This window comes from Numenius arquata, chromosome 6 (genome assembly GCF_964106895.1).
Source record: "Numenius arquata chromosome 6, bNumArq3.hap1.1, whole genome shotgun sequence".
NCBI classification, from domain to species: Eukaryota; Metazoa; Chordata; class Aves; order Charadriiformes; family Scolopacidae; genus Numenius; species Numenius arquata.
Window position 1 is genome coordinate 38,349,839 of NC_133581.1, and position 142,851 is coordinate 38,492,689.

General features: G+C 45.4%; 2 protein-coding genes across 2 annotated transcripts; both read left to right on the top strand.

Annotated features, from left to right (window-relative positions):
* Positions 1 to 24,267: 24,267 nt before the first annotated feature.
* On the top strand, positions 24,268 to 42,949 carry API5 (apoptosis inhibitor 5). The gene is made up of 14 exons (XM_074148684.1): positions 24,268 to 24,438; positions 29,589 to 29,750; positions 30,959 to 31,052; positions 32,104 to 32,169; positions 32,519 to 32,670; positions 33,816 to 34,022; positions 34,535 to 34,639; positions 35,323 to 35,412; positions 36,412 to 36,593; positions 36,809 to 36,902; positions 37,387 to 37,443; positions 38,718 to 38,794; positions 39,151 to 39,287; positions 40,741 to 42,949. Exons 1-14 carry the CDS (start codon positions 24,370 to 24,372, stop codon positions 40,818 to 40,820), a joined length of 1,572 nt encoding a protein of 523 aa, XP_074004785.1. The 5' UTR covers positions 24,268 to 24,369; the 3' UTR covers positions 40,821 to 42,949.
* A 1,089-nt stretch (positions 42,950 to 44,038) lies between these two features.
* TTC17 (tetratricopeptide repeat domain 17) lies at positions 44,039 to 107,909 on the top strand. Its single transcript, XM_074148410.1, has 25 exons — positions 44,039 to 44,260; positions 57,574 to 57,663; positions 58,502 to 58,671; positions 59,689 to 59,800; positions 60,940 to 61,071; positions 61,757 to 61,866; positions 62,161 to 62,305; positions 62,685 to 62,824; positions 63,070 to 63,230; positions 63,534 to 63,646; positions 65,906 to 66,046; positions 66,440 to 66,555; positions 67,752 to 67,926; positions 68,604 to 68,681; positions 70,768 to 70,992; positions 73,211 to 73,397; positions 92,338 to 92,508; positions 93,458 to 93,711; positions 94,358 to 94,523; positions 97,632 to 97,752; positions 98,078 to 98,237; positions 98,729 to 98,812; positions 100,447 to 100,566; positions 103,462 to 103,605; positions 106,829 to 107,909. Exons 1-25 carry the CDS (start codon positions 44,045 to 44,047, stop codon positions 106,958 to 106,960), a joined length of 3,663 nt encoding a protein of 1,220 aa, XP_074004511.1. The 5' UTR covers positions 44,039 to 44,044; the 3' UTR covers positions 106,961 to 107,909.
* The last annotated feature ends 34,942 nt before the right edge of the window (positions 107,910 to 142,851 follow it).

Here is a 142,851-nt window from a genome sequence, read left to right on the forward strand (position 1 = left end):
AAGGGGAAAATAAAAAAAAAAAATCAGTCTATTCAGAAGCAAAGCGAGGAACGAGAACTAACACTTAAGTTCAGAAGATTTTGACCTTTCAAATGCTTTATGTCATTTTTGGAAAAAGTTTCAAAGATTCCAAATCACATGTTATGGGCTTGAATTGGTGGCACTGTGATTCTTCCAGCCAACTACAGTTTCCTCCAGAAACATTGTGTCCGACCATTTTATTTCTGTAAAATCCTGAAACTCAGGTTAAACATTAGGAAGGGAGGTGAAGGGGAATGGATGCTGATGGAGAGCTCCACCTTCTTCGTTTGGTCTTTGGAACAACAGACACTCATCTTCCCTTCCAAGGCTCTGAGCAACTTGCCTTTTGCAGGCATTGCCTTTCCATTTTTAAAGCGAATAGAGACACTCCAGATGCAGTACGGTTATCCAAAACTGAGAAGATGAAGGGAAAACCTATTTTGCACCTCTTGCAAGACCTTGTCACCAAGTGGAAAATGTTTCTTTAGAATGGAAGGGACCTTGTTTCCCAGCCCGAACTTTCTCAAGTATCACTCCTGTGTTTCTGCTAGGTTTCTTTGTTTACACTAAATCACATGAGATTTTTGCTGAGTTAGAATCACTCAAGGACATATTTGGCTTTGTTCAGATATAAGAAACAGCAGTAAGAGCTAATGCAAAGCTGACTTCAAAATCAATGGCATATTTCATACAGAAAATTATATATTAAAATATGACAGTATCTGAGATGCAACAAATTAATACACGAATTATGATCTTGATCCTTTGTGTAGACCCAACTGACTGATTTGGATAGTTTATTACTTTGCCAGAGGCCTCCCATCTCCTAATTCTGATTTCTCTACTTTGCTGTTAGACTACAAGAACACAATAATTCAAGCAATTAACCACATCAGCCAGCAGCTGCTTGAAAATAATACTTTATGCATGCCGGTTTTGAACTCGACCCTGCAAACTACAAGTGCTGTGATCGGTCTTTGGGTGCACTGATGTTTTTTGTCGGGCAGGTTAACCCCTTTTGGTAACTAAATTATGCACAGAGAGACATGTGGTGCAAAATCAAAAGTATATCCAAAGTGCACTACAGAATAATTCTCCACTTATTAGCACTGCAGCAAAGTGTTGGGCAATAGGATGACCATGAGCCAGCAATGTGCCCCTGTGGCCAAGAACGCCAATGGCTTCCTGGGGTGCATCAGGAAGAGTGTGACCAGCAGGTCAAAGGAGATCATCCTCCCCCTCTACTCTGCTCCGGTGAGGTCACATCTGGAGCACTGAGACAAGTTCTGGGCTCCCCAGTTCAAGAAGGACAGAGAACTGCTGGAGAGGGTACAGCAGAGGGCTACGAAGATGATGAGGGGCCTGGAGCATCTCTCTGATGAGGAAAGGATGAGGAATGTGGGTCTTTTTAGTCTGGAGAAGAGAAGGCTGAGGGGGGGATCTGATCAACACCTATAAATACTTAAAGGGTGGGTGTCAGGAGGATGGGGCCAGTCTTTTTTCAGTGGTGCCCAGGGACAGGACAAGAGGTGACAGGCACAAACTTGAACACAGGAAGTTCCATCTAAACATGAGGAGGAACTTCTTTCCTGTGAGGGTGGCAGAGCCCTGGAAGAGGCTGCCCAGAGAGGTGGTGGAGTCTCCTTCTCTGGAGACATTCAAATCCCGCCTGGACACGTTCCTGTGCAACCTGCTCTGGGAGGACCTGCTCTGGCAGGGGGTTGGACTGGATGATCTCCAGAGGTCAATTCCAACCCCATATCATTCACTGATTCTGTGATCCTCTGGGTAGGAAGCTGTTGGAGAGAGCAAAGATGTTTGCAAATGCCGCTCAGAAAGATCTTACCAGCTGCTTCTATGGTAGCATAAAATAGCGTAAGATTATTTTATTATTATTTTGCCTTCCTGCTGAAAACATACCTATTCCTCTTACAAAACAGAGCAGAGCTTATTCAGCTCTCATGAAAACCCACTGGCTCCTGTTAGAGAGAAATTTTCCCCTCGGGACTCAAAAGCAAGCAGTCAAAGCATTCTGGCATGCAAGGGTTCACACCTGCTCCTAAAATCCTTCCTCGTTTAGAGCATACAATTTGTCTCACCCACGCAGCCAGCAAGGTCTGCTGGCTGGTACGGAGTAGGAACCAGAGCAATATCTCTTCATCTTCTCCTTCTCACCTTTCTTTCTGCCAATAGCTATCCCACCTGACGGTAAGAGAGCTGCCTGCTGAGCGCTTCTTACCCATTCCCAGAGGCAGAAACCGGGGGACAAAATCCTGTCCTCTCCTCCCACGCTTCTCTCAGCCCCAGTCACTCAATACCACCGGACCCAAGCTCAACCAGAGACTGTAAAAACTTAGATGTCCTCCCAGCTGAAAGGGGCTGCGGAAACATAACAGGAATCCTAATGCCCTCCTGTTGGAAGTGTCTACCATCATCCTTGCCTGCCCACAGGCATTTACAGACGTCAGTAAAACCACTCTGACGTTTATGTTTTGTTTGCAGAAGGAAAGGGGTGGGTAAAAGACCCTTTCTTTGGAAGCTGACTCTCCATTTTATCAGGAGCTACTTGAGGAGCACTATTTGAAGAGTCAGACCATATTTTACCAGGAAGGATCAAGGGAGATTTATTTCATGTAGTCCCAACTTGAGGAGCACGATTGCTCTTGAGACTTTTTCTGAGCAGAATACTTATGGATTTTATGCAACTTGCTGCAATCTTCTCTCCTTAAACACTTTAGAACCATAGAATCATAGAATTGTCACTGTCAAAGACCCATCCAACATGGGTTTGAACCCCTCCAGGGATGGGGCAGCCACAGCTTTCCCGAGCAACATCTTCCAATGTCTCACCACCCTCACTGTAAGGAATTGCTTCCTAATATCTCATCTAAATAGTCCCTCTTCCAGTTTAAAACCGTTACCCCTCTTCCAACCGCTGATCAAGAGTCCGTCTGCATCTCTCCTGTAGCCCCTTTAGGGACTGGAAGGGGCTCTAAGGGCTCCCCAGAGCCTTCTATTCTCCAGGAAGAACCTCACAACTCTCTTAGCCTGCCCTCATAGGAGAGGGACTCAAGCCCTCAGAACATCATCATGGCCTTCTCTGGAGCTGTTCCAACAAGTCCATGTCCTTTCTGTGCTGAGGACTCCAGAGCTGGAGTTTTCCTTGTTTTGGGCTAAGGAAAGCTGCTGAACCTCACCAAGGAGGTGAGGAGGCCAGGCTGGTTTGGCATAGCCCCTCTGAAGTGGTCAAAAGGACAAACAGAAGTGTCTGGAGGGGGCTTATTCTGTGGGGCACCTGGGCTCCTTTCCTGTGAGGGTGGTGAGGCACAGGCCCAGGCTGCCCAGAGAAGCTGTGGCTGCCCCATCCCTGGAGGGGTTCAAGGCCAGGTTGGACGGGGCTTTGAGCAATCTGGTCTGGTGGGAGGTGTCCCTGCCCAGGGCAGGGCGTTGGGACTCGATGATCTTTCATGTCCCTTCCAACCCAAACCATTCTATGATTCTAAAAGGAGGCAAAAAAAAGTCACTGCTTCCACTTATGCTTCATCCCTCCTTCCCAAAGCCTCAGACTGCAGGAACTGGCATCTAAGACTGAGTTCCTCTGCTCTGATGCTCACAAGACCTTTGAAAGTAATAGCTGTGTTTTTAGCAAAAACCTGTAAAAGTCTTTTAATGATCTCAAGGCTTAAAACATTAACTCGTTGCTGAGATCAGATTGTGACTCTCCTGATTCAGCAGTACTCACTCAATGTGCCTGAATGCATGAAATACATTTCATCACTCAGATTCTACATAGATGACAGATGGAGACAGAAAAAATGCTGATGGCGGGGGGGAGGCTGTAGTATTTCTTTTCTTTTTTTGTGTTCCTTAGTCAAACAAATGGCAGCCAAATAACACCCTCCAAACTCCCGCATTGCTGCAAGTTAGAGGCAGCTACAAGCTGTAACTTTAATTAGTTCACTGGTTTGCCAGGTAACTCAAGACAGAGTGTATTTTTCATTTGGAATGAGGCAAGAAAATATCATTGGAATGCTTCTTATTTGTCTGATTGAACCTGAGAGTTAAGTAAGAAACTATGCATTGAAAAAAATATTATGTCATAGCAATAAAAAAAATAAACCTGACTGTGGAGCTTTTAAAGAAGCAGAAAGCAATGAACTCTTACTACTAACTTGTAGTAGCTCAAGTTGTCCTTTTAATTACCTTTTATTCTGGACCACTTTTTCCAATAAATTAATTTTGCACTGGTAAAAAATAGAGCAGGACTCTTGGAACCTAACGTCCTCTAACCAGAGAATATCTGTAGCACATGCAGAAGTAATATAGTCTGTCTCTTTCATTATTGTTGCCATCTTCTTTCTCTTTTTTCCAAAGCAGCAGCAAAGCGACCTATATCCTTTCTTTCTCTATCCTTTTTACCCTAGATATCTTCACCCAGGTCTTTGGATAGCAAGAAATGTCAGGCTTGCTCCAAAATTACATCTCATTATTTCACTGTTTTTAATCCATGGTTCAGCTCTGCTGTTTTCTATATTCTCTGCGCCAAACACATTTCTGTAGGTGCCTGAAAGACCTCCATATAACTTTTTTCCTATTTTTCTAGGTTGTTACATTCTTCTTCTTCATCTACACATCTATTATCATTGACCCTGTCATTTTCTACATCTTAGTCTCTGTGAAAACATCCATCATATTACTATCACGGCAATTGCGTCTCTTCATATCCACAAGCTGCACCTCGCCCCAGCAACGTCTGCATTTTGCAATCTGCATCTCTGAAAACACAATGGTCATGGGCTACTGTAACAATTCTATTGCTACCCGTAGCTGTTCTCATTTTCTGACATTCAACGGCTTTTCTGCTCCTGCAGATATTGTTTTCTTTGCCAAATTGGAAGCTAAAACTTTGCTAATTATTTATATTTTTTTTTCGTATTTTTCGCTTAGATCAGTAACGGTCTGTTGTTATTGTCCAGAAGGGAGACCCAGGTGGGATCTAGGCCTTAAACCTCAGCTGTTTAAACAAGTGAAATGGTTGTCATTATTCTTTGCTTCTGGAGATCATAACAGGAAAATGGAGCAAGTGGGGAATTAGTTCTCAATAAAAGAAGCGTCCTTCAGCCTTGCACGGTTTCATGTCCAGGGGTTTCATGATCAACATATATTGTTCCTATTGATTGCAGTAGCAGCAGGTGAGAAATTGCTTGGAATAGAGGCTTGAGTATAGTGGACATGGGAGGATTTCCCGTGCACGCCACACAAAAATCAATATCTCCTAGAATAAGACTCGAAAGAAGTATCAGAAAAAGGCGAGAAATGATGCCAAGGATGTTTGGGAAAAGACCCTTTGAGTGGAATATATAAGACAGGAAGAAAGTCTGTTTTTTGTCATAAGGATCTTCTTGTACTTGAAAGATCAATACCAATATGTTAGAGGATATGTCTGTGCAAAGACACAGCTAGCTGAGAGCTAACTGAAAATGTGTCACCTTGCCTGCACACCAGGCCCTCCTTGTCTTAATGACTCGATCTCAAACACCAGCATTCTCTGTTGCACACAGGCCACATTTTTCTATATTGCTACTTTGTCCTGACTGCCTCACTATTGACCCTTTCTCCTCTCTCCACCAAATCTCCGAAATGTGAGAGGCCAATAATGCTTAGATATGGAATCATAGTATCATAGAATTGTCTAGGTTGGAAGGGACCTTTAAGATCATCTACTCCAACCATCAACCTAATTCTGATAAAAACCATCACTAAACCATGTCTCTAAGCACTATGTCAACCCGTCTTTCAAATCCCTCCAGGGATGGTGCCTCAACCACTGCCCTGGGCAGCCCATTCCAAGGCTTCATAACCCTTTCCGTGTAAACATTTTTCCCAATATCCAATCTGAACCTCCCCTGGTGCAACTTGAGGCCGTTTCCTCTTGTCCTATCACCTGCGACTTGGGAGAAGAAACCAACACACACACACCCCGGCTACACCCTCCTTTCAGGGAGTTGTAGAGAGCGAGAAGGTCTCCCCTCAGCCTCCTTTTCTCCAGGCTGAACACCCCCAGCTCCCTCAGCCGCTCCTCACAGGACTTGTGCTCCAGACCCCTCACCAGCTCCGTTGCCCTTCTCTGGACCCGCTCCAGCAATTCAATGATGTCTTTCTTGTGGTGAGGGGCCCAAAAACCTCTTCACTTATTACTATGGGTATTTAGCTACAACTAAACCGAGCTTTTCTTCGGGAACAAAGTAAAATATCTGCAACATTGAACAGGATCTTGTGATCAAACACTGTGCATAGGCTGCTCTTCCACGACCCATCACAATCTTTCATCTCTTTCCGGTGCCAGACGGTAGGGCAAGTTAGTCCTGGCATACATGGGATGGTACATCTCCGAAGGAACGCTTTAATGGGCCCAAAAACTGTCTTTTCTATTAAGAACAGAGGGTAAATTAAAGTGGGCCATGAAGGAGAACAGAAAGGATTTACTGGCTGAGAATATGCCCGGTAGGTAATACAGCCCCTCTGTTTTCAGCCCCTGTGCAGAAGAGGTTAGAGCGAGAGGCGTTTTCAATTCCCAGAAGGAAGAAAGCACTTCTGGTTATAATACCAAGAAAATATGGGCAGCTAAATCAGCTCTGAGAGACAAGAATCGGTCCCAAATGATTGAATGAGTAAATTTTCAATAAAATTCAATTCATATGCTCCTTTGGTACCTTCTATTTTTCCCTCATAATCAGCTGGCAGGCATTGCGCAACGTGGCAAGCTTTTATATATGATTGATGGGTCAGACTCGTCAATTAAAAGCATGTTTGCAGGGTTGAGGAAATCTCTGTGATGAGGGTGAAGGAAGAGCTCGGCATAAGTAACGATGAAAGCCCAATTTTGTGTGCCTATTATCACTCCCGCCCCTGTTTTAATACTGTCATTATGTGCCCAAGGGGATAAGGCACCCCAGCACACTGCTGACGGCTGGAATGGTGATACCCAGCTCCTCTCCAGCGCAGCATCCACACCACCCTACCAAGGACACGGGGCAATCGAGAGTGAGCTGGGAGTTTTGCCATCGCTGATTGCGACTGGGTGCCATCGTCACGCAAGGACTGGATGTACCGCGGTCCTTGGTGACTTTTGTCACCCAGTTCACTTTTTCTCCTTGAGAGCACAGCAAATGCCCACTGCTGATGTGCCTCCTTATCCAAGATGTTTTGGTTTGGAAGATCTGGGGTCACAGTCCACCCCCAATGTCCCTTCTGGCTGTAGGGTTGAGTCCATGGGCTGAGCATTTACTGCCGGGCTGCTCCTAGGGGCTGGGACATCACACATACGCGCTGGCTTGTTTTTTAAAGACTTTCTAATAAGCGCTGAGAGCAGCCACCTTGGGTTGCTGTGGTGCTAAAGAGAGCTTGACAGCGGTTTTGAAAAGGACATTTCACATTTTTCGGCTGAATGAAAACGACTCAGTGAGGCTGACGTGCAATGAATATTCAGATCCCTTGCAATTCTTCAGAAAACTAAACTCGCTTATCTATAAATGGTAGCCTGTCCCATGTCCTTTGCATTTTTTTGGGATTCGATATTTCGATATTTCTTTTGCTTTCTCAGAAATGAGGTTTTGATTGATTCATTTTAGTAACGGTCCTGTATTACGGCCCTGATTGCTGAGAGTGATCATAAGCAAGTTCTTTCTTTTCGTTTTCAACTAATTTATGGCAAATTCCACTAAGGAGCATCTTATTGAATGGCCCATATCTTCACTTCGTAAACAGTCCTGGGATGAAAGAGGCCTGTCGTCTGCTGACTGTGAGAAAAGCAGATTTTTTGCAACCCTGTGGCTATTAGTTGTATTCCAAGGGGGAACTCACTGACAGTTATTCGCAAGGTACCGCAACAGCACTGTAAATTGGCCTGTCTCCAACTGTCCTTTGGAGACATCGTGTAATCCGAGTATGTCCTTCAAAACCGCCACGTTTCAGAGCTGCACTTCTGTTTTAAATTTAGGATACAAAGCCATGTTAAGGCATCTATAAGGCTTGAGGACTCCAGGTGCTGTTACTTCAGTTAGCTGTCGTGTTCTGTTAATCTGAGGGATGTTCTGACAGAACTGCATCTCGCTAGCTAAATCCGAGTTATCCTCTGGAGGTGCCTCTCTTTTTTTCCCCTTGATGATAGATATCTTGGTATATCTGATATGCAGTGGAAGTACCTGACTCAGACATCTCAAAGTACATGTAACGAAGCCAGTTACATGCGTCCCCACCGAGAGCCGTGGAAATGGATGCAATCCCGGTGTGGTCAGAGAGATGAAGACTGTGCAAATTTTAGCAAGGCATTTAGCTTTAGCTAAGCAATTGCTTTAGCGAGCAATTTTAACAAAAGCTGCTACTGGTACCTAAGGGTGGCCTAGAGGAGAGATGGGGAGGGGCTCTTTATTAGGGAGTAGAGTGATAGGATGAGGAGTAATGTTTTTAAACTGAAAGAGGGGAGATTTAGATTAGGTATTAGGACAAAATTCTTTACTGTGAGAGTGGTGAGAGTGTGTGAGTTGTGTCCCATATTGCCCAGAGAAGCTGTGGCTGCCCCATCCCTGGAGGGGTTCAAGGCCAGGCTGGACGGGGCTTTGAGAAGCCTGGTCTGTTGAGATCTGTCCCTGCCCAGGGCAGGGGGTGGCACTGAGTTGGCTTTAAGGTCCCTTCCAACAAAACCATTTTATGATAGTGTGATAAACCGGGCAGCATACATTGAGCTGGATCCACAATATTCTACGCTGAAAGTATTGCCATTGGCACAAACATTATCTCTGGTTCAGAGATTGCTTGGCCCTCCTGTATTATCTTGAGACATATTTAGAGAACAAATCAGGTGAGCAGTCCTTTGTATGCACTCCTGGGTTTTTTGGGTCAGGAAGGTGTTTTAATCAACAAAGGCTATCACGGAGTATAAGACCCAGTGTTGTATCATCTCCACGGCTCCCAGCCCTTCGCAGGTTGACGGATTGCTTCTCAGACAGGTTCCTCCTGGCCGGAGGCTGTGTTGCAGGCAGATAAGCCCACCCTTTCCCTCTTCTGTTGTCTGCACTGACTTAGTCTGAAACGCACATGCCCAGGCCTTACGTGATTTTCCCTTTATAGCAGCAAAGATAAAACCTGAGACGTGCAGCAAGGAAGTAGCATTAAATTATTTTGACAGAGCTAAGATTACTTGCCCAGAATGTCAGTCAGGAGAAGGCAAGAAGACAGCGTGAGAAGTACACAGATAAGGCAGCCAAGGCTGAAGTCCAGAGAGGAGCCTTTTGAGGTGGAAATGCAGCAGCCCGGGCACAGAGCATTTCAGAAGAGGCAGACCTGGCAGCATCTGCAGTACTATGCCTTGAATCCTGCAAGAATCTGGGAGACCCTGCCCTTTGAATGTATTTTGCTGTTGAAGATAAGCAGGACATGAGCAACAGTATTTGGCATCTTTTGTATGCAGTCGCTCACTTCCCAGTATCATGGTACCTACACCAAAAAACATTACTGCTTAAGAGTGACTAAATCAAGTTTTATCTGCTTTTCCAAATGTTTTTTATAAATATTCATGTATTTAGTTTCAGAACACAGCTATAAAGTGCAGAAGTATCATTACGTCCATGTTGTGAATAAGGAGGAGTCCAGGAGATGCAGTTTTATGCCTGCAGTTTAGATCACATAGATGTCCAGCTCCCTCATTGCTCCTCCAAAACAGGGATTTAAGCAACTGAGTGTCCTAAAATGCTGCCAGCACAGAGTATCTCTCCTCTAAAGGGGAAGGTTAATGCCCCAAAAATCTCACACTAATTGATGACCTACATCACCTCGGAAACATGTGCAGTGATGAAAAGTGGGCTTGCACAATCTTAACTTCTAGTGCCATTTCTTAGAAAAAAGACTATATTTTCCATATATTGTTGTTCCAGTGTAAACTACGAGAATGTATCTTACTATATTTAAATTGAAATATGTCTTAAAGGAGTGTAGTCAAGCACCGAGTGAAAAAGATCCTCTTAATATGTATGGTTTAAGCTCTACAAGCATAACCTGATTAAGTCTTTTCCAAAAAAAGGGGATGTGGGACAGATATTAGGAGTTTTATACTGGAGCCTGTGAAATAATTAGCTGCTCACAACATGTCATAATTCCAGCTCAGCATTGCAACCAGCCACAACTTCTGACTTTTCAATTGCAAAATCTATGTCATGCGTTCAGTGCCTTGACGATCAGTGTTTTCTTTGCCTTTACCTGGCAGGATGAAGGTGTAGAACTAAGGGGCAATGAATAATTTTCACCTGTTCTTAAAGTCAGAATTGTAGTTCATGGCATTGCCGCTAGAATAATTGCTTATTAGATGTGTTATTAATTTCAGCTATTTTTAATGCCTTAGCATAGAATAACATGCCACTAAGAACCAAGGGAACAGAAACATTGGAAGCCACTTCTCACACTTCAGTGAAATAATATAACACTACGAACTGACAGAGGAACATGAGCTTAAAAGAACAAATTGCATCTGGAAAATTTATTTATGTATCAAAACTAATTACTACAAGTTCCACCTCGATAGCACTTAATTTTCATTACAAGATCTAATTGGACTTAAATGTGCTGTAAAAGTTTTTTATCTTTTAATTGGGAGCAGAAATCAAAGAAAACAAAACGAGAGACAAACTTGGTGTTTGTTCCATAAACTCATATGGCTTCGTTTGCATTTACATGGTTCTTTGGAGCTGCTCACAGCACAGGCTTGTATTAGTAAGCCGAAAGAGAACGTGATCCTAGTCCTTCAGTTCAGTGCTTCAGAAATTCGTCAGAGTCATTCAGCCAGTCAGATCTTAATTACCAAAGGATGCTGCTTCAATTCAGCCATGAAGATCCCACCCCTAATCAAGCTTCTCTGGAACACGTTTGGAAAAATGACAAGTGGCAGTAAGATGTTGTGATATTTTACTGTCCGTGATGGAGCTGCAAGCCTGCTTCCCCAAGGACGGGTGAGTCCTGGGAATATCTCAGCTGAATCAAGTTTTGGGTCTGGATCACGGCCCTTTTAAACATCACCCCACCTGGCAGCATGAACATTTTTGGTTAGTTCTGCATTAAAAGCTCCCAAGTTGAAACAGCGCCTTCAGAGCACGTGGATTTTAGGAATGAGAATGAGTGAACTCTGTCTGCACTGCACAGTGCTCCTTTGTGCGTTGACGCCCATTAATACCCACGGTGCAGGCACCAAAACCAGAAGCACTCTAGCTTGTTCTGTCCAACTGGCCTAAGTTAAAAAATGAAAAATATATAAAAATATACAAAATTGAAACGCCTGTAAGAACCCCATCCCCACTACATTTCAAATTTCCATCCAACAGTCACTGGAGCTGAAGCCAATATGAATGAGGGTAAATGGAAACATCTCTTGAACTTGTTTGGAGGCATTTCCAGACCCAGTGATGAGGAGATGCATTCCTCCAATTCAGTGACTCAGTAATTGCTGATTTCATTAACACTGAGATAGCAGAAGCAGCAACAGGGGGATATAACCCACCACTGCCTTGAGACGGTGATGTGCAAAAGCTGGCTCGATGCAAGTGGTACTGACGCACAGCACTGCAGGACAAACGGGGGTAGTTACGGCCTCCCTGGAGATTTTATTTTATATGAAAACTCAGTGTTTATGAAGGAAGTATTTCCTGTCAATGTTTCCACTGGGAGGTGTTTAATCTTCCCAATTTTTCTGTGTGATTGAGCCGTGTGTCGGATCCGGATGAGGTCTACACTGGTAGAGGCCACTCAGCCTGGGAGAAAGGCTGTAAGTGTCAGAATTGTAAAACCCCACCCAGCCCCTCCGTTTGAAACTGTGAAAGTTGGCACTCCACCTTTCTGTTTCTCCAGCAAATAAAAAGTAGATATTTTTTACAAATTTACCAATAAAAATAACTTGCAAGCTACATTCACACTACAAACGCGGAAAAAAATGAACATGTTTTTTCAGAGTCTGTTGGAGGACTTTTTTAGTGTCTTGTTGATCTCCTTGCTGCCACCTTGCAGTGCTGCACTTCACCAGGTAGAAAAAGCAGACCACAGCATTTACACACAGATTTCCAGAGGGCAGAAGACCAAAGTGTCATTCTTCAGTTGCTCTGGGAACATTCAAAGTCACTCAGTAAAAACAACATGTGATGCTGACCCCAATGACACCATCATTTTCTCTCTGTGATGTTCCTGGGACGTGGCCCCACCGAAGAAACATCCTGCTTCCCATGATGTTTGGTTATAAAATGAATATAAAGAAGGAAGCCTTTCAGAAAGCTGCTTTATTTCTTTTTCTCCAGCCTTGAAATGGCCCAAGGGCTTCAATAGTAGATCCTTCCCTTTCTTTTCCAGATATTAATTAAAGAGCTCACTCTTCAATGCATTTATTATAATAAAACAGCCATGCAGTGTAAAGCAATCTAAACTTCCTTGCTCCACAGAGGCCAACAAAATGCTTACTTTGAGGCCTTAATATAATGAAAGACCTGAAGAGCCACGCTGAAGATTCACGCGTTTTACCGGGTCACGAGAGCTTTAGTACACCCTCACTATTACCAAAAAATAAAATATGCTTATTCTGCAATGAGTTCCAGGGAGAGAGAAAGGCAGAGCACGCTCTGTAAAATCACTTGTGAGAGCGGCCAACATTTCACAGAAAGTATGTGCAGTCCTACCTCTAAATTTTTAACTTCCCCCATCTGCAGAATTGGTTGTGGCCCGTGGTACAGATGGGCTCCATAGCAGCACATTGTCCTCCTGAATCCATCGGTGGTGCACTGTACTGGGCCAGAGAAAGGGACAGATGGGAGGAAAGGCTACAGCTTCTTTGTCATTGTTAGTACACCCCAAGGACAATGCTGGGAACTAAATTCTGATCTTACCCAGAATTTTTCCTATCTGAGAAAATGAGGATTCTTGAGATATGATCATTCCCACTCAACATTAGATAGTGCGCACGATGAAATGCCTCACCTACAGTTTGTACATTACCAGATACTAGAAAAACCAACCACAATACACAAAACCATAGGAAACCAGACATCATTTGTTGATTTGCTCCCAGAACTACGGGTCTATTTACGGTGGTAATTCTCTTGCGAAGAAGCTCTTCTTTGTGTGAAAGTTCTCCTGCATTTATAATCCTCTGCCTGCAACATCCTAATCCTCTGTTTGCACAGGGGTGTCTATACTTTGAAGATTTAAATCGTTGAAAGAGGACAGTTCACGGACCAACAGAACAGAAATGGCTTTGGTGTATCATAATATATATGTGGGACTTATCTTCCCCGCCTAGGTAATAGTTTTATATCTGTGTAAAATCAACATCAAGCTTTGCCATTCTGATTCAGTTGAGTTCTGACACCCTTTATGCTTTAGTTTAAATGACAGCATAAGCGGCAAGACAAAAAACCCAAGTGCTGTGATATGGATATGCCAGCTCAAAATGGATAAAGCAATAATAAAAACAGATTAGCATTGTGGCTTTCCCGCCAGCAATCCTAATATAATTTATATACTCTACACGAATCACAGGAAAATAGGGACATAGGATTGGCAGGGACAGCCTAGGTCATTGAGTCCAGTCCTCTGCTCTCACAGGCAACAACGTCCTACACTCCCTTTCATAAATCCTGTGACTTGCCAATAAAATGCAGCGAACACAGGGGAGAACGCTGCAGATGTTCAGAAGAGCACAGAAAAAGCCACAGCCTGTTCACAACTAAAAATGCATTTGAAGTCATACAGTTGATTAATAGGGATGAACCAAAAAGTTCTGTTTAGCTCATCTCTTACTCCAAACTTTTCTGGCATCCAGGTGGGAACAGGTTACACGTGAATATCTGATGCAAGAGATGCACATTCCTCTTTCATATATAAAGAGGGACTAAGAGAACTGAGATTTGACTTGAACACCAGCGTGGTCAAAAAGTGCTACTGGATCTTGAATAATTAAGACGGGTTGAAAATTCCCCTTTTTATGTCACTTGAAGCTTAGTCAAGATGACATCTTAGGTTGCCTGTTGGCTCCAGGAAAGGCTAAACACATCCAGAAGAGAGAACAGACAGGCTTAATTCCTGTTTCGCACGGGGTATCAGAGGCATTCATCTATGAAACGGAGAGTTCTGAGAAAAACCACAGGTGTTTCTCAAAAGCTTGAAAGACTCTGTTCAATTTGTGATTCCAGCATTTACCTTTGTCTTGCTCTTTCGCAAGTGACATATAAATAACCCATTGCTAGTTGAGTTGGCGACTGGAAGGGCCGAATTCAATGGCAAGAGAAAGTGATTAGCTGGAATGGCTCGCTGGGACCGATCAGACTAATGAGGAACCAATCTGTATTGTAAACATCCATAGAGTGCACCTTAAGAAGTTTACTCTTTTGCTGTTTCTTTGCCAGTGGCTGATATTTCTCTCCGTATCTTAACAGGGGGAGCATAGGTCTCTCTTTCAGAGCTCTTCATGCTCCAGACTGTGTTATTAGCCAAAATACAGGCAGTAAATAATCAAGATATTTGAACCCGTGCCAGAAGCAGAAGCCCAGAAACTGTTCCTGATACAGGCCAGGATGCTGGTGTCCTTCTTGGTCTCCTGGGCACACTGCTGGCTCACGTTCAGCCGGCTGTCGACAACACCACAATAAGCGTTGGACGGCTAAATGAGGTCCAAGGTCCGAAGTAGCATAAGCAAAGCAAAGCAAGGAGAAAAGGATCAGGTATGTTCCTCTTTATTCATAAAACATGGAAAAACACTCAATGCTGCCACATGTTGGGGAATAGAGAGAATAAAAGAATAAGGGGTAACAGAAAGAGCAGATAATTATGATATATTTCATGCCTCTCCTAGCAGTTATAGCTGCAGCAGCAACTAACTTGCTTTCTCTTCCTCCGTCGGGAGAGAGGAGCACTGACAAAACGCACCCAGGTAGTGAACGGTTCCCAGTGCCTTTCCCGCAGACTGGCCCCATCTGTCCATGGAAAAAAACCCACCTCCCACATCAGAGATACCAAAGACACACTGTGCTGTTCTGGGCAGGGGAGGGGGGGAATAATAAGTCACTTTTTTCTCTGGCCATTCAGTCCTCAGCTCCCCTGCTCAGCGTTCTCATGAACGCACTGGGTTCTACTAACAGGGACGGACTGGGGAGAGAAATGACTGGTTTCTTTCCCAGGTTCCAGCCGATGCGGCGATGCTCACTTGGGTACAAGACACAGAAACGCAGTCTGCTGGTGGTTGTCTCAAGTCTACCTCCTGCTGGGCTGGGTTCCTTTCCATCCGAAGTAACAAGAGCAGAGCATATTGCAACTGTGGAAATGTCACCAAATTACAGCAAGGTGAGCCTTTGCAAGGGAAAAAAGGCACGCTAGCCAGCAAGACTTTTAAAAGCATGTTAACAAATCCAGCTTATCTCACCTGCCAGCTCTCCCCACCCCATCCTCATTCCCACTGAATAGATACTAATTGAAAATTATGTTTTCAATATGAAGCCTTTTTCTAATTTTGTCTTGTTTAGAAGCATTTAAGGATGCTACGGTTTGTAGTATTTCAAAATGATTTGCATGAACTCCCTGGGGAAGGCAACAAAGGGCACTGTCAATATTTTGCTGGCAGACAGCAAGAGTCGGTACTCAGCACAGCATAGTCATGTCCTCCAAGGAGCACAGATTCTTGGGGCAGAGGAGACAGCTGCATAGCTCCAGTGCAAAACATCTAGGAAAATGCTGTAATAGCTGTTCCTCTCCATGGTGTTTTTTTTTTGCAATCCTTTAGCAATGCTAACTTCCCTGGTAGGCACAGGAGAGCTCTATTGAATATTTAAATAAATGAAAGAGGAGAATAACATTAAGGAGTACAGGGAAGTCTTCAGAAGAAAACTCATTAAACAGAAATCCCAGTTCTTTTTTTTATGAATTTTTCAGATTAGTGTAATACCTGACCTACATGCTGGTTAAGAACATAACAAATTACACCATTAATTGACACCGCCATGACAACAAAAGTCTTAGAGCTACTCCAGAAAAACTACCTCTTTGGCAGTCTAATTTCTCTAGTTTAAGATACAGGAAAAGGTAAAAGAATATTTCATCTTCCTTTTTAGGGTAGCTGGAGATAGAAATTACCATCAAACTTTTTCCACTGAATCTACTTGTGATGATTTTTCTCATTGGACTTGCTCAGAGTGTTAGAGGGTTACTATTTAATTTAAATCTAGCCACGGTCCAAGCAGAAAGTGATTGGCTACTCAGAGATCCTATTGCAAGCTAAGATTTAGTGCACAGTAAGTGCTGCAAACTGTGGTTTCCGTAGGTTTACATGGCCATAAAAGGCAAAGAGCTTTTATTACTAAGTACTACTTTGAAAATATATTCCAAGTATTCCGTGTATTCCAATCCCACTGAAGTAACTCTGGAGAACATTGTCAAAACCAGCTAAAGCAATCCCCAGATCGTCACAATTCTCCTCTCCCTTTTGTCACCGTCTAGCCCCTTCTGCCCAGTCAGTGTTATTTTCACCCTCTTACCAACAAGAACAGAGGAAAAACAGTGCTCCATGCCACTGAAAGTACCACTGCCTATAAACAGAAGCTATGGAGAAGTTTTCACATCTTGCTGGCATGTGGCTTTAGCGCTGCCAATCTGCCACTCTGCTTTGGAGCAGCTCTCAGGCAGTTCTGGAAGCGGTGGCAACAGCTGTCTCCCCAGCAGCATCCTCAGGAGCCCTGGAAGGCAGAGGATGTCAGGCGGCTCATTGCGGGAGCTGGGTCAGCATCCACGGCTCAAATGCTGCTTCCAAACTTACCAAGCAAGAGGCGAGCGGTGGGGAAGGTTCAGGGACAACCATCAGCATCTAACTGAGTTTCCGGGTAAGACAGACCAAATTCTGGGTTGTCTGAAGGCAGGGTTCAGCTGAAAGTCACAGCCGCTTGCCACAAGCACCAGAGATCCTGCAGGTTAGGGTGACCTCCTCGTGTGCCCCGGATCAGCATGGACATCTGTGGAGGAGACGGAGAGTGGCATTAAAAAGGTAGTAACAACAGACGTTCAGAGCTTGTTCAGGGCTTTACACAAGCATGGTTGGGATTCAGAGAAAAGAAATATTGAAATTTCTGGAAAAAAAACCAAAAACATAATAAATATGTCTATTCTCTCTTTCTCCTGCAAGAGGTGTCAGAGGCTATTAGCAGAAATGGGTACCATTGCCCGGGGCTGCAATCCCTGCGTGATCACTGTGGCAGACAGACTCACTGACAAAAATGCAGATGGTCTAGAAACAGTCCTGACTCTGACAACGCCGGGGATTCTCAAACTCATACCCCACAGAACTGCTAATTTGTTCCTATCACCATAAGAGACATTAACGTTGCTAGTATTCTCCCTGTAATTCTGGAGAGACTGCTCATTCTTTATGCGTGATTAAATCTTTAAGACGATTACACGGATGCTAGAAAGAGGTTGCTTTATTATTTCTATTTAAAGGATAATATTAGAAAGCGACTGAGCATCCAAAGGGGAAATGTTGATGCCTAGTAGTAAGCAAAAATGCCGTATAGCACTTGTGGCTGCGTTGCTTTCTTTCCGTAATATTCCATGAACATCTCTATGAACTTTGAGATTTCAGCAAGGTATCGAGAGCGAAGACTTCATGGATGGTAGCACAAATATTTTATGTAGTTGTCTGAAATATTTCCCAAAACATAAGGTACTTTGTTGTGTCTGATTTGCGTTACTCCCGAGTTATTCCTTAACCAAGTTGTAGAAATACTTCCTTAGGACGGCAGGGAATGTTTCATGAAATATGCCACTAAAATTCATATGAAATTGCATTATAACTTTCATGTCTAGCCATACTCCAATGTTTGGAAAGTATGTTTTATAGAACTTTCCTTTTGAAAGTTTCCCAAAAATATTACCACCACTTTTCAATTAAGCTCATGTTTAATTCAATACATCTTCGAAAACAGTAACTTTCTTTTTTAATGATTGTGTAAAGGTGAAAGGAGTTTTTGACAAGTATGAAAAGCAAACCCATCCATTCCTTTAGTGACACAGGCTAGAGTGACAGGACATAAAGTCCTACAGTGAATCACAGCAGTTATTTGCACTGATGTGTAACCACACGAATAGCAAAGATTTAAAAGAAAGACGAGTACAGAAAGGTGTTCCCTGCTCGGTGGTCATCAGGAGAACTTCATCATTGTAAGCCACTTCGTCTCTAGCTCTTGCACCTAGAAGACCAAGACCTCTTCCTTGTCGATATGGCAGCCAGTCTGAGAGCTCCTTGTGTTTCATTGCCCTTCCAGGGTGTTCTCTATTAACTGCTGTGATTTCCCTATCCTTACACTTCAGCCTCTCCTTGACTGTTTCATTACAACTTTCTAAACACCCTACTCCCACTCTGCCTTCTCAAGGGCCTCTGAACCTCCTCCTGGCCAGGAGGCTGGATACTGGCTGAAAGTAAAGAGCATGTGCTGCCGGGGTACCGCTGTCCTGACCCAGGACACCCACCCTGAACTGGCAGCAGGAAAATGCAAATGCTTGGAGTCAATATTTAGGGATGAGACCTGCCTGAGTTAGCCCCGAGAAGTGGCAGCTCAAGTTAAAATGTCCCAGGAGGCACCATGGCATAGCAAGTCAATGACAACAACGTTAGTAAAGAGGCACAATGCATCTGAACTTCAGCCTGCAGAATTTTAACATCCCAGTCATTTTATACCTTTTCAAAAGGAGAACGGCGTACTCATTATCTGTCCCATTAATGTGCCCTAACCAGCATGTTATACATGTTTAACTTTTCAACAAAATTAGAATCAACTCACTATAAAGCAGTCATCTGTCCCCCTTCCATAGATGCACTTCAAGCTGACAAATTTGTAGATGCTACAACCATTTTTAAGTCTTTTTGCCAAATAATATATTTCACACACAATTTTTTCTGCCTTCGGAGATGCTTCCTCTCTATTACTGCTGCGCGAACATTCCACGCGAACAAGAGAACAAAACTGACTCTGGCAAGGGCTGAGTTTTCAATCTTTAAACAACCTTGCCTGTGTGGAAAGACACACAACATTCTGGGCTCCAAATCAGAGTGCCAACTAACTGTAGTTAACATGCAAGGCGCAAATGCTTTGTCACGGCTACTACGGTAGCTTCTGAACTACAGATCAGAGTGAGCATTAGTAACAGGCTCACAATTCATTTAAAAGGACACTCTAAAATTACTACAAACCGTAGCGGGGTGAACAATAAGTCGGGTAAAATCAGACTGATATTACACGTAGAAAGGAGACAGCAACCTGGGGAAAAAAAAAAAACCACAATCCCAACTATATTTCTCTAATCTCATTTTCCACCTGAATACGGAGATGTCACTTGGAAGAGCCTGGTTGTAACCTTTTTTTTGAGACAGCAATGTAACAGGGTTCTACATACTGCAAGGAAATAATTTTATAACCGCTCGATATTGTTTTGTTTATGGGAGCAGACACCACCTGAGGAGACACCCTCTCCTCTCTCCAGTGCCAGAAACTGCCAGATCCGGCGGCAGCGCCCGGCTGCATCTGCGGGGGCAGAGCGCCGCCTGCTGCCTCTGCCGTCCTGGGCTGCAGGCCTGGGCAGGGAGATCTTGGCTGAGGGGCCTGGGCTTCGGGGCCTGGGCTGCGGGGGCTGGGCTGCAGGGCCTGGGCTGTAGGCCTGGGCTGCGGGGGCTGGGCTGTAGGCCTGGGCAGGGAGGTCTTGGTTTAGGGGCCTGGGCTGCGGGGGCTGGGCTGCGGGGGCTGGGCTGTAGGCCTGGGCAGGGAGGTCTTGGCTTAGGGGCCTGGGCTGTAGGCCTGGGCCGGAAGGTCTTGGTTTAGAGGCCTGGGCTGCGGGGCCTGGGCTGTGGTGCAGGTCCTTGGCTAAGGGTATTGGGCTGCGGATCCTGGGCTGCAGATCCTGGGCAGGGGCGCCTGGGCTGCCGGCCTGGATTTCGGGCCTGGGCTGAGTGGCCTGGGTTGTGGATCCTGGGCTGAGTGGCCTGGGTTTCGGGCCTGGGCTGAGTGGCCTGGGTTGTGGATCCTGGGCTGAGTGGCCTGGGTTTCGGGCTTGGGCTGAGTGGCCTGGGTTGTGGATCCTGGGCTGGGGGACCAAGGCTGCGGGGCCTGGGATGTAAGGCCTGGGCTGAGGGGCCTGGACTCTTGTCCTCGCAGCAGGCTCAGGAGCTGCCGTTCCTCTGTGAAAAATAAGCGGGCAGCCTTGCCAGGGAGAAATTTTGCAAGGAAATCAGATTGCGCTAGGAGGAATTGGGGGAAAGCTGTGCACGGGTGAAGACAGAAGTTAGATACTTCTAACAATGCAAGATGCCTTTAATGTGGGCCGATAAAGGGCCTTAAAATGTTTTACCTCTCTGAATATTTTTATGCTTTCACTGTATTCCCTTATATTTTGACACATTTTCCTGAGAAACATTAAGGGTTTTTTTCAGGTTGGAGAGGGGATAATTGCTATATCCCATCTTCTGTAAAACTGAGCTCTGTTAGTGATTCAAGCCCAATTCTTGAGAAAACAGAAAATTAGAAAATTAGAGGAATTCAGGAGCGATTGCTCACCTGGCATAAACTCAGAAATGGGCTCAATTTCAGACACTTTAATATCCACTGGAGATCTGGTCCACAGAAACCTTCCAGGTTTGTTACCTGAGGAGTCATGTGATTAAACCCTTGTTCCAGTGTGAAGCTGTCATTAAGCATGCCTTCTCCTCTCATGGTCAGAAGTATATTATTGCCCCTGTCTACGGCTTTGTCTGAAGTCTGTCCTCCACCAGAGACCAGGGCAGCTGTGGGACAAGAACTATTTTTTCCTCTGAGGAGAAAAGCAGATGTCAATGATTTCACAAGTAAACTATTTTTCCTCTGGAGAACCTGCTGAAAATTTTGCAGAGATCTGCAATCTCCCCCCTCTGCTCTGGCCTTGTGGTGCCCTATCTGGAGACCTGGGACCAGTTCTGGGCTCCCCAGTTCAAGAAGGACAGGGAACTGCTGGAGAGGGTACAGCAGAGGGCTACAAAGATGATGAGGGACCTGGAGCATCTCTCTGATGAGGAAAGGCTGAGGGACTTGGGTCTTTTTAGTCTGGAGAAGAGAAGACTGAGGGGGGATCTGATCAACACCTATAAATACTTAAAGGGTGGGTGTCAGGAGGATGGGTCCAGTCTGTTTTCAGTGGTGCCCAGGGACAGGACAAGAGGAAACGGGCACAAACTTGAACATCGGAAGTTCCATCTAAACATGAGGAGGAACTTCTTTCCTGTGAGGGTGGCAGAGCCCTGGAAGAGGCTGCCCAGAGAGGTGGTGGAGTCTCCTTCTCTGGAGACATTCAAACCCCACCTGGACACGTTCCTGTGCAACCTGCTCTGGGAGGACCTGCTCTGGCAGGGGGTTGGACTGGATGATCTCCAGAGGTCCCTTCCAACCCCATATCTTTCTGTGATTCTGTAATAAGAATGAGGTAAAGCAAAAAGGAAACAGGTAGGAGGAAACCAAAAAGGCATGGAAGGAGAACAAAGTATTATGATACTATATATTATAATACAGTGTGTATACATGCAATTAAAATATTACATATACACTTAGATATAAGAAATATATATAACGGTATTACAGTATTTTGAAATGGCTCACCCTCCCACCCCACCCATTAATCTCCCTGTAGTGCAACCAAAGGCCAACAGGTGAGTTCACCTTCCTTTTCGGTCTCTCTGGTATCTCAGATGCCTGTTGGTCTCCACCGCCGACTGCCAGTCCTTCCCAGATGCCACACACAGCCCCTCTCGTGCCCACTTTCGTTCCTGCCTACTTCTCTTTTTTTTTTCTCCTCTGCTTTTTTTTTTCTACCTGGCTCTCATACAGCAATGTATAAATGCTACATGTTTATCTGATTATCAATGTTTGCTATAGGATGTAATCACAGTTTAATGGAATGCTCTTGAGGAAACAAGGAGATAACGAGGCACATCTCTCTATGTAAATATGACTTGGGGGGGGAAGGGGGCACATAAAAAACAATTAAATGGGAGGTTAATCTTTCCTCCTTTCTGGCCTAGTTGTAAAAGCTTGCTGTGGCAGTGCTGATAAAGGTGAATTATAAAGAGTTTTAAAAATCTGCATTCAGGGGAGATGCTGCCTGGAAGATGCTGGAGGGCAAGAGATTGGCATCTCTTAATATCCGCCAGGCGGCCTGAGGGAGCTGCTCCTTCCTAGGAAATGAAAGGTTCGGGTAAGCTAGACATGCCTGTAGCTCTGTAGACGTGTTAAAAATATTTATCTCATTGGCTGAGAAGGCCAATGACGTCCTGGGGTGCATCAGGAGGAGTGTGGCCAGCAGGTCGAGAGAAGTCATCCTCCCCCTCTGCTCTGCCCTGCTGAGGCCCCATCTGCAGCACTGGGTCCAGTTCTGGACTCCCCAGTTCAAGAAGGACAGGGAACTGCTGGAGAGGGTACAGCAGAGGGCTACAAAGATGATGAGGGGCCTGGAGCATCTCTCTTATGAAGAGAGGCTGAGGGACTTTGATCTGTTTAGTCTAGAGAAAAGAAGACTGAGGGGGGATCTGATCAGTGCTTATAAATACTGAAAGGGTGGGTGTCAGGAGGATGGGGCTGGTGTTTTTTCAGTGGTGCCCAAGGACAGGACAAGAGGAAACGGGCACAAACTTGAACATCGGAAGTTCCATCTAAACATGAGGAGGAACTTCTTTCCTGTGAGGTTGGCAGAGGCCTGGAAGAGGCTGCCCAGAGAGGTGGTGGAGTCTCCGTCTCTGGAGATATTCAAAACCCCACCTGGACATGTTCCTGTGCAGCCTGCTCTGGGTGGACCTGCTGTGGCAAGGGGAGTTGGACTAGATGATCTCCAGAGGTCCCTTCCAACCCCATATCATTCTGTGATTCTGTGTTTCTGTTACATTTTTTTCCCCCTACTAAGATTATCCAGTGCATTGTTTTCAGCAGAGTGCTTTGGGTAAATGCGGTGGTGGAGAGCACACCAAGGGTCCGGCCGTGGGTCTGGGAACTGCCACAAGCCTCCGCTCCCTCAGACCCTGTGAGAGCATGCGATAACCATGTAAATCCACCCGGTAAAGGCACCGTGCCTCAATTCAACCAGGGGGAGAAATGTGGCTGGTGCTGTCACTGCTGCCACTTGCTGAAACATTGCGAGAACAGAGGAACAAGGGAAGGAAGGAAGATGATTGATGCCGCTGTACATCCCCGCTGCCTGCGTGGGCTCTGGAGAGATGCCAGGGCTTCAAAGGCCTCCAAAAGCGCCCTTCATCCTGCTGGAAAGGATATGAAAGAGAAGTCCAGCTTTTTTGCTTAGCTCAGCTTCAGGCTGGCGTGAGGGGAATCCTCTTGCATGTCAAGTGCAGCAGGATGCTGAAGCATCTTGAGATGAGGGGGAAGACACGACTACAGCCTTTTAACTTTTGCCACAATTTATATTTAGGTCATTTTGAGCGTCCTGTGCGCCTGCTGCCTCCACTGACATTAGTTGCAGATGCTTCGGTTTCTATCTGCTGGAATTAGTGGGCATTTTCCTCTGCGGGAAAAGATGAAAGTCACCGAATCACAGGAAACCATCTCCTTTCACCAGGAGCTCAGTGTACGACAGGTACTTCCCATACGTTTGGCATAGTGTTTGTATACGAGAGACAAAATGGGATACAGAATCCTTAGCTGGAGGAAGAGAGCACCCGGGGAAATGAGGAATGTGAAGAAAAGCCCAAAAAAAAAAAAAAGGAAGGTAGCATAAGGAAAAGGACGTGGCACACCCCTGGGCAAACACACACACCCTGAGAGAAGGAAAAGCCGCTGGGCGCCGTCGCTGGAGACTGAGAGCCAGGAGGACATAACCCACCTCATTTTGAACCGTTTTTAACATTAACAGCAGGCACTTGCGAGGGCGCATTAACGTGTTGCGCTCGGCTTACGAAAAATCCAGGTACGAGCCTACACGCAGGAGCCGGGACACTCCTGTTTAGATTGAATTGCCGTTTAATATCACCTAAAGTCCATTGGTATACAACACATTTTGGGGGGGAGGGGAAATACCCACGCTCCACCACCACCACTACCCCCCCACAACCCCCCCGCCCTTTAACGCGGCCCGGCAGCTCCACCGCCAGCCGGCAGGGGGCGCTGCGCAGGCGCTAGTACACGGCCGCTCTAGGCCTTCCGCCTCGTTGGCGCTGACGGCGGCGGCCTGAGCGGTAGCGGCGGCCTGAACGGCGGCGGCGGCGTTAGTGGCGGCTTCGGTTGCAGCGGCGGCTTCTGCCCCTTCCCCCGCCGCACCATGCCCACCGTGGAGGAGCTCTACCGCAACTACGGGATCCTGGCGGACGCCACCGAGACGGCGGGCCAGGTGCGGCGTGGTTGCGGCCTGCGAGGCCTGGCTAGGCCTCGGGCTCGAGTAGCGCCGCCGCGGGGAGTTCCGGGCTGGGCGGGCTTGAGACGTCGAGGGGGGGTGTAGGGGGCGGCTGTGGGCGAGCGGAACGGCATGCTGCCGGAGGGGCTACTTGCCCCGGCGGACAAGCGGCTAGCCTCCGGGGCAGTTCTGGGTATAGGTTTCCTCACGACCTGGGGCGCGGGGGAGGCGGGAGGGGGTTGGGTAGAGATGAGCTTCACGCCTGCGGTTCTGCAAGGATGGAAGCAGCTTTCCCCGCTTTTGCAGCACTGTCTTCCTCCTCCCGTCTTGTCGGGACAGGAGCTCTCCTTTTAAATGTGGCGTCGCGGATATTAACTAGTTATTAGCCAGGGTCACATTGCTGTTTGCATGGGGGCGGGGAGTTTCACCTCGTGAATTCAGGCCTTAAGGAAGACATCGGTAGTCTTCACATCTGATACAGTTCCAGAGAGCTTTTCAAAGGCTTCCTTGATAAAGGGCTTGTTGGAGAAAGGTGAAGTCTGTTATGGTTTGAGAACTGCTTATAGTTTTGGTTTTTGTTTGGTTTTTTTCTTCCTTAAGGGAAGAATGGAAGGTCGATCCTCACGACTAAAGGAGATCTTTTTTTCTTGTAAAATACTGGCAAGATCTGCCGTTTGTTTATACCGTTACTGAATTAGTCAAAAAGAGAGGAGGGCTTAGTATATTAGCAGTACAAAATATTATGGTTAGTTATAGCTAGTTTTTTAATTGTATTAGGCTCTAATGTTACGACTGCTTGGCTACCTGAAAAAGCAGCAGATGCTTTTGGGGTTTTTTTGGTCATAGCATATGTAAGTAGTTGCACATACCTGTCAGTGGATTTTAAACTAGATACTACTGTGCAAGGTCATTTGGAAAGCTCTTTAAGAGCTTAATAAATAATATGGTCGTTGTTTAGGTTATATTTTTTTAAGTCAAGTCTGTTCAGTTTGCTTGTGTAATTAGGCGCTAGTGAAACAAAGCACCATTGCAGACAGTCCAACAAAAACATCATCTCAGAGTCAAGCAAAAAAATGCAATAAAAATGTTGGGAACTGTGCAGAGAGATGCAGAATAAACCAGTTGCTATTACTGTGCCATTTTGTACAAATATGTAGTCCCTCATCACTTTGACTAGTGTGTGAAGCTCTTGTAAGATAGGAAAGGCCATCTTAGGTAGAACAAACTCCAGCATAGTGAGGAAGTGCAGCCTGTGAGGGTAAGTGTAGAGTTATGATTCCTGATACACTCTCCCAGCTCTGCAGATACAGCTTTCAGCTTCCAGAGCCAGAGGTAGCGTCTTTGTAATTAGCATATCTTGCTAGATTGTTCTTCGAACTTTTCTGAGGTTTGTTTTTAACTGATTATATTTCTGGCATACAAACATTCTGTGGCAAGATGTTCCATTAATTCATTAACCTTTGTGAAGGCGTTATTTCCTTTGAACTTCTCATTTCATAATTTTATTTGATGTCTACAGTTTTTCTGTTCTGAAAGCCATGAGTAATTGTTCCTTATTCATCCGTTTTATCTCACTTATTACTTTATTATCTCTTAACAACCTTATGAACGTGATCTCTCACTGCACAGTCACCCTATCTCAAAAAAGAAATGTTGAACACGAGGAGAACAAGGGGACAACTAGAAGTAGGACATTAAGGGGAGTACTTTAAAGGACCAGAAGCGTTCAGCTTGTAAAAGAGTGTTTCAATTGAGAAAGGGGCTCAGGAGGAGCCTACCTCATGAGCAGAATGAAAGTGAGAAGTCGCAAAAAAGACATTAGGAAGCAGGCTTAAAATAAAGAGGAAGACAAACTTTTCTCCATAACACATTGTGAAACTTGTCACAGGGCATTATAGCGTATGAATGGGTTCAAGAACTAACCTAGAGAAATTATCACAGAATGATATGGTGTTGGAAGGGACCTCTGGAGATCATCCAGTCCAACCCCCTGCCAGAGCAGGTCCGTGCAGAGCAGGTTGCACAGGAATGTGTCCAGGTGGGGTTTGAATGTCTCCAGAGACTGAGACTCCACCACCTCTCTGGGCAGCCTCTTCCAGGGCTCTGCCACCCTCACAGGAAAGAAGTTCCTCCTCATGTTTAGATGGAACTTCCGATGTTCAAGTTTGTGCCCGTTTCCTCTTGTCCTGTCCCTGGGCACCACTGAAAACAGACTGGCCCCATCCTCCTGACACCCACCCTTTAAGTATTTAGAGGCATTGATCAGATCCTCATTGATCAGCCTCTCCTCGTAAGAGAGATGCTCCAGGCCCCTCATCATCTTTGTAGTCCTCTGTTGTACCCTCTCCAGCAGTTCCCTGTCCTTCTTGAACTGGGGAGCCCAGAACTGGTCCCAGGTCTCCAGATGGGGCCTCACCAGGGCAGAGCAGAGGGGGAGGATGACCTCCCTCAACCTGCTGGCCATGCTTTCTTGATGCACCCCAGGATGCCACTGGCCTTCTTGGCCACAAGGGCACATTGCTGGCTCATAGTCATCCTGTTGTCCACCAGGACTCCCAGGTCTTTTTCCTCAGAGGTGCTCTCCAGCAGGTCAGCCCCAGCCTGTACTGGTCCATGGGTTTATTCCTCCCCAGGTGCAGCACCCTACACTTGCCCTTGTTGAATTTCATCAGGTTCCTCTCTGCCCAACTCTCCAGCCTGTCCAGGTCTCGCTGGATGGCGGCACAGCCTTCTGGTGTGTCAGCCACCCCTCCCGGTTTTGTTTGATTAGCAAACTTGCTGAGGGTACGTTCCATCCCTTCATCCAGGTCATTGATGAATATATTGAAGAGGACTGGACCCAGTACTGACCCCTGGGGACACCACTAGTTATGGACCTCCAACCAGATTCTGCGCTATTAATCACAACCCTCTGAGCTCTCTCTTTCAGCTAGTTTTCAGTCCACCTCACTCTCCATTCTTCTAACCCACACTTCCTAAGCTTACCTATGAGGATGCTGTGGGAGACTGTGTCAGAAGCCTTGCTGAAGTCAAGGTAGACAACATCCACCACCCTTCCCTCGTCTATCCATTGAGTCATGCCATCATAGAAGGCTTTCAGGTTAGTCAGACGTGGCTTCCCCTTGGTGAATCCATGTTGACTACTTCTGATAGCTTTCTTTTCCCCCATATGCTTTGAGATGACACCCAGAACGAGCCATTCCATCATCTTTCCAGGGGGGAAATGAGGCTGACCAGTCCTGTAGTTTCTGTAGAAACTGTAGTTTCCCAGTCCTCCTTCTTGCCCTTTTTGAAGACTGGGATGACTTTGGCTTTCCTCCAGTCCTCGGGCACCTCACCTATTCTCCAGGACCTTTCAAACATGATGGAGAGCAGCCCAGCAATGACTTCTGCCAGCTCCCTCAGCACTCGCAGGTGCATCCCATTGGAACCCATGGACTTGCAGATATCCAGTTTATTTAACTGTTCTCTAACTTGATCTTCCTCCGCCAAGGGGAAGTCTTCCTTTGTCCAGACTTTCTCTGTTTCCTCCAAAAGTCTGCAGCTCCTGAGGGCTGGCCTGAGCAGTAAATTAATGGATGATTAGTCAATTGACAGTAATTAAAAATTAAGATCTGGATGCTTTCCCTGGCTCAGGAGGTTCCTGTGTTACAGATTGGGAGGAAATGTGGAAAACTGAAGGATCGCACTGCTTCTGCAGTTGCCTGCTTTTTTCTGGAGAATTCAGTGAAACCAGGTACAGGGTAAAACCCCTGCCAGAACTTCATTTTGCCTAAACAACAGGAGTAGTTAACATGCAATAACACAAATTAATGGAACACAAGCTATTCTATTTCTTTGCTGTACAAATGCTTTTTTAAATGCGTATTAAGTAATTTGTTCCACAAATAAAAAGTTGTTCTTAACGTGCGGTCTGAGAACCTGTGACTATAAATAATTATATATTTCATGGTTAGTTTGTGCTGGCTCATTCCTGCCTTTGCTGTTGAGTGCGCTGTGTTGGCACGGCTATGGAGCGTGCCGGATGGGGATGTGGATCAGCTGAAAAGCAACCATTATTTTGACCTGGTTATTTTTCTTCTGGATCGGTGTCCAAGTCTAGTTCAGAATGTGGCAACGTGGAGACCCATCAACAAGGTGTAGGGAGTGTTTAAGGAGCATTGGTGCTGAATGTTGGAATACAGCTTACAGAGAGGGAATTAATGCGGTGTAGTGCTTTGTAAATGAATATCTCTGTTTGCTCCGGGTGAACACTCCTGTGTGGAGTAGGGGTGATGATATATATGGCTCTGGGAAATTTAATGTAAATAAAGCAAAGTGTCCCATGCTGTTGATGTTGCTGTTCAAAGTAGGATAAGTTGTCTAAAGCATTCTTTTCACAACCATGAGGAATTAATGGTGGAAGGTTCTGATTTCTGCTAGCGTCCTAATAATGCTGACTTTTATTTTGCAACCACATAGCTAACCACAACGAAGACTTCCATTTGTTCTAAAGTTTCAGTTCTGCAGGCGCAATATCAGAAACGCCTATGTGATTCTAGTTGGAGCAGCTAGAGAATATTCTACTCAAGTGCTGAAGTGTTTATTTCTATATTTTAACTGGATATTTCTTTTTTTTTTTTTTTTTTGGATCTAGTCTCTGTTAACAAACTATGTTTTATCTCGGATTAAGTTAACCACTTGAATAGATGCCAAAGATGCTTTAGTGCAATATATATTATATTATACATTCATGATCCGTTCCAGTGGCACAGTTGTTGGGAGAGGTGATCTCTACTTGAGAGACAATAAACGAGCAGACAGAAGGCAGAACCTCCTTCAAAACCTGCCCAAGCTGAGTGAAGGTGATCAGGGAATTCCTTGAGTCTGCGCTGATCTAATCACAAGTGGTGTGCAAAAGCTGTTAGCCTTAGGGCTGGCAGTTTGAACAGTAAGTGCTTGAACAGACAGAGGAACCGGAATAACAGTAAAAACCAGTCAACAGAGGCGAATTTTACTAAATTGACATGGTTATATTGGTCTTTATTTTTTCGTATAATATAGTTCACTTAAATAGCTGAAGTGAACGGGAGAGAAAAAATCCTCACTTTGTCTTGAGAATATCCCAAGATTTTTTCTGTTTATGCATTCTGGTTTTCTTCTTTCAGCATAAGGATGCATACCAGGCGATCTTGGATGGTGTGAAAGGAGATGCCAAGGAGAAGAGACTTGCAGCCCAGTTCATTCCCAAATTCTTCAAGCATTTTCCTGAGCTGGCCGACTCCGCTATCAATGCCCAGTTGGACCTCTGCGAGGATGAAGATGTTTCTGTAAGAATAAGAACCTTGTAGCAAGTTGATAAGTTGAATTTATATTCCGTTATTCTTTTCTTCTTTTCATTTTTATAGGCTATGTCTTTTGGGAGGGAGGGTTGGTCTTTGGAAAACTTAGGAATACTTAGTTGTATTCCTGCAACGGAAGAAGCTATTGTGCGATGGTGTGGGAAGATACATCAGTTTTCATTTGTCTTTTTCATTCCCGTCGTTGATCAAAGGAATAGCTCTATAGAGAGAAACTTAAGATACAGCTTATTTGAATATCTATTACATTTTTTCCCCTTTTAAAAAGCACTTTTTTGTAATGGATTCTAATAAATTGTGCTGTGAGGCAAGAAAATTTTGGTCGCACCTGAGCACCATGTGGATGGGATTCTGAACGTATTATTCTTGCAGAAGCCTTGAGATGCTTCTGTGGTGGTGGTAGAAGCTGTACCTGGGAAGCATCTTTGGATATCCCATTTTAAATCGTTTGGGCAGATCATTCAAGGACTTGTGTCCGTGCTGGGAAACAAAACGTAGAGGTTATCTCTGCTGAATACATACCTGTAAAACTATCCTTCCTGTTAGCAAATCAGACTCTATCATAACACAGATTCCAACCCTTTGTTTTGGTGATCAAATGAATGATTTTGCGAACAGAGGTGCTCTTTGAATTTTTTTTTTTCTCCAGTACTGCTTAGATCTAAGAAAAATATATTATTTTCTTCATAAATACATCATAAAAGTTTCATAGCGAATATAAAGTTTGGACTGCTAGGAAAGTCTGAAACTTGACCATCGCTTTCCAAGTATGATACTCATATTAAAAGAATATGTTGTCTTTTTCTCAGATTAGGCTAATTTCTCTGCCAAACCTTGGTAGTTGAATTGCCTGTTGTTTTTTCACAGAATCACAGAATGATTTGGGGTCAGAAGGGACCTCTGGAGATCATCCAGTCCAACCCCCTGCCAGAGCAGGTCCACCCAGAGCAGGTTGCACAGGAACGTGTCCAGGCAGGGTTTGAATGTCTCCAGAGACGGAGACTCCACCATCTCCCTGGGCAGCCTGTTTCAGGGCTCTGCCACCCTCAAAGTAAAGAAGTTGCTCCTCATGTTTAGATGAAACTTCTTATGTACAAGTTTGTTTTTTGTTGGTTTTTTTTTTTTTTGTAATTGCTTTAACTTTTTATATTTTTCTTTTATTTCCACATTTCTGACAGATCCGGCGACAAGCAATCAAGGAATTGCCTCAGTTTGCCACCGGAGACAATCTTCCTCGAGTAGCAGACATACTGACCCAGCTGCTACAGTCAGGTAAGAGACACTGGTAGTTTTCCTGCCTGATCTCCTCATGGCACACCTGAAAACGTATCCAATTTTGTTCTGTAAAACGTTTTCTGTTGATTCATAGTTTGTTACTAAGCAGTCTGTCCTGGTGCCATTCATGTCCTGCTTCTGCTCTTTCTCCCCTCCCCTTTAATATTTGCTGTACAGTTATGCTGCTCCTTCTGCTGAAAGATTGCTAATTATCCTAATCTAAACTGAAAATCTTTCTTTTAAATATGACAGGGTTTTTTTTTTTTTTTTCATTCAAGTTCTCTGTAGAAAAAGGAGGGGGGTGTCAAAACCAAAAAAAACCCTGTTATGAACAGCAGCAAATTGCATTCTGAAAAGAGCTATTTGATTTCTCATTCAGGTACTCGGGGAATTTAAAAAATCCTGAAGGCGTTTTCCTCCATACAGTATGATTTTGGTACAAAATATTTAATTCAGAATTTAATATACAATATAACTTACCAACATCAAAAAAAAAATAGAGTGCTAAATATTAGATGTTCAAATTTGTATTAAAAATGTATGATTAAGTCTTTAGGCTTCTCAGAAGAGACTGTTTTTTATTTGAAAAAATAAAAACTTACACATTTCTCCGTTTAATTCAAGAGAGAAATTTTCTCCTACCTAGAAGTACCGTGGATTACTTAAGAGTTTATAACTACTTATTTTACCTTAATTTAGTAAAGGTTGACTTGTTTTTTCAGCTGTTCCTTAAAATGACTAGATGTATTGATTAATAACTTCCCTTCGAGTTTTCAGTCCTATCAAGTTAGGAATGTTAGAAGTTTTGGCAGGGAGGCTGAAGGAGCAAATAGCTTTTTGTTTTGCTTCCAGCTTCCATAATCATGGCTTTCTACTTTCCTCAGTCTAGTAGTCATTAAAAAATCTGAGTTCTGTTGTTCAGAACTAAATGCTGAGGATGGACTACTTCTTGTGTGATATCAGAAATCTTTCTTTGTTATTTCTGCTCTTATGTTTGCTTTTCAAGGGTATGCATATCAAGTTTTTTTTGGTTTTTTTCTGTCTTCAGATGATTCTGCAGAATTCAATTTGGTGAACAACGCTTTGCTCAGTATATTTAAGATGGATGCTAAAGGTAAAGGACACATTTTTCTTTAAATGTCTTTTATTGATACTTCCCAGTCTCTGAGAACAGGACTCGGTTTCGTACAATGCAAAAATTAGAGCCGCACACTCATTGTTTGGTTTTACAAATGATACTGAACTTCTCAATAATGGTGGATCTGAATTGTACAGAATAATAAAAGAATGTGGGTTCTTATGTCAAGCTACGTAGAAATTGTGGGTTTTCTAAGAAGTTAGTATAGCAGTTATTTTAAAACGCGTCATGGAGTCTTACAGGAGGAAACGTCTGTCTTTTGTGTAGAAGGTTCAGCTTTTAACTTCTAAAAGAATTTGCGTTACTTGGTTTATTCTCCATTCAGGGACTTTGGGAGGCTTATTCAGTCAAATTCTTCAGGGAGAGGATATTGTGAGAGAGAGAGCCATCAAGTTCCTCTCCACAAAACTGAAAACGCTGCCTGAGGAGGTGATGACAAAGGAGGTAGAAGAGTTCATATTGACTGAATCGAAGAAGGTGAGTGTCTTATTTCATTATAAGCCTAAGTATTATTTAAATCATCCCTTATCACTGCCGATGCTTCGGAGGTCTGTTTGTTTAAACCACACGTAGAGCTAAGCATTGTACAAATGTGGTCGTCTTGTTATCCTGTTCTGCTATGATCCAGACTTGGCAGCATTTGTTTTTGTGGGAATGTTAAAATAATGCTGGGCTGCTCTCATTTTGTAAGAGTGACTTTTATTAGAGCCGTAGTATCATTCACATTGGAAAGGGACTTTGGGAGATCAATCCCTCAGTGAATCACACTCAGCTGAGTTCAGATCAGATTTCTTGGTACTTTGTCCAATTGGGTTTGGAAAATCTCTAAGGATGGAGATTTCCCATACTTTCTGGGCAACCAGCCTCAATGTTTAATTGTCCTCAACGTGATTATTTTATTTTTTTTCCCTTTATCCAGTTGGAACTTCCTGTTTCAGTTTTTTATCATTGTCTCATTCTCACCCTGTCCACCTCAGGAAAGAACCTGGCTCCTGCTCTTGGCGATTTGCTCTTCTTCTCTAATTGGAAGATCAGTGTTAGGTTGCCTCACCCCCTTATGAGTTTTTGCCTTTAGGTTGGAAAAAAAAAAACAGTTTCCTTAGGTTCTCCTCACAGGTCATGTTCTCTAGACACTGATGACCTTGGTGGCCAAGCTTTTTAAAGCTTGTCAACGACTTCGTCTTACAGGAGGGCCCGACACTAGGTGCGGTGTATGTGGAGATGCAGGGAAGTTAGTTCAGCCCAGGTGCAGGACTTTGAGTTTGCTTTGTTGAAATTTCATGAGATTCCTGTGCATTCCCCATGCTGAGGAAAATACAAAAATATTAAAACAACCAGTTCATTTAACATTTATTCTGCTTGAAGCATACGATTTTGTTAGATAAGAAATTTGTTTTAAGGTTAGAGTTCAAGAAAAATTCTGTTTTCTATGCACAACTTGATGGCAGTTACTTTAATTTGGAGGTGCGTATATGCTGTGTATTTTCATGTGTTCCTTTAAAATTGGGGTTTTTTTAATAAATAGAAGCTAAATATTTGCATACTTTTTCAAATCAAGTAAGTTTGACTTGGAGGTTTGCAAACTCTCACCATGGAAATGTGTTTTCTGGTGTTCTGTTCAGGTGCTGGAAGATGTGACAGGCGAGGAATTTGTTCTATTCATGAAAATATTGTCTGGATTAAAAAGCTTACAGACAGTAAGTGGGAGGCAACAACTGGTGGAGCTGGTGGCTGAACAAGCTGACCTGGAACAAACGTTCAATCCATCCGATCCGGATTGTGTGGACAGACTTCTCCAGTGTACTCGGCAGGCAGTGCCGCTCTTCTCGGTACGCATTGATTTGCTTTGCATGAGGAATATCGTGGAAAATTAACGGTTGTAGCTTCTCTTTGGCGTTTTCAGTGATGATGTTAGCAGGACAGCATATCAGTGGTTCTCCACCTTCAGCTTCTGATGTATTAAAATGTTGGAAAACATCCTTAAAGCCTCCAAATACAAAAAGCTTTTGTGTTATTCTCTGCTCGTCGACATTTAAGATGTTACAGTGAATTTTGACGAGACTCTCACATTAGGTTCATACATGTATGGGTTTGATTATTTCAAGTCTAGGGCCAGGGCATTTCAGCATTTAAAAGCCTATTCGTGGGTTCCAGGCGATCTTTTTCAGTCCCTGTTGCAGATCCGTCTGAGTTTAAGCTACCTGGAAGGGTCTCTGTGTGTTAGGAGTTAGAAGGGAAGTTTAATAAAGCTATATAACAGTGGCAGAGTGATGGGGGGAAAAACATTTAATTCCTTCAAAGTCAAAGAGTAACCTGAATAATGTGTGGGGTTTTTTTGTAGAAAAATGTTCATTCCACAAAATTTGTTACTTACTTCTGCGAGCATGTTCTGCCAAACCTCAGTGCTTTGACTACTCCAGTGGAGGGTCTTGATATCCAGTTAGAGGTAAGCAAAAGCTAAAATATCTTTCCAATCGTAAAAAATAAGCATCTTAGGCAAAGACAGCAAGTTTTAAAATTACAAACTCCTTTCTTAAGTGGTTTTCGGTTCTTGGCTTGGAAGAAAACTAGCTACACTAGGAAAAAAAATGTTTGCTGTATTGAGGCATGACTGAGCATTGTCTTTTAAAGCATGTGTCATTTGTCCCAAGCTTTTGAGGCAAGGCTAGAATTAGCAGATCACTGTAATAATTTTTATATCCCTGTCAATTTTTTTAAGCACATAGCATTTACTGAAATGATTGTTGCACGGCTTGTGCTAATTTAGCTTCCTAAGGGAGCGGCTTGATGTCTGTGATTTTTACTTACGCTAATCAGTACTGCAGCTTCAGTTAGATCTCTGAGAGTCTCACTTTGAAGGCAAGCCGTGCTGCAGGTGTGGGAGATGAAGTTCTGTTTACTTGTTGACTAATTACGCTTGTTGGGATTAGGCATGCAAACCTGTGTTTCTGAGGACGTGAAAAACCGACTAGGCGTGTTCCTCCTTGTATGCTTTCCTGATGTTTGGGAGGGATTTAATTGTAATAGCTGACCTCTACTTGCCAGCCATAGTGATGTGATAATCGCTTTTAGGTTGAAAGTTAAGTCTTTGTACTTAGCACGCAAGTCTCTGTCTATCCTTATATGTAGGTTTTGAAGCTTCTTGCCGAAATGAGTTCGTTTTGTGGCGATATGGAAAAGCTTGAATCAAATTTGAAGAAGCTGTTTGATAAATTACTGGTAAGATTAATTCAGTTTTTACTCATTATAAAAAAAAAAAAGGACTTTAAAAACCAATTTTCATCAAAACAAGTTATTTTTGTCTGTTAGAATCATAGAATGGTTCGGGTTGGAAGGAACTTTAAAGATCATCCAGTTCCAACCCCTTGCCCTGGGCAGGGACACCTCCCACCAGACCAGATTGCTCAAAGCCCCGTCCAGCCTGGCCTTGATCCCCTCCAGGGATGGGGCAGCCACAGCTTCTCTGGGCAACCTGGGCCAGGGTCTCACCACCCTCACAGCAAAGAATTTCTTTCTAGTATCTATTCTAAATCTTCCCTCTTTCAGTTTAAAACCCTTCCCCCTCGTCCTGTGGCTCCCCTCCCTGATCAAGAGTCCCTCCCCAACTCTCCTGGAGCCCCTTTAGGGACTGGAAGGGGCTCTGAGGTCTCCCTGGAGACTTCTCTTCTCCAGGCTGAACAACCTCAACTCTCTCAGCCTGTCCTCACAGCAGAGGGGCTCCAGCCCTCAGAGCACCTATTAATCTATTTATCCTTTTTCTGAAGTGGCTATTTCAAAGATACCTCTGTGATGGAAAGTCAAACATAATTTTGCAACTCAAAGACTTTGTAAAAATAGAGAGCTGTTACCTGCCTAACGCTTTTAATGCAGCAAACTCATGTGGTTTTGTTCTTTTTAAATTTTATAGTCATGAGAGACTCACATTAATCTTGTTGAAGGCTGTGTCTGCACTGACAATTTTAAGCAAGTTCAGTGCTTTTTCAGAAGCAGCGGTGGCAGCTGTAGCAGCACAACCATAATATTTCCTCTGAGGCAGAGGTATCAAGTCATGTAAGTGTAGGAGAACCGCCTGCCCCAGCAACAGTTCATCACGTTAGTGTGGGGATTGGGGATACTTCTTAGACTGTCAGCATAAATAAACCCTCCGGTTCAAACGCTGCAAAAGAACAGTCAGTCTGCATAAATGTGTCTCATTTGTTTTTCCTTTCTGTTCGTTAGGAGTATATGCCCCTTCCTCCAGAGGAAGCAGAGAACGGGGAAAATGCTGGCAATGAAGAGCCCAAGTTGCAATTCAGTTACGTGGAGTGTTTATTGTACAGCTTCCATCAGCTGGGTCGGAAACTCCCAGACTTCCTCACAGCCAAGCTGAATGCAGAGAAATTGAAAGACTTTAAAATCAGGTAATCATTTAGAGACAAGTGTTAGAGTTCTGTTAGAAAGTGTGAATTATTATTGTCTGGATGCTAAAGAAGAACAAATCAGATGGATAGAAGTTTATTTCGAGCATTTTTCTTAAGGGGGGGGGGGGAAGAAGATTACAGCTTTCACTTTGCTTACACTTCTATTTTATGGGAATACATAAAATTTATTAACACATTGCTTTTAAATTTTTTAGGCTACAGTATTTTGCTCGAGGGCTGCAGGTGTATATTCGACAGCTTCGTCTAGCACTTCAAGGAAAAACAGGAGAAGCCTTGAAAACAGAGGAGGTAAGGATTGTTCAGGAATTCTGATCTTTCTAATTCCCAAAATAATCATTGGAACGCGTTAGCAGGCTGCAGCCTTGTTGGAAGCACACGATTTGAGTGAAAAATACATCTATTGCAGCTGCATCTTACCTGATGCTGCATTTTGCAAGCTAAGATGATCTTTACTGTTGGCTGCTCTCTGCATCCAGATGTATTTGGTGTGACTATGCTCGGTGTTTTATTTGGAAGGGGAAATTTTCCTATATTGGGGGGCAAAACAATTTTAGGGGGAGGTACACTGGAACATTAAAAGCAACTAGTTAGCATAAAACTGCAATAAGCCTAAAATAGCTGTAAGGAAAGCTCAGAAGTGGGCACAGTTATTATTGCTATAGCAATTCACTAGGAAGAGCAATCAATTTAATGTTACAGCTTCGTCAAATGCAGTTGGCATAATTTAAAGCTACTAGAATAGGTGTTCAGTGGTGTTTCTTTTTTATTGCAGAACAAGATTAAAGTGGTTGCCTTGAAAATAACCAATAACATTAATGTTTTAATCAAGGTAAGTCCTCACATGATGAAGGAGTAAACTCACACAGTAGAGTAACCTGTGCAGAAGGAAGGAATAGATTAGAACTGAGCTGTATTGTGTTATTTAGTCAGTGTTAGCTCAGGGTTGCTGCCAGCTTTACTGTTTCTTTATGCCAGCTGCTTAGCCTTTGCTGTGGCTGCTGGTGGGATAAGGTGTCCAGGCCCTTTTTGTGCAGCACTACTTCCCCACAAGATAAAAAGACCTTACTTTAGGGATCTCTGGTTTCTGGACAAGGCTTTTTCCTTATCATTTCCCTTTCCTGCAGTGGCAGGGAGGGTTAAAGAACAGTTTGAAGAGGTGCAAGGATATGTAAAGGAGGGAGGAGGAAAAGCAAGCTACTATACAGAACTTTTTTTCTCCAAAGAGTCTAGGAGAGATGGGCTGCAGAGAAAGACTACCATCCAGAGTTTCTTCTAACCACCTTTTCCTCTCTTCCCTCACTTCTCATCTCTTACCCTCAATCACCATGAGAAACCAAAAAATTTGACACGGTATTGAGACGCCTATCTTTTCCCATCATAGCAGGGATATCAGATGTCTCCCTGCAGGAGCCATTTTAGTTCATTATAAGATGCTTAACGTGCATAGAGGGAGAGAAAACATATTATGTCAGTATAAGACACTATTCTGTTAATATAAATCTCATTTGAATTTCCTAGTAAAGTGTATGGGCTGTGGCAGCCAGATAAGGCACTTAAAATCATAGAATGGTTTGGGTTGGAAGGGACCTTAAAGATCATCCAGTTCCAACCCCCTGCCCTGGGCAGGGACACCTCCCACCAGCCCAGGTTGCTCAAAGCCCCATCCAGCCTGGCCTTGAACCCCTCCAGGGATGGGGCATCCACAGCTTCTCCAGGCAACCTGGGCCAGGGTCTCACCACCCTCACAGCAAAGAATTTCTTTCTAGTATCTCATGTAAATCTCCCTTCTTTCAGTTTAAAACTGTTACTGCTCATCCTGTGGCTCCACTCCCTGATCAAGAGTCCCTGGAGCCCCTTTAGATACTGGAAGGGGCTCTAAGGTCTCCCCAGAGCCTTCTCTTCTCCAGGCGGAATATCCCCAACTCTCTCAGCCTGTCCTCGTCAGCTACTGCTGCCTTCTCCCTCTGCCATGGGCCTTTAAAAAGGATTTAAAATTGTTGGAAAGTAACTATTGCTCTGGAGTCTCAGTAGCTAGCTAAAATTTTGAAGTGCAGTTGACGTGAGTTTAACTGTAGAACAAACTGTCTGATTTTGCCTCCACAGGATCTCTTCCACATTCCTCCTTCTTATAAAAGTACAGTTACGCTGTCCTGGAAACCAGTACAGAAGGCAGACGCAAGGTAAGAGTTTTTCATTAAAAAAAAACAAAATGGCGGTGTTAATTTTTGTTATTGACAAAATAAAGATCCCAAGCTGTGCGTATATAATATACACAGCACAGGAGTTAAGTTTCACAACCAAAAATAACACTCATCCTGGAAGGAATGAAGGCTGTGGAGTGATAGTCTTAATCTTGCTTTAGGTATACAATAGACTGAATCAACTGGAGACGAGTTTACTTCCTCTTTTGAAGTATTTATTCAGGGCATCTTCATTAGCTGCTGGTAGCTTCCAGCAGTTAACCTTAGGCTGAGCTGCTATTTCTGTACTTGTCACCACAGGGGTGTAATGATCTGTTTTTGTTTTCTTCTGCCAGTCAAAAAAGAGCAAGTGAAGATACAACCTCAAGTTCACCCCCAAAGAAGGCTTCGGCAGGACCAAAAAGGGATGCCAGGCAAATATATAACCCTCCCAGTGGAAAATACAGCAGTAACCTGGGTAGTTTTTCCTATGGTAAGTTAGGCAGCATGGAAAATCTTTGTCCCATCTTGGAGGAACAAACAAATTAAGCCAATTTACTATCACATTCTCAGAAGATCAAATCGTACTGTCACCAATTTGTATGTCTAATGGTCTCTGTGTAGCTGTTCATCTGTTACAGTGTTTGAGTGTTACCAGCCTATAAACTATATGTCATTTGCAAGTCCGTTTTAGTAGTGTTTTAATATATAGAGTTAGTAATTGAACCATTGTGTTTTCTGTTATGACCCGCAGTGCTTGCACCCCACATTTCCCATTGGAGAGATCAGTTTCTGCTTGTCGCTCTTTCTCGTTAGTGAGATGCCTCTCATCAGCTTTTGAAGGAGAATGAGTTTGATGTATTTTTAAACAAATCAAATGAAACTTTAACAAAATATTTTGTGGGGTGTTTTATGCTGTAATCAGATTTGTCCTTAAAAAAGGGAAAGGAAATGTTTTCTACCATTTGGTGTCTGTCTCTATGATTTTTAATTGGATATAGTTAACGTACAGTAAAGGACTACAAAGATGATGGGGGGACTAGAACATCTCTCTGATGAGGAAAGGCTGAGGGACTTGGGTCTGTTTAGTCTGGAGAAGAGAAGACTGAGGGGAGATCTCATCAACGCCTATAAATACTTAAAGGGTGGGTGTCAGGAAGATGGGGCTGGTCTTTTTTCAGTGGTGCCCAGGGACAGGACAAGAGGTGACAGGCACAAACTTCAACATAGGAAGTTCCATCTAAACATGAGGAGGAACTTCTTTCCTGTGAGGGTGGCAGAGCCCTGGAAGAGGCTTCCCAGAGAGGTGGTGGAGTCTCCGTCTCTGGAGACATTCCAAACCCGCCTGGACACGTTCCTGTGCGACCTGCTCTGGCAGGGGGTTGGACTGGATGATCTCCAGAGGTCCCTTCCAACCCCATATCATTCTGTGATAGTTAAGATACCAGCCCAGTAAAAATACTTAAGTATGCTGGTGATAACTTCTTGTTAAGGATAGAAAAGGGCAGATAAATTGGCAAAGTTGTGGTTTCCTACCATTTTATAAAATCACTAGGAGCAGGTCAGACAAACCCCTCAAGATGGCCATGGTGTTATTGGACAAAAGGATGAGCTAGGCAGCCTAATGAAGTCCTTTACGGGCCAGTTTTCAATTCTGTGATAACAGATTGCCCCAAATATAGTTCTAAAATAATGGGACAGTTATGTATCGTAGTATTAGTATGCAGAAAGACTACATTTAGTTTCAAGAGGCTAGTTCTCACCTCCTTTTACAGTTGGTAGTCTCGGTTGCCCATCAGAGTGTAACTCTGAGATCTCATGGTATATAAGCAGGAGTAGCCTCAGACACTTCAGTCAGCCTTCAATACCTCCAGTTTTATTGCTATTTAATTTCAACCTGTATCCAGCATAAAATCTGTATGGAAAGTTTTGACTTTTTATTTCAGAGCAAAGAGGTGGTTTCCGGGGTGGACGAGGAAGAGGCTGGGGAGGACGTGGTAATCGTAGCCGAGGAAGAATCTACTGAGCAAACCACTAAATCTGCCGTGGCCCTGAAGGGCGAAAGTGAGTGTGCTACTCAGCAAGTTTGCTTGGAGTATCGTTTCCTTTGAGGACTGCCTTCCACTAAGACTGACTTAAATGTTCTTTATACCTTTGTATGTATGATCTACTTTTCTAACGGACTACAACTTGTCCATAGTGAAACTACAACTGTATTTTTGGATGCTTACAGTCAGCAGTTTTGGGTTCTTATTTTTGAAGTGTCTTCAGGATTTATTCAAAAATGGAAAAGAGCGTAGATGTTTTATCAAAAGCTACATCTTGACAGTTTGTATATTAACCTAAAAATCAGCTACTGCGTAACTAAAACTATATAATTGAGTTCATGTATTAAGTAATGGACAGGAAAGGCATGACAACAAGAGATACGTGTCAGATAAGGCTTAGCAGCTGAAGTAATCCTTTCCTCATCTGTAACCATATTTTGCAATATGTGGAGAAGAGTACCATTGATAAATTTGCTTTGATTTACTTTTTTTAAAATGGACTTGAATGAGATAACATGCTGGTTTTTTTAAAGTTTGCAACACGGATGGGAATTTATTTTGCTTGTAGCATGACGCAGTCCTTTCACTTAGAGATGTGAAGAATGTGGTGCTCCTTGGTTTGCACATCTTACTCTTCTCCGTGCATTGTAATGCAGAAGTGACGTTTTTTGCAAATGAATTTTTAATGTTTAATATGAATATGTGCATATAGCTATGCCATGAAATTTCAGTAAATGAACAGGAAAAACAAAACAGTAAATGACTAGAATTATTCCAGGAATGGGTAAAGACTGATGCAGTGATTAGGCTTCATAGGCTGGAGCTGGACCGTCGCAGTACCTGGCTCTTTCCTATGTTTTGCAGATTTCTGGATTAGTTGGCACTTGAGGGTTGTTTGTTTTTTTTCTTTTGTTCTGTGATTATTTTTTGGGTTGTTTTGTTTTTTTTTTACCAATACAGTTGCATTTAAAAATATATAAATAAAATTGTATTTTGTGTAACATTGAAAAATACCAGCTATGTAGTTCAATTCAGGTGGAAAAGGTAACAATTCCATGCTATTTTTTTCCATAGCAACTTGGGATTCTTATTTACTGGTGTACACCCAGAAAATACAATGTAAGAGCACAATGCTGCTTTTTTTTTTTTTGTTTTTTATTCTCACCAATCAAAATTTTTACTTCTCAGGTCATTCAACATTGTAAAGGAATTAGTAAAAAGAAGTCAGGACAGAGGAAAAGAATTTTAATAAGTGTTCCAGGGCGTGTTGATGTAAAATAGTTTAGGCTTTAGATGAATGAAGATTATTTCTTATCCTCTTTTTTTTTTTTTTTTTTTTCTTCTTTGTCCAGCTATTTGATACCCACAGACAGACAAATGCTTGACAGTGATGTTTCCCCACCTAGCTCAGTTTGTATCTGCTTGTGAATCTGCCTCGGGTGTCTTCATTTCAAAGAATTTAACATTCTTTGATATTTATCACTACCCTCAGAAAGTCATAATACTGAAACTATGTCAAAGTTAGAGACGTTGTTAATGCTAAATTAGAAATCTATTTTTGCATAACTCTGGGGCAGTAGGCAGCAAACTTTGGACATTCCAGGACACGTGAGCTGACTTTGTATTTCTGATTACATACCAGCTGCTAAACTCGGATTTGTCACCAAAACCAACAAACTTGGCGAAGATCTTTCAAGGACAAATTCATGAGATCAAAATGTCACTCTGAAAACAGGGTAATAAGCTTCCACTGGCGGGAAAAATAATAGATGTTTTGCACTAGTGGCTATAATTTGTGTTTTGAGGGTATTTAAAAATGTAATCTCAAAGCCTAAACATAGCTTGTATTTAGACTAATAACTAGGTACTAGCAGCTTATTTTCTCACTGAATTTTGAGTGAGTTTTCTTTACAGGACTCCTGTTTTTCAGAGGTGATGTGCAAAGTTCTTGTGGCCTCAGAGGTAGTTAGATTTCCCCACCCACCCACAGTTTCATATTTAATTTTAACGCAGTGAGTTCTTGTGGAGACACCTGTTTGCCATGTTGCTGAATTGTAAATGTTCCCTTACGCTTTTGGAATAAATTCATTTTGTAATTTTGTTTGGCTCATTGTTTCACAGTTACTCTGCAACATTTTGTGTTTGCTTAGTAAAAAAGGTACTGTGATACCTTTTTGGTTTAGTGATTTACTCCTTAGATTGCTATAGATGTACCGAGCTGTTTGCCACTAGCAAATAGATCTTAGCAAGGCTGCACTAGCTGTTTCAACTTCTAAATGCAAAATCTTGGATAGGAATTGAAATATTCAGCAACAGCCATGTCACACATCTTATTTGGGAATCATCGTGTGTAAAGGAGTCCTTCATTGTCTTCTTCAAACTCCTAGATGTTGACAGTGCAATAAAATTTGTCCAATGGTAGAGCAAGAGTGGCTTGGAGCAGCAGCTGGGGTTGGTTTTTTTTTTTGGTGAAATTTCTCATAAGCCTGATGGAAAAACTCTGGCAGCAGTAAGGAACTGTCATACTTGTTGGGGAATCTGTTCTCTGTCCTGAGTGAAACTGAATCCCTTGCATTAGTTTAACCACTATGACACCACTTGTAAACTTTTTTTTTTTTTTTGTTCTCTTGTTTCTATTTAATGGGTTTGAGTCACAGGCAAAATTTTACTGTGTAACAGGCTCTGGGAACCGTGGTGTCCCCAAGAAGCCCAACTGTTACGGTTTGCTTGCAAACTTCAGAAAGGTACAAACTTTGGTCTGTTTGATTTGGCAGCTTTTAGACCTTGCTCAGGACTTGGGGAAACGGGCTCCCGCTGCTGGGTTGGTATTTACCATTAACTGGAATAGGAACGGAAAAGTTTAGCTTTTTCCATGTCGCCGACAAGCATCGGAAGGAAAAAGGGGCTCTATACCTTCAACCGGCTCCTCAGTTCCCTGCCTGAAGCGCTCAGAGAACCCGACTGGGCTTCCTGGGCCGGGCGAGGTGCCTGTGGGGCAGCCGATAGGCGGTGGCCGCGGCACCTCCGGCCTCCTTCGCCTTGTGGCTGTCGCAGGGCGGGGCGGGCTGCCGGCGCCGTCTCTTGGTAGCCACCCGGGGCCACCCGGTTTGCGGGCGGGGAAGCCGGAGCCGCCCCAGGGCCTGTCCCTACCCCGTTCCCTCCGAGGGGCGGCACCGCCCCACTCGGGCCTCCCCCTCCCAAAATGGCGGCGGGGGCGGTTCCGGTTCCGGGTGGTGCGGGCAGGCCGGGATTGGGGAAGATGGCGGCGGCAGGAGCGTCCGGGCGGGGCGGGCTGGGGCGGGCGTGGGTCTTCTCCGGCTGGGCCCTGGGCCTGTGCTCGCTGCTGGCCTCGGGGACGCGGCCCGCCGCTGCCACCACCCACTGGGTGGTCACCGAGGACGGGAAGATCCAGCAGCAGGTGAGGGGCCCGGCGGTCGCGGGGAGCTGCCACCGCCGCCTGCCCCGGCGGTCGCGGCCCGCTGCGGCGGCGGGGAGAGCCCTCCGCGCCGCTCACCCGCAGCCCCGGCCTGCCCCGAGCTGTGCGGCGGGGGGACGGGGCCCGTTGGCCCGGTGCGAAGCCCCGCCGGTCCGAAAGCTGCTGCCGCCGGGGGGGCGGCGGTGCTCACCTACAGCCTCCCTGACGCCTCGGGCTCGCTAGGCCGTGCCGCGGGGTCCCGCCGGTGGTCGCGGAAGCAGCCGGGCCCAGGCCCTGGCCCGTAACGCGGGGGCTGCGACCTTCCCGTAGAGCCAGGAGCCCTCCAGGCGGCCGGTGCCCTCCCTGCCGGCTCCTCCGGCGCGGCCCGACTTACCCCTGTGTTCGCCATTTCTCACGTCCCCCCAGCCCCGGCCGCCCCTCGGTCCCCCTGGAAGGGAGAGGAGGAGAAGCGGTTGGGGTGTCTGCGGGGTGCAGCGGCACCGCGGCCTCCTGCAGTAATTTTGGGGGGGTCCGTCAAAGCGTCTGGTTTTGGTACCGGGCTGTGCTGAGGAATTTTTTGGTGGGGTCTCCCCTGAGAAAGCATGGGGGCCCTCAGGCAGGTGGAAGTGGCTTTCTTCTGCAGGAAGCCCCTGCTGTTGTTACGGGTCTGGGGCCCTTCAGCTGGCTGCGTGGCTCCGGGCACTCTCTCACCCTAGTTGATCATAAATTAATGAACGGCAACGCTTCCGGTGCTCTCTTGCCTCTTGTCCCTGCTTTATGTAGCGTGGAAGTGGTGAGAGTATATGCTAATGGTCCAGAAGCATCTGTGTGTGTACGTTAATTGCATGGTATGAAATTGGGTGAGGTGTTGATTTTGATTATTGCATGAAAACCAGCTGTCACTTGAAAAAAAAATGTAATGAGCTAAAATGACTTGAAAAATCTGATGAGCTAAACTCAGCACTGATTTTAAGAAAAGGCTTTTTATGATGTCGGTTAACGGATGGTACAGGTAGAAGCTTCCGCTGGACCATTGCTGCTGTGCAGTGAGCTCTTCTGTTACAGGCACCAGTGCTTTCTGAGCCGGGGAATTCCAATGTTCCATGTACACAGTGCTAAAGGTCTGTAGCTGAGGTGATACAATAATATCAGTGGAATAACTTCTCTTACCTTGCACAGTTAAAACTAATCCATCCATTTCCAGCAAGGGAACTCAAAACTACAAATACAGTCTTAGCTGGAATATGAGGAGTTTGATTCTTCCGTAGTGGGATACAGTGCTTCTAACTGTCCCATGAGTTTTTTTGTAATAAGATGTATTTCAGCGTCTGTTACTGTCAGCTCCCCGGCTCTTGTGAAAATGATACTTAAATTTGTGGTTATTGCCATTGCCATCCCTGCAGAACACCTCTGAATGTGTGGTTGATTTTGCTGTGATACAGGACAGCTAGCAGTGCCCTGCCCAAGACTTGAGCTGGAGTTCTTAGTGGTGCAACAGCCTGGCAGAGGTGGCAAAATTAAGGCAAACCAAACAATTTTCTGTTTATCAGCAAGATCTTATCTAGTACATGGGAGTGCTTGCTAAGTAGGCCCTACTGTTACAGTTTCTAGTGAGCATTTCTGAGGGGAGAAACAAATTAATTCCCAGCAGTGCATGTAACATCTCGTTGTCTCAGTCAGCCATCAGGAGAAAAGCTGTCAAGCTGTATCTGTTGCTGTAGTAGCCTGTTTTCAGGTCAAATACATCATTCTGTGGATCAGTTCATGTTCTTCTTTTGGTCTGAGTCCACCTTCAGATGTGTGTTCCTGCAAAGCCTGGGACTGAGTAATCATCTCTCTTTAATGAGATTATATCTGCTCATGCACGTGTTTATATGCCTTCTTATTTCACAACTCACAGTATAAAGTTCAGGGTAATATATAACTGATTTTAGACAGTGCTTGTTCTGCCAGTAGGGAAGCCAGTCCCTCGACACAAAAACTAGTGTACTTCAAGAGAAGACAGAGCGTGGCATAAAGAGAGGACAAACAAGTGACAAATGCAATGCAGGAAGCAGTTTCGGGAGTCATTCATGGCTTTACTCATGGGGACCAGCTGCTGTCACCTCTCAGAGACCTGACATATCAGAGCTGAGGTAGGGTCTTTCTAAAGATCCCTGGATGGAGGTGATTAAAGTTGAGCAAGCTGGCGGGCACTCAAAGGACTATTGAAAAAGTTAGTTTTGAGGAACTAAGCTAAAAGAAGCAAAGAAACCTACCAGGCAGATGGCCCAAAGCAGGACTGGGGAAGTGTTGCCAGGAGCTGAGAGCCTCTGGCAAAGAATCTGAGTTGGCCAAAAGTTTTGTTTTTAATGCACTGTCGTGTGTTTTGAAGCTTGTTGGAGAAGATGTGGAGAAGGGAGGGAATGAGCGATGCTGGTGAGCCTTATTTGGGGCTAAGGAGATTAGCTGCTCAATAAACGTGACATCTGAATTTCATGCAGTGCAGTAGCGTGCTTAATTCTGGCTTAGTACAAGGAAAGAGGGGAGACTTTAGCTGACAGTTGTTGGATTTGAGTGCGAGTGTGCCTCCAGTTGCAGCAAGGCAGGGTGATTCACAGATGGCTTTAGAGGTGGTTAATGCATTACTGATGTCTGTCCTCTGGCTGCAAGCGGATGCTGGCAGGGTGAGATGGGAACAGTACACCCAAGACGAGAGGAAAACCAAGGAATGCTGAAAATTTAGTGCAGCCAAATAAAAAGCTACTTGCTGCTTAAGGAAGCATCTTCTGCGAGATATTAAGCAGTCAGTCCTATCTTGAAAATGACGGGTGGATGTTTGCTTTGTTCTTTCTCTAAAGGTTAGTTTGCTTGGCTGTATGACCTCTTTCTTGACTGAATTTCTGATTCTTCCAAGTCTGTTGTGTCCTAAACAAAACAACTTTTTGCCCTTACTCTGAAGCGTGTAATGTAGCATGTCTTCCCTAAAACAGTTGCCAGTAAATGTGCCTCTTTATGAGTCTGTGCGAAGATACCTGGACTGGAGGTTGGTGTGGGTCTACCACAGTTCAGTAGATGTCCTCCAAACCCAGGGTGATGGGCTGAAGCACAATGGTTTTGAACCATAGGTCAGCTTATCCTCAGGAAAAGGGAAACCTGCTTTGTTTTAGAAATCCAGAGGAGGCCACAAAGATGCTCCGAAGGCTGGAGCCCCTCTGCTGTGAGGACAGGCCGAGAGAGCTGGGGTTGTTCAGCCTGGAGAAGAGAAGGCTCCGGGGAGACCTTAGAGCCCCTTCCAGTCCCTAAAGGGGCTCCAAGAGGGATGGGGAGGGACTCTTGATCAGGGAGGGGAGCCATGGGACGAGAGGTAATGGTTTTAAATTGAAATAGAGGAGATTTAGATTAGATATTATGAAGAAATTCTTTGCTGTGAGGGGTGGTGAGAGCCTGGCCCAGGTTGCCCAGAGAAGCTGTGGCTGCCCCATCCCTGGAGGGGTTCAAGGCCAGGTTGGATGGGGCTTTGAGCAACCTGGTCTGGTGGGAGGTATCCCTGCCCATGGCAGGGGGTTGGAACTGGATGGTCTTTAAGGTCCCTTCCAACCCAAACCATTCTGTGATTCTGTGTTTTAGAACTTCTCTCTTGATCACCAGTAGACCGTGGGATTTAGGCCTTCCTCTAGCATGAAAAAATAGTAGTTTAAAAAAAAAAAAACCCAAAAAACTTCTCTTTAAGTTTTTTGCCTTTTCATAAATATATTTGAAAAGTCTGAACACTTTGGTGTGGTGAACGGCTGGGACTTTTAACGTCCTTGTCCCCGATGGGGTGCTGCTGACCTGGAGCTGCCCCAGAGCTGCCTGCTTGTGGGGGAGCAGTCTTCCTGCCTCGCTGCGAAGGTCTCCGATAGATCTGAATTTGATAAAAATAGGCCTGGTGGTAGCCTGTACGCGGAACGCAGTCAGAAATGCAAATTTTTGGTTCTTGGGGGCAGTGGTAGGGGAGGAGTAGCTTTCCCTATTCTCGGCTCAGCAGTGGAAGATTTGCATCGGAGGTGGAGGAGCCGGGAGGCAGGTCCGAAGGGCAGCTGAAGTACGGCTGTCGGTGCCCATTCCCCCCACGCCTGCTGCTGTCTTGCAGGGAAACCTGTGCTGGATTTTGACTGCTGACAGCAAAGCTTTAATACAAAAATGTCTGGATTTAGCTCAGTATAGTAATATATGCCCGGGTAGTTCAGTTTGTAAGTCCAGAAGGCCTTGGCAGTGGCTCCGACCGCGTGTAGGCACCGTGTCTTACTTGCTCCACCATTCCTGGTGTTTCCATACAGCCTTTCCCCTCCGGGCACGGGGCAGCCCCCTGGTCTCATTTCTCTCAGCACCCTCACACTTCAATTTCTTAGCCTCTCATTCTGTTTTCTGTCACTTTTAAAATAAGGGTGGGACAAGCTGAGAAGATGATAGGAATCAACTGTTCAGAGCTGATTATTCTGTGGTGAAAGCTGTGCTTGGTGTTTGGCATGCCTTCCCCATATTATAGTGAGGGATGGTTGTCTCTTCTCCCAAGGAACAGGCAATAGGACAAGAGGAAGCGGTGTCAAGTTGCACCAGGGGAGGTTTAGGTTGGATATTAGGAAAAATTTCTTCACCAAAAGGGTTATGGAGCATTGGAACAGGCTGCCCAGGGGAGCAGTGGAGTCGCCATCCCTGGAGGTATTTAAGAGCCGGGCAGACGTGGTGCTGAGGGGCATGGTTTGGTGATGGTTTTGTCAGTGTTAGGTTGATGGTTGGACTCGATGACCTTAAAGGTCCCTTCCGACCTGGACAATTCTGTGATTCTGTAGTGGTGAGCTTCACAGCAAAAGGATAGCCTGGAAGCGACCCAAGCACATGTGTGCATGAAGGCCCCATCAAAGCCCAGAAAAGCAAAGGCAGCAGGACTGTGAAATCCACTGTTATTTTAGGTAGCTGGACTCTTCTGGTTTTTTTTTTTTTTCTCTTTGGTTTGGGGTTTTTTGTTGCTTGTTTGTTTTGGTTTTTTAAACAAAAAAAACTTTTAAAGCTGAACCCTTACCTGTTTCTAACCAGTTAGAAAATGGGAACTGTGGTATAAAGTGCCTGCCCTAAAAATACATCACTGGATAAAGTCGTATCCCTTAAAGTTTAGCCAGAAAAACTAATGGCTTGTCTGCTGTTCATTTGCTGAAGAAATTACTGCTCCAGGTTAACCTTTTTTCGGTGTCCTGTGAGTCTAATTAGTATTTTTCCTTTTCTGTAGGTTCAACATTGCAACACAATATTTTTAGGCCTTAGCAGCGCGCAGGCAGCAGGAACCAATCTGACTTTATGAAAACAAATGCTTGTTCATTACAGATGGATATGAATGATCTCTCCATCTCTTGTTTTGGTTGAACTGAGTGTATGGCTGGCATCTGTTTTGCTACTGTAGAAAATAAACCCTAGCTAGAATATAGACATTGGAAATGTAGATGTTACCTTCAAGTATGACCCATAACACAGTGCAGACAAGTGATGTTACAAATAAAGTCTTGTTTTCCTTTGATGTATTTAGATCTGTTATCTAGAATGCTCATAGCTGGTGTGCCCTCGGGAAGTGATCTGGGTTGAGTAGATCTGTTCAGTAATACTGCAATTTTGTTAGGTTTAATGTTTGAAGTGCTGCAAGTGTTTAAAATTTCTGTTTTCCCTGTAGCGCAGCTACTCTTAATAATGTCCAAACACCTCATGCTGTTTGTTAATAGATTCTGAAGCTGTAAGCTTTTAAATGGCTCAATACTTTTTATAAAAACTTAATTCAGCATTTTTTCTGTGTGACTTTTTCGGAGACATCCCTTGGAACAACTGTCTTCTTACACTCCTCGCTCATCGTTTGGATAAGCCACAGCGTATATTTTGCAGTTTTGTAGCTTGTCTTGCACTGAAACTGCTACTGATTTTTATTTTTTTGCGGCTTTTTCAGAAATGCAGTGGTAGCATCATGTTGGGAGCGTAGAGTATCTCAAGACAGCAAGAGTATACCAAAAGGCAAGCATCAGTTTTTAGATCCTTCCCTCCCGCTTGAGAGTGCAAGGAGTTCCAGCCTATTTGAGTGGGAATTGCCTTTGTTTAGCAAGTACGGTGACAAAAGATCCACTATCTATAAAACAAGCCTGTAAAACAAGTACAAGGAGCCTATTTTGCTGTACGCCATCGTTTGATGTAGTGTCTTCTCCGGCTTCTTTCTGTCATCATCTGCCTTCTGCATGTAGTAGAAGACTTTTAGAAGACTTATGCGGAGGCACTAACAGCTGTTCTGGTTTTGGTGTTGTCATGCCTCAATTAACAGTGGGATTTCCACTATACTTTAAAAAAAGCATTACCTAAAAATAGTTGACTGAGGCATTCATTGACCCTCATTTTAAAAAAATTTACATCCTGGTGCAATATATCTGGATGGTGGGGGGAAAATATACCAGAAGGTTTGGCAAAGCTTACAAGTGTAATTATTCAGAGACTTTGCTATATGCAGGTAACACAAGAGACACTCCAAAACCTCAGGATTTGATTCAACTCCTATGTCTTTGGTTTTTTGCGTTATACAAATTCTGCGTGTTTCTTGCTGAATCAGGTTCTTGGTGTACTTTGTGACAGTGAATAAATGTGAACTGTGCTTCATAAAGAAACTTTCACCTTTGGGCAAAGTTGAACAGAGAGGGTTTATTCTAGCAGGGGTTTACTGGCAGGTGTTCTGCAGTGTGGCTATAGAGGACATCAGAGTTTCAAGGAAAGCTCTTCAGCGCCGTTTTTCGCCTATTTACTGTGTGTGAATTGAAGTCAGATTCTTGCATTTCAAGCACTTCATCTCGAGTGTCACAGTTTCAGCCCTTTGGAGGACAAGTCGATGGACATGGTGCTCTGCCATCAGCCTGATGCTTTGAGTTAAAAAATGAGTAAGTTGGAACAAGCATATGTTCTGGAGCAGGAATCTCAGCTCTCCTTGCCATGAGGCTGCAGGAGCTCTGCAGGTTGACATCTGTTCTCTTTCATCCCAGCAGTGTCTTGTCAGGAGCTGCTTACGTTTTGCAAAACATGAGCTAAATCACAGTATCCCTCTGTTTTTCACTCTTTTGGCTCCCCTAATCAGATGATCACAGAATCATAGAATGGTTCAAGTTGGAAGGGGCCTTAAAGATCATCCAGTTCCAACCCTCCTGCCCTGGGCAGGGACACCTCCCACCAGAGCAGGTTGCTCCAAGCCCCATCCAGCCTGGCCTTGAACCCCTCCAGGGATGGGGCAGCCACAGCTTCTCTGGGCAACCTGTTCCAGGGTCTCCCCACCCTCACAGCAAAGAATTTCTTCCTAATGATGAGGGACAACAGGCTTTGTGTGAAGGAGTGAAGGATCTGCAGTATTAGCAGGCCACTGCCCTGTATTGCAGAAAAGCAGAGCTACCATTTCTAATGCAATTTGAATTTATGGTAACGTCCTCAGCTCCTGTCTTAAATGTGACAGGAAGCATCAAAAGTGAAGTGGTTTTTAACACGGGGGGGATATCTGCAGCTCTCTGTGTGGTAGGGGAGAGAGTGTGACACACTGAGGTGAGATCAAGTCTTACCTGGCAGTAGGTTCAATCCAAAGGTAAAAAGAAGCATCTGAGAACACCTAGGTATTTGATTGCAGCTGTCCCAGCGTTGAAATAAAACATGACAGCTTCTGAAATAACACCCATCCTCTAATAAGTTTTTAACTGTTGAAGTCAGACCTGTGATGGTTTCCAGAGCAAAGTTTTGTTCTGTTTTCCTTACTAGTTAGTTGGTTAAAAAATTAAATGCAAACGCTGTACCACGCACATCTTCAGCAGCGCTCAGAACAAACACACACTTTAATTTGTTCCAATGGTCCCAGAACTGTATCATCAGCAAGTCTGGTGAAGCTTAGAAAGTCAGGGGCCACGTACGCCCTTTATTTCAGAGCAGGAGGCTTTCAATACGCAACTATTTGCAAATACCTGAGCTGTCATAAAAGAGGGGAGGTACTGCTATGAACTATTCAATACATACTGTTTGTACCATAAGAACATATGCAGTTGTGGATATAATATGCTCTTTCCTCAAAACGATCCCGTACCATTCATGTTGCTTACTGTTTTGTGTCTAAAGAAATATTTTCTCTAATGGATGCCATGAAGATGTTCAACCGTGCAAAGGTAACAGACATAAAAAGAAGAAAAATAAGTTGATATTTTATGCAGAACTTCTCTCATGGAAGCAGCCTCTTCTTGTTTTGTTTTAGATACTTCCTTGAGGCTGGAGGCGTTTCCACAACCGGGTCAGTCTCTGGGTGATTGTTAAATAGAGGCGGTGAGTGGCTGTAAGAGCACAGGGATGATGTGAGACTGAATGAAATCAGTATCTTCTAAATCTACCTAGCATCTTAAAGGAATGGGTGTAATCCAGAACAGTCTCCAGGGATCCATTAAATACACGTCATTTGGACTGTTGTATTTCTGACTAAAGAATTTTTGGACCAGCGAGTGAAGCTGTGAGGGCTTTTCCAGGTCTTCGGAGTGTGTTGTCCTCTCTTTAAATTTTTGTAACGAGCAGCCCACGGGGAAGTTGTGGCATGTGTCATGTTTTTTATTCAGGGTATAATTTTCTGGGCTTTGGAGCCTGGCTGCACCTGGAAAGCAGAAAGATGCCAGGTGGCACTTGAGGACGGGGCGAAGTGTGAACACCCAGAAGGTGAGCCCTGCAGGGCTCCAAGCGTGCCTTCTCGATTTCAGCATGTGCTGCTGCCCACGTGTCTTCACACTTCCTCTCTTACCTCTGCTGTATAGATTATGTGGGTGTTACATCTTTCTTTGCTGTGCCAGATTCTTCATGAGGTGGTATTACTGCCCTCGATGGCAAATGCGGGATTGGTGCTCTTCACAGCTGAGTAGGTCAGCTTTGTCTTTTTCCAGGCATAGAAACCGCTGGTGGTGTAAGAGAAAATGGGTTTGATCTTGGCCAAGGGGGGATGTCGCAAAAAGGTGGATAAGGAACCAAAAGCCTTGACAGCATTGCTGGCCGGATCCCGGAGGAAGAGGCTGCAGTTCGAGAGCCGTGTGGCTGTCGCGTGGAGAGGGGGGGACGATGAAGTACTCACCTGGGGCTGATTCAGACTGGGCTGCTGATCTGGCTGAAAACTAATTGTTTTATCTTTCCAGTTATTTTTCAGCTGAATTGGCTGACCTGTTTCTCGGTGGAGCTATAAGATGACAGGTAGTAAGAAAAGGGAGGATTCCCCTACTTGGCAGCAGGGTGATTTTTTGCATCAGTCTAAGCACGATAAGGAAATTGCACTTGAAATTCTATGAAATTCTGAAGTTTGAGCACCATCATTCTCCAAACTGGTGCCTGTTGAAGACCAAGTTGGCATTATTTTCCTCATTTGCAGGCTTGATAGCATAAGATCTCCTGTGGGTTTCGGTTAAGAGTCTGTTTTCCTTTGTGTCATATAGCATTTTTTTTTGTAGATCTGAATGTTTTTTATTTCCTCAGTTATTGTTTTGTAATGCCTTTATACTGTAAATGTATAAAGTGAAGAGTAGAAGAACTGATACGGGATGTTTGACCCACTTTTACAAGCTGCCCAAAGTGCTCTGAATGCATCGGATGTGCTGACTCAAGTTTCTGGTGCAAACCTCGTATGATTGTCCAGTGCAGCTGCTTAATTTTTCCATTCAGATTCTTCCTCAGCAATTATTGCACCTAAATTGGGTTTTTAATTTTTAGGAGCCAATAATAGTCTTTACTCTGGTAGTTTCTTGCGATGGAAGTCTTGAACTTCGAGAGTCAGAAATGATTAAATGTAAATAAATGTAAGGTTGGATTTACTGCTGAAGTTTTGGGTTTAGAGCTTTACGCTTACATACTGCATTGGTCTTAGGTAATGACTGGTAGGGTTATTTAGTAATATTAAGTTTCTACTAAGTTGGAGGGTTTTGCCATTATCAGAAGGTGCTCATTATCTGGTGACAATCTGAGGTCGGATCTGGAAGTGTAAATTTGAAGATGAAAGAAAAATATCATGCATGCTACTTAAATTGAGATGATTTCTTGGTGGATTTACATAACTTTATGAATTAATTCAGCAACATTGCTGTTCGATTGTTGTTGTTACTTCTTCTTGTTGTTGTTGTTATCTGGACTTCTGTAAGGCCTTTGACATGGTCCCCCATGACAGCCTGCTCGCCAAACTGGAGAGATAAGGATTTGATGGGTGGACGATTCAGTGGATAAGGAATTGGCTGGATGGTCGCATCCAGAGGGTAGTACTCAATGGCTTTAAGTCCAGATGGAGAGCAGTGACAAGTGGTGTCCCTCAGGGTTCTGTGCTGGGACCGGTACTGTTCAACATTTTTATCAACGATATAGACAGAGGGATGGAGTCCACCATCAGCAAGTTTGCGGACGACACCAAGCTGTGTGGTCTTGTCGATACACCAGAGGGACGGGATGTCATCCGGAGGGACCTGGACAGGCTGGAGAGGTGGGCTCAAGTAAACCTCATGAGGTTCAACAAGAGCAAGTGCAGAGTTATGCACCTGGGCCGGAACAATCCTCGGTATCAATACAGACTGGGGGATGAGGTATTAGAAAGCAGCCCTGAGGAAAGGGACTTGGGGGTGCTGATGGATGAGAAGCTGGACATGAGCAGGCAGTGTGCTCTCGCAGCCCAGAAGGCCAATTGCATCCTGGGCTGCATCAAGAGATGTGTTGCCAGCAGATCCAGAGAGGTGATTCTGCCACTTTACACTGGTGAGACCTCACCTGGAGTACTGTGTGCAGGTCTGGAGCCCTCAATATAAGAAGGACATGGACCTGATGGAGCGGGTCCAGAGGAGGGCCACCAAAATGATCAGGGGGTTGGAGCACCTCTGCTACGAGGACAGACTGAGGGAGCTGGGGTTGTTCAGCCTGGAGAAGAGGAGGCTCCGGGGAGACCTCATAGCGGCCTTCCAGTACCTGAGGGGGGCCTACAGGAAGGCTGGGGAGAGTCTGTTTACAAAGGCCAGCAATGACAGAACAAGGGGTGATGGCTTTAAACTGGAAAAAAGCAGATTTAGATTAGACATTAGGAGTAAGTTCTTTACCATGAGGGTGGTGGAGCACTGGAACAGGTTGCCCAGGGAGGTGGTTGAGGCCCCTTCCCTGAAGACATTCAAGGTGAAGATCAACGAGGCCCTGGGCAACCTGGTCTAGTTGGGGGTGTCCCTGCTGACTGCGAGGGGGGTCGGACTAGATGACCTTTGAAGGTCCCTTCCGGCCCAGATGATTCTATGATTCTACTTTGATTTCTGCTGCCGGGTAATAGTTGATAGGAATTTGGTACTTGTTGGCGTTGCTTTTCTGTCAGCCTGCACATGCTGGTTCAGTGACATACCCCTCCAGATCCCCACAAATTCATCTCTCGTTCGCTTGTGCACCCCACAATAGTTTCTTTAGCAAACGAGGCAGGAAGAAGTGCTCCATTTAGTACGTCAACTCGGGTTTGTGTGCAGTTAGTTCAAAGCGAGGTGGGGCCCATAGGAGGAAACGAGCAATGTGACTGTAAGTAAAACGCTGTAGACTTTAGTACTTCCACTAACAACATTGTTAGTTTTTTTGATACGGTATTTTCTGCGGTTCTCTGGATCATTGTGGATACGTGGTCAGCCTTTATTGGCAACAGTTAAATCCATCATCTCCAAATTCATAACATAAAAATAAACAGGTCTCAGAAGCACCTGTTATTTTCTATTTATCTGGTGATCTAAGAGAATTAATTTGTGTAAGGCAGAAAATGAGTTACATGTAAGTATCCGGACTGCGTAGGTAGCCATCCACCAAAATGGCTCCATGCTAAAAGAAGCGGTTCGGCTTTTGATTTAGAAAGGAATACTTAGCCCAATTTAGCCAAAACCACCCTTTGGGATTTTTTTTTTTTTTTTTTGAGTGGGAGGGGAACAAATGTTTTTTATCTTAGGGTATAGGATCCTTACTCAGTAGGGAGGCTTGCAAGGAATGTAGACTTCACAGTCAGTAGTCCAAAGAAAGTAGATGTGAGCTTCTTATCTGACTTGCAGCCAAGGGGACATGGCCTAAGGTTTAATCTGTTGACAGGACACATTCAAATGAGCAGGAAATTCGCTGTTGTCCTACTGGAGATGCAGTTCTCTACAATAAGAGAGTCCCACAAAGGTGTCCAAGTTGTTTGGCAAGTTGACAAAAAATGAAGTGCTGGAGCTCAGGAGGTTCTCCTGCACGTGCACGTGTGGCAAACTTTTCCATTAAATTTTGTGAGGTCACTAAGTTTGGACAGATTTCATGGGGGAGGACAGCCCATGTAGAGGTATCAGCGCTGACACATGGGTACTGCTTACATCTTTATGCAGTAGCTAGTTCCCTATCCTCGAAGCATGAATGGAAACTGAGCAGATCCAGGAACACCTTGGTGTAGATCATCTACAATAACAGTCATTATGTTAAAAATGGGAGATCTTGCTGTCCTTGTCACCCTTCTATCTCTCATCCTGTTATCACATACTCCTGTCTGTTTCCTTGCTTCTGTTCTCATACTCATTGAATCCTCGATGAGCTGGTTTAATTTACTAGTTCAGATAAAGCTACTGAGATTATGTCCCATTCAGCTGTTGGGTTTGGGCTTGCTCTCAAGCGAGCCCAGTAAAGGTCTGGCATGTAAACACTCTTGTCTGTGACCTACCCATAATGTCACTCTTCGTAGAGCTGCTACCTCCTGTGCATAGCTGGGGAAGCGGTGGCCCTATCTTCTGTAACAGAGTTTTCAGTCTTCGTCTGCTTGCCTCTTGATTTTGTTCATTTACTTCATCCTGAAGGCAGTAGATCTATCTTAACTCTAGGCCATTGTGTTAAATTGGTTGCATGGAGGAGTTGGCTTGAAGCTGAATACTTTATGGCTATTGAGGGACATGATGGAGGAATTTTAAAGCTATAAAAGAAAATAGGTTTTTGCGATTGCAGTTAAAGGTATCTAGTACTTCAGCAGTCCGTACTCTCAGTAATTTTTTTTTGCGAGAAATTTTCTTGCCTCTTATGCTTAGAATTTGTGTGCCTGAATAAACTAAAATAGGTTTAAAAATTAAAGCGTGGTTTGAATTGGATTCTCAAATCACAATGTTGTTTGAAGTACAGATGTAAAACATGGAGATTATATGAATGCTGAGTGGCCAGAAAGCCTCTGAGGAGACAAACTGTAGTTGAATAAACGTAACTTCTTAGCTTTTAAAATTGCTCTCGTTAGGAGAATGTCTTACCTTATAGACTGTTGAAATGTCTTGCAGGTGGATTCACCAATGAACTTGAGGAACCCACATGATTTGGTGATACTAATGAGACAAGAAACAACAGTTAACTACCTCAAAGAACTGGAGGTAAAGCATAACGTTACGTACTGACTCATTTCTGAAAATACAGGGGGTTTTGTGAGCTTTTTAGTGATAGATTTCAGTGAAAGGATGACAAATTCTTCAGATTGCAAGAATTTTGTGCCTCAAGTTTGCTCAATTGGTTATCATTGTCCCCAGCTACATCATTCCCTGTTGGTATCCATAAACCCTAACATTTTTAAGTAAAGTCATTTAGGTACTGAATTCCGTAGCTGACTACTGTATTCCAGAACTATTTGTAGAAGTGTTGTCTTCAATTTGTTATAGCTGCTGTTTGCAGTACAGCCTGTAGGCCACCAATTTTTCTCCTCTCTGGGTTTGTCGGGTCTTTCTTTCCATTGCTCTTTCCAGGACACATCAGAGAGCAGGTCACCTCTAGTTTTCTTCAAGCCTACTTATTTTTGAAAAAAGCTTTGAAAACACCCTTCTGAAAATGACTTTAATGAACCATGAGGTTTTACAGTGGAGGAAAAGGGTCCAAATATGGAAAAGCTGACACATTGCTAGTAACTATTTCTTCTTTTTTCTGAATGGGCTACCATGAATTTGGAGTGCTATTAGCCCTCTTCGTAGTTACAGCAGGAGAAATAAGGGCCTGTTTAGGTCGTATTATCTCTAATGAAATTATTTATATTCCATCTAAATAAAAAAATGTCCTACAGATGTTATAAAATACAGGGAAATATTCCTAAAACCTGAGTGTTTTAGATTTTCTTCAAATTTATTTTAAGGATAAAGTTGGACTGTTCAACTCCTAGCTACTGTAGTGTTTCCTTTCATCAGTATACATTCTTCTGTTTCCTTTTTTTTTTTATTCCTACAGAAACAGTTAGTTGCTCAAAAGATTCATATAGAGGAAAATGAAGACAGAGACACAGGGCTGGAACAAAGGCATAATAAAGAGGATCCGGACTGCATTAAAGCAAAGGTGCCCTTGGGGGACCTAGATCTATACGATGGCACGTACATCACCTTAGAGAGCAAAGATATCCGGTAATAAGATGCTTTATATTTTAAGATTTTTACTGAATGAAAAAAATCAACAAAACCTGTAAATGCGATTAAAAAGGAAAATACCATCACTGACTGTTCTTTATATGACAGCTGTTTTATTTTGTCTTAGCGTGAAAGAAAATGGAAACAACCTCTGCCACTAATTATGAAAGGGTCCAACACAGGAATGCTGTTCTCCCCCCAAACTGTCCATGCCCTGCCCTGAAACTTCTCCATGTTAATCCCAGTCTCCCACTCGGTTCTACCACTGTAACTCTGCGCTGATGTGACCAGACATGTGCTGAAGGGCATCGTGTAGAAGGGGGTTGAATTTACTTGAACATGCTTTGGGTGTTTTGAGATAGATCCGCTTCTTGTAGTGGGAACTGTCTTGACTTAAATTTGAATGAAATTCTGTTGATTACCAAGCTGTTGAACCTCCTGGTCATGCACATATTGCTGTGTTTAGCAAATAAAGGATGTGTGGACTGTCTGCTCGGCATTCAGCTTCATTGGTAATTCATCTTCAGGGCTGACTGTTTTGTTTTTCTAGGTTTATTTTTTTTTTAACGTGATCAGATGAGTACTTGAAGTGGGAAATGATTAATTTTATCCTCCGATACCTTCATTCGGGCTTCTCACTAATACTTGGGATTTGTTTTGTTTGTTTCAGTTGAAGAGTCTTCTAATCTGCACACATTGCCGTTTCCCTGGCAGATAGATCATTAATCATAGCAGCGATACACTAGGTTGACGCTGATATGTTTTGGAGGCTGTCCAAATGGTGATGTTTTTTCTAAAGCAGACAGAAACGTATTTACTTTATCCTATCAGCGATGAACATCCTGATACAACTGAAATCTGGGAAGACATCAGAAATGGTCTAATGTGCTGAAACACAGAATTTTTGTAATGATCAAATGAGAATACTCTGTCTGTCAACTACAATGCTGTCTCTTGTGAACTTTAGCAGTATTTTAATCCGGAGCCTGCTGTGTTATGTTGTTGTGTCCTCAGCCCTGAAGACTACATAGACACAAAGTCGCCGGTGCCTCCAGACCTGCAGCAGCCAGACTGTACAAAAGTTCTAGATCTTCCGTACAGCATTCATGCTTTTCAGCACTTACGGGTAAGCCAGCAAATGCAAGTACGGGTTTTTTTTTTCCCCATCAGGAAGATGGAAAAGAAACTCTTACTAGCAGTTCTCAGCCAAGGTTGAAAGGTATTGTAATCTTTCCAGACTGTTTCAGACTTTTTTTTTAAACCACAACTGTGCCCCACTTAAAGTGTCTGCTTATAGGAGGGCAGTTCCATCAGTTACACAGATTTTTGTTTCTCTTTTGTTATTGTTTGCCTTATTTTAGAGAGCAGTGTTAGGAAAATGGTGTGTTTTGTTTTCATAACACATGTTTCATTAGTAAAATTGTAGCTTTCACTGGAAATGATTCTAACTTGCGACTTGTTTCAGTTGAAAATTGGTGAGTGCTGAGCAGGGTCGTGGAAATTGTATGAAGATTCAGGGTCAGAAAACTGTTTGCGGGCTTGTCGATGGTTCCTGACTTACTTGACTGTCTCTTTGGTATCTGAATGCCAAGCCCTGACCCAGAGGGTGAGATAATTGTTCTTCACTAGTACAAAGTTCATCTACTGTAGAAGTGGAAGTGTGATGCAAAAACAGTATTGTATGAGCAAATTTTCTAACAGACACATCTTTAGTGCTCATATCTTGATATTTATTTTATTACAAGTCTTTAAAATAACTTTTCATCTACAAATAAGGATTTGTCTTATGAACAAAACAGGAACTGAAGTTTTCTAGCTCTGTTCCTGGGTCTGGATGTACTTTTGAAATGAGTACGTTTGTTGTGGGGGAAGGAAGAAAGAGAAGAGGAGATGTAGGGACACTTTCATAGTGTGCGTGTAACCTGACAAACATTGAGTTAAGTGTTTCAGTGGTCATTAGTGAAATCAATAGCTGCCAGATACACAGTGCTACCAGAAATGAATTTTTCTCCTGTAGCATTCACAAGCAGAGGCTGCTTTTGGCTGCTTCTAGTGCTTGCCTATCATAGTAATATATATTATTCATCTGTCAAAGGTGACATTATCCTGTTGAGTCTCTAAGATCTTGATACGAAAGGATGATAGGAATGTAAAATAAGCAAGCTGTAAATTTTCCTGGGAGTCATGCTCTTGTCTGTATTTCTCTACTTTTCATTAAAGTGTTGGCAAATAGCAACAAATACCAATATTCGATTTTTATTTTAGGGTGTCCAAGAAAGAGTTAATCTTTCCGCACCCTTGTTACCTAAAGAAGATCCAATCTTCACGTACCTATCACGGAGGCTGGGAAGAAGTATAGAGGAAATAGGTCATCGTATTTATGATGGGCTAATGAAGGTATGAAACTGTAATCTTACTGTACACACAAAGAGAGTGCTGGAAAGGTCTCGTAAGATTAGATATCCCTCTTCGTGTAATCAGATCCAGTACTAGTTTTGCGCATATATTTTTTTGGTTGACATTTCGGTTACAAAAGGCAGACTAAAACCGTTTTCTGCTGGGTAAGCAGGGGTGGAAGAAGGCATCAGCAAAGCCAGTAAATAGATACTTTCTGTCATCTTTAATGACTCTTGTGTTTGTGTGGTCTGGCAAGCCACATTCCTTGCTCTGTCAAGGTAATAAGAGCTTTCAAAGCAAAAGGTGGGTACTTAAAGAACAAAGATGAAACAATAGTACTGAAATATGTATGTTTTTATGAAATGCCTTCCTGCAAAATACGGGAACCCTCACTGAACTCCAGCTAAGCTGCTGTTGCTTAAACTACTGTCACTTCTCACTTCATTTCATTTTGAATTTTTACCTGTCAGAAAGGCAGAAGTTCTGTTTCTTTAATACATTTATATGCTAGTTCATTCTTCCTGAACATTCACAGCTATTGCCAAAGGGCAGCTTTCCAGAGGAAGAGAATAACTTAGCTTGGACAGCAGCTCAGCTTTCCATCCCATCGTAATTAAAGCCCTGGTTAACCTTTTAGTTCATTTCTTAGTAGTTAGTACAGTTCGTGTGTTTCTCTTGACTGCAGAACTCTTCTTCCTGGGTACTCTATAATATGGCTTCTTTCTACTGGCGAATAAAGAATGACCCGTACCAAGTAGTAGAATGTGCCATGCGTGCCCTTCATTTTTCTTCAAGGTAAGAATTGCTAATAAAGATTTCTTTCCAGATTGCTTTTCTAGTTATCCTAATTAGTAAATAGGTTTTAGTTTCTAAGACTGTTTCCTAAGGAATAATCTGTGTTACTTGTTCTTAATCTTTATGAGCTATACTAGGCATATATATAATTTAGACATTTTCTTATGAGATTACATATTTGTATCTATTTGATTAATATGTGACTGAAGAATGTTTCCTTGTGCATGATTCTTACACAGTCTGACCTTCTTTTAACATCTGCTTTTTTCTTTTCATTTTCTTTTCTTCTTTTAGGCAAAATAAAGATATTGCACTGGTAAATTTGGCAAATATTCTGCACCAGGCTCACTTCTCCGCGGATGCAGCTATTGTGGTCCACGCAGCTCTGGATTACAGTGACTTCTTTACCAGCTATTACACTTTGGGAAATATATATGCAGTAAATACTATCTTTATTTTCCAAGACTTGTAGAAAACTAGATGTTGTTTCATCTTTCTGGCTTTACTTGTAATGCTTTACTCTTTTATGATGTATCTGGTGTTCCACATGTATTTCACACCTCATGTTTAAGATTCTGTCGAGATATTTTCATCCATAAGTCTGTCTTTCAGCCAAGATTTTTATCGGCACTTGGAAATAAATCGCAGGGAAATTCTGCAGCCTCTCTGTAGCAGATATAGTGGCTTGAGTTTCAGAAACAACAGGCTGCTCATTACCACAAATTAAAATTTGAGCTAACAACTTCTTTAAAAATGGAATATTTTTTTGTTAAATATTACCCAGCAATGGCTAATTCTCTCTCTTGGTCATCCTTCAGATGCTTGGAGAGTACAACCACTCGGTCCTGTGTTACGATCACGCTCTTCAGGCCAAACCAGGGTTTGAGCAAGCTGTGAAAAGGAAACATGCTGTCCTGTGTCAGCAAAAACTTGAGCAAAAATTGGAAGCCCAGCACAGGTAACTAAAGAAGCGATCCCAGTGGCTATTCATATAATCTCACTTCTGTTGTTCTGTTGCAGCAATTATTTACATTTCAAATAGAATAATGATTTTCAACTCTCTGTATTTCTTTGACTATACAGCAAAATTGTTCATAAGAATACTTTAATGAACCCAAAGTTGAAATTGTGCAACGCTGTAGGAAAAAGCTGATATTTTAAAAAGCATTCAAAGTAAATCTTTTCCACTGTTGAATTTTCAAGATCACTTCAGCGAACATTAAATGAATTGAAGGAGTATCAGAAGCAGCATGACCATTACCTTAGGCAACAAGATGTTTTAGACAAGTACAAGCTCATCCAAGAGGAACAAATCTTGAGGAACATCATTCACGAGACGCAGATGGCAAAAGAAGCTCAATTAGGTACAACTTTTTAGGCTTCATGCTCATTATAGCACATACTTGGATTAATGTGGGGACGTAACTTCTTTATATAGTAAGATAGCCCTGAGCGGCTGTTGTGCTTTGCTTATTAAACAAGGAATTGCAATATGTTCTTGAACAGAGGGGGGTTTTGAGTCTTCTGGAGACAAAATTACCTCTGTGCTGATTAAATAAATAAAAAAAAAGATTGACCAAACTGAAGGCAGAGGGCTTGACTGTTTGCTGTCTCTCTCTCCTCGGAATCCTCACTTTTATAGTAGAAAATTGTTTTGTGCTCCACAGGGAACCATCAGATTTGTAGACTGGGCAACCAGCAGCATAGCTTGCACTGCCAGTGGGACCAGCCTGTGCGTTATCACCGCGGGGACATTTTTGAAAATGTGGAATATGTTCAGGTTTGTCTGTGAATTGATAACCACTCCTTTAAGTTGCATCCCGTTTGCCTTATTAGCAAAATAGTTCAATTTCTTTTTTGAGGCTTGACAAAGGGAGTACATTTGGGGTGTGGCAATTACAGTGAGAATTCATTTATTCTGCTTTCCAGAGAGTAAAGTATTTAATGCTAATTTCTTTTGCTAGAGATACAAGCTGAGATCGACTCTGAGTTATAGAAACTTAGAGGGTTTATTGTATAAGACTTTGTTTTACTTAGAAAAGAGAACTGTCAGTTATTTGTATTCTATTCCAAAGTCTTAAATTTCTTACGAGATAGCAGCCACTTCTATATTGACTCCTTTGCTTTTTCAACCTGCATAGAACAGCCATGTATTTTTTTTCTAGGAAGTCCAAGAATCTTCACTTGAGGAATTGCAGCTTTCTCTTACAGAAATATACTACATTTCAGGCATGCTAGCAGGAGTGTAACGTGTTTAATGTTAATGTTAATTAGGCAGCTAATGTTAATGAAGAGGCAAAGTTTGTTTTACGCGCTCTTGTGTGTGTGGTATATGGAACAAGAGCTGTTCTTTAGTGGAAAGAATGTTCCAATATAACAGCTTAGAAGTGTGTTTAAAATAATGAGGTATCAATCATCTATTTCTACAGCATAAAATGGATCATAATATCTTTTGTTTGTTACAGTGTTGTATGACTCAAGCCCTGTAATTTTTGCATGCTCCTTCCAAATTAATCTTGTTTCCTACCACAAGGAGCACAAAGCTGCCATAAGCAATTAACGGATGGATGAACAGAGCTCAATGGTGTTGAATCTAGTTTTTCAGCCCAAAAATAAGGTGTTAGCCCAGTTTTGTGAGTATTTCCTGATCGCGTATCTTGAATTACACGGTGCACCAAGGGAATCTGATACAGCAAGATTGAGAAGTTTTGGAAGCAGGGTGTGTACCAATACTGAAAATCCAGAACAAAAGGCACCTAAGCAACAACGCTGCCATGTTAGACCTAAAGATAAAGATTATGGTTTTATTTGTTTTGTCATGTAGCACGTGTTCTGGAGTTTCCCCTTAACTAGTTTAAGAAGCAGGAATAATTATTTTTAATTATGCTGTGTTTTCTTCTTGGATGTTCTTCCTGTTAAAGTAATTATAAAATCAGATTATCAAGATAATTTTGCAAGCCATGAGTCTTAGTAACTGTGACCTGAACTAGAGCTATGCAGTTTAGATGTGTAGATTTTGTTTGTGGTCTATTAGAAATGTTTGCTTGGTAGCTTTTAGCATTTTGTTTTGGTGATTTGCACTTGTGTTTTCATTGTTGACTGACTTATAACATGAATGTTACTTTTCCATGGAACGAGTGGATCGAGAGGCCTAAATTTCCATTTTTTTCCTGCTACCCGAATTTCAGCTTGTCAGTGAGGTTTAACATAACATAACTGGAGGGGGGGAAATAATGTGGAGAAGTAACCCCCTGCACCAGTACAGGTTTGGGGCTGACCTGCTGGAGAGCACCTATGAGGAAAAAGACCTGGAAGTCCTGGTGGACAACAGGGTGACCATGAGCCAGCAATGTGTCCTCGTGGCCAAGAAGGCCAATGGCATCCTGGGGTGCAATAAGAAGAGTGTGACCAGCAGGTGGAGGGAGGTCATCCTGCCCCTCTGCTCTGACCTGGTGAGGCCCCATCTGGACAGAACTGGGTCCAGTTCTGGGCTCCCCAGTTCAAGAAGGACAGGGAACTGCTGGCGAGGGTACAGCAGAGGGCTACAAAGATGATGAGGGGCCTGGAGCATCTCTCTTATGAAGAAAGGCTGAGGGACTTGGGTCTTTTTAGCCTGGAGAAGAGAAGGCTGAGGGGGGATCTGATCAACGCCTCTAAATACATAAGGGAGGGTGTCAGGAGGATGGGGCCAGTCTTTTTTCAGTGGTGCCCAGGGACAGGACAAGAGGAAATGGGCACAAACTTGATCATAGGAAGTTCCATCTAAACATGAGGAGGAACTTCTTTCCTGTGAGGGTGGCAGAGCCCTGGAAGAGGCTGCCCAGAGAGGTGGTGGAGTCTCCTTCTCTCGAGACATTCCAAACCCCGCCTGGACACGTTCCTGTGCGACCTGCTCTGGGTGGACCTGCTCTGGCAGGGGGTTGGACTGGATGATCTCCAGAGGTCCTTTCCAACCCCATATTATTCTGTGATTCTGTGATTCAGTCAGTAATATTCTATATATTTTCCTTATTAAATATTGGGTTTCTGTTGTTTCTAGTTTGGAGAAGACTCTTCAACTTCTAGTATGACGTCTGTGAAGTTGGATCTTCACGCAAACCAAAGTGACCACAGCCAGTCCTTGCAGTCTTCCCCCGTTGCTCGTTCCATCGTTTCCGTGTGGAGCGTAGAATCCAACAGAGTGAGTGCAGAGGAAAGAGTCAACCTTGTCCTTGGTTATGGGAAACTTCTTGGCATTTGGTTTTGATGGACGGCAGCACTGGAGAAGGCAGCATTCTGAATTTCTTTAACATGATAAGCATGTCTGTAGTTTCTCTGTACCAGTTTCCCATCTTTTGAAACTCTACTACAGCGCAGAGGGGTTGTTCTTAGGTACCTTTGCAAACATCTGCCACAAATAAAGCGGTACGGCTGAGTAAAGATAGAAGAACTGCTGTTACTCCAGAAAAGATAACAGCTTAACACGTCTGCTCTTTTTTCACTCCAGGCTGTTCCTTATGTTCATATTAGCTTGTTAATCAGAATATTAAAGATGTTGAGAAAATAATAAAAAAATAATTACTTTCCCCCTTAGGAAACACAGCATATTCTTTGGCCTCATCGGTCAGAGTGCATGAAATCTTTCCCCAAAATTCCTGATCCAGAAGAACTGCCAACTTATTTCCTGCCTCCAGAAAATAGGGGATTCAGGCAAGTGTTGACTTTTTTGAAAAATTATATTTGTAAATTTTCACACTAATGTTTACTGAGCATTTTCTTTCTGGAGAGGATGGATGCAACTAGTAATGAACAGCACGGATGTGTTTGGACCTCTTTCTCTGGCTGTTCCACAGGAGGGAGGGTGTTTTCCTTTATTGTTGTCTTTACTGTAGCAGTCAGATCCAGTTTCATGGTGATTCTTCCCTGACTGTTAGTACAAGGTGAATACATTAAATATCTACAGTATTACTAAAAGAATGAGGATTGAAGCACAAGCATGAATGTTTTCCACAGTATATTTAAAAAGAAGACCTTGAGAGAGAGAGAATGAGGTGAACATGTATTTAATAACTACAATTAACTGTTGGACATTGCATACATCCTCTTTGCTTTAGTTATGATAACAGAAAATTGTGAAGACCAGAAAGTGCTAAAAAGGGATTATGAGTGGAAAGCCCTGGCTCGTTCCTTTGGGACAGAGGTAGAAAACCAGCTTATTTGTAGAATAGTCGGTAATACTTGTTATTACACAGGATAAAATAAATGTGTCTATGCTGCAATAGCTACCTTACATAGATCAATGCAACTTCGTAATATCCTGCTCACTTAACGTTATAAGCTTTCTTCTCCTAGTCGATAAAATTCTACTACTGAGCAGGTGTTAAAGCAAAGATTCCCACCCACAAATGTCCTGAAGCTTCCTTTGGGAAAAAAAAAAAAAAAAAAAAAAAAAAAAAAAAACCACAACAAAAACAAAAAAAAAACCAAAAAAACCAAACCAATGCTCAACTTAGAATGTTCCTCCCAAATAATTGAGCTACCTCTTGATGTTTTTGCAATCAAACTTTAGTTTAAAAAACTTCAGCATTTTCTTTTTTACTTATCTATTTAGTCCTAAACGTCGTGCAGTTCTTATTAGCATAATATGAGAATCTTTTGTGTCTTATCTTGCTGCCTTGTCCATTATTGACAGGTATTATGTGCTTAAAAATGGAAAGTAAAGACCTTATCTATTGATGACTTTTCAAGGGAAGGGTTGTCCTTGAACTCTCCTGGTTTGCATGTCATGTCTCGTGGCAGTCTACAGTGTGAGATGTGTCAGTTGATCATGTAGCTGATTCTTATATTTATATATTAGTGGCATGCAGCACGTGCTGTTAATTTGTCTTGGTTCTTCTTATTGCTAGAGTCCAGCCAATCCTGGGTATCCTGAGAGATACCATTGGGCACGGAGAAAGCCAAGCACCAGACTGTTCTTCCATTACTGATGCTCGTAACAATGAATCTCTAAACATCCTGGTCAAGGAACTAGACAGTAATCTAGATTTGAAATTCAAGATGCCGGATGATCAAGCAAGACAAGTAAGAGACATTTTTCTCATTGGTTCTCTTCTACTTTAAAGTTCTCCTCTTTATTGCCTTAAAAATCTTACTCAAAACCTTTCTGTTCTGATATTGTTCTGATATTTAAAAGGTTCTGATATTTAAATTATGTTTAATGTTTAATGATATTAAAACATATTTAAATATGTTCTGATATTTAAAAGGTTACTTGGTATCACAAGCCAATCAGTACTTCCAAAAAGGGGGAGCAAGCGCTTTCTAATAGGGCTGGAGAAAGGGAGAACTTGTCACTCAGCATAAGACTTGTTGTCTGACTTCTTTCAAATGCTGATCAAAAATACACAGAATAGGAAAGTTAATTGACTATTTAAAATTACTGCTTTCTTTTAAAACTTCTAACTGTCACTCGACATTGTTCAGCTTCTTGGGGTTTCCAATAACTACTGTATTTTGCCAAGTTGGTAACTTTAGGCTGAGACTATTCCTTTGTATTGCTTTCTGAAAATTGACTGCTTTAATTGTTACATGTTCACATCATCTATTTAGAACAATTTTTCCTTTTTTTTTTTTTTTTTCCCCCCTTTACTAAAGAAATACTTAGGGAAATAAGACTTGAATGTCTAATATAGATATATACACTGTAAAAATTTCTTCAGTTGTTTAAAAAAAAATAAAATCAAATCTTTTTTGTCCAGGTCTTGCTTTCCCGTATCAACAATCAATCTATTACACAGGCGAACATAGGAGCCTTTCTAGATTATGCCATGAAAAAGGTATGTAAAAACCTGTAGTGTGAGATAAATTCAGAATTTTTATTTGGTGTTTTTTTCTCCTAAATCAGTCAGTGATGTGCAAGAAATAAGCTTATTTGCTGCCTATAACTGAAGTGAAACTACCTTAAAAATCCATGTTTACAAGTACAGCACAAACATACAGAGAAATACTTAATTTAGCTTAGTGTAGACCGAAGAGCCCTGTGGTTATTGTTCTGGTTGTGGCTGTAGGCCATGGAGCAGCAATAAATTAGCTAATCCTGGCACTTGTTTGCTTAACTGAGAGAAATAGCTTGGAACTACTTCTCCATCTCTCACCCCTGCCTTCTGCTCTTCATCCTCCTCCTCCTCCTCACTACCCTGCCTCTCGCCCCCCACCCCTCTCTCCAAAGAAACCAATCTTCTGTCAGGATAATTAGCATGCTGGGGCAAAGCCTGCAGGTCTGTGTGGCACCCAGTGGAATGGCCACCTCCATTGTGCGTGGGGCCTGTGAGAGTCATCACCAGTCACGTGGCAGGAAGCATAAGTTTTAGTCTAAAATCAGTACAGTTTTACGTGCCTCTGTCTTACCCAGAAGAAAAATGAACAGTAGCCGTTGATTCCTGTGATTATGCTGCTCAGAACAGTCCTATACATGCCTGATGCATAGGTTTTTTGTTTTTAAGTGTACCATTCTGTTGCCTCCACGCTAAAAGTCTGAACTTCTCCATCATTGAGATGCTGACGTAAGAACACTGTTGTGTTGTGCTCACTCTGCCAGCGATAAACGTTCTTAGAGCAGGAGTGCCACAGTTGGTATCTTTGTGTTGGGAAAGACAAACTGCTGGCCGTTTAGTTAAAGAAAGGTCATTGAGACCTGTGTATGGAGTGTAATTCGGTGAGGAGTTCAGCATGAAAACCACGCGAGTAATGTTACGTATGTGCATTGCAAAATAGGGGCGATTAAATACTCTTACAATGACAGATTATGTAAGGTATTCCAAAAAGGTAAGATATCCCATTGCTATCTTCCACTTCATCTTGAACTATAAGTAGAACCCTCCTGTGTGAGGTTGTTTTTAAAATCTGGAAGAAAATCTTTATACTGATTAACTTTTTCAACACAGTACTATCTGCAATGCCAGCTGTATTGTGTTAGCCCAGTACTACCGTAGAGATACTTATCTGTTCCCATTCTTTAATCCTGGCTGTGTGTTTCCTACTCACACGTGCATTTGGGCTTCGGGTGTGTAGGTTGGATTGGTCATTAATTTCAGTTGTTGCTTTTAGGCTTTAAACTCTTTGTAGAACTGGGTAATAAGGAATTCTGAAAATACTAAAAACTAGAGTGTGTTTCTAAACCATTTCAAACGGCTCCATCTGAAAGTGGATGTTTTACATAGCTCTATCCACCTGTCAATATTTTAAAGTTTTGTTATTTCTCCTGTAGGATGAGTGTTTTGTTTTTTTCTGTTATAGGTGAAAGAGGAGGAAGGAATGTCCAAGGTGTATTGGACGCTTCCTCCGTTCTTCCACCTGCCCTCACTCGTTGCTTGCTGTTTTATAATTTTTAAACAGTATCTAATGCATGTCAACTTGTCAACTTTCATGAGACAAATAGATAACTAAATGTAAGAAAAAACAATTCTGAAACTTAAATTGACAGGAAATCTTGATGTTGGATCTAGGACCTGGAAGCACATCTAACTACAATTTAAAAGCTGCCCGGCCTTCAAATTGTAATTTCTTCATAGATCTCTATCAATGTAATTTTAAGGCTCTGAAGTGGCTCACAAAGCGAGCTAACCATTATCGCTTGTATATTTTAAGTGATTTTGTGGGGATAATTTAAGGCAGTCATGTGAGTAGAGTGTTAGCAGCAGCTGCTGCTAAATGACAGTTCAGACTAAATCAGGTCAGTCTGAGTAGGGCAGAGCAGATCCAATACTCTGCCAGCAGTCACAGCGAAGTGCAATTTGTATCCAGTTAATAAGGGAGTATGCAAGAGTGAGTTTCATGTGTTTCTCACCAAAGCGCAGGCAATTCTGTCTTCCTGAGACACCTCTTTGTGGGTATTTTCATCCTTTTCCATGATTCTCCTTGTAGCCGGAAGATCCTCTGTGGCTTGTGCTTAATGAAGCGGGATTGTACTGGCGTGCAGTTGGAAATAGCACCTTTGCCATCACCTGTTTGCAGAAAGCATTTAATTTGGCTCCACACGAGTATCAGGACATCCCTCTGGTCAATCTTGCTAACCTCTTGATTCATTATGGTCTTCATTTGGATGCCAGCAGGCTCCTGCTGAAGGCTTTGGCCATCAATGCCTCTGAGGTAAGATGATGGCTTTTTGTCTTTGTTCAGCAGTGAATGTTCTTTCCTTTGTTATTTTCTAAGTACATGTTACTTGTACTTACTTACCTGGGTGTGCAGCTCAGCTTCCACCTTGTGATTTGCAACAGATTTTAATTCTCTTTTAAATTCCTGATCGCACTGTGGGTGATGCTGATTGCTGAGAATATAAACATCTAGAGCAGAAGTTCTTCTAAAATAGATGACAGGCTCTTTGCCTCCCGAAACCTGTATTATCAGCCGTGGCTCCAAGGAATCTAATCCTGGTGTTTTGGCAACGCTTTCATCTAAAACAGAAATCCGTAATGCTGTCAGCATTGTGTCTCGATTTTTAAAACCCTTAAAGTAGCACAGATGTCACCGACATCTTTGGCTGCGTAGACATCTTTCTGTGCCACTTGACTTTTTATCTGTACTGTTTTATTTGTCCCTAGTTTTCGTCTGTACACCTAGAGAAAAAGCTGTGCTCTAGTTGTTTGTATGATTTCACTTCCAGTCATGGATTCAAAACAGGGTTTTTTTATTTCTGAATGGTGACCCTATAAACATTTCGTCGGTTGTCACCTGTCACATAGAAATTGCTGTATAATCTCTGTGAACTACTGGACTGGCCAGAACATTGCAGGGACCACCCTTTCTCTAGTGAGTAATTTTGGCCTTAACATCTGAGATGCTTCAGTAAGAAGTTCAAGTGACTTTTTCCTGTGCTTCTCCCACTGTAGTCAGATAAACAGACAGCTTAAACCTGCCCGGCCACCAGTTATTGAGCATGTAAAAAAGAAAGAAAAAAACAAACAAACAAAAAAAAACCAAAAACAAAAAAAGGCAGAATAAACTTTTTCAGCATAGCATCCAGGAACAGTTTTGCAATTGTTTGAAAGGAATCTGACCCATTTGGGTGGCAGGTAAAGATTGCAAAAAGAAACGACAGCGAGAGAACTATGCTTGAATGATGTGCCTTAAGAAGAACGCTTGAAAGCACAGCCTTGGAGGGGAGGAGCTGAGGGATCTTTAGGACCATGCTGTGTGAGTAGGGCTTTTTTCTTCAAAAATACTGGCAAGTCCTACTTCGTTACTATAACGGCTGCTCCTATATTTTTCAGGCATTCTCAAGTCCTGTGATACCTATTGTATCAAAAAAATCTGGCAGGAGAATTTGTACTTCAATAGTATTTCCTGGGATATAATGGAAAGTAAATACAAATTAAAATGAATTACAGCTACGGGGAGTGAAGGATGTGCTACATTAGCAAAAGCTTTAAAAAAAATAATTAAAAACTCCTGTTGCTCAGCTTGTACCTTTTTCTGAACGGTGTTTAATAATACAAGCTAAAATGAGTTTGAAAAACTCTCAAGCTACTGATCAGTTTCCACGTTTTCACATGATGAATGTAAAATCATTTCAGTGGAAAAAAATGACTACTAAGTTACAATATCACAGTCATTATTATAGCATTATACAGTTAATTGCAGCAAATTACTTTGTGTAAGGGAAAGGATTTTCAGTCAACAAACAAAATGTAATACTTCACTATATGCCTGTACTAAAGTGCTAATTAAATTCTACCCACTGAAAAAGATGCTTATAATTTGTACTTTAAGAAAAAAATACTTATTTTAAGGAGACTAGCCAAAAGCAGCAGACAAAAATATTAAGTTTTATAAGGAATTGAAAGTAAACATTAGTGTATACCCCTAAGCTAGTGTGACATCGGTGTTTTCAGTAACCTAGTTCTGCTCCAGTAAATCCTGAACACTCTTGACAAATGAAATGCATCTGTCCTGCTAGAACTCCAGGAATATTTTCATGGTTTTGCTGACTTTTCATCATTTTAAAATGTCTTCAAGCATTTCAATTCAGTTCTTTGCTACTCTGCCCAGAAAGCATTGTGTTAAGATGGGTTATAAGTAACGTACTTCATGCTTCATTTCAGCTTCAGTGTGTATTTAACAGCTGTTTTTCATCACAGGAAGATGGAATCCTGAACACAACCTTAAGTCAAAACAGCTCTGGTTTAGCACTAGCTCATCAAGCTGTTCGTTCTCCGTTCTAAGAACCGGCAGTCCCTGTTCAAGAAGTTTTCTAAATTCTTCCCAGCCAAATTGGAGAGGGTGTGGATTGACGGGGTTTTTCCTGCTTGGCTTCAATTTTCAACAGCGAACGTACTTACGCTGGGGTATGTTGCTTTTCTCTTTGCAGCCCCTGACTTTTTTGAGCCTCGGAAACGCGTATCTGGCTCTGTACAACATTAGTGGAGCTCTGCAGGCCTTCCGGCACGCGCTGGATTTGACGACCAAGTGTTTGGAGTGTGAGAGCAGCCTGAAGATGATCCGCTGTTTGCAGTTTTATCCTTTCCTATACAACATCACCTCTTCCATGTGCAGCGGTAAGCAACTGCAGAAGGATGGGCCATAAGTGAAATAGTGTCTTGTTTGCACCTGAAATTCATGATTACTCTGCTTTTTTTTCTGCCAAGGATCCTCCCTTTTGCTTTAGAGCGTTTTCTCCTTGTGAGGACCAAGGTTGAGGCACTGCTTTTAATGGAAAAGTTACACTCCATTAAGAAGTGCTTGAGGATGACTTGAATATCTAGAGGGCTGCCACTGAGTGCAAATTACTTCCTGAGCGTGTCAGTAATACCTTAGCGGCCTCGCCGGTATCTCTTATTGGTAAATGAGGGATGCTGGATTCACTATTTATGGTGGCACACAGCCACTGCTGCGAAACTACTCAGCAGCCTCTTTGTACATCCCTTCAAATTTCACAGGCAGATGGATTTGTTTTCTTCAAGGTGAAGAAATTGGTGAAGAGCGGTTTAGTTTTAATCCAGATCTTTTTCAGTGTGTTCAGGACTTTGGAGGTCATTTTCTACTGTTCAGTTTTTATAGAACAGACTATATTGTGTCTACATATTTTTCTTTTATAAGGGTCTGTGGTCGCTGCTCTTAACCCTCCAAAACTCTGTGAGAATAATGACTTTAAACCCAATTTCTCTACCAAAAAAAACCCTTTAAATATTTTGAGATAGAATGCTTTGTTGACCTTGGTGACTACTTGTATTAAAAGAAAAAAAAAAAAACAAAACCAATAATAGCTTTTGGAGGTGGATTCTTTCATTTCAGTGAATTCCACTGGCCTATTTCAAGTATTTTGTCTATACTTGCCTATGGCTAATATGCTGCTGATGAGCAATCTTGAAGAGCATTTATGAATATATTTTGTAATCCCTTCCCTCCTTCTCTCTTAAATTGTTACTAAGGTATCTTTCCATCTAGTCTTTCCTTTGTTTTTAAATGAAAACCTCACATGAGAGAAATACTTCTGATTATTTTTTTTTACTTTTTTTTTTTTTGTGATTGCTAGGGCTTTCTCTGGTTTTTATTTTTATTTTTTTAATTCCCTCTCCTGTGGGAAGATGTGGAGAAAATCTCCTCTGATTTAGCACCTAGAATTACACTGTGTAAACATAGACTAGAGGCCGCCATATCTCCTGGTACAACGTGGATGATGCCATTGTAGGTGAAATTCCAAGAATATGCTATTAGAATAATACTATCTTTTATGGCCATATGCATTTTTGCTCTGATCGACAGCACATGGTTGTGCAGAGAAATGAATGCTGTTTGGCTAAATGTAGTGTAGTAAGTAGTAGTATGGCCCAACTGATGGGTCTCTTGCTGACTTCATAATGTCAACTCTTAGGCTGTTCTCTTTCATCGAATCTCTTCATGTCAGATTGCCCTTCTCTTAAAAATCCTTACAGGTACCATAAGCAGTAGCGGGACTTGCACATTTCATCGTGAGACACTGTTCTGGAAAAAAAAAAATCAATGTTTGTTTACTTCTTATTAAGACTTTCTTTAAAAATGGCTGTAACTCACAAGGTTAAAGTTGATCCAGTCAAACCTTAGTGATAGCCACTTGATTTTGAAGTTAAGCAGAAAGTAATTTAAAGAGACTTTCATAGAACTGAGATGGTAATGAGCAGTGGCTGTATTTTACGTCTTTCTTTTCTTCTATTTGCTTATCTTCCTTAAACTTGTCGTAATACTTAATCCTACAGGTGAATTGAAGATTGGCTGAAAGAGCTCAGAGGGTTGTGATTAGTAGCGCAGAATCTGGTTGCAGGTCCATAACTAGTGGTGTTCCCCAGGGGTCAGTACTGGGTCCAGTCCTCTTCAATATATTCATCAATGACCTGGATGAAGGGATGGAACGTACCCTCAGCAATTTTGCTGATGATACAAAGTTGGGAGGGGTGGCTGACACACCAGAAGGCTGTGCCGCCATCCAGCGAGACCTGGACAGGCTGGAGAGTTGGGCAGAGAGGAACCTGATGAAATTCAACAAGGGCAAGTGTGGGGTGCTGCCCCTGGGGAAGAATAACCCCCTGCACCAGTACAGGATGGGGGCTGACCTGCTGGAGAGCACCTCTGAGGAAAAAGACCTGGGAGTCCTGGTGGACAATAGGATGCCCATGAGCCAGCAATGTGCCCCTGTGGCCAAGAAGGCCAATGGCATCCTGGGGTGCATCAGGAAGAGTGTGACCAGCAGGTGGAGGGAGGTCATCCTCCCCCTCTGCTCTGCCCTGGTGAGGCCCCATCTGGAGACCTGGGACCAGTTCTGGGCTCCCCAGTTCAACAACAGGGAACTGCTCGAAAGGGTACAGCAGAGAGCTACAAAGATGATGAGGGGCCCTAGAACATCTCTCTGATGAGGAAAGGCTGACGGACTTGGGTCTTTTTAGTCTGGAGAAGGCTGAGGGAGAATCTGATCAACGCCTATAAATACTTCAAGGGTGGGTGTCAGGAGGATGGGGCCAGTCGTTTTTCAGTGGTGCCCAGGGACAGGACAAGAGGGAACGGGCACAAACTTGAACATAAGAAGTTCCATCTAAACATGAGGAGGAACTTCTTCACTTTGAGGGTGGCAGAGCCCTGGAACAGACTTTCCAGAGAGGTGGTGGAGTCTCCTTCTCTGGAGACATTCAAACCCCACCTGGACACGTTCCTGTGCAGCCTGCTCTGGGTGGACCTGCTTTGGCAGGGGGGTTGGACTAGATGATATCCAGAGGTCCCTTCCAACCCTGTATCATTCAGTGATACATTCTGTGATTCTGTGATACACTCCTCTAGTTTGGCTAGTTCTTGGCTGCTCTTTGCACTGATTCCTGATCCAAGATGTTCATTTTGAGGTCAACTATTACTGCATGTGCTGTTTAGGAAGTTTGTTTCTTGAGTGGGAGGAGAGACACATATCAAAAGTGCTTATGAGAAAAGTGTTCTCTTTCCTTTTCTGCTCACTTGGCCACAGGTTAACACACTGAGCGTGAATGTGTCCATCTGGTACGTTTGGGTTGCTTTTCTTTGTTAAGGAGTCTGTGAAGCTGCTAAATCAAGAGAAAGCTGGAAATGCCTTAGCATGTTAATTCGCTCGTTAAATTTCAGTATTCCTGTATTTAAGTATTTCATTCTATATTTATATTTTTGCCTTTTCCTGTCTTAATATTTATTTCTTTTTCATTTCTGTTTGTAATATCCCTTAGGTCCTCTTTTGTCTGAGTGCAAGAAACCTGAAAGCATGAACCTGACAAATAGTGTAAATGTTCTTTGTACGTTCTTGTGCAGAGTGTAAAATAAACATATTAGTTATTTCAACCTTAATCATGATTTGTGATCTAAGTCAAAACTCAGAATTCAGAAATGGAAAAGTAGATTTGCCTATCTTATTTTTATAAGTTTTGGGGAAATTTTGTTTCCCCGCTGTAAATTACAGCTGACTCGAGAGGAACCTTGACAGGTTGTATGAAAGTGAGGTTAAGTCTCCAAAAATCAGCATTATTTCAAGAATGCATGCCCAGAAATCACGCTTCGCACTTAAAAGTATCCTGAAATTTTGGGAGTCTTCTGTTCATCCTTCAGTCCAAAGAAAACAGTTGAAAAGAGATTGTAAGTTTTAATTTTGACCTTAAATACATCACGCAAAAGTATATACAATTATTCGACCACTACATAGAACCTAAAAAATGTGAACTGTATTTAAATGCTAATATTTAACATTCCCTGTTGCACTTAACAGCTTTTGTTAAAATGTTAATATCATGTAGACTTATAAAATTCATAAAGCAGCACAAGACTGCTCCTGTTTGGCTCGGTGACAGACTGGAAGGCACATTTTGATGATGGGATGCAAACTGAACACCACTTTTGCACACTTTCCTGAATGGGACGTTAGGTATAGAGCTTCTGCACATCTTAAGTACGTGGATCAAATATGTGCTTGACAATCCCGCTATCACTGGATCGTTACTTTGGGAAATTTTCACGGCCTTTCATATCACGCATTGCTGCTTGGGGACATCTGATACCGAATTTAGTTTGTCCTCTTGTTTTCATGCACTCGATGGCACGTCGTAACTATTTATATCCATCTCCTTTGAGATGGATGTGTTACGCTGAAAAACTTCCCAAGAAACTGGGATGTCAGATGTTGTCTCTAGTTTAATACCTTGTTTTGATCAGCACTCATTGGTTATTTCTGAAGGTGACAGCGGTAGGGCTGCCCGTGCTTTGGGTCGGAGGCCCATGCAATAGCTGTGGTTTGGCTTCGCCTGTCAAAAGCCTCTGTTCCCAAGAACTGAACTCGGTAGCGAGACACGTTGTTCCTTGCTCTGCTGCCATCAGCCATCGGCAGAACCCAACACATGGTCAGTGGGAGTTATGTGTTAGCGTGGCATGGAATACGGGATCAAAAATCTGAATTTATAGTCTGATTTTTATTACAGTATGTGTTACATTCCAGTAGGTGGAATGGGAATTTTCTCAAGCATGTTGGGACATTTGCTGTTAGCACAGGACTTTGGAAGTGCGATAGACTAATGCTGACTTGGATGCCTGCTTATATGCTCCCATCTGTACTGCTGACTGGTACTTTTTTTTTTTAACTTACCTCTATTCTAGATAGAAACTTATATTTCAAACCCAAGTCGCTTTGTGCATGTGAGAAGAGGAATTAAAAACCTCAGGCCAACACTCTTCTATTTAACTTCTGCCTCCTATATTGAAGTTTATATAAATGTCTGCTTTCATTATAAAAGGGTTTCTAAATCCGCAAAGGTTTTTGGTGAGTTTTTTCTTATGGAGGGGGGTGTGTGAGGTGTCCAAAATTTGGTACAGCTATGTCATGTATGACATGTATTTTAGGCAGCTGCAGGAGCTCAATCAGTTGCAGCTGCCATGGATGCTATACATTAACAATGCTACAGTACTACATCTGCCTCTGTTACTTGGACCAACGTACTGCCTTATTCCCAAATAACTTAGAAAACGGTCGGAAAACTTCACTGTCAGTGGAGAATCCTGTGGTGGTCCTTCCAGATGTGACTTGGCAACTGTAAGGATGTTGCTCTACTGAATGATGAACTGTTACGTTGCTGGCAAGTCGGTTCCTGAAGGACGTTATGTAGCAGAAACTTGATGTTGCTCGACAGATCCCGGAGCAGCCATACTGACACACAAATAACGGAACCAAGAGACTTCCATAACAAGCGTTAAAAAAAAAAAAAAACCAAAAAAACAACTTAACGTGAAAAACACGGTCAACTCTCAGAGCTTCAGAAACGGGATGCTTTGGCTTTGTGCTGCTAATTAAACCAGTAGAGAAAGGCAGCATTGTTTTTGTCTGATATTGAAATGGTGCATTGCAGAGGTTGGTTTTGCACACCTTTGAGGTTTAAAAAATTGCAAGTAGCTTCTGTCATGCCATAAGGCCTGTAGAGGAATATCCACCTAACGCCTGAGGGATTATTCCTGTGGCATTCCATTGGCTGATGTGAGCATTAAGGTGTTGTCAGGCCTTATTAAAAGGTTACAATATACTGAGCATATTTTTAGCGTGATGGTCGCTGGCCGTTGAAACGTGCCGATTTGTTAATTGCTGTTGCATAATACTTTTCCTTATGTGTGTAAACAGAATTGCTGCTTGGACAAGCAGAAGTCGTTTGTACCCAAAATGTTTTTATCTGACTGTGAGCATCTACCTCTGACAGTTGCATTCATTATGAGCTCATGCCCTTCACGTTCTTTTAGGCAAGATCAAAATTCAAAATCTTAAACTGTATTATTAGAATGAGTTTTCTTGCTCCTGGGCTTCAGGGGGTTGGACTAGATGATTTTTAAAGGTCCCTTCCAACCCAAACCATTCTCTGAGTCTGTTCAAAACCTGAAGCATAACTTGTTTCAAGCTTCTCTTTTCCTTGGTCTCGCTGTCTTTCAGTACTTGGCAGGATAGTGCTTTTACAGTAAAGCTTTTTGCTACTCACTTGGAAGTAGTGGCAGTGTGAGTACGTGAAGAACGTATGTGCCTGCCATCAGGATATCTGAATGCTTTTGTGCAGTGAGCGTGTACGTTTGGAAGCAATACATACTTCCTTATGACTTAGCTCTGGAACGTGTACAGCAAAAGCTTAATGATCCACTTTAAGTATGGGTTTAGTGCCCTCTTGTGGTGCAAATACCCTGCACCACATGAAATCAAAAGTCTTGTTTTATTTCATCTACTTCCTCTTAAAATAAAACGTGGGGAGAGGGAATCTGATGTTTTAAGTGTATAGATTTTTCCTTTGTCCCCCCCAGCACTTAAGTTCTTACAAAGTTAATAAGCTTAGACCTTTAAGCAAATTGACCTGAAGAGGAGAGATTGACCTGAGAGGAGAATCTCTGCTTGAAACTCCGATAGTAAGCTTACGGACGTGCTGAAATCAACATCACAGTTCAAGCCTCTGACTCTTAACAGCTGCAATCCCTATAGCCATTTCAGATACACAAACACTTAGCAAAAGCATCACATACACTTTCTTTACAATAGCGTGTTAAAATGTAGAAAGGTGAAATACTTTGCATTTTTAAATGCACCTTTCACTTACACAGTGATCCCCTACAACCCATGACTGACCTGATGGTCCCAGCAAGGGGCTGCTAAATTTCGTGTATGTTTGCTATAGCATGAGGTCCTTTTAGACGTTTTTATCATAAGAGCATTTTACTTTCCTTCTTTTCAAGCTGCTGTATCTTGAGTGAGGAATGTTCATCACTTACGGTATTAATAGGTGGAAAGAGGAGAAGAGTGTTGGGATTAGCTCAGAATTTAATCTTGTTTTAGTTGAAGCAAAATGCCAGAATCTATACTAGTTGTATGAGATTCTGAACTGAACACTACTGTATGTTTAAAATTCAACTTTTCCTTTCTTTGACTTGCATATCATGTGATGGCAGAATTCTTGAGTGCTCCCGAGCCTTATTTAGACTCCACAAATGTTACCGCTCTTATTTGTTAGTACTCTTATTTTTATCTGATTATATTAATGGAAAGGATGGGATCCATGATCATTCATTTATCTGTTGCTTTTACACTCTCTCCATTGTCTTATGGGAAAGTTCAGCTGTATGATCAGAACAGTAGGCACCAGCAGGGCTGTTAAACAAGCAGAAGTCTATGAAGCACGTGAGCAGCTTGTCAGAGCCATCAGAAACACATCGTGGCAAGCGTTTGCATTGTCATTTAATAGTAGCATAGAGAAAGTGGGTTCTGTTTTCAACAGGAGTGGTTCTAAAAATCAATGTTATCATTTGAAGTGAAATACTCAGTTCCTTATTCCTACCCCCGCATACCTGCTCTTCACTGTATGTGTTCCACCGGGGATCTGAAAATCAAGCTGGATTCTTTCTTCCTTGAGCATCTGTGGCAAGGGACACCATAGAGTGTTGGTCCAGCTGAAAGATCTGCTGGTGCTGCACAAATTGGGCTCTTAGGAGTAAGAGGTGGTTAAATTGTGCTTGTGTAGAATGAAAACATCTTACTGAACGTGGGCAGGTGGGAGATACGGAGAGTGAGGACTGCTTTTTGTCCCCTTTGGAGGCAGGCATCCCTAGGGGTGGAGGTGTCAGGAAATGTCAGACACGCCTCTGACTGGGGGATCCTGGAGAAATCTGATGGGAGAATGTGGTCTGGGGGAGGAACGGGACCTAATTATTCTTTCAGTTTTGTTTTCAGCTGGTGATTGGACCACCAGCCCAGCGAGGAAACAGTTCCTACCGTCCACAATAATCCTGCAATAATCATGGCATTCCTAGAATTTTAGTGTTGTGATCTGGAAGGCAGTTGACCAGACACAGTCTTTTCGATGCTTTTTACTATTTGATTTAGTGCCTGCTGTATAAATCAGATCTTTCCCTGAAAAGTCTTTGTCTAGTGTCTCTTGAGTGGCTGAAAGTGAAGGACCATGCTGAGCTCACTTTGAAACCTTTCCTTTCCAAGCTCCATGTATTTTTCTTCTCAGTGCTATGCAGGGATGTATCGATTGGGATTCTTAAATTTAAAAATCAAAGAATGGGGTACTATGTTAAACCTGGCATTTTTAGCTACACCAGTATCCAAAGGCTGTACACCTATTGCTCATGCACATCACTTCCAAGCTACTGCTTGGATGTTAGGCATCTGCAGGGTTTCTGTAAAGGCAAACAAAGCCTCCTGTCTTTAAGTATATCTCTGTTGCTCAAATATCATTCTTTTTTGCATTTGTTAAACATGCTAATAGGCGATTTTGGTCTGCAGCTTCTTTTTATGCTAACGTTAGGTGATTTCTTTACGTCATGCAAAGTCTGTCTTGCTCGCTCACATCCTCACTCTGCTTATTTACAGCATGACAGCATACCTAACAGCTTCTCCCTACAGTCACCGGTCTGGCTTTGCACCGTGCTCTGTTGAGAATGGTATGCCTACAGTATTTAGTGTTCTGGATTCATCCTGTCCTTTCCCAGGACCAGAAGGCCACGGGCTGGGCAGAGGAGGGAGAAGAAAGTCCTGGCCTCAGCTGCAGGAGTAACTGAGGAAATGGGGATAGCATGGTGGAAGGGAATTCAGAATTGTAGGACAGTTCAGTGAGAGTTTACCGCTGCCAAACTATAAATATATGAAGGAAAAGCAGTACAGTACTAAACCAAATATAATATGGCGTTTCCTGTTTTTACCTGCCTTTATAATGCAAATGATTCTTCATGATGTGTTACCTGGATCCTTCAGTTACTTCAGCATAACTGTGTGTTCATGTAGTAGGGGGGGATCCTCAGGGGTTGGAGTGGCAGGGAAAAGGGTTTCTTTCCAGCTAAATTTTTCAAAACTGATACCTTCAGTTTTCGGATGTATAACATTTCTCTGCAACATTTTTGGTGCTTTTCTGTGATAGGAATGTAGACAAAATGAGACATTGGTGACTGTCTGTGTTGTCTTCTCTTTTTAGGAAGCTGCTTTTGCCCATGGTGGTTTCTTGCACGTAGCTGCTAAAAATTCTTACTGAACCTGAATAGTGTTCACTAGAGCTGGACCTTTTTAAGAAGGTCCAACAACTGCATGTGTTCAACAGCCTGCTTAGGAGGAACAGTAATACCCCAGCTACATCTCCAGGAAGATGTAGTTGCACCAACAAGTTCATAGGAAAGCTGTACAGACTGAACTAGTGAGGTGGTTAAAGCCTGTACGGAAGAGAAAGACCATGTGGTCCCCATGTATGGGAGAACCGACAATGCACAGCCTAGTGTCATTAACAGCTTAGAGTGATAGAATGGTCGGGTTGGAAGGGACCTTAAAGATCATCCAGTTCCAACCCCCCTACCCTGGGCAGGGACACCTCCCACCAGACCATGTTGCTCAAAGCCCCGTCCAACCTGGCCTTGAACCCCTCCAGGGATGGGGCAGCCACAGCTTCTCTGGGCAACCTGGGCCAGGGTCTCACCACCCTCACAGCAAAGAATTTCTTTCTAGTAACTAATCTAAATCTCCCCTCTTTCAGTTTAAAACCCTTCCCCCTCGTCCTATGGCTCTCCTCCCTGATCAAGAGTCCCTCCCCATCTCTCCTGTAAGCCCCCTTCAGGTACTGAAAGGCCATTATAAGGTCTCCCCAGAGCCTTCTCTTCTCCAGGCTGAACACCCCCAACTCTCTCAGCCTGTCTTCATAGGAGAGGTGCTTCAGCTCTCTGATCATTTTCGTGGCTTCCGCTGGACCTGTTCCAACATGTCCATGTCCTTCCTGTGTTGACTCCAAAGCTGGACAGAGTGCTCTAGGTGGGGTCTCATGAGAGCAGAGTAGAGGGGTAGGATCCCCTCCCTCGCCCTGCTGGCCACGCTTCTTTTGATGCAGCCCAGGATTCATTTTGCTTTCTGGGCTGCCAACACGCACTGCCAGCTCATGTTTGAGCTTATCATCCATGAGCACTCCCCAGTCCTCTCCTCAGGGCTGCTCTCCAGCCATTCTCCGCCCAACCTGTATTTGTGCCTGGGATTGCCACGTCCCAGGTGCAGGACCCCGCACTTGGCCTGGTTGAACTTCATGAGGTTTGCATGGGCCCACCTCTCAAGCCTGTCCAGGTCCCTCTGGATGGCATCCCTTCTCTCCAGCTTGTTGACCACACCACACAGCTTGGTGTCATCAGCAAACTTGCTGAGGGTGCACTCTGTCCCACCATCCATGTCTCCAACAAAGATGTTGAGCAGCACTGGTCCCCGTACCGACCCCTGAGGAACACCCCTCATCACTGGCTGCCACTTGGACATTGAGCAGTTGACCACAACCCTTTGAGTGCGGCCATCCAGCCAGTTCCTTGCCAAGCCCTTGAAGTCTGCTTCCGCTTGGCTTAAGTCTGCGAACTTGCGAAGTGGTGATGTGTAGGCTCAGCCTGTAATGAGTCATGTTGAGATTGTGTCAGAGCAGCATGTGATGCCATGTGCTCAGATGAAAATGAGCGCTGCATGCTGAGCCGTGGAGCGCCAGGCACTTAACTACCCCTGGTCTGTCGACTTTATTGATTTGTTTTTTCCTTTTTAAGGTTGGTTGCCTGGTTCATGTGAGTTTGTGTTGCGCTCTGACTGTCCTCAAAGCTTTAAATCTGTCATCTGTTCTGGCTACTAGTGGCTGAAACTAGGACAATTCAAAGTTTCCCTAAAGAAAGGGATTGATGTTTCTTGAACACAGCAGTTCTGGGGAGAAGGGACATTCTTCCAAAAATTCCTAGTCTTTCTGCGGGTGCTGTTCTATAGCTTTGTACTATTCCGGCAGTGTGAGGAGAGGATTTTTCTGTTGAATCCTAAACTAGGGTGGTTAGCAGTATTCTCATCAAACTTAACCTTCTGCAGGAATTCCTTACCTGGACTCAAGAAAAGGCTAATCTGTTTCTTGTTCATCCCTCCCTCAAAACCAGGATTGATTTATTTTTTATTTTTTTTTCTTAGTTGCAGCAACAACTCTGCTGAGTTGTGGGCAAAACGCAGTTTTGCTATTGGGAGCACGTCGGTGTCTCTGCTTTGGTCTCCAGTTAGGAGGAAGATTGCATGGGTATCTATCCCGAGCAAATCTATCAGTTGTCAGGGATGACGTCTGTTAATTTGCTCTTGTTAAGGAGTACAACCTGGTGAAGAGATACACAGATAAACATAATACAGCCTATGATAAGTATTTTCTTAAAATAACATATGTGAAATCAGTTCCCTGTGGAATACAGTTTAAATTCCAGTATATGGTGCAAGCCTTACAGACAGAGCGATAGTCGAAAGACACACACATGAGACTGTTACTTGGCTTTATGATGTCAACCCAATACATTGGGAGAGGTCGAAAGTAACAATAACTCATAAAGGGGTTAGTTACGCTGTTGTGGAGTTTAACTACGTGATGGCGCTTCTCCCGAGTGGGTTACTCTTGTACTGAAAGTCTCTTTTAAGCTTGAGTTCACAGGTGCTGTAGCATCTAACAGGACCTAAAAAAAATATTTATATTTAGCATAAGAAGAGGTATGTAGCTTATGATGGAGGAGAGATTAGAAAGAGAGCAAACCAAATGCAGGCCAACATTGCCTTTTCTTATGCTAGTGATCCCTAAATTAAGAATTTCCCTGGCTTAATCAGAAACAGCTTTCAGAAGTGTGTTGTGTGCAGGGAACTACATATTAATCTTTCGATATTCATAGCGTACGTTATACTGTGACCTGATGTAGGTGAGTGGTTTTTAATTTCTTTTTTTTCCATATTTTATTTAACACTTCTATATATTTCACAAGGAGAATTGGTGTCTCTTCATCAGGCACTGGTCTGTTACGCAGTGGTGAGGTATTTTCCTCACTTAATATGAACAAGAAATCTGGTTACGTATTGTTGGCATTTGTTACGTTTTGAGAGGTTTAATCACAGCTATAGTAGTAAGACAAATAGATAATCTTTAAATCTATAGCTAAGCCAATTTAGAGGCATCTTTTGGCTACAAATCAAATTTAAAAACTACTTCCCTATGAGTGAGAACGGTTGTTTCACTATATAATCCTCTTAATTAAAAACCTGTTGTTGGAATAAATAATTAAAAAAAAAAAAAGAACTTCTGTATTTTTCAATTTTTTTGTGCTTGAGTCTAAATTTTGACCACATAAATCGTTCTGTTGTTTGCTGTGCATCAAACCAATGCTTGTTGTGTAGCACACTTCTCTGACTACTGGATTTTGAGCGTGCCTGTCATCGTCTCTGAAGAAGGGCCACTGACCCCTTATCTAAGACAGGAATTTAGATGAGAGGTAGGAATTCATGAAAATCAACTTTTAAAATACTTCATATTGCTTTTCCTAATTTGTTTTCTATACTTAGCATTTATTTTTCAGTCAGCAGTATGTCCTGTCCTTTGAAAGTGTTTATTTTTGTCCTGTAACTTCCAGTTTTGCAAAGGAGGGCTTATATTAAGGGAAAAGCTAAAAATGAACAGTGTTTCTCTGTGGGGAGAAAATAAACCAAAAGCTTAGTCTAAATTTTGGGCACTACACACATCATTCTCTGCCAGTACCCACACTGATACTTAACTTGAAATACTTGACCAGCAGTGTGCCCAGGTCACCAGCATCCTGGCTTGTATCAGGAATAGTGAGGCCAGCAGGATTGGGGCAGTGATGGTCCCCCTGTACTGGGCACTGGTGGGGCCCCACCTCAAGTGCTGTGTCCATTTTGGGGCCCCTCACCACAAACAAGACATTGAGGGGCTGGAGTGGGTCCAGAGAAGGGCAACGGAGCTGGTGAGGGGTCTGGAGCACAAGTCTTGTGAGGAGAGGCTGAGGGAGCTGGGGGTGTTCAGCCTGGAGAAAAGGAGGCTGAGGGGAGACCTTCTCATTCTCTCCAACTCCCTGAAAGGAGGGTGTAGCCGGGGGGGTCGGTCTCTTCTCCCAAGTCACAGGCGATGGGACAAGAGGAAACAGTCTCAAGTTGCTCCAGGGGAGGTTTAGGATGGATATTAGGAAAATATTCTTCACAGAAGGGGTTATTGAGCATTGGCACACGCTGCCCAGGGCAGTGGTGGAGTCACCATCCCTGGAGGTATTTAAAAGATGGGTAGACGTGATGCAGAGGGACGTAGTTTGGTGGTGGTTTTCTCAGTGTTAGGTTGATGGTTGGACTCAATGATATTAAAGGTCCCTTCCAACCTGGATGATTCTACGATTCTATGACCAGAGAGGGAACTTATTACAATCTGTCCTCTTTTATTGCAGAGTAGCAGCTATGATGATGTGTGGGTAGTGGATACATCGGGTTTAGTCATTTATCCAGTGTGCTACAGCTGTAAAAGGTACTGGTAAAACTTCGATTTACTGCGGTGGAGCAGTCGTGCCTTGTTGAAGGAAGCAGTGACACTGTCGGGTTCAGGGAGAGCAGGACTGAGCGCTGGGGGGGCTGGTTTTGAGTCTGCAACAAGGCTTCCAACAGTTCTCTGCTTCTCTAGACATAGGTTGCCTGTCTGCTTTGTGTCTTCCCCGGTCGCACAGTGAATATGAAGCAGGACATGGGTGTTTCTCTTCAGTTGAGACCTATCAAACATTGACCAGTCGGTAATTGCATAGCCGGGCAACTGTAATTAACAACTACTACTTTTCTTCTCCCTTTACTTCCCTCCTCCATCTGTTGATCGTTTTTTCACTAAAAATAAACTGAGAAGTCCTTGTTTGTTTTTTTTTTATTTGGTTGTTTGGGTTTTTTTCACATGTATCTGTGCATGGAAAGCACCAAATTTTCTTTGGTGTTGCTTCTGGAGCACAGTGCTGTCTTGAAGTTCAGCAATTACAGCTCGTGACCTTTCTGTAACATGTTTTTAATGACACTCCTGTTTAGTCGTAAGTGGTCTGCAGTTCCCCCTTTTTGAAGCTCAATGGTGGGGCTTGTTTTGAAGTGTAAATCTGTATTTTTTTCAGGAAAACGGTAAGAAAAGGAATGCATGAATTTTGGAGCAAAATCTTAATAGAACCATGTTAATTTATAATTAAGGTGAGCAAAGCAGCACTAGCTGCTAAAGACAGGTCTCTTCTGCAGTTACTGCTCATCCTTTTGCTTTTAGAACTCATCTCAAAATAACTGGCCTGGACTTTTTTCTGTTAACAAATGTTTTTCAATCAAATTCCTGTTCATATGCGATTGGAATAACTTGGTTGCTGTTAACGGCTCACAAGATCTTCAGGAAATGATCGTGTTCACCTTGAAACTTAAAGGTAATTTGAGTGTTAATCATCAGTGTTAACATTGCTCTGAAAGTCAAAGCTGGTGTTTTCTGTGTGAAGAGTGGTCTCTCAAACAGCACTTCCCCGTAACACTAACCCTGGCTCGTTGATGGCAGATTGCAGTGACCTCACGCCGTGGTGCAAAAAGTAAAACAGTTCTTCAGGTGCTTGTTTGGCCCAAAATGCGATGACGGAGATCCCAGTGGTTTTTAGATGCGTGAAAGGGCTCCAATAGGCGAGTTCCTTCATTCCGGATTGTTTTTGTAAACTCTAATGCCTGGGATATGAAGCACTGAACGGGACTTGTTAGCACCCCCAAAGTTTTCAGGTGGCCTAAGAGCAGTGTTGATTGTTACGTGCTTTCATACCTGAAGTGGTAATATACGACCCCCTTTGACTTGTGTCTGTCTCCATCGGTGCAAACAGTGACCAGCAAAACTAAAAAGAAGGCTGCTTATTGCACTGCCCCTGAAATGTCTGTAGATGAGACTATTCATCTGCATGAAGGGATTAAAAACTATTTCCACAGAGTTCAGTGATATGCCATTCCAGCTATAAAAAAAAGAGAATTATCTTTAACTAAATTTCACTGTGAGGAGTACTAGTTTTGAGCGTGCATCAAAAACAAGCGTAGAATTAATAATTCCTGTTAGCAGCTTGGTTTCAGCTCGTTTCATACCCTGACAACCCAGGTATTGGGCTGATTTATGTCTGTATTAAGTCCAGTTCTCTCTTTGTACTGTTACACCATAAAGAGGCGCATCATTTAAGTGACACTTGTCTCCAGATAACTTGGCATTTTGCATAACCTAATGCAAGTCACTGACTACAAACATTCCAGAGATAATCCAGCTCTGCTTATTCCAATTGGTAGGAAAAAAAAATCGGTACCTAAAATTTTAAATTACTTGACTTTTAGTTTTCAACCATTGTTCTGCCATCGTAGCTTCTAAATAAGTACCAGAAATTTAAGGAAATGAGTTTGTCGTGTCACATGAAGTTAGGAGTCAATTAATTTTTTAAACGTAGTCTTTTGGAACATAGATGGTGGAGTTCAGGAATAGCGTATTTTGCAAGCTCTACACTGACAATTAGAGAAAGAATAAACAATCAGTAAAAACTCTGTGGTGACCGAAGACACTTGGAGATAATTTTACTTTTTATTTTCCAGTGCTGTTGATGACACCAAATCATGTATCTTAAGTCAGAATATAGGAATCAGATGGTGAAAATATTTAGCGAGGCCTTGTGTTCTCTGCCAGACGTACCACAAGATGCCAACAGCTACAGTAGCAGTTAATTTAGATTTTTAAAACAATCAGCGTCCTCTTTAATGGGGAGGTTTGCTTACTTTCAAGACCTCCTTCAAGGTGCGGCACTTCCATGTGATACGCTGGGGGCATGGTTTGTTTTCCATGCTTTTCACATTTCTTTCCTTGCTCTTTAGGTAAGTGGCTTTCGGTCAGAGGGTCTGGAGTCACCTAAATTGACAGAAGTTTGCTCTTAAAGAAAAAAAAAAAAAACCTACGTAGTACTAAAAAAAGTTTATACGTAATAAGGGAGGTTCATCGTTGTTTCCAAGCGGAATCATCCAATTCCTAAAGAAGAACCTAAGTCGTTTTGTTTGGGTTTTTTTTAGCCCTACCGACTGTAGTAGGTATCGCTCCTTCGGTGGGCGTTCAAGAGGGGTCATGAAAATGAAGCAGGTGGTTGATATTAGATGGGATGGATGATCTAGCAGGTATTTTTTACATTTAAAATGTGTGCTGTGCTAGTGCTGTGTAAGTGCATTCACATCGGCCACAAAAATTACAAACTAGAACAATATGGGAAAGAGACCTTTAATATATAATACTGTGTTATGCTTTTAATCTCCAAGGTCTCCATGATTCAGTTTAGAGTTTGTATTTGCTTTTTCTAACCGATAGATTGCTTTATAATTTAGGAACTTACTCTCCTATAACTTAGGCATTTATTCTCCTTTTTTTCCTCCCAGTTTCTACATTAACCTGGCACAATCAGGCTATTTATTTGTGTTATTTCCACCACTTAAATAAAGGCCCAGGAGCTTACTTTGTGTCATCTCTATAACATTTTTGTTTCGCTGCCTGGGACATAGTAACCTGGTTTCATAGTGCACAAGGAAGGACAAGCTCTGATTCACTTTTCTCTGAGCTCTGCAGAATCAGTAGGAAAAGTGGCAACAGCTGCTCTCAGAAAATAAAGGGGCAAGAAAGTGACAGTCACTGTTGTCCTTCACACAACTAAGGTTTTAAGCTGAAAGAGGGGAGATTTAGATTGGATATTAGGAAGAAATTCTTTGCTGTGAGGGTGGTGAGACCCTGGAACAGGTTGCCCAGAGAAGCTGGGGCTGCCCCATCCCTGGAGATGTTCAAGGCCAGGTTGGACGGGGCTTTGAGCAACCTGGTCTGGTGGGAGGTGTCCCTGCCCAGGGCAAGGGGTTGGAACTTAATAATCTTTAAGGTCCCTTCCAACGCAAACCATTCTGTGATTCTAAGCATTGCAATGGTACAGCTGATGTTCTGCAGCCAGTGGATGTGCCTGGAGTTTGGGGCTACATTATTCCCATACCCGTCTCAGCTCCCACCTGGTGGGTCTTCCCTCTTGGTCTTCAGGCTGAGACAAGCTGTAAAGTTGTGACTTGCATTGTGTCAGTGCCACCAGCTTCACAGGATGCCCATCAGAGATCTTGAGCTTCCATGGGTTTTTCAACTGGCTTTTTTTTTTTCCTGCTGTGACGTCAGACAACTGAAAGCAGCAATTTGAAAAAATTAGGCTGCTCAGGTTTCTATATATAGCAGTTCTCAAATCCCAAGAAAGCCAGTGCTCTCCTCTAATCTGTTTTTAGCTGTCAGTGTTTGTAAATTAATATTAACAGAGTTGGTCTTAAGTGGAATTTTAAGTGCCTTCATGCTTTTTTTTTCTTTCCGCTTGCTATTTCCAGCTTTTTTCTCTTATCGGCGTTTTTATTTCAATTAAAAACAGATGTCTTTTTTTCAGACCCCTTTGCGTTTTTCCTTTATACTAATGATGAGCTGACCTTCAGCAGAGGGAATTGTGGTCATCACATTTACTGAGAAGCACCTGACTTGCATCAAAATCAGGCTGGTTTGATGTCAGGCAGGGGGACATATTTTCAGCTTTAGGGTTTTGTGCACACCATTTCTCATAAATTAAACATGAGGATCTCCATATATTGAAGTGATTTTTTTTTTTTAAACTTTTTTTTAATGAAGCCTAATTTTTAGTGACAGCATGAGGGAGACAGGGAGGGGATTAAAGAAAGAGTCAATGACTGATAGAGTAGGAAAGGCAGAGTATAACAGTGGCATGTGTTAAAAGAGTTTATGAAACTGCTGCTGTTTTATGTATTTACTCGTCAAATTACATTGTTTGAGTTCTTTTATATACAGCAGAAAAGGTAGGGCAAGAAATAGTTTTCAGAGAGGGTTTTCTGAAGGTTTTTTTATTTGTTTGATAACTTTGATACTTTGGTAACACACACACACACAGAATGCTGGTCTGTTTCTCATCCAGAGATGCCACCTGAGTGTTCACAGATGTAAAAGTTGAGAGCCTACAGCAAAAAGCCATCGTTTTGCTTTGCTGAGAAGTGGTGGAACTGGTTACCCCTAATCAAGAGTTACAACCGTCCTCTCATTCCGCTGGCCTGATGAGAGTGGGACCTAACGATATTCTTTTGTAGCACAGGATCATTGCATGGAGAGGAAAGGAGTCACTGATCTACTTTATTCACGTTCTTTCTATTATATGCTGCCGGTTGAAAAAAATAATGCTTTCCATATGCGCGGAGCAACACAATTCACATTCATGGGGGTAGAATGGGGAACATACTTGAGAACCTTGTGTTTAATTTAAGCTTGCTTTAATTCGCTATGTGCTTCTTAATTCATTTGTATATGCATGCTATTTTCACTCTCAAGTGACTGAAATATAGGAAAGAGGGGGTTGAGAGCAACAGCTTTGTGCATGGAATCTGTTTTTCTGGGTGGTGACAGGCTTTTTTTTTTTTTAATCTGTTCATTACTGGGTCCTACATTTGGATTTTTCCAATGTTACTCCTAGATCTTTGCCTTTGGCAGAATGTGAGCCTGTAACCTGACCACAGGATTATATCCTATGTGACCACAGGATTATAGATGTTAGATTTTCAGCTGAAAAAACTTCTGTTTTTTTGACACAGATTAATCCTAGTGGCTTTTGCCTGTCTATTTCATGAGCTGGTCTTACCTACGTACTGTCTGTTGCTGGCACAGAAGGTCAGAGCCTGGCAGTCCTGTATCAGTCTGCCTTGGCCCTTTTTCTCTTGCACATAAGCACGGTGAGCGTTATGGTGCCTAAGTGAAGTTCATACGGTAGGAAACCCCCACGTGTGGCACATTGTCGCTAAAAATATGTCTTGGGAGTGCTCGCTGGAGTGGCTGCCAGCACAGAGTTGTTTCCTACGTGCTCTGCAGCCTTCCCTCAAAAGAGAACTGATTCTTCTTTCGTTAGTAGTTCACAGTGCATACCTAATAACATGCTTTCCTGTAACTGTTGTAGGTGATCTGCCTTGTCAAGAGGCAGATCAGCTTTTTAATCACCAAATGAAGTCTTTGACACCTTGTGGAATTATTCTGTTAATCCTTATGTAGAAAACTAGCAGACTGTAGCTTCCACACTTGTATCCAGGAGGACTGGTCTTACGTGCTGTGTCATTAAATTTCCCCCTTTCAGGCCACTGTCATGAGAAAAATCCAGATGGCAATCATGACAAGGAGAAATACTTTGATGGCCACCATGAGTCAGTTACAGCAGTGACAGAAGGACGCTCCGAGGGAGGGACAGAAGATCCAGACATCCTTACTCAGAGTTCAGCAAGGGATCCCTCCTTCTTGAGACTGGAAAGTAAGTCACAGAATGATTTGGGGTTGGAAGGGAACTCTGGAGAACATCTAGTCCAACCCCCCTGCCAGAGCAGGTCCACCCAGAGCAGGTTGCACAGGAACGTGTCCAGGTGGGTTTGGAATGTCTCCAGAGATGGAGACTCCACCACCTCCCTGGGCAGAGAGATGCTCCAGGCCCCTCATCATCTTTGTGGTCCTTTGCTGTACCGTCTCCAGCGGTTCCCTGTCTCTCTTGAACTGGGGAGCCCAGAACTGGACACAGTGCTCCAGATGTGGCCTCACCAGGGTAGAGCCTTAAAATCAATGGTGGCAAATGAGTCTGTTCTAGATCTTTCAGAAGAGCTTTCTTCCTTCCTCCAAGAAGCTGTGTTTTCACCCCCCTCTGAAAAATGACAAATAACCCTTAAAACCGGTTTCATTCCCTTCACTGTTCTTCTTCTCCAAGTGTAGCATCAAAATGCATTCAATAAAAAAAATGAGATCAGGGTTTAGACATTTTCCAAGGTAGAGGATGTAGTTTCTTGCCAGAGTCTACAAACATGTTGATTGTACCTCAGTGAATTCCGTGTCAGCTGTGCCAGACAGAAGGGAAGAAAACCAGGGTCTATGGTTAAGGCACAGAAAGTTTTATTCAGTGTTTAATGCACATATATAGAGAAAAGACTCCAACTGTTTACTCCCTCAAACAGGCAAAATTCTGGTTTGGAAAGGAAACTGGTAAGTGGTATAGATTTACTGATTTTTTTGAAGCAACATTTGATGAATATTTGCAGTTGGGAAGTCTGTGTTCTCCAGTCCCCCTCTCCATTTCCAGCATGCAGTGAGTTGTCAGTGGTATTTGGTTTGTGCAAATGGGAAAGTCAGGTCACAGGGAAAAAAGATCTTTTTAATACAATTTGTGGAAGCACCAGGAAAAGAATTTTTGACATTTTTATGGTATTCCCTCTTAGACATGGTCACTGCAGAAAGCAATGGTTCAGAGGGAATGGAGGGCTTAGAAGATGATCAGATGTCTGAAGAGATGCTGGCTTTGGTGGATGAGTTTGAAAACTCATGGCCTCAGGAAGCTTTTGAAGGGGCGCTGGAGGTCAAAGGTCGTCGGATGGACTTGCAGGGAATCCGTGTCCTAAAGAAGGGATCTCAGGATGGACTGGCCAGCTCCTGTTTTGGGGACTGTGGTGATGATGATGATGAAGCTGAATGGGTGAGTTCGGATGAGTTTACTTAAGTCTTATGCCAACTTACTCTTGTGGAGGAGGGAAAGATGAGGACACTTCAGGGGGTTTAATGCTGGAATATATATAGGAACTTCCCCTGTGGGCCTAAAAGCTGGTTCATGGCTTGCGTGAAATGAACAAGTAGTTTCAATCCGTCTTCTAAAGGAAAGGCCTCCGCATCACTAAAAATGACATCATACGTCTTGATTATCAGCAGCAAGAGCTTAGGTGCTGAACGATGCTGGGTGCCTTCAAACTTCTTGCTCACCGTTACGAAGGAGAAAAGTTTCTAACTCAAAGTTCCAGTTACCGTGGAACAATGAAATATCTGTTGTCATCACGTTATGGACAAAATACATAATGAAAAATGCCTTTCAGTTCTCCAGCAGCTAAATTGGCTTTCTCCCATGTTGGGGATTGAAGTTGTGTACTTTGTTTGCACGGTGTGATGCAGTGAAAGTGAGCAGGCTTAGAGAAGGGGTTGAGATGGGGAGAGAGGGAGAGAGAGAAAAAGGTGTCATCTGGAACACCTTTGAAATTTAATCTTTGGGCTAAAACCAATAGTGTATTGGAGCCGATAACATTGGTGATGTTTCTTACTGTTAACCTTACTAATACTGTTCTTTTTGGCAGATCACTTTTCAGGTCAAACGTTTAAAGAAACCAAAAGCTGAAAGCTTGGATCTCCAGGAGCCAGTTGGGAGAAATGGAGAAGAAGGGACTAATGGAGAAAATGAAAACTTTTACCAAACTGCCCTGGAGATCAGTGGACCAAAGATACCTTCTCCTGGACCAATAGGTAACCTGCTGCTTCTAGAGAAAGCCAAGTCATTTGCAGCTTTTATATTACATTAGTTTATTACCATAAATACGTGCCACAAAGACTACATAGTAAAATAACGCCTTCTAGATGAGTACGTGAAAAAATGTGAAATCTCTTCCCTCTGCAACTTCTTTATGAAGTGCAGAAATAACTTTATCTGCTGAATGAAAGCTTTCTAGTTAATTCCCAGAACTTCTGGGGCTGAGGTGGTAAGAATGGAGAATGAAACAGGATGACCATGAGCCAGCAATATGCCCTTGTGGCCAAGAAGGCCAATGGCATCCTGGGGTGCATCAGGAAGAGTGTGACCAGCAGGTCGAAGGAGGTCATCCTCCCCCTCTGCTCTGCCCTGGTGAGGCCCAATCTGAAGCACTGGGTCCAGTTCTGGGCTCCTCAGTTCAAGAAGGACAGGGAACTGCTGGCGAGGGTACAGCAGGGGGCTACAAAGATGATTAGAGGCCCTAGAACATCTCTCTGATGAGGAAAGGCTGAGGGACTTGGGTCTTTTTAGTCTGGAGAAGAGAAGACTGAGGGGGGATCTGATCAATGCCTATAAATACTTCAAGGGTGGGTGTCAGGAGGATGGGTCTGGTCTTTTTTCAGTGGTGCCCAGTGACAGGACAAGAGGGAACGGGCACAAACTTGAACACAGGAAGTTCCATCTAAACATGAGGAGGAACTTCTTTCCTGTGAGGGTGGCAGAGCCCTGGAACAGACTTTCCAGAGAGGTGGTGGAGTCTCTGTCTCTGGAGACATTCAAACCCCACCTGGACACGTTCCTGTGCAACCTGCTCTGGGAGGACCTGCTCTGGCAGGGGGCTGGACTAGATGATGTCCAGAGGTCCCTTCCAACCCCATGTCATTCTGTGAAAGAGGTAGATGTTGTGAGTAGAAGTAATAGAAGATAGAGAGGTGTTTAATGATCTTTTTCTTTAAAACTGAATGGGCAGAGAAGTTAGTTTATCAGATAAGAGACACCGCTTCAGGGACAAATGCAGGATGAATTGATTACTTGAATGGATTACTGACTAAACAGAAGACACACAACTCAAAAACAAAAAGCAGAAAGCTTGGTCTAATAAAAATAAATTTTAAAATATCAGTGTTCTGCTGTAATTGTTTTGGTGATATTATAAGAGAAAACTTAGAGACTGTCTTCCAGAAGACTGGAGCTATGGAAGAGTCGAGTTCTGCACCAACATAGATGAGGTTTGGAGAGAGAGGTGGAGTTTTTTCTAGTTGATTAGAGGGAACTGGAGAGTGGTCTATTAATCTGGTGCAGGCTGGTTCCCCTGGTGTACTCAGGCGGACAGAAATCATCAGCATGGGATTGCTTGGGATGAAATTTAGAGCTGCTCAAACCTAATGATGCCAAAGAAGATACTGAAAAGCGTGGAGGCCGGTTGCTTTGGCCTTACCTTGATTTCAGCAGAGCTAAAATCTTCATGTCATAGGGCTGATGTGTAAGCAAAGATGTGTTTCTCCAATACATTTTAGTCCTTGATGATTTGATGACCTGAAAAGTGATTTAACATTTTGAAGGTTTTCACATTAAATCTTTAACAAACTCCTTTTTTTAGCAACCGACAGATGTAATTTATTGAATTAAATATTTAAATAGGGGGGAGGGGTTACATGAAAACAGGCTATCATTTGTGAGCACACATTTATCCTTTCCTCAGCGTATCCTCTCTCCCCCTGAGCTACTTTTATTACATAGCATCCCTTGATTGTACAGTCGTTACCTTCCGAATGCTCCTGTGAGGCAGGTTCTGCTGACATCCTCTTTGCAAGGACTAAATCGTCAAAAGTTTAACTAACATACTGGAGGTCACCTGGGAGGGGGAGTTCCTGGTATAGCAGGGAAATTACAGTAGCTGTCCTGTGTTTGACTACATCACAGAACTGCCTCTGGGTAGCGTATCCATACCTCTCGCTCTCCTTTGCCCTTCTTGCAAAGAAGAGCTCACAATCAGGCAGTTCAGGGTGGCTGCGATGAGAACTGATCGGTCCCTGCTGAAGTTCCCCAGTGTTTCTCCAAGTTAGTTTTCCTTTCATGGGAATGCTTTACAATAGACGTGGTATTACAGACTTCATCGTTATTCTGCCAAACTGTGGTGAAGCGGTTTGCTATACCTTGGGTGGAAAATAGGATTTGCATCCAAATGGGCAAAGTATCAGGTAACTAAAAAGAAATACTGAAATGCTGTTGTGACAGACTGGTACGTTGTTAAACTTGGCTTCCCACTGTGTAAATTTACAGTTACAATGAATGTTTCTTATGTCCCAAACAGTTTGGATGGTTCTGGTATGAGAGGGAAATATATATGCTCTCCTATCAGAACGCCAAGTTAACAGTGTTACCTTGTTAACACAAGCTGGATTCCTAGGACTTGGTGTAGTATCCACCAAATGTGAAGGGAAGATTTCAGTTAAGGTGAAGATCAGGTTTTTGTTTCTCCCAGTGATCTGTTTGTTAACATAGAGCAAGTTATTTAACCTTTCCCTGCCTCAGCTAACTTCTCTGCGAAATAGGAGGGCTGAAGTGTAATTACTTAATAGTTTCAGAAATGTTGCCTTCTTGAGTGTAAGAATGTGGCAAAAGCCATTGTCTGTCTTAAACCCATATTTGTTGAAAAGAAATGGCAGTATTTTTCACCCTGGATTGTCAGAAGATGGAGCAGTCAACTTTTATGAGTTTTTACTGTAGCTGTAGAACATAAATGATGACTCGCTTAGGAACTTACTTTAAGGACATTTAAGTAGAGACATTACCTGTAAACAAGAGTGGTGATTGTTCTTCATCTGTAGCTATTGAAAAAGTGTAATGAAACAGGTTTTAAAACTCCACCTCCTGATCAGTCTTCTGTAGGATTCAGTTCTGTCTTTGGATCCCACGATTTCCGTTCAGTCCATTTAGGGTGGGAATGTTCTTAAAGAAACCTGGCTGCAGGACTGTGACTTTTATAACGTAGGGAATGACTCCACTGGTATGAAATATTTTGTAAATCATCGTACTGAAGCAGAAGTCTTTCTGCTTCCAGATAGCTTCTTCAATATTATTTTTTTTCCTCCTTTCTCAAGGGAAAAGGCGTGATTATCGTAGCCTTGGCTGGCCAAGTCCTGATGAATGCCTGAAACTCCGTAGGGTAGAGCTTACAACTGTAGCCAGCACGTGGCTTGCTGTTTCCGCTAAAAACATTGAGTAAGTATCTTGTATATGAACTTTAAATAAGTTACACAAAGCAAGGCAGTTACATGGCCTTCAGCATGCATAAACTGAGGATTTTAGTATCCTTTAAGAAAGAACTGCCAGGATTTCAAAGTTTGAAAACTTTATGTGGTATTCCATCTGTAGACTTGCGAAGAAAAGTGCAAGTGCAGACGGATGGTTCCTGATTCTCCTGCTTCTTGAGCTACTCAAATGAGATTCTGGCCGGGTTCTGGGCAGTTTACACTCGAGAACTTTGTGATGACTTCTTCTGTTTTCTTCTCCTGACTGATTCAAACTTGTTGTATGACCTTTGTAGCATTACAGAGCACATTGATTTTGCCACACAGCTGCAAGAGCCAGCCATGGAGCCCCTTTGTAACCCAAATCTACCAGCAAGCATGCATACTTTGGACCACCTGCAAGGGGTCTCCAGTCGGGCCAGCTTGCATTACACTGGAGAAAGTCAACTGAAAGAGGTAGGCCAGAGTTGAAGGCCGTCACACAAAAATGGCCCTACCACGGCAGATTCAAGACACGTTTAGCTCAGTGCCCTGTCTCCAGAAGTGACCTTCGGTGTGTGAACACTGGGATAAAAGTGTAACAACGCAAGCCAAATGCAGTGTTTTAATTATTTTACCAGAACATTTTCCTAGCCGCCTACGATCTGGCCTGGTAGAAATCCAAAAACACTGTTAGTGTGTTTGTATTTACAGCTCTTGATGGATCAATTAGTGAAAGAAGAGTCCAACTGAGCGTACATAAATTTCTAGCATTCTTAGTATTCCGTGCCATGGAGTTATAGCGCTGTGTGATGGTACAGATAGTATTAACTCAAGACAGACAATGATGTTTAGGTTGGAATAGGTTACGGGCAGTTGTAAAAGGCTGGTGAAAAAAGCAACCAGCAAGTGAGGGACATCTCTTACCAGGTTCCAGCATCTCAGCACTTGTTCTTCCTCTTCCACAGGTGCTACAGAACCTTGGCAAAGACCAGTACTCACCACAGTCATTAGAACAAGTCGGTACTCGAATAGCCAAAGCTTTGGAAAAGGTATGTGCAAATGAGAAAAATTAGAAGTCTGGGCTTACCACTCGTGACTGACGTAGTGGTCAATCCAGTCTTGAACCGTTTGTCTGAAATCCCAATCAAGGAACGTATTAGTAACTGGACTAGGGATTTGTGTCTGTTCAGCATCTGTAATGCCCTCATAGGTATTCTGTTAAGCTATATCCCGTGCTTACGCTGTCAAGTGTCTTGCAGATCTCTCTAATAAAACTTAAGCTTGTCATATTTCCCAATGTTTCCAGCCTTGTAGTGAGCAGTATCGCTGGTTGTTGATAGATACTAAACTGTTTCAATGGTTCTCAGCCCTCTGCTTTCTTTTTGTGCTACATTCTATGATTCCGTGATTGTCTCGGAGCTTAGGGAAGGTTAAGCCGTGGCTCAGCTCTCCAGTTGCGCTCCCAGCATGCAGCGGTCAGAGAGTGGACCTGCAGGGGCTTCCTCTCTTCTCTGCCTTCTGCCTTTTACCTTCGGCAGCATTGGGCTGAAGTGACCAGTGAGTTCAGGGCACCACGTGCAAGGCTGCGCTTCCCCTTCTCCTCAGAGAAAGCCAAGTGTCCTGGCGAGACTAAGGCTGCTGAGGATCTCAGCTGAGGTCCTTGGGAGGGGATGATTAGGGACATAATTTTCCCAGGATCTATGAGGTACATAAGGATGCAGGCATTGTTGTTAAATGTTTATAGCTAGTGGGGAGGATATCCCAAACTGCTGTAGAAAAGAAGGCTTGGCCCCTGGGTGCCTTGAGCCTGTTGTACTGAAAGCCATCTCTGAAACTAAAGCCAGTATAGCTTTGTCAGTCCCAGAAAGTAAAGGTGTTACTCTTCTCCTTATGTTACAAGATGTAGTTTCCGTTCACTTTAGATGTATACTAACTTGTTCTCTTACATGCTATGGTTCCCCCTGCAGACAGCAAGCTTTATCCAAATAAGCTGCAAATTTAGTGCCAAGACCAGAAACAGAATTCTCAGTAAGGCTGGCTGTGTTGAAAATAAAATGCAGTTCTTCTGTCAGCAGGCTCATTCAGTATTCACAAGAGCTAATCAAACAAATCAAGATGGCTACTTATCTAATTGCATATGTGAGCATAAACATTCATTTACTGTATCTGAGTCCACAGAATTCAAGCACATAGTATTTTGCTTTCTAACACGTGACATGGGAGTCAGCCAGCTCGAGGCACTAAATTCAAAAGCAGAAAGGCTTCTGCTCTGAGCTGCATCCCAGAGCATCCTTTCTCTTCCCAGTGACTACAGAGAGCCTACGAGTCCAATCAGCTAACTTAGCTAATTTTTTTGCTTTACGTTGGGTAATGTGTGTATCCACGTCTAGATGGACACCTGGTGAGAAGCTGTTGTGACTGCGGAAACTTGTTGCTGTTTAAAGCTATTTAGCTGCTATTCATTTCTTAAGAAAATGATGTTGCATTTGGAGTTTGTGTTTCATTTGGCAATCTCATTTACCTGGCTATTGTATATATGTTGTTAGGTGAGAAACTTTCTGCTGCTTTGAAATAGTTTAATGCTATTTTAAGTGTTAACACCTTCTACCTCAATATATCAAATAAAATGTTCTGTTCACTACAGGTGTTTACATGACTGGTTTTTGTGTTCTTCTTTTGCCAGAATCAGACTTCGTGGGTCCTCTCTAGCATGGCAGCTCTTTACTGGAGGGTAAAAGGCCAAGGAAAGAAGGCCATTGATTGCTTACGGCAAGCATTGCACTATGCACCCCATCACATGAAGGTGTGTACACATGAGCCCACTCCTCAGATGAAATAATGTTTTGCTTGTCACAATAGAGCTTTCACAGACTATTATTAAGGCTGATACTGTGTGTATCAAGTGTCACAGTATCACAGAATGATATGGGGTTGGAAGGGACCTCTGGAGATCATCTAGTCCAACCCTCTGCCAGAGCAGGTCCACCCAGAGCAGGTTGCACAGGAACGTGTCCAGGTGGGGTTTGAATGTCTCCAGAGACAGAGACTCCACCATCTCTCTGGGCAGCCTCTTCCAGGGCTCTGCCACCCTCACAGGAAAGAAGTTCCTCCTCATGTTTAGATGGAACTTCCTGTGTTCAAGTTTGTGCCCACTTCCGCTTGTCCTGTCCCTGGGCACCACTGAGAAAAGACTGGCCCCATCCTCCTGACTCCCACCCTTGAAGTATTTATAGGCGTTGATCAGATCCCCCCTCAGTCTTCTCTTCTCCAGACTAAAAAGACCCAAGTCCCTCACCCTTTCCTCATCAGAGAGATGTTCTAGGGCCCTCATCATCTTTGTAGCCCTCTGCTGTACCCTCGCCAGCAGTTCCCTGTCCTTTTTGAACTGGGGAGCCCAGAACTGGTCCCAGGTCTCCAGATTGGGCCTCACCAGGGCAGAGCAGAGGGGGAGGAGGACCTCCCTCCACCTGCTGGTCACACTCTTCCTGATGCACCCCAGGATGCCATTGGCCTTCTTGGCCACAAGGGCACATTGCTGGCTCATGGTCATCTTGTTGTCCACCAGGACTCCCAGGTCTTTCTCCTCAGAGCTGCTCTCCAGCAGGTCTATAATGTATTAGATATTAGCTTGTTGTTGTGAGACCTCGAGACTTTCACCACATGTTTAGTTTGGACTGTCTCTTTTTTTAAAAAAATCTTCATAATAGAAAAAGACAATTGCAAAAGTGGTTCAGTGGAATTTTGTGCAGTTCAGTGGGTTTGATACCTCTCTGGGCAATGCGAGCTTCGAATCTTAATCAACCTTTGTCTAGACAAGTCTTCTAACTTCTAAGTTGGGAGTATAGTTTCTGATTATGCTTTTAAAGAGGGGGGGTATATCTTCTGGTTGTGGTTTTAAAGAGGCAACATCTAAAGGAGTAACATAAATGCTTAATCTTATGTGTTTGGGCTGTCGATCTCAGCTTGGCACTACTGCCTGACTTTGTGCAGCAGTTCTGTGCTTTAGTCCAAAAAAGGCAGTCCTTTAGACAAAATCTTCAGCTTTTTCAGTTGACTGAAGTGCTTTGTACCCTTCACCTTGCCCCATGGTCTGCTGAGCGTTACAAAGTCTGTTCTTCTACACCAAGATCCCCCTTGCAAACTGTTAAATGCAATTTATAGGCTCCTCACTCAACATTGCAGATTTCGCTTTGGGACCTGAACAACAAATTGTGCAGCACTGCAAAATACATACTCCTTTTTGAGTCTTGGTCTGAAATTCTCCTCTGAAAATCGAGAGACATAGTAGTTTACATTCTCAGGATATTATTGGGAGGATCCAGCAACTAACAGTAGAAATGCCTCAGCTCAGAAATGTACATCCCATGTATTTGTGTCCCCTATAATTCTTGTCTTTTTGCACTTATCCTTTTAAAACAAGGTTGGAACCAAGATCTAACGCAACGAGCTCATGGTTATTGTCCTGTCTTTGTGCGTAACTGGAATGGTTCCTCAGAAATGGAGCCTTTAGCTGTGTGGCTTGTAAGGGTCAGAGTATGGATTGGAAACTACAGTTTGGCGAGATGATGGCTTAGCAGTGCTGTTTTCTAGAAATGTGAGAAAATGTTGCTTGGGACTGGCTGACTCTCGAATCCGTGGCTTGTTTTTGTTTTTGTCCTCTCTACTGAAGCTGCCTCTAGAGGAAGCTGTGGGTCTTCTTTGTCAAGATACAGCTGCGACTTGAACTCGGTGAGAGTTAGCACTGAATTAACAGCTATTTAGTATTTTGGTTTATCCTCCTCTTTGGTTGTATGCACTCTTGACTACTTTCTCTTGCCTTGTCTCATGTAAATAAAAGGTAATTAATTTTCCTGTGGGCTTTCTTTTGTGATTCTGCCTTCCAGAATGTCTGATTTGCAAACATGAATGATTTACCCACCAAAGGGACTCCTTGCCTTCTGGAGGTCGAGGAGGCTAGGATCAAATACAGCCAGAATTTGCTATTGTCCTGTTGAGGGCACCTAAGACTTGTTACTAAGCGATATTTTGTCCTTTGAAGGTGTCAAGCCCAGCTCCCAGAGAGTCCGTTATGGCTGTCAGGCCTCCACAGTTTTGTCAGTCAGACAAGGTCACAGTCTGGAAATCCAGGAAATAAAAGACGTATCATCAGTGACCAGCTGAGGAAATTTTATTTATAGCTGTTATCCAGTGTCGTATAGGAATTCTGTGGCAGAGGCAGGATAAAAAGCACTGCATTGGTTGCACTAATGGTTAGATCCCTTTTACACTTCCCTGCGGTCCCTTTTTGTTCCTGTTCCTTCCCCTTTGATGCAAAAGCTGAAGGAGGATGGTCAAACAGAACAGCTTCTCTTTTCTCTGAGGACGCATCTCATCTTTGGGGAGAAAACTAGTGTAAGAGCGTCTGAAAAATGAAAGTACATACTGGGATGCTTAAATTAGTTAATTCTTGAGTTGTTTGTCGATGCAACAGCAGCGTTTGTCACTATTGTGTGTATGTGAGATTTTTTTGGTTTTAACTCGGGTCCAAACGCCCTTTTGTAGTAAATGAGGTCTGGCTAATCACTTCCAAAGTCACCAGATAATGAGATGGGTAGTAACCAAGCAAGAGTGGTGGAGTCTTCCGTTTGTCTTGCTGATTCTGAGGCAGTTTCAATGGAAAGAACCTCCCTGGTTTATCTCTCGCTCTTCTCTCTTTCAGGATGTCCCACTAATCAGCCTAGCAAACATCTTCCACAACGCGAAACTCTGGAACGATGCCATCATTGTGGCGACCATGGCGGTGGAAATCGCCCCACACTTCGTGGTTAATCATTTCACCCTGGCAAATGTCTATGTGGCGATGGTGAGTGTGCTGTCACCCAGGTACCTCTGCCTTCGGTACGGTATTTATATGCATATAAAAACCTTCTTCTCACAAATCATTTTGAAGGAGCAGCATTCAAGAAATCGGGGTAGGATCAACAAGAAAGAATTTTTTCTATTTTTTTTTTTTTTTTTGAATGCCAAAACTCTTATCACTCATTTTAGTCTTACTACTCATTTAGTACTTGAAGGCCAGTATTTTTATAAGATGGCTTCAGAATGCTCTCCACAAAGCTTTGCTGAGACGGCAGCGAACAATGGCTAATTTGGGTCGGCTGCCCGTCTAAACACAGGATGTTTTTTTAATACTGGAAAATTAATGATAAATCAAGTGTCTATCCTGAAGAGCTGAGCTTAGCTTGATAAATAAAACCCCATCCACAGTTGTGGTGAACAAACACAAAGGGAATTTAATTTCAGTATCTGGATTATCAACACCCCAAATAATTTACAGATTAAACTCAAATTTCTTCACACTGTCTGTATATTCTAATCTGCAATTTAGCTTTCAGTGCTTACTCTGACCACAAAAATGTTCATTCATTCATTCTTTTTTCAGTGGTGCCCAGGGAGAGGACAAGAGGGCACAAACTGGAACATAAGAAGTTCCATCTAAACATGAGGAGGAACTTCTTTCCTGTGAGGGTGGCAGAGCCCTGGAACAGGCTGCCCAGAGAGGTGGTGGAGTCTCCATCTCTGGAGACATTCCAAACCCACCTGGACAAGTTCCTGTGCAGCCTGCTCTGGGTGGACCTGCTCTGGCAGGGGGGTTGGACTGGATGATCTCCAGAGGTCCCTTCCAACCCCATATCATTCTGGGATTCTGTGATTCATTCCTTTTCTCTTGTTAATGCTGGATTGGTTCCTGTGTGTTTCATCCTTAACAGGGCCAGCATATTTGAAGTGTAAAAGGGGCACCGGTAAACTGAGACATAGTTGAGATAGATAGATAGATAGATAGATATATCTGTGTCAAAAGTATTTTCATTTATGCAAGTTTGATGCTTGAGTTGCCAATGTCTGTTTAAAGTTAGCACAATGCCTAAGGATAACTTCGTTCTCCCTGGACCTGAGACATTTGTCAATGGAGCCCCGTGTTCATTATAAGAAATGACTGTAACAACAGGACAAAATTTGTCTTCTGGATCAAATCATATTAACATAAAGGCAACTTAGTTTCTTTACGTCGTATTTAACCTGCTGTTTTTGAGAGCTGACCCTGACCTGCAGGTTGTAGAAGGTGTCATGCTAATTAATAGTTTAGCATTATAGAGGCCAACATTCCTTTATTTGTAAAATTTTTCAGTAAGTTGCCTTACAAAGGGGAAACAGTTGGCCGTGTTAAGGACTGAGAACTTAGGATGGATGCTATAGAAACTATCCATGCGGGAATCTAAAGGAAACTCGAAATAATACCGTATCACAGCAAATGTAAATGGTTATATCTAAAAATGGAAAAATCTGATTTTTCTTTTCATTGCTGTTTCTCAGTGCTCCTGCAAACTAATAAGGGATTTGTCTGTGGAATTCCTGTTGAAACTGTATTAAAATACACTTTTTTAAAAAAAATCAAGACTTTACAACTCACCTCGATCCACTTAGTGTTTATAATGTGGCTAGAAATTAATATTAGCTCTGCTGTACAACTGAAGTCACTGAGAAAAGGAAGTTAAGAGAAAAAAAACAGTGGTGAAAGTGACTGAAAAACCCAGAATGTTTTGAGTCTTTTCCCCTCTCATTTTTCTTCTAATACACTACTAGATGTTAGCCTGCTTTCCTAGTTAATAAAGAAGCAGGGTGGCACAGGTAATTAGATTTTGGCTATCACAGAATCCCAGAATGATATGGGGTTGGAAGGGACCTCTGGAGAACATCCAGTCCAACCCCCCTGCCAAAGCAGGTCCACCCAGAGCAGGTTGCACAGGAACGTGTCCAGGCAGGATTTGAATGTCTCCAGAGATGGAGACTCCACCACCTCTCTGGGCAGCCTCTTCCAGGGCTCTGCCACCCTCAAAGCAAAAAAGTTCCTCCTCATGTTTAGATGGAACTTCCTGTTTTCAAGTTTGCGCCCAATTCCTCTTGTCCTGTCCCTGGGCACCACTGAAAAAAGACTGGCCCCATCCTCCTGACACCCACCCTTGAAGTATTTATAGGCGTTGATCAGATCCCCCCTCAGTCTTCTCTTCTCCAGACTAAAAAGACCCAAGTCCCTCAACCTTTCCTCATCAGAGAGATGTTCTAGGGCCTCTAATCATCTTTGTAGCCCCCTGCTGTACCCTCGCCAGCAGTTCCCTGTCCTTCTTGAACTGGGGAGCCCAGAACTGGACCCAGTGCTCCAGATGGGGCCTCACCAGGGCAGAGCAGAGGGGGAGGAGGACCTCCCTCCACCTGCTGGTCACACTCTTCCTGATGCACCCCAGGATGCCATTGGCCTTCTTGGCCACAAGGGCACATTGCTGGCTCATGGGCATCCTGTTGTCCACCAGGACTTCCAGGTCTTTCTCTTCAGAGCTGCCCTCCGTCAGGTCAGCCCCCAACCTGTACTGGTGCAGGGGGTTATTTCTCCCCAGGTGCAGCACCCTACACTTGCCTTTATTGAAGTACATCAGGTTCCTCTCTGCCCAACTTTCCAGCCTGTATAAAAATATAAGTTATTTCAGCACGAATGCTTCTTTCTACCATTCTGGAGGCCAGCTTATCAACTAAAATTGTCTAGCCTACTGTATGCTTTTTAAGTTTTGAGGTTGTTTTGTTCAGTTTTTACTTTTTTACTTTGAGTAATCTCTTAAAAATTATTTCAAGTTGTTTCTAAAAACATTAGCTTTTCAGCAAAGTTGACGTTTTTGCTTTATCCAAGATTTTAAAGCTTTGATCTTTGTAAATTCTGACTGAAATCTGGTTTTAAATGTTACTTTTACAGCAAGAATGCTAAGGTCTGCTATTAACAGGAAAAGGTGAGAAGATTGGTCAGTAATGCTCAGCAGCGATTTGAATCCCTTCCCTGGATTATGCAGAATTGGGTTATTAGAAAATATCAGAGTTACTGGGGGGAAAGGGGAAAAAAGAATCCTAAAGCACAAGTACTGGTTCAGTTACTTGTGTTCGTACCGTACTGCTCAACTACTCAGGACAGGCAAGGTGTAGAAAACATGTTCAGTGTTTGTAGAATCTGACTCTTTACAATCTTCTCTCTCTCTTTACAGGAAGAGTTTGAAAAGGCGATGAAATGGTATGAGTCAACACTAAAACTTCAGCCGGAGTTTGCCCCAGCAAAGAATCGAATCCGCACCATTCAGTGTCATTTACTTATGAAAAAAGAGCGACGGTCTCCTTAGAGATCAGCATCTTTTATCTTTTTTTTTCTCTATTCTGCTTTTAAGTGCGCTAAGATAAATTGATGAATCAAAATTTTTAACAAGACTTTTAAAGAGATGGGATTTGGATCAAGGGTTCTCTTTTTTTTTTTTTTCTCAAATATAGGAGCATCTTTGGAAAAAATATATTTCACAGACCATAATTTTAAAACATCCGTGTAAATATTAAACCAAGAAACTTCCGTGAATCCATGACCACCTGTACCAGGACCGAGGCACTGTTAGTTTTTCCTCAATGCTCAGATTGGCATCAGCATCCAAAATAACTTGCTTCGTGTCTTAGATTCTAAGTCAATGGAAATGCAAAGCACACGCCTGTACCAAATAGGAAGAAGAGATAATCAGCAATTCATCCACGTGAAACCCATGCTTTGTCCAGTCTTGTTCACTCCATACCGCATTACCTGCTTTTTTTGGAAGGAATGGGACGGGATTTTAAATGTATTAAAAAAAAAAAAAACACATTAGGAACATCCAGCATTTTTGGAATTGTTTATTTCTGTTGGGGGACGAGGAGGAAATGAGGAGGAGGGAACAGCGGGACACTAAAGTCCAAGTGTTTTTTAATCTTACTTGCAAAAAAAAAAAAAAAATCAGTAAAAATCCCAATAAGATGTTTTATATTTGTCTGTATATTCATAGCCCTCAGCCTCCCTGAGTGGTTGATTTACTAATTCTTTGTTCACTGTATTCCTAGCCATTTCGGAATAAGGTGCGAGTTTATGCTCACTCTGAGCCATACTTTCAGCTGCCGAGGAGGAGGGAGGCGGTGTCGAGGTATCAACAGCAAATAAGTCAGGTGGAAGATTTCCAAATCAGTTCTCTCTTTGGTTGGTGGAGGACCTGATTCTCCAGACATCATTGTTGAATCAACAAGGGCACATATTTGAAATAAAATAAATCGTTTATGAACAAACCGCAGCTTCTCCTCTAATTAATTTGGGTGTCGGGTGCCGCTCGCGAGAGTCTGGGCTTGAGGAGCTGCAGCCTTTCCTCGGAGCAGAGCGAGCTCGGGGGCAGGAAAGCCCTTAATACTTGGGATTAGGCAATGATTTTCTGCGGATCCGTGGAAAATTCCCTGCACCTCCATGCCTGACTCCTTTTCCGGGGGCAGAAGGATATAAGAGAAAGTTAACTAAACCAGCTGTCTCTTGTGTAACCCACCCTCCAGCTTTTAGTGCTAAACATACTGCTTAGGGATTCTTTTTAAAGAACTAACAATGTTTGTGAACTTACTCTTTCTTTTTTTTTTTTTTTCAGTCTTTTTCCTCTTTCAGTGACGGCAGTGTGGAAACTATGACGTTGACATAATTTTTTTTTTAATACTCTAATTTTTTACTCCATAAAAGGATCCCTGAATATTTTTATATATGCTTGAAGATGAGCAGTTCTAATGCAAATTTCACCTGGTTTATTGCATGTAATTTTTGTTCACCTAGAAAGCCTGACAGAGGCATGAGCGAGTGCTGCTGTTGGGTAGATTTTTATTAAAAATGAATTAATATGTTAAATGTTTTGTCAACAGAGCCAACAGCATGTCAGATTTTATTCCCTTCCCAAGGCTCCTTGAAGGCTGGATGTTGTTGACCGGAGACAGGCATAGCTGTATCAACTCCAAGAGGACGATGACTTTCTGGAAGGTCTGATACACCACCACTAGGATCACGGACTGGGATAAGGAATTGCAGAGATTTCTCACATGAAGGTGTGGGAGGGGGAACCAGTGAGGCAGGTACAAGTCAGCGGGAAGAAGTTCCATTCGAGCTAGAAAAAAGTTAGAGGAAAGGCTTTTCCTTGAACTAAAGCAAGGTGCAGAAAGGCTGCTTTTATTCAGTTTCATTAACTGATCTGCTTTACTTTTGTAGTGGTTGGGAAATACTTGAGTGTCACGTAAACATATTTGGTAAATCTTCCATTTCGTGTGCTGGCTTTAAAGTGTAACGTGCAAAAACTTCTCTTGGTACAGAGGATCCACTTGACTATTGGTTTCCTCATGTGTCCTACGGTCAAACTGAGTGGTTGCCACCTGCTGGACTCTTCTACTGCATAGAATCACAGGATGGTTTGGGTTAGAAGGGACTTTAAAGATCATCCAGTCCCACCCTCTGCCATGGGCAGGGACACCTCCCACCAGACCAGGTTGCTCAAAGCCCTGTCCAACCTGGCCTTGAACCCCTCCAGGGATGGGGCAGCCACAGCTTCTCTGGGCAACCTGGGCCAGGGTCTCACCACCCTCACTGATGATGGGAGATGCTGGTATTTCAGTGAAGAGTAGGGCTGGTCCTTAAGAACCTGAAGCAGCCATATGTGGAACGCAAATAGTCATCCTTGGCTTTGACAAAAGATGGAATTAAAATAGACCTTTTCTGGATCACCAAGGATTATCCTCATAGACGGCACTGGTGGGCACTTAAAATTAGCCATTAATACTCATGTTGGTTTACAGCGTGCTTACCCCAGTATTTATTTATGTTTTATTAAGGAATGCCCTAAGGTGCACTGGATACCGACATCATACAAAAGGCAGGAATGCTGAGTTTTGTGGGGATGACCATCCTATAGATGGGGATCACCACCGAGGAGAGAGCAGGCTCCTGCTCTGCTTGCTCTGGTCACATTTTCAGAGAACTAGCACCTTGTGAAAGGTTTGTGAAAACTGCGGTAGTCTGACTTGGTATAATTTTTTTCTGAATCTTGGTTTAGAACTTTAAAGGAGTGTGTGCTGCTTTGCTCTCATAAAATTCCTACATACAGCTGTTCATTCGCCGCTTGGCTACTGCATGGTGTATCTGCCATAGGACTCATTTTAAAATAGCCCATGCTTCCCTCTTCACTGTATTTTCAGAAATTCTAGGTAATTTCTCAAAGCGTGCTGCCTAAGCAGTGCCTAAAACTGAAACGGGGACGCCAGAAGATCTACTTGATCATGAACTTGACCTAACACCAGCAATGGGAGTGTGTGTCTTAAAGATTTCCCCCATTGACGGATCTCCTGGGGAGCGCTAAGAAGGCAAATGGAAGGCTCTCCTTTCCCATCTCCGTGTCTTTGACCCTCCTGTGTAAATGCAAAAGATGGTGGGTTTGGAGTGGTTTGGCTGCGTTCAAGTGTTAGTCCAAGGACAGCTAGTTATGCTGATCTTAGGAGGAGGAGAGGAGTTAGGCAGTGTGTTGAAGGGGAAGCCAGTGAATTTAATGGAGCAAAGGTGTGCATCTCTGCAGGATGAGCTCACTATTTAAGGGTGACATTCATCTCCTTCCATTTAAGCTATTTTAAAATGAGCTAAGGTGGTTGTCAAGGCTCTATCTTTGATAAATGGAAAAGATTATTATCTTGAGAGGGTGATCCGCCCTCCCTGTTGTACAGCGCCACAAATTGCCTGTTCGAGCTGCCTGTTCCTTTCCATTGACTGTTGAGGTTCCTTTGACCAACCCAACTGCCATATGATTTCTAATAATGAGACTTAGGAACTCATTTCATGTTGAATGGCTCTGCTAAACATACCACCAAAGCAGCCTCATTTAGGGATGACGTAACCATAGGTAAATGGCAAAATCCTCTCTTCTCCAAAAAGCTTTTTTTTTTTCAGTTGTTTTCAAAGCCTACCCAGAAATGAAGTGTAGATGGGGTAAAAAGTCTTCATTTGCTTGCAGGTAGCATCGTGCTCCTGACATCTGGGGGCTTTCGAGGGCAAAAGCCTTGATTGAAGAGGATCGATACCTCTGTCTATGGAGCGGTGTGTTTGATTTCACCGTTGACGGCACAGTTGTACTGGTCAGGGCTGCACTGATGCCATACAAAAAAAGAAAGCTCACAAATACCATGTCAGCAACCAATATGACCATAGCGTCGCATTCAAACAACAGGTTTTCGAAAGCGATGGAGGCTGGGATCTGAATTACCATCACCCATGGACACCTTCCATCACCTGTGGTGGCCAATTTGTTAACCAGAATGAAAATATTAATTGGGAAAGTTTTCTGATGGAGCTCAGAACCTTTCTCTGCTCTCTAACCCTCACTCATAGAATCACAGAATGGTTTGGGTTGGAAGGGACCTTAAAGATCATTGAGTTCCAAATCCCTGCCCTAGGCAGGGACACCTCCCACTAGACCAGGTTGCTCAAAGCCCTATCCAGCCTGGTCTTGATCCATGCAGGCCTCCTGGCTTTTTTGCCTGACGACTTCTTTTTTGGGATACACCTCTCCTGAGCTTGGAGGAGGTGATCCTTGAATACTAACCAGCTTTCTTGGGCCCCTCTCCCCTCCAGTACTTTTTCCCATGTTACCCTGCCAACCAGGTCCTTCAAGAGGCCAAAGTCTGCTCTCCTGAAGTCCAGGTTAGTGAGTTTGCTGTGTATCGTCCTTGCTGCCCTAAGGATCTTGAATTCTACCATTTTGTGATCACTGCAGCCAAGGCTACCCTTGGCTGAGTTTGACATTACCCACCAGCCCTTCCTTGTTGGTAAGGACGAGGTCCAGCACGGCTCCTTTCCTCATTGGCTCCCCTACCATTTGAAGAAGAAAGCTGTCATCGACACATTCCAAGGACTTCCTGGATTTCTTGTGCCCTGCTGTGTTGTCCCTCCAACAGATACCAGGGTGGTTGAAGTCCCCCATGAGGACCAGGGTCTGTGAACGCAATGCTGCTCCTATGTGTCTATAGAGGGCCTCATCCTCCCTGTCCCCCTGGTCAGGTGGTCTGTAGCAGACCCCTACTGTAACGTCACCTGCCCCGGTGCTCCCTTTAATCTTGACCCATAAGCCCTCTGTTGGGTCTTCATCCATCCCCAGGTGGAGCTCCATGCACTCCAGCTGGTCACTGACATAGAGGGCAACAACCCCTCCTTGTCTCCCCAGTGTGTCCTTCCTGAAGAGTCTGTATCCCTCCATTCCAACACTCCAATCACAAGAGCCATCCCAGCACGTCTCTGTGATGCCAATAAGATCATCACCCTCTTACAGGGAAAAGGATTGAAAACAAACCAAAAAAAACCCCATCGCCTCTTCCCTAAGGGATGTATGATGTAGCCAAAGATGGTGTGTTAGCTCTGCTGCAGTGTTGTGGTGCTTTTCCTTCCTGTGATTTTCAGCAGCTGCCGTGGGCTTGTCTGTTAGCAGCTGAGGACCTCCTAGGTTTAGACCTGCTTTGTGAGTAGTGACGTTCCTGCCCTCGTTGCTGTCCTCCTGCGTGACTTCAGGCCAGGCATTTCCCCTCCTGGCTGCACCTCTCTTCCTCCCACATGTCGTCTGATGTCTTTTTGGAACATATGGGGGATTTTTTGGAGCTGGAATCATCGCTGTTTATGTCTTTGCATGAGAAACAGTTGTAGTGCCAGGGAACGCAAACAGTAGCGACGCAGAAACAACTGTGTGGGGACCTAGGAAGCGGGGAATGGGAAGAGTTTAATCGCCTCTGCATCGGCACTGAAAGAGTCAAAAATGCTTTATTCAGAAAAAAGCAAGTTCCTTCTCCTCTCCAGATGTTGTGTGGCAGGTTCAGGGTGGTCCTCCCATCTCAAGCATTACTCAGAGGTGTCCTTCTGGAGTGCTGCAGGTTGCCTTGATTTCTTAGAGGACCAGCTGGCCGTGTTTTGGGTCAACAAGACTCTCTTGAAAGAAACGTCCCCAAAGGATTAAGCTTTGTGGGGTTGCTTTTCTTTTTTTTATTATTTTTTGTTTGTTTGTTTGGGTTTTTTTTATTATTTTCCTCTTAATTTGCTGAATGTACTCCGGTGTGTGCCGGTACTGATTCAAACAAAGCAAGTGGGTCTATGGACACTGAAGCTTGTGAAGGTTTCCTCGCAATTTGTGGTCTCCCTGCTGAAATCTGATGGCTGGTGATCCCTGAGAGCCAGCAGAAGGTTGTCCTCCAAGTGACTACCAGGAAAGGACAGGCAGGGAGCTTAAAGGCAATTCATTTTTATTTTATTTTTAGGGAATCCGCACAGGAGTGATACAGCCTGCATTCCGTACGTACGATGTTAAGAAAGTGAAAGTCTGAATTAAGTGAGAGGGTTCTTGCACCTTAAGCTTTTCTCATTTTTTAAGTCTCGAGAAGCTCGGGATTGATTAGGAGCAGCATTTTGAGAAGGGTGCCTGCTTCCAAAAAGCAGCCCCTCCTACTTGGCAAGTAGTTGATTTATTTGTTGGTTTTGGGTTTTTTTTTTTAACCTTTTAAACCTAATGACCTGCTTCTGGGTTCCAGAGCAAAATGAATAGTAACTGAGTTCAGTAGTCCCGGAGGAGGTGCCATGGCAGTGCCCCAGAAGGGAGCAGTTTCAAACACAGGTGAGGGTGAGTTTGCTTTGTGGTATTTATAATCGGGGGGGGGGGGGGGGGGGGGGAATTGTCTTAAGGCAGTTGTTTTCATTTGTCGAGGGCTTATTTCTTCTTTAATCTAGTTTCAGGCTGCTCCTTCTACTCCTTCCACGTTCAGTCCTTCAGAGTCAGGTTATTACTAGTCTAATGGAGTTTTTCCATTGACATTTAATTGTGCCCGTGGCGTGCCAGGGGTCCTGCAGAAGAACCAGCCTCTGCTCTGAAAGGTGATGAGGGGCCTGGAGCATCTCTCTGGTGAGGAAGGGCTGAGGGACTTGGGTCTTTTTAGTCTGGAGAAGAGAAGACTGAGGGGGGATCTGATCAACGCCTATAAATACTTCGAGGGTGGGTGTCCAAAGGATGGGGCCAGTCTTTTCTCAGTGGTACCCAGTGACAGGACAAGACGAAATGGGCACAAACTTAAGCACAGAAGTTCCACCTAAACATGAGGAGGAACTTCTTTCCTTTGAGGGTGGCAGAGCCCTGGAAGAGGCTGCCCAGAGAGGTGGTAGAGTCTCCATCTCTGGAGACATTCCAAACCCGCCTGGACACGTTCCTGTGCAACCTGCTCTGGGTGGACCTGCTCTGGCAGGGGGTTGGACTAGATGATCTCCAGAGGTTCCTTCCAACCTCGTATCATTCTGTGATTCTGTGACGCACAGCCCCAGACACGGGCCTGCATTTAGACTTCCAGTGGCTACAGGCTTCATCTGTGGAGCTTGTTCCATGGCCAGAGATCAGAGGGCTCTTCAGTCAAGCCTTCTGGCTGCAGCCCTTCCACAGAAACACCACTGCTGGTTCTTAAAATCCCAGCAATCCACATTTCTCTGAGAAGACACTGCTCTGCCAAATTGAGCAGTCATCGTTCTAGGACAATTTAATAGAAAACTTTCGAGGTGAATTTTTGACTGCTCTGCTTCTTGATCTAAATGCAATCTTGTCTTCTGTCTATAATTGTCCAACTCTACTGCTGTTTTTTTTATAAAAGTAGATTATTTCCCAGAGCTGCAGATGTCACAGATCACAGTATGATAGCATGAGGTACCGCTATGTCTTCCGAGTGCCTTTTGCTGTACCTTGTCTTGTGATCCACCTGCTGAGGAGCAAAGAAGTCCCATTTAAAAGTCATTAAGAGACACTGACTTGCGGGCAGATGCAATCCAAACAAAATGAATGGATGGAGGAAGCCCAGATGAAGCCAGTTTTCTCCAATTGCCGTGCTAGGAGCCAAGGTAGGACTTCGTGTTCTCCAGGAACAGAGCGAAGAAACCAGGCTTTAGCGGTGAGACACTCGGAGGAGGAAGAGAAGGCTCCAGGTAAGAGCAAGGAAGCTGAGGGTCCTGCTTTTGTAGCATCAGCGACTGTTTCTTATTGCAGGACCAGACAAGGTAAAAAGGACAAAGAGGTGGCCTGAGTGGATAGTTTCTTCTGGCTGTCTGGAGTAGTCAGAGGAGAAGGACATCCAAGAAGCCATGAGTTGATGCTGCAAAACCGTTGCAGAGGGTGGGTCACCCGCCACTGACACATGGCCCTCCACGTGTTCAGATGTGCTGTGTGTCCTCGTAGCCCCAGGAGGAGGAGGAGGAGAGACAGTTCATTTTCTAACCTGTAGGTATTTTAGCATCCGTAGTCACCTGTGGCAGGGAGTTCCAGAGGTCAGTTTGGTTTCCAGTGAAGAAGTACCTCTTTGTTTTGAACCTGCTGCTTTCACATGGTGCTTCCTCCTTCTTGCATCAGAAGAGACCATGAGGGATGGTTCTCCCTCACCTTTTCCATTAGGTGCTGATCTAAGACAGACCTTTTTGACTAAACCGAGGCCTGACTAGACCTGGTTTGGCTTTCAGCCTGCTGACTCATTTGGGAATGTAGAACTCTTGCTCAAAAGCAGGAAAGGAGACTGCTCAGCATCTGCAATCTGCTTTTTTTGCCCACTTTTCCACCTGGATGGCAAATGCTGCTGGGAAAAAGAAAGGTCAGGATGTGATTTGGGCGACTGAGGTGTGAACACCAGGGTGGCCAACCTACAGCAGATGCATCTTCTGCCACACTCGCTCTCACCCTCTTCCTCGGGGCCCTGCACCTGCAGTGAGGTCTGTGCCTTGTCCCTGCGAGCCAGGCTGTCAGGGGGGAGAAGAGATCTCTGTGCAAGGGGACGGTGTGATGGCACCTGTGTATGTCCCTGATCATGCATCTGGCCACAAACAAATGCTTTTTGAAAGGCTTTGTGCTAGATGGCGTCCTCTGCCCTACCACAGCAGTACCTGCACGCCGGTGTATGATGTACCACTACAAGAAGTTGGGGAGTTGGACAGAGAGGAACCTGATGAAGTTCAACAAGGGCAAGTGCAGGGTGCTGCACCTGGGGAGAAATAACCCCCTGCACCAGTACAGGTTGGGGGCTGACCTGCCGGAGGGCAGCTCTGAAGAGAAAGACCTGGAAGTCCTGGTGGACAACAGGATGCCCATGAGCCAGCAATGTGCCCTTGTGGCCAAGAAGGCCAATGGCATCCTGGGGTGCATCAGGAAGAGTGTGACCAGCAGGTTGAGGGAGGTCCTCCTGCCCCTCTGCTCTGCCCTGGTGAGGCCCCATCTGGAGCACTGGGTCCAGTTCTGGGCTCCCCAGTTCAAGAAGGACAGGGAACTGCTGGCGAGGGTACAGCAGAGGGCTACAAAGATGATGAGGGCCCTAGAACATCTCTCTGATGAGGAAAGGCTGAGGGACTTGGGTCTTTTTAGTCTGGAGAAGAGAAGACTGAGGGGGGATCTGATCAACGCCTATAAATACTTCAAGGGTGGGTGTCAGGAGGATGGGGCCAGTCTTTTTTCAGTGGTGCCCAGGGACAGGACAAGAGGAATTGGGCACAAACTTGAACATAGGAAGTTCCATCTAAACATGAGGAGGAACTTTTTTGCTTTGAGGGTGGCAGAGCCCTGGAAGAGGCTGCCCAGAGAGGTGGTGGAGTCTCCGTCTCTGGAGACATTCAAACCCTGCCTGGACACGTTCCTGTGCAACCTGCTCTGGGTGGACCTGCTTTGGCAGGGGGGCTGGACTGGATGATCTCCAGAGGTCCCTTCCAACCCCATAGCATTCTGTGATTGAGAAACAACCCTGTGTTTAATTGTGATCACGGGGTATGAAATAAATCACCGATTCACACACTGAGCCGGTTCTATTAACTATTAGACTGCCATAACGAACGTTGGTACGGAAACCTTTGTCATCTGTGCGTTACCTCTTGAGGACGGTAGTTCTTGTGGTCTTTCTCAGTGAACTGAGAGAGGGGAATTGAATGATCTTCCGAAACCTAATTAATGAATAACTCCTGACTGTCATCACAGGGCGATTTTAATTAATTGGAGCAGCTTGGTCAGCACATCAGGTTGCAAGAGCTCTGCAAGGGTTCTTGTTCTCGTCGCTGCAGGTCTACGTGGGCTTTACTTTAAATTTCTGTAGCCACAGCCCCCTTGCACCCGTGTACAACAGCCGCCCTCGGCAGCAGCATCACCAAAAGCTCTTAAGCGACTGGGTGACTACAACCTGACTGCAGTTGTCTCCGGCTGAGGCGGGAAGGACAGCGTTTCCTCCGGAGCAGATGGGGTCAGGGCGGCGCTGACACCGGTGTCCTGACAAAGAGCCCCGTGTCCCCTCCCGTACATGGGATTTCTCGTGCTTTTAGAAACCCAGAGTGTTTCTTACGAACCACTTTCCCCTAAAATGTTTCAAAGGCGTTTTGACCAGAGGAACAAACAGTTGGGCATATTTTAGTGTAAGCAAGGCTTTTTTTTTTTTTTTTTCTTCAACTGGAGGACCTGCAAGAGGAGAAAAAAAAAAAAAAAACAAAATTGGGAAGGGGAACAAAAAGAAACCTGTGTGGGAGTTTCCTTCGAAACTCTTCAGAAGAGAAGCCAGGACAAACCCCTTCTGTGCTGCCTGTAGTTTCAACCTTCCTGAGTGCCTGGGGGAGGAAGCCCATCAGCTGCGTGAATCCAGGGTCAGGGCTTTTATTTTTCTTTCCATCTTTTTATTTATTGGCTTAGCCCTCAGCCTTTTTCTTTTCTTCTTTTTTTTTTTTTTTCCTCTCCTTTATTTTTTTTCTTTTTATTTTGAGTGCCTGAGTGGCGGTTGTAGTTCTCTCAGTCTGGGTAGCACGTTCCAGCATATCAGGTTAGTGTGATTTGTCACCTCAACACGCGAGCCTTCAAGTTCAGCGAAGGAGGAGGACAAGACTTTCCGACGTTGTCAGCGTGGCACTAGGAAGCTTGAGAGGGGAACGAGGAGTATTGGCGGACTCGTAATTCATCGGTTAAATAGATGATATTTAGTAGCGTGAACAACAAGGGCACAGGGGATAATTCATCGCGGTGGCTCTTGCACTTCAAAGTGCCACCAGCAACCCTCGATTGCCGCTGTGGACCCTTCCTTGCACACTACTCCTGAGGTCTCCAGCAAAATGGGTCGTGGCTTGGTTTTGGGGCGATGAGTGTTACTCTTTTTTTTTTTTTTTTTAAATCCTCCTAGGATCCTCCCTTACTCACAGTGAAGTGTCTGCTTCTCAGGGCTGTGGTGACCACCCTTAGCTCCCAAGGCACCCCCTGATTTCTCTGCATCCCCTCTTCATCTACGTCGCACAGCCCGGCCACCTCTGCCAGCGCTGAGCAAGGGAGGAGATGGTGAAGGTCGGAGGAAGATGGGGGTCTGGAAAGAAACCAGGCGGTGGCAGCTGCCAGCCTCTAAGTGCTTCCCCTGTTCCTTACCGTCTCCTCCAGCCTCTCAGAGCTGCTGTGTGGGAGGAAAGAGCAGCACCAGCAGCTGGAGGAAGGTGGGAGGAGTGGGAGGAAGAAGAGGGAAGAGCACCTGGGGGCTGAGAGCCGGCCTCGCTGTCTGCTCCCTTTCGCAGCCCCCTCCAAGCTGTGCTCTTGTCACCCACCTGGTAGCCGAAGGGGCTGAGGAACAGGTAGTGGGGTGAGCAGTGGCTCCTGGGGTGATCCCCCCACCGCCCTCACCATGGTTCTGCCTTTCTCCATGCCAGGAAAAGAGCCGCTACTGGTTCTGAACCTCTCCAGCGCTGTCATTGCCTCATTCCCTGTACCTCTAAGTTAATGAATGGGCAGCTGAAGCAAAGATGAGACGTGCCCAAGGACAAAATAATTATTGTCTCCTCTCCGGGCGTATTTGGACTGGGATTGATGGCCTGTCCAACTAGGAGCAGGTAAGAATTGTCCCATCCCAGTTACACCAGTCCTATCCCACAGACTGTCCCGGTACCTTCCCTGGGGGATCCCTGTGATGGGAGAACCTCGCAGCTCTGTGCCAGTTTGCGAGCGCTGGGTTTCCCGCGCTGCAGCCATCTCCCCTGTCCCCCTCCTCTGCCCCCACAGGCTTGGTCTCCACTGACTTCTCTTCCTCGGGTCCCAGGTTTTGCCCTCCCTGGCTCTGCTCCCAGCTTTGTCCCTGGGATTTTGGCCCAGTTTTGTGCCCACACGCCTGCAGAGCTGGAGTCTCCTCCATACCCACGCAGTGCCCTCCCTGCCCGGCCTGGGGGGTCCCCGGGCCGAGCCCCCTCGCTGCTGATGCACGGCGACTGGCCTTTCCCCCGTCGGGCTGTGCCAGCGGGACGTTTCCCACTGGGGGCGAGACGGCGACGGCCACGGTGACTCCCCAGTACCCCCCACTTCGGGGTCAACTCACACCCCGGGCAGCAGCCTTTCATTCTGGGAGGGGTGTCATGTCGCAGACGACCCGGTCTGTGTGTCCGTCCGTCCGGTCCCGTCCCGTCCCGTTGCCTCTCCGCGTCCGGAGGATGGGGGCGACAGGAACCGGCCACCTCCCGCCGGCAGAGGGAAAAGCTGCGTCGGGGGGAGCGGGGGGAGCCCGGGGCAGGGTCGGGGGCGGCGGGGAGGTGCCTTCCCCCCGCACGGCCTGCAGGTGGCAGCCGGAGCCCAGCTTGGAGGCGGCGGCGGGGAAGCGGGGCCGGGAGGGGCAGCGCCCCGCAACCGGGCCCCGCCACACGCCACGGCCCCCGCTGCCGGGCCCGGCCACCCCTCTGCCCACCCTCCCCCCGCCACGGCCGGCGGGACCCCCCCCATCCCTGGGGGCTGCTGGGGAAGAGGTGCCCGCCGCCGGGCTCCGGCTCCCGTCGGTTTGTCCCTCGGCCGTGCTCAGCCCCCGCCCCCCCCTCCCCCCGGCACGGAGTGCTTCCCTCACATCTGGCTCGTGGGGTCCTTGCAGGGTCCCCAATCTCAACAGCCCCCGCGGTGGGGGACAGGCCTGGGGCACGGCAGTACGGCCCACCCCCCCGCCACCCCCCCGGGGCCGGTAATGGTCATCGCAGCGGCCAGCCCCCTGCCCCCCTCCTCCCCAAAACGGAGCCGAGGAGGGGTCGCCCCCCTGTATTGCGGGGGGGGGGGGTGTTCGGTGCGTTGGCGGCTCTTTCGGCGACGGCAGACCCCATAGCACCGCCCTGGGAAAACCAGGCTTTGCTGTGGTGTTTCTGAGACCCACCCTGCGGGGGGGCTGCGTCCCCCCCCCTCCCCTCCAACCTCCAGGAGCAGCTCCCCGTCAGGTTGAGCAGCTTTAGCCCCTCCGTCAGACCCGGGGGGGGTGTGTGTGTGTGTGTGTGTGGTGGTGTCCCCGTCTGAGCTACTCGGGGTGCAAAACCCACCGGCCGGGGCGCCCCGCTCCCCGCGCCGCGACGGGACGGACGAAGGGCTCGATGGGGCGGACGGTGGCCCGGCAGCCAGGATGGTAGCCCCCTCCTCCCCGGCTCCGGTGCCAGCTCTGGCTTCGGGGAAACCACCCGCCTCTCGGGGGTGGCCGTGGCTTCCCCGAGGGGCTGACGGGGAGCTTCCCCCCCGCCCACACCGTCTGGAAACCGGGGCTCTTTAAGGCGGGGGATGCGGGGTGCCGGGGGTGGAAAGGCGGGGGCGGTGCGGTGTTACCGGCGATCCCCTCCCGGGCAGGAGGGGTCCAGCACTGCGTTTCTGAGGGGTTTACCCGCTTCAGCTTTAGATACCGGGAGGGAAAGGTTTCCCCGTGAGGAGACGGACCCTCACGGCCCCCCCGAAACTCCCCTTTGTGCAGCCTCACGCCGATCCGCCCTTCGGGCTGCGTCGTGCGATTCCCTCGCCTTTCACTGTAGGTTGTTGTTTTGGCCCAAACCTTAGTCACAGCCGGGCTAATCTCTATATAATTTCACGAATTTCACGATCTTTGCTTTCAAGTTGACCCGCCTCAGCTCCTTCACCAGATCAGTCCCTCACCTCTACGTGCCCTCCAGCTTGTCACCTTCCCCAGAGCTCAGGGGACAGCCTGTTTGCAGGGAGTTCCCTGCTCACCTTTCCTGCCTCTGGAGGAGGCAGAGGCATTATCCAGCATTGCATCTGTCCTGCAATGTCTGTAATTCAGACCAGAAGCCACCTCAGGCTCTGTCAGCTTCAAACCTTTTGGGGTCGGATTCATAGGGGGAGAACGATGACGCCGCTTTCTTCCAAACTGATTTAAATTCACTCAAAAATCAAACAGAGGAGCCACGCTCAGGGCTGGGCTTGGCTCAGGACCTGGGACTGAAACCTCGGAGCTTCTCATCTGTTGGTCACCGGTCCTGTTGGGAGACCTAGAGGGTCAGAGCTGGAGAAGGCGGTGCAAGCATCCCCACCTCGAGTGCCACCACCGTTCGGTGGTCCCAGCTGAGACCCCTGGAAGGTGATGGGAGATGAACTGGGATTTTGCCCCTGCAGGGTGTGGCTCTGGCACTAAAAGCTAAAGTACATAAGCCATGGCCACGCTGGGGACTTGTCCTGCCCGCGTCTATGATGTTCTTTAATGTCTTAGGGTACATAGGGGACTGCAGTCTACAGGGCTCTCAGTCTGCCCCCCATTTGCCAGCTTGAAATGCTCTTTAGAATGTATTAAAAAAAAAAAAAATCCAAACACTATTAAATGCAAAGAAATCATGAAAAACAACAAGGAACAAAAGCTCTCAATCCTAGCTGAGCACTGCACAGACAGGAACCTGCTCTGACGTACATGAGCACCCCATAGGGATTAACTCTCTCCTGCCCAACAAAGCCAGCCTTCTAGTTTCTACTTTGCAGCACATTTTGTGTGCTATAAATGTATTTAATCTAGCCAGATAGGGAGATTAAAAGGTACAGCCTTAGTACCTATCTGCAGTTGCCTCCACCCAAAAAAAAACCCTCCACAACCCTGGTCCAGGATTTTTCTGCCTGTATGAGAGATCCAAAGAAATTTCCCTTATGAAGCAGACACAAGAAATAAGCAGTAGAAGTCTACAGCAAAACAAAAAGGAGAAGCTCTTGAAGTCATTTTCCCCTTTGCTTCCCTGTAGTAAATATGCAGGAGGGAGGCTATTGCACGTCTACTATCAACCAGTTAATATTTTGCCAGCCTCACCCCTGAGCTGAGGTTCCTAAAGCTCTTTGCAGCCACTGCTCCCTTCAGCCTCAGGTACCCCCATCTAGGAGGTACCTGGTGTTATTAACCCCCCTCGTAGAAAGAGGGGCAATGAGCCACAAGGGGGGGGGAATTGTGTAAAAGCCACCTTACAGGCAGTCCCTGGAACAGAAATCAGGAGGTGGGATTCTCAGTTTTGACTTTAACCTTCGAGTCAGGTTTCCTCCCTTTCCCAAACCTGCAATGCCAGACCACTGCAGTATCAAACGTGCAACAGCATCCTCCATCTTCTTGCCATCTTTGGTACCACATCGGGGTGGAGGGACGGGCAACCTGCAAGCCTCGGGACCCGCGCCTGCCTTTCTAGGAGACCACTGGTTAGAAAACTGGACTAGGAGTTTCATGCTGTTGGCTACCTGCGTTGTCCTTCATTTCTACCATGGAGCATCGTCACCGAGGAGGGAGTTACACAGGAGTGACTTGCTTCAGGTACTGTGTCACTGCATCCGTCCCATGTTTAAGCCCAGCGAGAAGGTGTGATGTTTTTCCCCATGTACCACGTACTCCTATTCCATTTTTTTTTTCCCCCTGCACCTGTGGGAAATGGAAAGTCTCACCCTGGGACCCCCTGCACAGGGACACAGCCCGTAGCAGGTCTCGGCTGTGGCTGCAGCAAGAAAAAATGGGAACAGTGTATTGGAAACAGAATTTTTCCATTGCGATGACAATTAAGGCACAGCATTGCCTAAATGAGCTTGCCCTTCTCCCCATAATCAGCAGATTTTGAGTTCTCTTGTTTTTTACTTTCAGGTCCGACTGGACACAACCAGAGTCTTGGGGTGCCCGACTGGTGTCTGCGTGGGAGATGTGTAGACGTGGGCTCTCTGTTTCCCTGATAACCAGTTGCAGTGCTGGTGATGGGACCCCAGCAAGAGGCTCCACAGCACCTGAGATGGCGGTGAAACTCCCCAGACAGAGGGTAGATCCTTGGAGACAGGTAGGTGGTAACAGGTATGATGTCTTCCTTGAGAAAGCCAAGTGTAGAATATTTACTAGTTTTCACTCTACTGCACCTAAAGAAAATTACCAAAAAAAAAAAAAAAAAAATTTTAATTTCTCCCTCAAAAGAAAGGGGGGAAACGGCTTCTTGGGAAGAAGGCATTTATGGTAGGGAATTCCTCCCGTCTACACATCTGTTCTAGAGCTGGAAAATGTTCACGAGCTATATCCAATCACTTGATTGAAATCTTTTCCTAGAACACCACCTCTACTTTTCTTAATTTTGGGATGGTACTAGTCTGAATCTATGCTTTGAGCTCATCCTAAAATGAGATCGCACCAGGTTGGAGATGTCTAGTTGGGCATCGCAGGGACGTGGCACGAGATGTTCAGGTGTTACATGGTCTGAGAAGTATGGTGGACTGATACTGAATCCCAAAGCACACCAGCAAGTTTCTGGCTGATCTTTCTCATCCCTTTGCCTTGTGTTTAATGTGCTGGTGCTCTCCATGTGTCAGTGCAGTGTAGGAGTGTTGGGGGAAGCAGCATATCTGACACCCTGGACTTTTCTGAGCCTCTTGTCTTCCTCTTGACTGCGCCTAAGGACCTTGCCCTCTGCGAGGATCTGTCTAGGAGCAAGGGCAAAGTTGGAAAGAGGAGTCTCTGAGGGTATTGTGGCACGAGATGGGGGAAACAAGAGGGGGAAAGCAGAAGCTGACAGTCAGAATTTGAAAAAAACCCACACTAATTTCAGGCTTGTGTTGCTCAAAAGCCACGGTTGGGTGGCATTTGACCAGTTTTCAGAAATGAGAACTTCTCAGCTAAGATCAAGCAGACATCAGTGCGGCTCAGTGTTTCTTGAACACTACAGAGGAAGGCTTAAAATCCCTTTAGTGCTCCTAATTGTTTAACATTTATCTACCTCTAGAAAGCCCAACAAAGACTGGTTTTCATGTTGGTTTAAGTGTCCCAAAAACTTGGGCTGGCAACGTAAAGCCTTCCTCACGCGTGGCCCTCCTGTTAGTGATGAGACCACAGCGTCACAGATCCTCTTAAGGATCTTAAGTTAAACCCCCTTCCTTCCAGCGCTGCTCCTCGTGTCTCCATTTGCTAATTGTGAATGTGGGAACTTGATAGCCAGAGACCTCATGCTAGAGCCTTGCAGATCTCCAGATTACACAGCCATAATTAAATTGAGGAGAGCAGAGGGAAAGGAATTAATATTTTAAAAATAAAAATAAAAATAAACAACGACAACCTAACCCCCAGAAATCTAATCCATGACAATGAGTTTAAATGTATGGTATGTGGCCAGTGACATATGAGTCACTTCAGCCTATCTTGGTAAGAGTTGCAAAGTATGAATAAAACACCCAGCTGGCGTGGTGCCACCGTCCCTGTAGATACATCAGAGCGGAACAGCAGCCTGCGTTGTCAGCTAGGGGCTTATTGTCATCAAGGCCAACAGAAATCTCAGTCCTGGTGCTCGGGTAAGAGTCATCCTACACCTCAGCCTCCTGGGGCAAGTCTTCCTCGGAGCTGTCTTCCATAGCTGCATTTCTCTTCGTTGCCTTTACCACCCCCAATTTGATTTTCGTGATCCCAAGAGGGTTTTCAAAAGAAGTGATAGCAGGTACCTGGGTGTCTTCCTCTTGTAGTTACGTTGCCCACAACTCTAACAGCAGTGCAGTGCAGGTCCAACCTACCCTTGCCTTGGGCTAACTGGGAAGCTGGTGGCTGCCGGCCAGGATTAACAATCCAAGGCATGGCCATGAAGTCCTTTTTACAGGGTGTGACCACAGACCTTGGCCTGGCCCATCCATGTTCTCCATCTGGGGACGTGAATGCGGCCAGTGCCGAACCACCTCACTTGCTCTCCGCAGCACGGAGAGGTCCTCTGTTCCACAGAGATTGTGGCGTAATGGATATTGGCAAAGCCTTTAAAAAGGCTGAAGTGACATCTGTGAGGAATGACGTTGGTTCCGGTTGACTCTGCTCCAGCTAGCAGCACAGATTAGATAAGCAATACAGGTGCCCTCCAGCTCTGCTGCTCTGTGACAACCCCCTCAGAGCAGTTTCCACCACCGTGAGCTTGATGAGCCATCACAACCAAAAGGTAAAGAGGCGAGAAGCCCTTTCCGGTTTGGGAAGAGAGCTCGTTGTAAATTAGTGTACTTCCAAACCTCTGATTGTGGAGATACTGGTATATCACAAATGCAAAAGCTGGTACCCTGCCACGATTGAGACCGGGGCCTGCCTCATCCCACCCTCTGCTGCCAAGGAGCAGACTAGAAGGAGGTTGTGGGGACAAGGTTAGTTTTCCAGAAAGAGGTGGCATTCTCCTCTCCACCCGCTTGTCACCAGTGCGCTGGGATGGCAGCCCTGTGGTGTCCGAAGGTCCCATCCGCTCCAGTCCCACGCTGTGGCTCTGGTGCCAGGGGGCTCGCACAGCACATGTGCCAACCTACCCCCAGCCCCAGCCCCAGGGGAAGCAGCCGTTTCCCTCTGGGAGGAGAGCCTGGGAGAGGGAAGAGTTGGCAGGAGGTGCCAGATGGACGGTGGGGGCACGAGCCCGGTCGCGACAATGGGGCCACACTCCTCGGCCCCTAATCCCCCAAAAGATGGGGGGGTGGGGTGGGTGTCTCTTCTTGGTGGCTCTAAACGGGAGCAACGCGTGAATTCCCAAACGAGTTGAGGGAATTATGCAACTGCTGTCGTGTTGGTAGCACTGGGAAGGCGAGGGGGAGCCCTCCCCCGCCTCTTACCCGAAGGGTTTCCTTAACGGGAATCCCTCCACCCCTTCTCCCCCAAATCCCTAGCTCCTGCGAGTGGGGTGCGCTGTCTGTGCCTCAGACGGGCGGAACCAGGCTGCCGACTTTTATTTTTCATCCCGGGGTTTAGCTGCAGGGAGATCTGAACTCCGCACGTGTTATTTGAAGGGGAGTTGGTGGTTTTTTTTCTCAGCGAGTGTAGCACGCTCAGCCTGAAATGCCCACCTCTACCCACCCCTCTCCCTCTCGGGGAGAGGAGGCAGCTCGGTTCTGTTGCCTCTCGCTGTCTCTGTTGGTAAGAAAGTTGTGAGGGAAAAGCTCAAAGATGTGGGCTGAGCACTCCAAGATTAAAAAATAAATAAATAAATAAATAAAATAACAAAAGCAAAAAAACCACCAAGATCCTCGCTAGTGAGCTGACAGCTTGAGGTTCTCCCTGGTGTTGGTGAAGACCAGTTGAGGAAGGGCTTTGTCCATTCCTAGCAGTGGGGGGGGTGTGCAGTGGGGGGTGTGTGCAGGGCAGGTTAAGGAAACCTCTAGGTGGGAGCCTCCCCCACGTTTCCCAAACTTTTCAGCATCTTCCGTCACCTAACTTCCATTTACTCAGAGTTCAGAAGAGTTGACGAGTCATCGATTAATCTCACCCCATGGCTTCCCCAGCACAACTTACCCATGGCAGAAGCAAGAGAAGGCCTGAGGAGCACCAGCCCCCCAGCGCTTTCCTACCTCTCTGCCCACGTCGGTTCTCTCTGCACGGGACCGTGGGGCAAACTTGGCACCTTGGATGGGTTCTGCCAGGAGGCAGGGGCGTATTTGCATGAGCAGATCTGATAATTAAGTAACTGCCATCGCTGGTGAAGGCTACCTCCCTCCTTGGAGGCCAGAGAGGAAGATGACCATCCCCGCCTGGTGTGCTGGGGAGCGGGGCTGAGCCCTGACCAGGAGGTGGGGACAGGGGACAGGTCTTTGGCCCTTCAGGAGTGGATTTCCCCAGTGTTGCCAGGACACCCCTCTGGGGGGAAGAGCTAAAGCCCCCCACCACCACCAGGTGTCTGAGCAGCCTCCTCTGCCCTCACCTTACCTTGGGGTGCGAGAGACCTTTGGGGCTGGGCAGAGGCTGGGAAGGGGGGACACCCCGCTGGGCAGCCAGGGCTGGGTGGTACCAAGGTGACAGCAGGGAGATGCCACCTTGAGCCCTGCCAGAGCCACATGGGGACAGGTGCGACTGTAACTTGGAGGGACCCGTGTCCCTCCACCACGCTGGACCTTGGCTTGGGACGCGTCCCTCCACGAAAGAGAGTGGAAAAGGAAAATCACTGGGATTTACTGCTTCTGTAAACCACCCTGCTTGTGAAACAGCTCGCCAGAAACATCGAGGAGGAAAGGCAAAAAAAAATCGAAGCATCTTCTTGATCACATGAAGGGTGTTGTGCTAAGATGGAAAATCTGGCTTTGTGTCCTGGCAGTGTCACAGACTCACTCTACAGCCTTGGGTGAGTCACCCAATTTTCATTTACCCAGCTGTAAAGGGTTGTGGTTTTTTGTTTTTGTTTTTTTTTTTCCTTTTGTCTTTATTATTTTCTTTTTCTCTTCTTTTCACATATTAAGCTTCTTGGGCAGTCCCTTAACACTGGGCATGCATGGCTCCTAGCACACGGTGGTGCAGATCTTATTTGGTTGTTTACCTCCTCTCATACCACAAATGAAAATTCGCTATTAAAATCCCCGTAGGAATACTGAGATTGGGAGAGGTTATTTTGGGAAGGACAGGATGGAGGGGGGAAAAAAAAAAAAAAAAAAAGGATTTTGTTAAAATGCAGACACTGCCCTTCCTAAGCCGGGCTGAGCTAGCATCCCAGAATTGGGTAATAAATGCTACTTTTTTGTGTGTCCATCCCTGCTTTCAGTCGTTCTGAGCTGAACCTTTCTGCTGCAGTGCATCTTCTGTCCTCAATTAAAAAAAAAAAAATAAAAAAAAAAAGGAAAAAAACCCCACAAAATAAAATAAACCCCCAATAATATAATTCTTCTCCCACTGCCTGAGTCTCTGCACCAGGGAACTGTGAATAATCTCCCAGCGCAAACAGCCCCCCTGTGTAAAAATAGCAACACAACTGCAAACTTCAGGGTAATCACTGCTTGATTTCAAAATATTTGCTCTGCTCCTGCCCTGTCCTTTATCTCTCAGGCCTCTATATGTCACTAAAGCAACATTCGACAGCTCCTCGCCAGGTCTGCCTCCTCCAGTGAGCTCCACCATTATTAATGGAAACAATCTCCATCTCGGAGTATTTAAAAATATACCCTTTTCTAAATATAGGCAATCTGCGTGTGCTTAACTACTACAGGGCAGAATGAGAGGGACCTAAATATTGACATGCACTTGGGTGTGTATAATTTGTTTTGATTCCTGCTCTCTCTCTTCCCCCCCCCCCCCCCCCCCCTCCCCTCGCCCTCCCCTCACACACACACACACCCCCCCCCTCCAATCTGTATATTCCCTACACACCTTGGTGGAAAAACGTGTTGTTATTTAGCGTGAGGAATGTGGCTGCTGCTCGGAGCCTGGCTCCAACGGAGGAGTTTCCTTTGTTTATTTTTCCATCCTCTGTCCAAACGGTGTCAATGAGAGCGGAGCTTACGGAGCTATTTATAGCCTCTCGCCACACTAGGCTGCACCTTGCCAGCAGCAGCAGCATCAGCCACCCCCCCGGGGGGGGGAGGACAGGACGGAGGCGGGGGGGGGGGGGGGACAGGAGGGGACAGGGAAGGCCATGGAGCAGGGCAGGGCACACAGCAGCTCCCCCCCCCCTTCCTCCCTTGGGCAAGGAAGGGAAAGCCTGGGAGGCAAGGAGGAGGAGGTAGCCGGGGGGGGGGGGGGGGGGTGTGAGAAGTGGGGGGACATGGCGTGGAGAGGAGCCGGGGGCAAGGGGAGCCCTGTCAGACGCTTGGCGGGGGATGGAAGCTGGAAGCATCAAAAAATTGTGCTGGGAGAGACTGGTGGAGGGAGATGGGAGGCAGCTATTCCCTGGCTGGGATGGGGGGGGGGGGCTGGGTGTTGAATGGACACCCCCCCCCGGGGCAGCCCTTGGCTGGGATTGCGGGAGTCCTTGGGAGCTGGGCAAGAGCGAGAGCTGCCTCTTGGGAAGTGGATTTTGGGGGGGGGACGTGCAGAAACGTCCCGTCTCACCCGGGAGGGTTTAAAAAGGAGCAGTGCTGGAGTTGGTCCCCCGGGGAGAGGGTGACTGCTCCAGTGAGAGTTTTAACTGGGACTGGGGGATTCTGGGCTTGTGTGGCCAGTTGCCACAGGGGACTGGGTCCAGGGTGTGCTCCCCACCCCTTCCCCGGCATCATCCCTCTTTTGGGGAGCCGGGCTCTGACCTTGGCTGGAGCGGAGGGGCAGAGCTATGGTGTGTGTGCAGCAACCCCACCACCACCCCCGAGAGATTCTGGGTGTCGCCTCCTCAGCCCCCCCTTCCCCGCCCCCCCCCCCCATCTTTGCTCTCCCCGGGGGTCCTGCCTGCCTCCTGCACCCCACGGGGGACACGTCCCCTCCCTGCCCGTGGGTGGCTTTGATTCACGCCTGGCTTTACGTGCAGACGTGCGCCGGTGGCAGTTGCCTAAAAGGGGGGTGAGGGCACCCCCCCCCGGTGACAGAGGCAGGCTCGGGGGGGGGGGGGGGGGGCTCGGCCGGCGGCTGCGTTTTGTTGTTTTTAGCATTAATAAGCTCACCCTTGGTGCAGTCTGCAGGGCTCAAGGTGCTGCTGACTAAGGAGCAAAAATGTGGGGAAGCGGGGGGGGGGGGGGTGGGTGGGGTGTGTCGGGAAAGGGAGCCTTCATTTGGCAACGCGGATGCGTGCTCTCCCTTGAGTAGGTGTCCAGAGCCTAGGGCCACCCTGTTTTCCTAAGGGGGTGCGGGGGGGGGGGGGGGGGAAAAACCCCAAGCTGCAGTTTCTGCCTGAGGTATCGCTTGAGCTGGCAGGGAGAGCAGGGCTGGCCAGATGGAGGGATGAGAGGGAGGCAGGGAGAGAGAGGCAGGCAGGGATTCGGGGGGGGGGGGGGGGGCGGGGGGAGAAGGGAGCTAGACACCTACGCAAACACAGAGTGAGAGGAGATCCTTGGATGCAAACACAGACACAGGCGTCCTCCTCCTCCTCACATGCCCCTGATTCATTTCCACATGCCATACACGTGACATGCTAATTCAGGGCTACTACAGAACTCCAGGGCGAGAGAAGAACAGGAGAGAGAAATAAAACCCAGTAAGACACCAAACTGCAGATTTTTGGAGGGGATTCAGTGCGGCTTATCCGGACCCCCTCCCTGCGCTCCCCCTGGGTGGCCAGGGCCCTGGGTGGCCCGGGGGACGCCTCGCCAGTTGACATCCCCCCCAGCCTCCTCAGGCCCCCGCACACCCACACATCACCACCTTGCGGGAGAGGTTCCACGTGAGCCCCGCACATAAACCCAGCAGGGTGTCAGCCCGCAGCCCACCCATCCCTGGGACAGGGACATGGGGTTCCATAGGCCACAGGCTCCCCTCCAAGGCCGGGGGGGAGAGAGCTGTCACAGAGACCCATCCTCTGCCCTCCTCACTGAAACTGGGGACGTGGGGGGTTTGAGTCCATATTCAAACACAGTGCTGGGAGGGGGGGCATGGGAGGGGGAAATAAGCTTCAAACAACCCCGTTACAAACCCTCCAGGGTCTCCAAGGTAAATGTTCTCCAGCAGTGGGGTAGGAGCGCAGCCCACCTCCCCACCGCCGGCGCTTGGTGCCCCTGCCTCCCTACCTTCCCAAACTAGGAGAGGCCACCCGCCCAACCTTAGACTGACGGTCCCGTCCCCGCTGTGACAAGGAGCTGGCAAGGAGAGGAGGAGAAACCCAAAATCCAGCTCCAGCTGTGGGTGAGCTGGTGTAGCTGTGGCAATATGACTGCTCCAGCCCCACCGGGGTAACGGATAGCTCGGTTTCATCCTCTGTCCTTCTTTCTGCAGTGCTTGCTGACCATCCGCTCTTCCAGTGCTGGGTCCAAAACGAACGAACCACCCGAATTCAACATTTCTATCAGGCAGAAATAACGTCCCCACCAAGAGCTCTGCAGCCCATCACCAGCCAGCTTCCTCCCACCCCCCGTTTAAGGCTGGAGACTGTCACCCCTCGGGTGCTGCTGGGTGCACCAAAGGCAGGAGAAAGCAGAGGTCCTCTCCGAGAGCATCTCTGCCTCAGCGTGAGTGGGCAAGGACTCTCATCTTGGCCATCCTGGGTGAAGAGCATGGAGAGGGGACCAGGTCCCTGGAGCGCAGTGTCCATGCCAGAGCAAACGTGGTGAGCGAGAAGGAGCCACCCTTCGGGCTGCGCTCGGGACTGGTGGTGGCCAGCAGCAGCGGGGCTAGACATCCCCCCAGAAAAGAACCAGCACCCACGGGGGCTTCCAGTGCCCTTCGGGGTCAGCCTTGAGCTCCCGTTGTAGCAGGTCAGTCTGATGTGGCCTCAGGCCTGGACAGTAGGAAGTTCAGGTGAAAAGGTGCTCTTTCCTTCAAAGGGGCAGGTCATTGCACTCTGGGCAACAGAGAGGAAAATCCCTAGACCTCTCTCCTACACCCCCACGTCTGATGGCAAACAAGGCAGAAAGAGGCATCAGCAACGCCAGAGAAGAATTGTATCTCAGCGGAGGCATCTTTGTATTAATTTCCTCATTAATTTAGTGGGCGTGAGACAAGGGACTTAGCGGAGTTGAGTAGCATGGAGCACCCAAGATATTTGGGGCTCTATTGGATTCTTAGGATGCTTTTGCTAACTAGAGTAACCCTCCAGATGTCTTTAGAGACAGGAGCTCCAAACCCAGCAGGGTGAAATCATCTTTGCCTTCTCCCAGATAGCATCTTGTGTGCTGTACCTTCGAAACACATAGAGGAACAATTTGGGTTGCAGTCCTTGTAATTTCCTCCTGTGGACAGGTGGTGGTTAGGATTTTTTCTCCAAGTGCTGCCTCCCCTTCTTTCTCTTTTTGGGAGCCAGGGGAGCTGGCCCATGGCCCTGAGAAAGACATCTGAGCAAGCTGCTTTCTTCTGCTGCATTCCTGAGGAGGAAAGAGAGATGATCTAGTTTGCTGGCTGCTCTAGATCTCCCCGTGTGTGAAGGGGCTTCTCTCTGCAAGACTGGATATTTTGAACCAAGACCTGTGAAGGAGAATACGCAGCGATACCAGATTTAGCTGCCATATTTTTTATTAGAGACGCTCTGCTCACTCAGGAGAAGAAACCTGTGCCGGTCCATGCAAGGAGCGAGAGGAGAAGGTGGAAAGCATTCAAGCTAAATATTCCACCCGAGTATTTTAAACTGACAGCCACATGAAGTAAAAAAAAAATCCCAGAAGCTATAGAAGACTGTGTAAGGCTTACTGAAAAACAAGGCTTTCCTCTCTAAGGCAGAAGAAACAAAGGTCACTCATAACACCCACTGCCGTATGTATTTTTAAACTCTTATTATGTCCATTCTCAGAGGCCCTACTCGTGACCGAGGTCCTTGTGTATACAGACATAAAGGTAAGGTGCCCATCCCAAAATGCTTTGGACGATGGGCGCGGGACGAGGACATTTGCAGGAAGGGCTGGCAAATGTACAAACCCGTGAGCATGTGTGTGTATTTTATGTCTGGCATCTTATCTCTTCACAATACTCCCTCAGGGCCCCACGGTGCTGGGCGCTCCCAAAAAAAAGTAATGAGGAAATCCCCGACCAAAGAACACGCAACTCCGAGTAAAGACCAAGCCGATCCGAGGGTTTAGTCGGAGCCTGACGAGCTGCCATGCACATCGTCGTGTTGCAGCCCCTGAGCCCTGCCTCTCCCTGTCTCTGGAAACCACGAGACTACGCTCCTTCCCACGTTTGCAGGAGCAAAGATTTTATTTTTTATTTTTTTCGTAATTATATTAATACTTGTTCTTCCCTCATGCTGGCAATTGGGCTGATTCCTTGTTTATTGCTTTTCCCCTTCCACCATCGATAATTGAGCCACGTAGCCCCCAGGAGGCAGAGAACTAACTACTCGTTTTACGGAGACTTGCCTAAAGAAAGGAGGACGGCTGGGATCGGGGCCCTGGCATTCCTGGTTTCTAACCCCAGCCACCATCCTGGAGACGGCGACCCCACAGCCCGTGACACCGGGGCTCTCACTGGCTTCAGGAGGTTTGTTCTGGCTTGTGTCTCCTTGGGTTTTGCTGCCAATAAGAGGTGCAGGATGTGCCCCCTGGTTGTAAATGAGGTCCGCGGGCGGGTTCTGCGCTGTCAGTCTTGCCTCTGCTCCTCTGGTGGATGCGCTTTGGGCTTCTGTTTCCCAAATCACACCCTTGCACCCGCGTCCTCACGGGAGTCCCTCGGTGGATGAGGTCATGGGGTTCATTCCGGTTTTCTCAGTAAAAACTGGTTCTCGTAATGAAGCTGCTACCATCGCTGACTCCCCAGTCCCACGCTAGGGACTGGCAGGGGTGAGGAGAGAAAAGGCTGTGAAGACTCGGCTCCACTCGTGCTCTCTAGCGAGTGTCTGAGCCATATAGGTCAAGCAGAAGCCATTTGCTGTGCTGTACCTGCTCCAGGGACAAAGAGGGGACTGGCTTTTCCGTTCCATTCAATTAGCTAAACCCTTCTTAAAATCCTAGAGAAATAAATATCCCTTTACTCCTCAAGCAACTGCTTTTCTTTTTTCCTTGTTTGTTTTGGTTTTTTTGTTTTTTTTTTTCCTTTTCCCCTTGCATGCTGTCCTTTCAGCTCATCATTCAAACACCCCGGCCATCTCTTCGGGTGCCGTGGGTGATTTTTAACCCCTGTGGAGGTTTCGGAGAAGTCTCTCCTTGTCGGGGTGCCCTCCGCCCCGGGGTGCGGAGGGGACCAGCGGACGTGGAGCAGGGAGCCAAGTCAAGCCACAAGGGGGCATGTGCTCTTCTAATTCATAAAATGTGCCTTCATTGACAAAAAATGCTGAACAATTGGTGAATGGTGTGTGCATAAGTTAATGCTGCTGGGGGATACACGGGTAGTGACAGGGGAGCGGGGCCATGGGGCTTGTCTGCAGGGAAAGGGAGGGATGTGGAGGGACGGTGGGGGCCCAAAACGTGCCTGTGGGCCCCTCTGTGGCTCATTTCTGCCGGGAGCTGTGGTGGGGGGAGAGTCACAGAGCCCAACCTTGCTCCCATACTCCGCTGAAAGTGATGACAGCGGCGACGCCGAAGCCGGGAGGGTGCTGGCGATAGTCACAGGCTGGAGCCTTGGTTGCCTCAGGGGATGATTTGTTGGGGTTTGGGTTTTTTTTAAGATTTTTTGTAGCACTGGGCTGCCAACCGTTTTTAATTCCTCTGCTAGGTGAGACGAGAGAGGAGGCTAACAGCTAAGAAGAATATTTACACGCCAAATACTTGTTTCTAAGCAAACTCCGCCTTCGCCTCTATCTCCAAACCTGGTGTGACTGAGCCCCTCCTCACGGCGGTAAGTTCCCCAGCTTCTGCTGGCTCTTCCTGCCCTGCAGCGCTGGTGTTGGGGTTTTGGGGGGGGGTTGCACCAAAGGGCAAGGGGTGTAGAGGGAAAAGAAGGGGGGCTGAGCACTGAACGAGGAGCCTGGACCCCCCAGGGATGCTTTAGCCCAGCTTTGCTATGGCCTCACCGGGTGCCTGCGAGTCCTCCGATGAAGTAAAGGACCAGGAACTGCTAATGACTGCTGCAAAGTCCTGCTTTCAAGCAGATTTCCCAATGCAACGGATAAGAGAAAATGCGAGAGGAGCAGAAGCTTTTCGGGCTGGGTGTCTCGCAGTAAATAGGTACTCTATTGGCTTCGTGGAGTCCTACTTTCTCGATCCAAAATGGAGCCAGATGTGCTGGGAGTCAGTTGGTAACTTCACAGGATATGAGTCAAAAATGTGGAGCTCACCGCCTCTAACTCCAGTGACTGCGGTGGAGTTCAGCCAAGGATGAATTTGGCAGAGAGGGGAGGTCAGGATGGTCCCGAGCAATATCAGGTAGAAGTAAGCAGCCCTCACTTCTGCCTGCCCTGCGAGCCTGTGCCCATCTGCCCCAACCCTTCCCCTCCAACTCTTGGAGGGCAGACCTTCACCCACCCTGAGCTGGGACCACCTGGGGTACGCAACCCAGGACCCTTCCTCCAGTCGTTACAGCCTGCCCTGCAATCTGGGGCAGGGTTGCGGAGGGCTCCCTATATTTTCCTGCCTCCCTTTCCTCTCTGCATTCGGGGAAGGGGGAGGGAGGAAGCCAGGTGGAAAGAAAACCTACCAGCCCTGTCCCCACAGCGTGCAGAAGGGAGATGCTGGGTCGCTCCATAGTGACAAGCCGGTGCGTCACAGGGAGCACCTCCTCCAGCAACCAGGCAGGGGAGGACCAGGCCTACAGCCACCGGCACTCAGCCTCGACAATCCAACCTTCAACCCCCTTCATCTCACTTACAAAAGGCAGAAAGCCCCTGCCACGTGGGTCAGAAGGTAACCTTGCCCTCTGTCTCCATCCCTCCCCCCCCCCCGGCCCCGCACAGGTAGGAGCAGGACGTAGGTGCTGCAAGGTTTTATGCTAAAAGCAAGAGGGGGGAGCAGGCTGGATTTACCTGCGGCGCGAAAGAGATTTAGCTCTTGAATGAATTTGCCCAAAATGGCCTCTCTGAGACTTCGAGCTACAATGCAGTGAAGGTAGAAATAAAAACCTGCAAAGGGCTTTCTTATCCTGAACGATGCTCTGACGCCACGGTGATGTGCCTGTGTGATAAAGCTGGTGGGGAGCTCAGCAGAAACAAACCCAGCCCGAAGAACGCTAAAGCCTGGGATGTGGTATCCAAGGCTGCTGCCCAGGAGTCTCCTGGCAGAAACTCTGTGACTATTTCAGGATGCTGACGGCAATACCACACCATCCAACATTTTATGTGTGGCACTGGGAACCCCACCTCACCCCTGGGACGTGTTTGGTTAGGTAGGATGCAGGATGGACACCTTCCACTGTGTTACCAGGGCTTTAGTAGTGCCATAGCTGATCATGAATTTGCTTTTGTTGAATTCCAGATAAATCCCCCATCCCTCAGGCTCCTTGCGCTCTGTGCAGACCAGAAATTTCACTTTGGACTTCAAGTTGTGAAGGTAGCCTTCCCTTGCATGGGAAAAAAAGGCATCTTCCTTTGACCTGGGGCTAGACACAGCCACTTGCTCGTGTGCTCCGATCATAGAATGGTTTGAGTTGGAAGATCATCCAGTTCCATCCCACCTCCCACCAGACCAGGTTGCTCAAAGCCCCATCCAGCCTGGCCTTGAACCCCTTCAGGGATGGGGCAGCCACAGCTTCTCTGGGCAACCTGGGCCAGGGTCTCACCACCCTCATAGCAAAGAACTGCTTCCTGAGATCTCATCTAAATCTCCCCTCTTTCAGTTTAAAATCCTTACCCCTCGTCCTATGGCTCCCCTCCCTGATCCAGAGTCCCTCCCCATCTCTCCTGTAGCTCCTTTAGGGACTGGAAAGGGCTCTAAGGTCTCCCCGGAGCCTTCTCTTCTCCAGGCTGAACACCCCCAACCCTCTCAGCCTGTCCTCACAGCAGAGGGGCTCCAGCCCTCGGACTATCTTTGTGGCCTCCTCTGGCCCTGTTCCAACAGGTCCATGTCCTTCCTGTGCTGAGGGCTCCAGAGCTGAACACAGTGCTCCAGGTTGGTCTTACCAGAGCAGAGCAGAGGGGCAGAATCACCTCCCTTGACCTGATGACCACACTTCTTTTGATGCCCGTGTGCCTCTAATACTCCTAAATACTCTAACCCCAGACTGAAAATCTGGTTCTTCTTCCAGGACTGAACCTCCTGCGGTAATTCCTTGTAGTCTTTAAACACAGGATGCCAATTTGATTAAAAAGCTGAAAATAGCAAGATGTGTCTGTCCGACCTACAGTTAAATTTGGTAACTTACCTTTTCTATCCTCCCTCCCCCTTTTCTAATTGTTTTTCTTTGTATGGTTCCTCATTCAGACTGTAATCTCCAGGGGTACAGGATGCTCTCCTATGCTTGACCATAGAGAACTCTGTGCACTGAACGGCCTGCTTTCGCCATTATTTACCACTCACAACATTTGTTGCTGCCCAGTTAGTGTGGTGGCTCCCTGCTCTTCTAGAAAACTCCGATATTCACAGGACTGCAACGTCTGAGAAGTCAGCAGAGAAGTGCTAGAAGCACCATCCCTCCCCAACGCAACCTTAACTGTGTCCTGCTGTCATTAGCTCGCGAGAACGGCATGGCAAAAAGTGAGGAGCCTAATAAATAGACGTGAGACACTCTCTTTGGGTGTGCTATTATTAGAATCACAGACAACAAATTGGAAATCCAGCATTTATCCGCATCTATTCCGAGTGTATTAACTGTGTTGACTGTAGCTGTATTGATTATCCGTTGGAGCAGCTTGGAAAAGCTGATATCATGACACGGTGCAAGGTCTGTGTTGAGGGATGGAGCATAGGTTATCTGGTTTGCCCGCAGAGGTTTGGCCAACATGCCCATAGCGATCTCTTGCTGCAGGAATCGTCCACAGCCCGGTGGTGTGATATTTTGGTGGTGTGATGTTCTGGTGGTGTGACCTCCTGGCCATTGGGAGAGGTGAGCAAGGCCGTCTCGCAGAAGGAGTCTGTATGGGAAGGGAAAAGTCAAGATAACTTTGAGCGTGACGTGCGTGGTCTCAGCACTTGAACGTAGGCCAAGTCTAGCTCGTGCCCTCTTTGCTGTGTGTGACCTTCTCCTGCATTGTGCCACAGCAAGGGAGATGTTAGACTTTGGCTGGGAGTCCTCCATCCTCGTTTCCAGCACACCTGCGATGATGGGTGAGGGCCCTGCTGTGGCACAGCACCCAGAGGGCAGGGTTGAAGTCTTTGTGGAAGCACTGCAAAAGGCGTGTGCGACACAATTCTGTGTCTCCAAGGTTTCCATGCTTGCTTTCAGCCACTCTCTGCTTCCTGAAAGGAAATTAAGGAAATTTAATTCCATCTAAGCAAAGTTTTGGAACATCCAACCTTCTTCACTTCATCTCCCCGCCCTAAAAAAAAAAAAAGGCAACCTTTTCCATGTCCAGAGCCCAGCTCCCCACAATACATTTGGTTCCCTGTGTTGCATGCTGCTTCCCTCACCCTTATCCTCCTGTGTTTGCAGGTACCACCACGCAGCCCCAGAGAAGAGCTGGGGAAGGACCCAGCCCAGTAGCCTGGAGCCACTGAGCACACTTTGGAGAGGACAAATGTGAAGGGAGCGTGTACAATGAGCAGGAGACCTGAAACCAAGCGCTGCAGAGCCCCGTGAGGTATGGATGTCGGTTGTGATGTTTGTGAAGCCCAACTGCTCAGCTTCTCCCGTTCCTCTTCACTGCTTTCATCTACCGTATTCCTTCTGGCTCTTTTTACTCAACTACGGTGCTCCAGCTCCTCTGAAATCCTCTCTGTTACACCCATACTTTGTACCCCCACGTCTTCTGGCACCCTCCTCTTCCTCTCCACGCATGCACTCTTTGCAGCTCTCCTCCCTCTTCTCCTCCCACAGGTCCATCTCGGCTTCACCCTTCTCCTTCCCACCCCAGGCCTCAGAGGTAATTGGAGAGAGCTGTGGGCAAGCAGGAGCATGGCAGTGCTGGGGGGTGTGACTGTACCAGCTGCAGGGCGGCCGGGCAGGGAACAAGAGCCAAGGTCCAGCCCTAGGCTGCTCCTGGAACTTCAGAGATTCATTCATGGTGGAACAAAAATGCCACACGAGGGAAAATGCTGTCTGTGCGTCTCTGAGGGGCTCCAGCTGGAGACAGGCTCGGTGCTCAGCAGAAGGGCAGCGAGAGGGATGCAGTTTTCCCCCCCGACTAACGTATTCTGCTTACACAGTGGGGAGGGAGAGAGTTTCTAACTCGGTCTCCTCACCGCCTACTTGACCTTCATTCTCCATCGGGCCTCTCATCCCGTTTCTGGTCTGGGGCCCCAGCTCAGCTCCCTTGCCTTTATTTCCTGCCACCTTTTAACCCCCTCCCTCTTAACTCCTCTCCAGAACCTCTCCAGAGGTTCTTTTGCTTTGGCAAAGCCTCTCCAGAACCCTACCCTCAGCTCCAGACCCTTCTTCTCTCTTACTCGGCATTGGTGAGGCCTCACCTCGAGTGCTGTGTTCAGTTCTGGGCCCCTCACTGCAGGAAGGACATTGAGCTGCTGGAGCGTGTCCAGAGGAGAGCCACCAAGCTGGTGAGGGGTCTGGAGAACAAGTCACACGAGGAGAGGCTGAGGGAACTGGGCATGTTTAGTTTGGAGAAGAGGAGGCTGAGGGGAGACCTCATTGCCCTCTACAACTCCCTGAAAGGAGGGTGTAGAGAGGTGGGTGTTGGCCTCTTCTCCCAAGGGAATAATGACAGGACCAGAGGAAATGGTCTGAAGTTGGGGCAGGGGAGGTTTAGATTAGATATTAGGAAGAATTACTTCACTGAGAGAGTGGTCAGGCCCTGGAACAGCCTGCCCAGGGAGGTGGTGGAGTCACCATCCTGGAGGTATTTAAGAAACGTGTAGAGGTGGCACTTCAGAGCATGCTCTAGTGCCCGAAGACTGTTGAGTTGTGTCTGTTTGTGGGTGGGTGTGGGGTGTGGGGTTGTGGGTGTTTGTTTTGTGTGGGGGTTTTGGGTTTGTTTTGGTTTTTGGTGTTTGGTGTGTTTTGTTTTGTTGTTTTTTGGTTGGTTTTTTTTTTGTTGGTTGGACTCCATGATCTCAAAGGTCCCTTCCAACCAAGAAGATTCTGTGATTCTTCATCCAGCCAACACACCCTGCCCCTGTTTGGTCAGTGCACGTGCCCCAAAGCCTTCCCTCTGCTCACCATCACTTTCAAAATGTAAAAAAACCCCATAAAATTAGAAACTCCAGAACGGTTCGTGTTAAAGGGATTTTTCATCACTGACTTATTGGAGCAGACGACCAAGTCGCTTGTTTTTCTTTGACTGCGTTCACTTTTCCTTGCTCCAGGTAACCTAATCCTGTTTTTAACTGTCTTCTACCTTCCCTCGGTTAGTCATTACTGATTTTTTTTTTTTCCTGGCTACTTCTATTTCTAAAACAACATCGGACCGTTTATTTTGGAGAACTCGCAAACCTTGGTTTTAAACCAGAGATAGCGGGGTTTGGACAAAAGGCGTCCTTTGTAAAAAGCGAGAGGCAGGTCCATCGCTCCTCTCCCGAAAGCTGGCGAGAGAAGAAGTCACCTGCGCGCCCCACGGGTGCAGCTCAGGTTCAGCCGGCACCCCGTGTTCACCTGGAATCACCCGCTTATTTTCCCCAGCGAGCTGCCTGGAAACCTCCTCGCCTCAGCACACGGCTTGCTGGCCATGTGCACTGCCCTTTCTCCCCCTCCACGGTTTGCCACCTGCTGATGTTTTGGGGGGGGGGGGGTGGAGGTGGGGGTGTCTGGCGCCCAGAGGCTGGTGGCATTGGCAGCGGAGTGTCACCCCCGGGCCCTGAGCACCAGCAGAAACCAACGCCAAAAGACGGACCGGGGGGGGGGGGCCGGCCACCAAGATAAGAGTAACATCAACAGCAGCACAGGGATGAATGAAGGGCCGACCGAATGCATGAATGAACTGTTCGCACGACGGCCATGCGTTCGTTCTCCACCCACCCCCCCCCCGTTTTTTTTCCCCCTCGGAGCTAAGGGAGGAGCCTCCGCGCACAGCGATGCCGAGCCTGGAGTACCCGGCAGCCTGGCGGATAGAGCTGCAGCCATGGCACGCGTGTAGCCGGCCATTACCTATCACGACCTGAGCCCTGAGGCGCCCGCGGGGAGGCAGGCTGCGCATCTCTGACTTCCCCCCCCAAAACCACCCCAAATTTGCCCCCAAGCGGCGTTAAACCGGGGCCTCTGGGACAAAATCCGACGGGAGCAGGCGAATACGGCGGTGGCGCATTGCACGCTCCCTGGTGAAGCACAACGGGAGGCTCGTTCCTCGCTACGGGCACTCCGAACACATACGGCCCCCAAGTATTTTAAGTAATAAGCCGGTGTGCCCGCCAGCGCCGGGCTGCGGCGGTGATTAATCGCTGGGGCCCTGATCCCGCAAACACGCGTGAGTTTAATGTTACTACGATGAGTAATCCCCTCGATTTCCAATTAGATTAGTCACAGCCTTAACACTTGGCACGTGGATCGATGTTGGCGGGGCGAGGGCCCTATTTCTGGCCCCATCCGGCAAATTCTTGGCCGTCTAGCGCCGCGCCTCTGTTTCCTCAAGGGTTTCACCTGTGCAACCCCCCCCCAAAATAAATAAATAAATAAAAAAGCCTCCAACATTCCCCCGAATTGTGAAGGCTGCAGGGTTAGATGTGCTGCAGGCACAGCTCTGCACGGTGTAGGTCACGGACAGAGAAGAGAGAGCTCCATCCCGCCATGGGCGCGCGCTCGAGGCTCTGATGCAGAGCACTTGGAAGTCGATCCCCATCGCCGTCGATGGTCGTCCCCCCCCCCCCCCCCATCCTTTCCCACCGGTGCTAAGACTCGGGTCTCCCGTCTACAGCGCAAGCAGAATTTTTTTCCTCCTATTTCTTTTTAAAGGCAGAGAGAGCGAGAGAGATTCAATCGGTTCTGCTAAGCCGGGGCAAAGACAATAAGGAACCCAGTAAGCAGCTTGCGAATTTAAATCACCGCTCAAATCAAATTCCTTGGGGCTGCGGGTGTCCTTTCGGTGAAATCAACCTGCATTAAAGGGACTGGGCTGCTGTTTGTGAATGTACCATCTCTGCAAATTACCGCTGCTCCGTTGCATTGTGTTTGTATGAATGGGGGTGACATGTGCTTGCCCACAGGTCCACGTGAGAGAGGTGGGGTGAGGAAGGAAGGAAGGATATTTTTAAAAGTGAATCTAGAGGGAGAAAGTGGAAGCTGCGGCTTCACAGAAGGCGAACCGGTATCCTAAAATAACCCCTTGTCATCTGCCCACCCGCCCGCCCGCCCACCCCCTGCCAAAGAATCAAGGTGCGGCTCTTTCATTTAAAATTAATTCTTGGCCCCGGAGGGTTATCGATAGATCAATATCTCGGGCTTCTGATCTCTTGCGGGCCACCCTTCAGTGGCTCACGCAAAGGCTAAAAACAGAAAGATGCAACACAAAAGATACCGCAGTCAGCTCAAGCAGGGGGGATATTTTTAGATCAGAAAAGGGAAAGGAGGGGAGAGCGAGCGAGCGAAAGGAAAGAGAGGGAGAGAGGCTGGTCTAGGGTTTGCAATCTAATTTGGTCTCTCTCTTTCCCCCCCCCCTCACCCCCCCCCCCCAACCCGCTCTTTCTTTCTTTCTTTTTTCTCTCTCTCTTTTTTTTTTTTTATTCCATCACTGGTATTTTCCATACAATCTGATTTCTGCCCGCTCGCTCGGGGGGGGGGGGGGGGGGGGGGGGGAGGGATGTAAAGGGGCGAGGGAGGGGATTTGGGGGGGGATGGGGGGTGAGGGGGGGGTGGGGGGGTAGCACAGCAAAGCCGGGCTGAAGATTCTGGAGTTTTATGGCTCATTCCAGCTAGTGGCTTCTCTCTGCCAGTTGAATTAATTTGATACTATTTTTGAAAGTCAGTGTTTCTAAGGGAGACCTAATGACGCAATGACGTCAATGCAGGTCAATAGCACACACTGGAGGAACTGACTGTGCTACCGGGAGCCAAGGGCTGGGAGCCCGCTCCCGACACCCTGCCTTTTCCCCGCACGCATCTCCCCCACCACCACCACCACCCCCCCACCGCACCCCCCACCCCCCCTAAAAAACCCCAAAAAATTAAAAAAAGAAAAAATAATTAAAAAAAAATATTAAAAAAAAATATCTGTGATGAGACGCAGTGCGGTGGGGGAGAAAAAAACACGCCCTCCGAACACACACGCCACCCCCCCCCGCTACCTGTGCAAGGCAGCGTTATTGTGGCGGTGCGGGAAGAGGGGGGGGGAGGGGGGGGCAGGCAGGGACACGCGTGTACCCGCCCGGGCCGGGAGCCGCTGGGCTATAAATAGCGGCGGGGGCGCATGGCGGCGGGGGTGCGGGGGCTGTGCGAGCCCGCCCCGCGCAGTCACTCCGGAGGTGCCGGGCTTGGCGGTGCGTGGGCGGTGCGTGGGCGGCGGGGCGAGCGGAGGGGGGGGGGGGGGGACGGGGGAGAGAGGGAGGGGGCTGCTTCTCCCTGTCTCCAAGTCAGGCTCTGAACACCAACTGGCTTTTTTTTTTTTTTACCTTTTTTTTTTTTTTTGCCTTTTTTTTTTGCCTCTTTTTTTTTTTTTCGCCTTTTTTTTCTTTCCTTTTTCTTTTTTTTTTTTTTGTTCCTCCTTTCCTTTTTTTTTTTTTTCTTCTTTCCTTTTTTT

What these genes read in the sequence shown, in the direction of transcription:
- API5 (XM_074148684.1), top strand. Translation starts at nt 24,370, where the DNA reads ATGCCCACCGTGGAGGAGCTCTACCGCAACTACGGGATCCTGGCGGAC. An exon ending in GCGAGGATGAAGATGTTTCT is followed by an intron (nt 29,751 to 30,958) that starts GTAAGAATAAGA and finishes CATTTCTGACAG; the next exon opens with ATCCGGCGACAAGCAATCAA. An exon ending in AGCTGTTTGATAAATTACTG is followed by an intron (nt 35,413 to 36,411) that starts GTAAGATTAATT and finishes TCTGTTCGTTAG; the next exon opens with GAGTATATGCCCCTTCCTCC.
- TTC17 (XM_074148410.1), top strand. Translation starts at nt 44,045, where the DNA reads ATGGCGGCGGGGGCGGTTCCGGTTCCGGGTGGTGCGGGCAGGCCGGGA. An exon ending in AAATTGGAAGCCCAGCACAG is followed by an intron (nt 62,825 to 63,069) that starts GTAACTAAAGAA and finishes TGAATTTTCAAG; the next exon opens with ATCACTTCAGCGAACATTAA. An exon ending in CTCCTTCTTGAGACTGGAAA is followed by an intron (nt 92,509 to 93,457) that starts GTAAGTCACAGA and finishes ATTCCCTCTTAG; the next exon opens with ACATGGTCACTGCAGAAAGC.